This window comes from Cervus elaphus, chromosome 18 (assembly GCF_910594005.1).
Source record: "Cervus elaphus chromosome 18, mCerEla1.1, whole genome shotgun sequence".
NCBI classification, from domain to species: Eukaryota; Metazoa; Chordata; class Mammalia; order Artiodactyla; family Cervidae; genus Cervus; species Cervus elaphus.
The window spans coordinates 49,281,733-49,425,911 of NC_057832.1; the positions used below are offsets into that span (position 1 = coordinate 49,281,733).

Consider the following 144,179-nt stretch of genomic DNA (forward strand, 5'->3'; position numbering starts at 1 on the left):
GACAAACTGATTGGCTGCAGATTCCTCTTAGGAATTTCAAAAGTAATGAAGCATCTAACAGGAGGTAGTAGATGTGAATCATAATGGAGAATGTACAGATGAGGTTCACTCTTAAAGGATGAGAATATGAGGAAAAGTCAGCTATGGAAGAGCAAGCTATTTCTAGTGAGGAAAAAAAGCCTGAGTGAAAGCTAAGTTGGGATACTAGCATAAAATTTTGTGAAATTTGAACAAAATCTGTACTTTAATAATCCTGAGATACATCTGTTTTTTTAAAAACAGATTTTGGGACAGGAAGAGGCCCCTTAGGAAATAATTATCTCCTTTGTCATTTAGGCTTGTAATATCTTTGTTTCCAATAATCATCACATATAATTATATCCTAATCCATAGAAAAATAAAAGAGAGAAATTAGGAAAAATAAAGATAGAAATTAACTTCAATGAATAAAAATCCATATTCGCATTACCTCTAAAGACATAAGAGCTGCTTAATGCTGGTACTGTAAACTTCTTGCACCATCTGAATGTGCTAACTTGAAACAGCAACTTTTGCCCTACTCCCTCAAGATAGAAAGACTCTCAAGGAGTCCCCAAAGACATGAACTCTCAAAAGGCAAAACCATGCACAGGGCTCCCAGAAGTACATATTTGAGTACCATTAGTAAAAGAAGGGATAGTTTGTCTCAAATTTCATGGGAATATACAAAGATAAAGGTTATTGCTAAGGGAGCTAGGACTCAAAACACTCAGGGATCCAAAGCCTAAAGTCAACACCTCCTATAAGATATGGAAACAAAATAAAGAATAATACAGATGGCAGCCTGTTTTGACAATTTCCAGAAGGAGCTGAGCCACTGAAGCCACTATGGAAGTCAGCCATAGGTCACATGTCAGGGGATATCCAGCTTGATGATTCTATGTGTGCTGCATGCTAAGTTGCCTCAGTCGTATCCGACTCTTTATGACCCCATGAACTATAGCCCACCAGGCTCTGCTGTCCATGGGATTCTCCAGGCAAGAATACTGGAGTGGGCTGCCATTTCCCCTTCCAAGGGATTGTCCCAACCCAGGGGTTGAACACCCATCTTTTATGTCCCCTGCATTGGCAGGAAAGTTCACCTCTAGCACCACCTGTAAAGACCCAACTGTATAAGACTCAGTAATACTGGCAAAAGAGACCTCTCCAGAAATGTAGGTTGGAATCTCAATATTAAAAGCAAATGGGAAATAATCCCAGGATATCTCAAGCTAGATGTTAAAACATAAATGTAAAACAGCAATTATTCAAATGGTTTAAAGACTAATATGCCAGTCTGAAGACTCAATAGAGAACTTGACCAAAAACAACAAGAAGAAAAATCACCACATCACTCAAGCTTGTGGTCTGTCAGTGACTTTTAAAGCTGAGGACTCATTCTCTGTATTTTACCTCCTCAGTTGTCTTTATTGCACAGCCTGTTCCCACAGAAGACATTCCTGATCAGGTTGATACTGTGATTTTTTTTTTTTTTAAAGGCAACAACGTTCTTAGAAGTTATTTTGCAATGATTATTTGAAAAGACCATGATTCTCCAATACAATTCTCTTTCTTCTCTGTGTGTGTGGGTTGTGCATGCAATGTGTGTATATCTGTGTGTTTGTGTATGTATAGCAATCTACCTTTTTTAGTTGGTCACTACGTAAAACTCTAATATGATAGGATACTTTGGCCACCTGATGCGAAGAGCTGACTCATTTGAAAAGACCCTGATGCTGGCGTGCTGTGGTTCATGGGGTTACAAAGAGTCAGACACGACTGAGCAACTGAACTGAACTGAATTGGACAGCTTTATGGTTCTTAAAGAAGGAACAAAATTTATGTCCACAAAGTTCCTAAAGCAAAAACAACTAATTTAGTTATCTTTTCCTGTAGTTGTCTTTTATCAATTTTCCCTCACAACAGAGCAAGGTTTAATAATAGAAAGGGAGTATGCTGGTGTTATTTTTAAGGCTGATACAAAAAAAAAAAAAAGAAAGAAAAGATGTACTTATTGGGCTAACAGTTGTAATTATAGATATGAACATTATTTCAGAGTAAAATTGGGCTTCACAGGTGGCACTAGTGGTAAAGAACCTGCCTGCCAATGCAGGCAGACGTAAGAGACGTGGGTTCGATCCCTGGGTTGGGAAGATCCCCTGGAGGAGGGCATGGCAACCCACTCCAGTATTCTTGCCTGGAGAATCCCACGGACAGAGGAGCCTGACAGGCTGCAGTCCATAGGGTTGCACAGAGTCGGACATAGCTGACGCGACATAGTACACACACACAGACTATAATTAGCCTTTTTGTTGATTTTTTGAGTCACTTTAAAATTTCAAGGGTGTTGAGACAGACCCATCATGACACTGAACCTTGGAAATATTCAACCATGCTGTCACCTCAACAGAGCACACACAAGAAAGGTCCCAGGTCTCTATCAATGTACTAACAAAAAATAATTTTTGAATATTTCCAATAGTTAGCACTATGTCAAATATAATGGAGGATACCTAAGCTAATAAAATACTGTACTCACTCTAACAGAATTTACTATTTTATTTCCATAATTTTCTTACGTCCAGAAAAGTATAGTGAGTGATAAGTGAAGCAACATGGATTAATAGCTGTATTAACAACCACAGCTCATTAGTGAAGCTGAGTTCCAAGCACCCAAGGGAGAGGAATGAGAAGCCTTTCTCGTCTCTCTGGCTCTCCCCAGGTTCCCTCCCCTAAATATAGATACACCTTGAATTTAATGTCAAGATTATTTTAGCGACTAATGAAAAAAATCACGTTTAACAATCTCATAAAGTTGAAGATAAAACATTCTGAGTCACACAACAAAGTAGAATTTTGTAATTGTATACAGTGCAGAAAATATACAATTATACTCCTTGAAGAGTTGGTCAGTTTTCATCAGTAGCCCACTTAGAAGTCTTAGTAAATTTCATACCCTTTCAAAGCCATGGTATGTCCCCAGCAAAAAAAATAGGGAGTAAATTTACTTGAATGCAGTTACAGGAAGTACCTTATCTATTCATAATTGCTATGGAACACATAAGAGTCTTCTATATTCAGGTACTCTATATTCAATTTTGATGTAAAAACAAAAAGGAAAAGATTTTAATGTTTGTGTTCTTTTGCATTGCTGTTAGTGTGGATGGACTCGGTGTTCATGAGCAAGTATAAATAAACTAGCCGGTGCAAATCTTGTTCCTTTGGGGCAGGCCCTTTGCATTTTAAAAGCAACATCACATGCTTTGCATACCTACCTTTCCACATCTTTATACTATCATAACATGGCTTGTGCAGATGAAATCCAGAAAGTTTTGACTATGCTTATGTATTAACAGTCTAATATTTTTTGTGAAAAAGTAAACAAAGCAGGACTATGTATTGAATTTGGCAGTCTATTTCCTTGTTCTATGAATACGCAAAAATACACCTGTTCAGAGTTTGTCCACGATCCCACAAGAACAGCACTAACATGCTGATGGACTGACTGTATTCTAATATTTCCTGGTTAGGCACGTCCACAAATCCCAAAATGTGCACTGAGATTTGCCTGCTGCCACAGGCAGCCAACTCTGCTTAAAAGGAAAACATGACTATCAAAAGGAAAATTTGACCATCTAAGTGCTTTATGCTTCATATAAACAAACAAACAAAAAAATTGTATAACAGAATCTCTGTTCCCAAACTCACAGATTGTCGAGAAGGACATGACGTCTGTTGGGATAGCCCAATGGCATGGAACATATTTAGGTATATTTACCGTTCTTACCTTTCAGGAAAAACCAAATGACCTATTGTTACAAAGAATATTCCTTTCTATTCCCTCAGTACCAAATCAATAAAAGTCCTTCCAGCACAACAGCTGTTCCTTAATGATCCCAAAGAGTTAATGCACTGCCTGAATCAAACACATTTCAGTGTCTACACCAAGCAGACCCTCAATTAATGGTGATGGATTGACTTTCTCACAAGCAGTAAAAGCTCAATTTATAGAAATTGATCCTATGAGACAAAAATAAATAATTTAAGAGCACTGTGTGTTGAATTCTATGTTTGGCAACATAGCAATGTGTATAGATCTAAGAACTACGTGTATTTTTTTTTAATGAAAAGGTTTTCTAGTTAGCTGACAGATACTAAGAGTGTCTCAATCATTTTGAGTCATAATCTAAACATAGTGAAACTATAAATCTGGGTGATTCAATATAAATATTCTGATAGTGATATCATAGTGATTATGAAGAATCTGAAGACTCATATACCTAAAGATAAGACACAAGTTTGTTTGTTAGTAATTATAACTTTAAATCATGCAATAAAGATTGCCTATTAGTGATAAACACTATTTGAATTGTCCATTTCAGATCATCTTTAATGCACAGATTTTCATAACTTTCTACATTATTGTATGCTATTCTTTAAGGAAGATGAGCAGTTTGAAGGAGTGCCAGAGGTAACCACTTTGAAAGCATAATGAATTTTCTCTTTAGCTGCCACAGGACTGTGTGGTTCTACCATTTGTCAGGTGACAGCATCTCCTTAGTCAAAGCAGAGCCTTAGAAAATGAGGGAATGGGCTGTTGGGTACTTCAGCAGAGCATTACATCCTACGTCCAAACCAGAGCACCAGCTGCCCTCTACATTCCAAAAAGTTTGAGCAAATAAACTGACAAGCATCCAACACTACAAGATGGGAAGTGGAATTAGTTCAGAGAGCAAGGAGTCAGCCAAAAGATCAAAAGAATTGGAGAAAAAGCTTCAGGAAGATGCTGAGCGAGATGCAAGAACTGTAAAGTTGCTGTTATTAGGTAATATCCTTTTTTCCTTTTGCCTTTCAAACCCCGCTATTTTTTCAACTGTGATGTATTTACTTTTCTCAAACTTTAATTTCAAGGGTATTACCATATGGGAGATTTATTACGAAAATGTGTTTCGAAATTGATTTTATGTGTGCTCTGTAAATATTTACTTTTTTGCTTAGCATTTTATTGCATGTCTTTTATTAAGCAGAGAGACAAATATTTATTAGATGACTCAATTTCTCTATGTCAATAATCTTTTATTATTAAAAAACTCATGGACATTTATTATTTTATTGTACTCTAGTCATTTTTTCAATATCAACTTTTTAATATGGAAAAAATCCTTTAATTACATGTTACAAAGATTTATGTTGTTTGGAAATATTTTGTTTGGTATTAACACTAATATGTTATTTAATTACTTATACTGTTAAAACCAATTAGTCAAGTTATTTAGAGAGTAATGATAAAGTACTTCAAAATATACTAATAATATTATTCAGGCTTTTGAATACTGTCTGTATAATTGAAAAATACTCCATTTAAATCCTTAAAGGATATTTAAATATTCATTTAGGTCAGGAATTATGTCTCTTCTATTTTTTATTCCCTCAAAATTCAGCACAATATTTAACCACAACTATGAATTTAATAAATGTTCAATGAACTGAAAGAATGAATATAATTTATATATCATGCATTTTTCTAAACATGTCACAGTCCCTAGAAGATAAATACGATTTTGGAATAAAATAAAGACCTATGAAAAGAATATAAAACAAGAACTTCAATTTAATCATAGTTATATGTTCCTCCTGCTCTTCATTATACACAAAAGCACTCCATTTTATTTCAGAAATGTGACTCTTTGACACAAAAAAATATTCTCATTTGTGTCTGTGTGTTCTTTTACCATGTCTAATTTGCTCCCAGTGGCAAGAGTATCTCAGAAACCGACTATAAGTTTCCCAGCACTTGCTCTTCCAAGGAAAGGAAATGTTTTCCCTCTTTACGCCCAATTCCTGAGGCCTCACACCCACAGCACTTACAAGTAACCACCAAGAGAGGTTGGTAAGTTAGAAAGATGTAGAGGTCAGCTCTTATGAAACTACCAAATGCTACTTCCCTAATGCTCCAGAGTATTCTGAGACTTTGATCAAGAGTGTAAGTAATAAGTGGACATAGAGAAAACAAATAAAAGATGAGAGGGAACACCAAATATTCCAGCAAGTACATTCTGTGTCCCTCTTGTACTAAGAACCGTGCACAAGACTAGTAACACAATACACAGAGACTCCCTATGTTTGAATAAAATTTCAAAAGAATAGATATTTTCAATATACAAATTATTTTTAGATTAAAGTGATGGGCTACATAAAGAGGAAAGGGTAATGTTATAGAAGATATGCAAAGAATTTTAGTGGTACTATTACATCTTTTAATACTCTAAGACAATCACAATTGCATAAATTCATCTCCAGTGTTACCATACATTTGGATTCATTTGGTTCCAACAAACAATATGTCACTGGACTTCTTGGTCACATCTTATTTACACAGATGAATCAAATTCTCTGTAGCTTTCCCCATTCGGTGATATTTCAAACCCTTGACTAAGTTTTCCCTCTGGAGTCTATGAGTTTTTGTGTGGTAGTTTAGTCACTGAGTCATGTCCGACTCTTGTGACCCCATGGACTATAGTCCACTAGGCTCCTCTGTCCAAAGGATTTTCCAGGCAATGATACTGGAGTGGAATCTTGCTGAAACAGGGACTGAACCCTGATCTCCTGTGCTGCAGGCAGATTCTTTACCGACTGAGCCACCAAGAAAATCATATGAGTTCTATATCTAATGATGAAGTTGTCAAAGTTCAAAACAATAAAATCTTGTAATAACTCTGCTTTGATTCTCATGTTTTGAATTGAAAGCAAATTATCTAACCTATTATCTTTATATTCAAATTAGCCTCATTAATATATAAAGGGGCTTCCCTGGTGGCTTAGATGGTAAAGCGCCTGCCTGCAATGCGGGAGACCCGGATTCGATGCCTGGGTGGGGAAGATCCCCTGGAGAAGGAAAAGGCAACCCACTCCAGTACTCTTGCCTGGAAAATTCCATGGATGGAGGAGCCTGGTAAGCCATGGGGTCACAAAGAGTCGGACACGACTGAGCGACTTCACTAATACATAAAAGCATTCAGTAGAACCAAAGTAAACCTTCCCACCCTCAAATCCCCTCACTAATGAAATCTAATTTCTCCCATTATTGAAACAGTGATTCTCATTCACCAGTCTTGTCTGAACAACTGTTTTTAAGCAATGAGTGTATGTCCTGTGGGACCAACCAGGAGAGTCTTGGTAGAAATCAGAACTTGAGTCTAGCTCTACTTTTATGAAAACAGAAATCTTAAATTTATAGAAATCTGAAAAAAACATTTTCAACAAAATTCATTATTGATGTTGATCCTCTTGTTATCCAGTGAATTTCGAGGTGCTTAAACACAACACAACTTTCCAAGTTAACACATGCTGTGGAGTAGATGTACTATTTGGTATCACTGCACACAAGATTTCACTTAATTTGAAGAGCTATCTATATCAAAGTACACTTTACAACTAAAGGATCACCTTGAAGACAGACTCCCTTTTATTCTACCTTTCAGATATTCAGTAAAATTATGCAAGAGATGCCAAATCTGTTTCTATAGAAAAAAGTAGACTTCTAGGAAACACTGGAGATGACATACATTCCTGGCTTATTTGATAAAACTGCTATCAAGACAATAATGCCATGGAACGTTTTTTTTAATTATCCTGTAAAGGTGCCCTAGAAAGAGTGCATTTTAGTAAGAAAAAACAAATGCTAATGTATAAGCTGTTACTGTATTGTTTAACTTTAAATTTTAAAAAAATCTTAATTTACAGGTGTTTGATCACACTTCAATTCCATTCAAAAGAAATACCTGTCTTTTCATTGTGAGATCATTGTAATTCATGTTTCTGTTTTTCCTATATCTCCTTTTGTTAAATTTATTATTTCAAATTTCAGTTAAAATTTATTTATTTAACACATTACTTCTTTTTTTTTTTTAACTTTTACACGTTTTCATCACATGAGCTGGATAAATTCAGAGCTCCAAAGTATAGCGTACAAATAGCTTTGTTTTTTCATCATATCTGAAACCTTGCCTCATTCATTCTACAATTTTCAGCTATGATAGTGTAATGAGCTTTCAGCCATTGATTTCCAGCACTGCCATGGACTACTCAATACTGGTGCTGTACTCCTTTAATTCTAAAACCATTTATTCTTTATTTTTCTACGTGCTATCTTGTAAACATCACAGTATCCTTTTTAATGTATATGTGTATGTACATTAATTTTATGTAATTATCAAGTAATGCAATGTACATGTATATATGTACATCCTTTTATGTATATCAAGAGGAAAGAGGACATAAGATTCATGCTATATCAAAGTTCTTACATGTACTCTGTTTAAATAGGTCTTTTTATTTTTAAAATCATTTCTATATATGAGTGGGAAAGGATGCAGAAAATGGGAGGTGTTCCTCAGTCACTGGCTAGAGTATAAATTCATCAAGTGTAGAAGCTCTAGTTTATATTTCTATTACACCAGTAGAGTCAATGCTTGTCTGTGGATATGATCACTTACACAAGTCCCTGGAATAATTATGTTACAATTAAAACTTGCAAAGCATAATTAGAAAAAACAAAACAACTTCTTTCAGATAACCAGTGATGAGAACAACATGTAGAAGTTGTTCCAGAGTAATGTTTCCAATTTTTAAAAATTAAAATCATTCTTTTTTATATTAATACATTTTGTTTAAAAATATTTTACAATATTTTATTTTTATAAAGATATCAATCTTTTGGGTGTACAAATATTTTTACTATTTGTACAAATATTGTACAAATGTTTAAAATTGTTTTTCAGTAAAGTGGAAAGAAACAATCTACTTGGAGAGCTTCAAACTGTCTCCAAAGTAACTATTTGCACCATAGTCATCTGAAACCTTCAGAGGAAAAGTCAAATATTTACAGTTGTATTTATTAATAACTAATGGTATTTGGCAGCATCAAAGAGCTCTCTACGGTGTCCCTTTTTTCTAATGGGCAAAAAGCACTTAGACAAACATTTTGCAAATATTTGATTGTTTGTTTTAGATTAATTTATATCTAATAATCAGGACACATTAACAGACTCATAAGTCCCTCACATGAAAGCTGTAAACCATTCATTAGGGCATTCCATATTTAGCCAACTTATGGTATTTGTTAATGAGATTAAATACACTGTCTTTCTGAGAATAGCTCTCATTAACTATAATATAACAGAACATCTCATGTTATATCACAGAGCATTTTTATATTCATTTGCTACATTCAAACCTTAATTATTGATTTAAAAGCAATACTGTACTTTAAAAAATATTCAGATAAGCAACATGAGTTAACAAAATTTATTTACCCCTCCATTAATTAAAAAGGAAAGAGGGTAGTGAAACATTTGATGGTATAGTCTCCATGATAAATTTTATACAAAATATACTTCCAGTCAAGATTTAACACTCAAATTCAGAATCCATATCATTTAACTTTCCTACAAATACATCAATGTAAAATTTGCCTCTAAGGAAGTGGGATTCAAGCTGAAACTGAAGGTAAATCTCATCAAGATATAAAAATATTCATTCTCTGTATTAGACTCTGAGGCTAATAAACTAGAGTCAGTTCAGTCACTTAGTCATGTCTGACTGTTTGCGACCCCATGGACTATAGCATGCCAGCCTTCCCTGTCCATTACTGAATTGTGGCGCTCACTCAAACTCATGTCCATCGAGTCAGAGATGCCATCTAACAATCTCATCCTCTGTTGTCCCCTTCTCCTCCCAAATTCAATCTTTCCCAGCATCAGGGTCTTTTCCAATAAGTCAGTTCTTCAATTCAGGTGGCCAAATATTGGAGTTTCAGCTTCAGAATCAGTCCTTACAGTGAATATTCAGGACTGATTTCCTTTAGGATGGACTGGTTGGATCTCCTTGCAGTCCAAGGGACTCTTAATAGTCTTCTCCAACACCACAGTTCAAAAAAGCATCAATTTTTCAGCACTCAGTTTTTTTATAGTCCAGCTCTCACACCCATGCATGACTACTGGAAAAACCACAGCTTTGACTAGACAGACCTTTTTTTTGGCAAAGTAATGTTTGCAAATATTTGCAAAGTAATGTCTCTGCTTTTTAGTATGCTGTCGAGGTTGGTCATAGCTTTTCTTCCAAGGAGCAAACATCTTTTCATTTCATGGCTGCACTCACCATCTGCCGTGATTTTGGAGCTGAAGAAAAGAGTCTATCACTGTGTCCATTGTTTCCCCATCTATTTACCATGAAGTGATGGGACCAGATGCCATGATCTTAATTTTTTAAATGTTGAGTTCTAAGCCAACTTTTTCACTCTCTTCTTTCACTTTCACTAAGAGGCTCTTTAGTTCTTCTTCACTTTCTGCCATAAGGGTGGTGTCATCTGCATATCTGATATTATTGATATTTTTCCCGGAAATCTTGATTCCAGCTTGTGCTTCATCCAGCCTGGCATTCCGTATGATGTACTCTGCACATAAGTTAATTAAACAGGATGACAATATACAGCCTTGATGTACTCCTTTCCCAATTTGGACCCAGTCTGTTGTTCCATGTCCACTTCTAACTGTTGCTTCTTGTCTTGCATACAGATTTCTCAGGAGGCAGGTCAGGTGGTCTGGTATTCCTGTCTCTTTAACAATTGTTCACAGTTTGCTGTGATCCACTTAGTCAAAGGCTTTGGCATAGACAATAGAGCAGAAGTAGGTGTTTTTCTGGAACTCTCTTGCTTTTTCAATGATCCAAACGATGTTGGCAATTTAATCTCTGGTTCCTCTGCCTTTTCTACATCCAGCTTGAACATCTGGAATATTTTAGAGTTCACGTACTGTAGAGGCCTGGCATGGAGAATTTTGAGCCTAACTTTGCTATGTGTGTGAGATGCATGCAATTGTGCTGTAGTTTGAGCCTTCTTTGACATTGCCTTTCCTTGGTATTTGAATGAAAACTTACCTTTTCCAGTCTCGTGGCCACTGCTTAGTTTTCCAAATTTGCTGGCATAATGAGTGCAGCACTTTAACAGCATCATCTTTTATGATTTGAAATATCTCAACTGAAATTCCATCACCTCCACTAGCTTTCTTGGAGTGATGCTTCTTAAGGCTCACTTGATTTTACATTCCTGGATGTCAGGCTCTAGGTGAGTGATCACACAATCATGGTTATCTGGTTCATGAAGATCTTTTTTGTATAGTTCTTCTGTGTATTCTTGCCACCGCTTCTTAATATCTTCTGCTTCTGTTAAGTCCATACCATTTCTGTCCTTTATTGTGCCCATCTTTCATGAAATGTTCCCTTGGTATAGAGATTTTCTTGAGGAGATCTCTAGTCTTTCCTATTCTCTTGTTTTCCTCTATTTCTTTGCATTGATCACTGAGGAAGGCTTTCTTATCTCTCCTTGCTATTCTTTGGAACTCTGCATTAAAATTGGTATATCTTTCCTTTTCTCCTTTGCCTTTTAGCTTCACTTCTTTCCACAGCTATTTGAAAGGCCTCCTCAGACAACCATTTTGCCTTTTTGCCCGTTCCCCCCCCCCCCCCCTTGGGGATGGTCCTGATCACTGCCTCCTGTACAATGTCACAAACCTCTGTCAATAGTTCTTTATGCACTCTGCCTATCAGATCTAATGTCTTGAGTCTATTTGTCACTTCCTCAGTAAAATCATAAGGGATTTAATTTAGGTCATACCTGAATGGTATAGTGGTTTCCCCTACTTTCTTCAAGTTAAGTCTGAATTTGGCAATAAGGATTTCATGATCTGAGCCACAGTCAGCTTCTGGTCTTGTGTTTGCTGATTGTATAGAGCTTCTCCATCTTTGGCTGCAAAGAATATAATCTTTGACCCATGCTGTGTAGCACCACCCAGACGGATGGATCATGGTGGAGAGTTCTGACAAAACTTATTCCACTGAAGAAGGGAATGGCAAACCACTTCAGTATTCTTGCCTTAAAAACCCCATGAACAGTATAAAAAGGCAAAAATATATGACGCTGAAAGATAAACACCCCAGGTTGGTAGGTGTCCAATATGCTACTGGAGATCAGTGGAGAAATAACCCCAGAAAGAATGAAGAGACCGAGCCAAAGCAAAAACAACATCTAATTGTGGATGTGGCTGGTGATGGAAGCAAGGTCCGATGCTGCAAAGAGCAATATTGCATAGGAACCTGGAATGTTAGGTCCATGAATCAAGGCAAATTGGAAGTGGTCAAACAGGAGATGGCAAGATTGAACATCAACATTTTAGGAATCAGTGAACTAAAATGGACTGAAATGGATGAATTTACCTCAGATGACCATTATATCTACTACTGTGGACAAGAATCCCTTAGAAGAAATGGAGTAACTCTCATAGTCAACAAAAAGTCCAAAGTTCAGTACTTGGATTCAATCTCAAAAACAGCAGAATGATCTCTGTTCTTTTCCAAGGCGAACCATTCAACATCACAGTAATCCAAGTCTATGCCCTAACCAGTAATGCTGAAGAGGCTGAAGTTGAATGGTTTTATGAAGCCCTACAAAACTTTCTAGAACTAACACCCAAAAGAGATGTCCTTTTCATTATAGGGGACTAGAATTCAAAAGTAGGAAGTCTAGAAATACCTGGAGTTAACAGGCTTATTTGGCCTTGGAGTTCAAAATGAAGCAGGGAAAAGGCTAATAGAGTTTTGTCAAGGGAACACACTGGTCATAGTAAACACACTCTTCCAACAACACAAGAGAAGACTCTACACATGGACATCACCAGATGGTCAATAAACTAGAACTCAAAAGTTTAATTCCTGCTTCAATATTTTATATTCAAATATAATTTGCTACTTAGAAATGTTTTCCTTTTAAGATATCTACAAATTTCACTCCCTGACCAGCATATGATTCTTTACCATCTCACACTTTTTCACACTTACTGAATTCTATTTTTGATTTCACATTGTTTACCTTCAAAGTTGACCATTTTACCTGTGTCCCTCCTAAAAGTCTAAAATATTCTTTACCCTAATCCTCTATCTTAACTGACATTCACAACCTCAAACCTGGATAACTCTCAAAGTTCCTACTTATTATTGTTCTAATAACACGGTTCCAAACTGATTTCTTCCAAAGTAACATTATATAACATCTTTTCAGCCCTCACTGTTGATCCTGGTCCCATGTAAACACCTAATTTCCTTCATTCCCAGGTGCTGTAGATTAAAATGATGTATCACTATCAGTTTCCTGGTTGACGATTTCCTGTTTTTAACTTTCAGCTCAGTTCAGTCACTCAGTCATGTCTGACTCTTTGTGACCCCATGGACAGCAGCACGCAGGCATCCCTGTCCATCACCAACTCCCGGAGTTTACTCAAACTCATGTTATTGAGTCGGTGATGCTATCCAACCATCTCATCCTCTGTAGTCCCCTTTTCCTCCCAACTTCAATCTTTCCTAGCATCAGGGTCTTTTCAAATGAGCCAGTTTTCACATCAGGTGGCCTAAGTATTGGAGTTTCAGCTTCAGCATCAGTCCTTCCAATGAATATTCAGGATTGATTTCCTTTAGGATGGACTGGTTGGATTTCCTTGCAGTCTAAGGGACTCTCAAGAGTCTTCTCCAACACCACAGTTCAAAAGCATCAATTCTTCAGTGTTCAGCTGTCTTTATAGTTCAACTCTCACATCCATACATGACTACTGGACAAACCATAGCTTTGACTAGATGGGCCTTTGTTGGCAAAGCAATGTCTCTGCTTTTTAATATGCTGTCTATGTAGGTCATAACTTTTCTTCCAAGGAGCAAGCATCTTTTAATTTCATGGCTGCAGTCACCATCTGCAGTGATTTTGGAGCCCAAGAAAATCAAGTCTGTCACTGTTTGCATTGTTTCCCCAACTATTTGCCATGAAGTGATGGGACCAGATGTTGTGATCTTAGTTTTTTGAATGTTGAACTTTAAGCCAACTTTTTCACTCTCCTCTTTCACTTTCATCAAGAGGCTCTTTAGTTCTTCACTTTCTGCTGTAAGGGTATTGTCATCTGCATATCTGATGTTATTGACATTTCTTCCAGCAATCTTGACTCCAGCTTGTGCTTTATCCAGCCTGGCGTTTTGCATGATGTACTGTACATATAAGTTAAATAAGCAGGGTGACAATATACAGCCTTGACGTGCCCCTTTCCTGATTTGGAACCAGTCTGTTGTTCCATGTCCAGTTCTAACTGTTGCTTCTTGACCTTCCTACAGAGTCTCAAGAGGCAGGTGGTGCTCTTATTTCCATCTCTTGAAGTATTTTCCACAGTTGTTGTGATCCACACAGTCAAAGGCTTTGGCATCATCAATAGAGCAGAAGTAAATGATTTTCTGGAACTCTCTTGCTCTTTCGATATCCAACGGATGTTGGCAATTTGATCTCTGGTTCCTCTGCCTTTGTAAACCCAGCTTAAACATCTGGAATTTCATGGTTCATGAACTGCTGAAGCCTGGCTTGGAGAATTTTGAGCCTTACTTGCTAGCCTGTGAGATAAGTGCAAATGTGTGGTAGTTTGAGCATTCTTTGGCATTGCCTTTCTTTGGGATTGGAATAAAAACTGACCTTCTCAACTCCTGTGGCCACAGCTGAGTTTTCCAAATTAGCTTGCATATTGCATGCCGCACGGTAATAGCATCATTTTTTACAGTTTGAAAGAGCTCAACTGGAATTTCATCTCCTCCCTTAGCTTTTCTTGTAGTGATGCTCCCCCCTTTTTTTTTTTAACAGAGCATTTTATTTTATTTTTATTTAATTTTTTATTTTTTTACTTTACAATATTGTATTGGTTTTGCCATACATTGATATGAATCTGCCATGGGTGTACATGTGTTCCCCCTCCCACCTCCCTCCCCATCCCATCCCTCTGGGTCATCCCAGTGCACAAGCCTTGACAACCCTGTATCATGCATTGAACCTGGACTGGCGGTTCATTTCACATATGATATTTTACATGTTTCAATGTCATTCTCCTGTATCATCCCACCCTCACCCTCTCCCACCGAGTCCAAAAGACTGTTCAATACATGTGTGTCTCTTTTGTTGTCTCGCATATAGGGTTATTGTTACCATCTTTCTAAATTCCACATATATGCATTAGTATACTGTATTGGTGTTTTTCTTTCTGGCTTACTTCACTCTGTATAATAGGCTCCAGTTTCATCCACCTCATTAGAACTGATTCAAATGTATTCTTTTTAATGGCTAAGTAATATTCCATTGTGTATATGTACCACAGCTTTCTTATCCATTCGTCTGCTGATGGGCATCTAGGTTGCTTCCATGTCCTGGCTGTTGTAAATAGTGCTGTGATGATCATTGTGGTACAATGTCTCTTTCAATTCTGGTTTCCTCAGTGTGTATGCCCAACAGTGGGATTGCTGGGTCATATGGCAGTTCTATTTCCAGTTTTTTAAGGAATCTCCACACTGTTCTCCATAGTGGCTGCACTAGTTTGCATTCCCACCAACAGTGTAAGAGGTTTCCCTTTTCTCCACACCCTCTCCAGCATTTATTGTGGAATTTTGGATAGTAGTCATTCTGATTGGTGTGAAATGGTACCTCATTGTGGTTTTGATTTACATTTCTCTGATAATGAGTGATGTTGAGCATCTTTTCATGTGTTTGTTAGCCAGCTGTATGGCTTCTTTGGAGAAATGTCTGTTTAGTTCTTTGGCCCACTTTTTGATTGGGTCATTTATTTTTATGGAATTGAGCTGCAGGAGTTGCTTGTATATTTTTGAGATTAATTCTTTGCCTGTTGCTTCATTTGCTAATATTTTCTCCCATTCTGAAGGCTGTCTTTTCACCTTACTTATAGTTTCCTTTTTTGTGCAGAAGCTTTTAATTTTAATTAGGCCCCATTTGTTAATTTTTGCTTTTATTTCCAATATTCTGGGAGGTGGGTCATAGAGGAGCCTTCTGTGGTTTATGTCAGAGAGTGCTTTGCCTATGTTTTCCTCTAGGAGTTTTATAGTTTCTGGTCTTACATTTAGATCTTTAATCCACTTTGAGTTTATTTTTGTGTGTGGTGTTAGAAAGTGTTCTAGTTTCATTCTTTTACAAGTGGATGACCAGTTTTCCCAGCACCACTTGTTAAAGAGATTGTCTTTTCTCCACTGTATATTCTTGCCTCCTTTGTCAAAGATAAGGTGTCCATAAGTGCGTGGATTTCTCTCTGGACTTTCTATGTTGTTCCATTGATCTTTATTTCTGTCTTTGTGCCAGTACCATTCTGTCTTTGATGACTGTGGCTTTGTAGTAGAGACTGAAGTCAGGCAGGTTGATTCCTCCAGTTCCATTCTTCAAGATTGCTTTGGCTATTTGAGGTTTTCTGTATTTCCATACAAATTATGAAATTATTTGTTCTAGTTCTATGAAACATACCGTCGGTAGCTTGATAGCAATTGCATTGAATCTATAGATTGCTTTGGATAGTATACTCATTTTCACTATATTGATTCTTCTGGTCTATGAACATGGTATATTTCTCCATCTGTTTGTGTCCTCTTTGATTTCTTTCAGTAGTGTTTTATAGTTTTCTATATATAGGTCTTTGGTTTCTTTAGGTAGATATACTCCTAAGTATTTTATTCTTTTCATTGCAATGGTGAATGGAATTGTTTCCTTAATTCCTCTTTCTGTTTTCTCATTGTTAGTGTATAGGAATGCAAGGGATTTCTGTGTGTTGATTTTATATCCTGCAACTTTACTATATTCATTGATTAGCTCTAGTAATTTTCTGGTGGAGTCTTTAGGGTTTTCTATGTAGAGGATCATGTCATCTGCAAACAGTGAGAGGTTTACTTCTTCTTTTCAGTCTGTATTCCTTTTATTTCTTTTTCTTCTCTGACTGCTGTGGCCAAAACTTCCAAAACTATGTTAAATAGTAGTGGTGAGGGTGGGCACCCTTGTCTTGTTCCTGACTTTAGCAGAAATGCTTTCAATTTTTCACCATTGTGGATAATGTTTGTCGTGGGTTTGTCATATATAGCTTTTATTATGTTGAGGTATGTTCCTTCTATTCCTGCTTTCTGGAGGTTGTTTTTTTTTTTTTTTTTTTTTAATCATAAATGGATGCTGAATTTTGTCAAAGGTTTTCTCTTCATTTATTGAGATAATCATATTGTTTTTATCTTTCAATTTGTTAATGTGGTGTATTGCATTGATTGATTTGCGGATATTGAAGAATCCTTGCATCCCTGGGATAAAGCCCACTTGGTCATGATGTATGATCTTTTTAATATGTTGTTGGATTCTGTTTGCTAGAATTTTGTTAAGGATTTTTGCATCTATGTTCATCAGTGATATTGCCTGCAGTTTTCTTTATTTGTGGCATCTTTGTCAGGTTTTGGTATTAGGGTGATGGTGGCCTCATAGAATGAGTTTGGAAGTCTACCTTCCTCTGCAATTTTCTGGAAGAGTTTGAGTAGGATAGGTGTTAGCTCGTCTCTAAATTTTTGGTAGAATTCAGCTGTGAAGCCATCTGGTCCTAGGCTTTTGATTGTTGGAAGATTTCTGATTACAGTTTCAATTTCCATGCTTGTGATGGGTCTGCTAAGATTTTCTATTTCTTCCTGGTTCAGTTTTGGAAAGTTGTACTTTTCTAAGAATTTGTCCATTTCTTGCAAGTTGTCCATTTTATTGGCATATAGTTGCTGATAATAGTCTCTTATGATCCTTTGTATTTCTGTGTTGTCTGTTGTGATCTCTCCATTTTCATTTCTAATTTTGTTGATTTGATTTTTCTCCCTTTGTTTCTTGGTGAATCTGGCTAATGGTTTGTCAATTTTATTCATCTTCTCAAAGAATCAGCTTTTGGCTTTGTTGATTTTTGCTATGGTCTCTTTTGTTTCTTTTGCATTTATTTCCACCCTAATTTTTAAGATTTCTTTTCTTCTACTAACCCTGGGGTTCCTCATTTCTTCCTTTTCTAGTTGCTTTAGGTGTACAGTTTGGTTATTTATTTGACTTTTTTCTTATTTCTTGAGGTAAGCCTGTATTGCTATGAACCTTCCCTTTAGCACTGCTTTTACGGTTTCCCACAGGTTTTGTGTTGTTGTTTTTTTTCATTTTCATTCATTTTTATGTATATTTTCATTTCTTTTTAAATTTGTTCTGTGGTTTGTTGGTTATTCAGCAGTGTATTGTTCAGCCTCTATATGTTGGAATTTTTAAAAGTTTTTCTCCTATAATTGACATCTAATCTTATTGCATTGTGGTCAGAAAAGATGCTTGGAATGATTTCAATTTTTTTTGCATTTACCAACGCTAGATTTATGGCCCAGGATGTGATCTATCCTGGAGAAGGTTCTGTGTGCGATTGAGAAAAAGGTGAAATTCATTGTTTTGGGGTGAAATGTCCTATAGATATCAATTAGGTCTAACTGGTCTATTGTATCATTTAAAGTTTGTGTTTCCTTGTTAATTTTCTGTTTAGTTGATCTAGCCATAGGTGTGAGTGATGCTTCCTAAGGCCCACTTGACCTCACATTCCAGGATGCCTGGCTCTAGGTGAGTGATCAGACCACACTGTGTTCTTGCCACCTCTTCTTAATATCTTCTGCTTCTGTTTGGTCCATATCATTTCTGTCTTTTATCGTGCCCATCTTTGCACGAAATTTTCCCTTGGTGTGTCTAATTTTCTTGAAGAGATCTCTAGTGTTTCCCATCCTATTGTTTTCCTCTATTTCTTTGCATTAATCACTGAGGAAGGCTGTCTTATCTCTCCTTGCTATTCTTTGGAACTCTGCATTCAAATGGGAGTTTTTAACTTTAGCCAGGCTAATAATTATTTTACTTATTTGTAGTTTTCTACTAAAATATTCCAAAAGGCAGCTGTTTCTACATTTCCAACATCACTGTCATCTACAATCTCCTCTCCTTCCACCTCACCCTAGATGACCACTGCTCATAAGACAGTCATCAAACATCATCTCCAAACTCACCAAGCTTTCCTTCATTCTCTTCCACTTTAACTAGCTTTAAGGAATTGTGGTATTCCTTTCTCATTTAAGGCTAACTTCAGCCTTTGTGCTATAAATTGTATCCCCTTCTACATTTTAAGAATTTTGCTTTATGAATTATCCCCTTTGTCACTTTCAAACTTCTTCTCTGCTAGCTCCTTCCTCTTGGCATATAATGATATTTCTTCCTATTCACCTAGAGATTTTTCTTCGATTTCATAAAGCTCATTTGATTTCACCTTATATAGTTATCTTTTAAAATGTTTTTATACTGAAATACTTCTCAAACTAGTCTATGGTCACTGCTTTTATTGTTATGCTGTTTCCATTCTCTTCAGTTAATTGAGATCTAACTTGTATATTCATTCTCCTCTTTACCAAAAAATGATCTCTCACAGATCCCTGATAATCTGCAATTCACAAAACTGAGGTCTCAATAACTGAATCTTTCTTAACTCCTGTTACACTGCAATACTTTCTAGTTTTTTTTATATCCCTCTACTCCTCACTTCATTCAAGCTTGCTTCTTTTTTCTCCATTTATAAGTGGGTTCACTCACCAAAATTTGTCTTTGAGTCTTTGTGTTTTTCAGTCTGTACTGTATCAGGGACCTCATATCAGGATGTAGCTGTCACTTCTAGAAGAATGACTCTAACATCCTTTCTTTTGCCCAATTTCTGGATCCATATCTGTGTCAACTACAAATTAGCAGTTGCCATGATTACTTGCCATCTACCTCTGCAAGGATTAGATCATGTACTGCTATATCTGCTGATCTTCAACATCCCTTTACAGAAGTTCAGGGTAGAAAACAGAAATGAGGCACTCTGTCCTTTAGGGAAAACTGTCAAAACAGGTCTTCAGATAGATGTTTTCAGGAGCCAATTTTATAAGCTCAATTCTTGTATCTCCTTATATCTAGAAAAGCACTAAAAGCACTAACATCTACTCTTCATGACTAGGTGTAACCTTCAAGACACTAGAAGAAACTTTTTACAAAAAAAAATGTGTGCTTGATTGCATGTACTCCCCCTTCTCCAAAATTACACACATAATGACTCTCCCCCTACCTCTTTGGAGCAGTTTCTCAAAGCTATTCGAAATGTTATCTTCTGGGCTATAGGCTTCATTTTTCCCTTAAATAAAACTTAACTCAAACTCTCACATTGCACTTTTTTTTAAGTCAACAACTGTTTTTTATCAATGATCTGATTACACTTTCCGGCACCTAACAGTCATTCTCCAAGTTTATCTTGCTGTCCATTCATCTTCAAACTTCATCTTTTTAATGAGGCCCTTCGTTATATTCTTTTCCTTTATATTCACTTTAGTATTTCAATCTTCTTTAATTCCTTTCTTTGTAATCATTCTCTATTCACTGTCCAAAGGTCAATCTTTGTTACAAAGCTTAGTTTTAACCTTATCTCTGATAGAATGGGTCTCATGTTTCTCTTTTATTACACTACTTCTGTTATGATTTTCAACCTACAAGGAAATGCTATGAAATAGTATTTTCATTATATAGCGAAGAAAATGAGAATTTACTGAGGTAATTCAATTTCTAAGATCACACATTAGTTTACAGGAGAACAAAAGCTTTAATTTTTATCTCTGTCATTTTTAAATTAGTATCTGCATTCTAAGTTCTATGAAAACAGTGAATATGTCTGCTTTTGTCCTTCACTGGAATCCTAGCACAGAAAAGCATGCATGCATAATGCATGGAAGAATGACAGAGTTGGGAACCTAAAACATTTCTGCAGGTTGGTCATGGTGACTAAAGCATAGATATACATTTGGCATTTGCAAAGAACTGGAAAAAAAAAAGAAACATGTATGTCATATAATAAGATATTTGTCTTTTAAGTCAATGAAGATTTTGATAGATTTTTAGAAATGTAAATGAGAATAATAAAACTTGGATTTTTTTTTTTTTTTGTCTAAGACTATCCAAACTATGCTATAAGACAAAGTCTTTATGCAGGTGCTTGAGGTAGGTAGACCAATTAGGAAATTGTCACTACTCTGCAAACGATGAGATTGCAAATTAAGGCAGAAATTACAAGCTTGAAAGTGAGATTTGAGGGATCTTATGAGACAAAATAATAGAACTTGGTGACTTGACTACCTGTGGCTATTAGTTCAGAGGAATGATTAAGGGCAGAATAAGGAATAGTGATTATTTTATTCATCAGTATGTGAAATAAAGGACAAAGTTTAGGTTAGGGACAAAACAAAAAGAGTAGTCATTTGAGACATTCAAATTTGTGTTGTTTGGAGACCAAGTGGACATATCTATTAAACAGATGAATATATGGGTCCAGAAATCAGGAGGGGTAACTCAAGTGAGAGCTGTTAATTTGATGTATTCAATTCCTGTTCCCCTTTTCCCAGATATATAGTATACAAAGGCCAACTGTATAGTTAACCAAGGTCTTAGTTTGAAGCATTAATTCATACAAAATGTGTAACTGTTCCCCAACTAAGGAACACTTAGATAAATTCTATCAATCCATCCTTCTATCATGTACATTTCTATCTAAAGCAAGCTTGTGTGGGAAATATCACATAATTATATAGTTCATTGTTTCACACCCCGCCCCCCCCCCTGCTTTTTTTAGCCTAAGAAGTACATTAAAAAGATAAGAAAAGAAAGAAAGTGAAGTCGCTCAGTTGTGTCCAACTCTTTGCAACCCCATGGACTGTAGCCTACCAGGTTCCTCCATCCATGGGATTTTCCAGGCAAGAGTACTGGAGTGGGTTGCCATTTCCTTCTCCAGGAGATCTTCCTGACCCAGGGATTGAACCTGGGTCTGCCGCAATATAGGCAGACACTTTACCGTCTGAGCCACCAGAAGGATTTTGAAGTTAAAATACTTCAAAATCCTACAAGGCATATATATATAAATATTTTAATATGTATATATTTATATTTATATTATCTTTATAAATATTTATTTTATATAAATATTTAATATTTAAAACATATCAACTATTTTAAAACAAGTATAAAACTGGAAGTATTTAAATAAATTTTCATTAGGAAGTAAAGAGTACATAGCCACAACATTCTCACAAATGAAATATGCTTGTTTGGCTGATAACTTTTTACAGTTTCAGAATCCTCATCATTACTACGTCATAGAAATAGGTGCTTGACGTAATTGAAATATATCTGACACCATATGACTACTAATGTGATTCACTACTAAACCCCCCACAAAATTACTTATATTTATGCTAAGATATTTATACCACACTGGACCTGATCATCAGACAAATACAGAATATCAGACATAATATAATAAACTGTCCTAGACTTTAGAAAAATGCCAGTCATGAAAATGAAATAACAACAGCAGTATAACATGGGAAACATTCTAAATTAAGAGTTGAAATAGCATAATATACAAAGGAAATGTGTAAGACTTGATTGGATCCTGGATCCAAGAAATATAAAATGTCTGAAAAACATTTTGTAACAACCAAATAAATATGAATATGGAGTATATTTTATATAACATTTCGGATTTGTATAGATATTCTTAAGCATGAAAATAGTGTGATTTTCTGGGACAATGACCTATTCTTAGAATATGCATTCTGAAATATTTATGGGTGAAGTGTGTGATTGCTTTCAAGAGGTTCAGCAAAACAAAGCATAAATATAAAGACAGATATACATGTATACATGTATATATGTGTGTGTGTGAATTTATATATATGAAAAATACAAAGGACAAAGTGCTAATAATTGGTAAGGTGAAGGGAATAAAATATAGGTATCTAATGTACTATTTTCTCAAAATTCCATAGTTTATAAGATTATTAAAATTAAAAGTTTGGGGAAAATAAGTGTGCATTGGGATATTATTTTTCTGATAAAATAGGCAAATATATCTGCAAATACAACCATATTACTTTGCAAATGAATTCTTTCAAATACTTCATGAGCAGATCACTTTAAAATCATAAAAGCTTTTTAAGGAAATCCTTCTCAATAGATTACTTGATAAACTTATCAACAAAATTTGACAAAAACAGGCCAAATCCTTCATGAATGCAGATCCAAACACCAAACCAAAATATCACCAAATTGATTCCAACAATGTAAAAATGTATATTAAAAGAAAAAAGCCAGAGATAAGAGAGAACTCAAGAATGACTTGTTGAAATACTATTGGAACATTAATATTATTCACATTATCAGAGGAGAAAGAACATCATGATTATGACAGGAGATGCACACACATGTGCATGAACACACACATACACACTAAACCAACTTCTTTTATATATTCTTGATAAAACTTTTATCACACTAGAAATAGAAGGCAATTCCCTTAACAAAATAAAGAGTATGTACAAAAACCTGTAGTAATGGTCATACTTAATAGGGAGTATTTAGCATCATTAACTACAGGTAGTGAACAAAGACTTATGATGATGAATGGACTGACAGTTTCCTGTCTTTGACCTTATCCTCTTCAATGCTCTCATCAGGGATTTGGGTGAAAGTGGATAAGGCAAAATTTCCCACTAGAGTAAGATTTAGAATTTGGAAGGATAGAGTTTCAGGTAAAGTCAGTATTCCAAGTGGTCTAAACTAGCAGAAATGTTTGGCCCAAATGAACAGAATTTAGCAGATATCTTTAACTGAGGTTCAAAATCAGCTATACACATGTAGTATACCCATATAGTATGTGGGAAAATCAGTTTGCTAAGTGATGATGTAAAAAAAGTAGAAACAAATTAATTGCTAAAAGTTCAATATAGGTTAAAAACGTACAGCTACAAAAAAAAAAAAAAAAAAAGAAGAAGAAAAGAGGTAAACTAATCATAGTGTCTATTAAGAAAAGTGTTCTATTTAGAAATAAGTACTAGGATTGAGGCAGATCTATTTTGCACCCCTATCTTACTAAACAAGAATATCAGTACCCTTAATAAAATCACCTATATCTATGGCAAAATTTTAAGTCAGACAGTGTTTCAGAAGGACATTGGCTCTTGCATGGAGTGTGATTCAGAGGGTAAGGAATCTAAAAATCATGTTCCACAAGAAAGGATGAAAGGAGTCAAACATATTATAACTGAAACATCTCTTGAAAAAGAGGTGGAGAATGTTTCAAATAATAGAGAATGTTGAGAACTCATTGTAAGTTAGACTTTATACCAACTATTTCAAACTACCCAAACGCTATGAGATAGACATCAGTAAGTCAATTTTATAAAGGAGGAAACTCTCAAGAGATTAACTTCCATCAAGACAGACAGATTCAGCAATGAGTACAAATTCACATTTATTCCAAAACATGAGTTTGCTTATTACATTTCACTACCCACTATCTAGGCTATATGATGGGTTGTAACATGGAAGAGACAGAGAAGTTTGTTGTTGCTCAATGAGAAAGAGGAATAGTGAGTGAAATAGAATTGCTTCTAAACAAGAAATGAAGCTAAAAATCTTTTATGCCAATAGTCTACCAAAAGATTAAAATCATAAACTGCACACCCACATGTCTATGAGATATTGACATTACCAGTTAATAATTTAAAAGAAGGCATCATGATAAGATTAGTATTAGGCTGTATATTGTCACCCTGCTTATTTAACTTATATGCAGGGTACATCTTGTGAAATGCCAGGCTGGATGAAGCACAAGCTGGAATCAAGATTGCCAGGAGAAATATCAATAACCTCAGATATGCAGATGGCACCACCCTTATGGCAGAAAGTGAAGAACTGAAGAGCCTCTTGATGAAAGTGAATGAGGAGACTGAAAAAGCTGGCTTAAAACTCAACATTCAAAAAACTAAGATCACGGCATCTGGTCCCATCACTTCATGGCAAATAGTTGGGGAAACAATGGACACAGTGACAGACTTGATTTTCTTGGGCTCCAAAATCACTGCAGATGGTGACTGCAGCCATGAAATTAAAAGATGCTTGCTCCTTGGAAGAAAAGTTATGACCAACATAGGCAACATATTAAAAAGCAGAGACATTGCTTTGCCAACAAAGGTACATCTAGTCAAAGCTATGGTTTTTCCAGTAGTCATGTATGGATGTGAGAGTTGGACTATAAAGAAAGTTGAGTGCTGAAGAATTGATGCTTTTGAACTGTGGTGTTGGAGAAGACTCTTGAGAGTCCCTTAGACTGCAAGGAGATCCAGCCAGTCCATCCTAAAGGAGACCAGTCCTGGGTGTTGGAAGGACTGATGCTGAAGCTGAAACTCCAATACTTTGGCCACCTGATGCAAAAAACTGACTTATTGGAAAAGACCCTTATGCTGAGAAAGATTGAAGGCAGGAGGAGAAGGGGACAACAGAGGATGAGATGGTTAGATGGCATTACCAACTCAATGGACATGAGTTTGAGCAAGCTCTGGGAGTTGTTGATGGACAGGGAGGCCTGGCGTGCTGCAGTCCATGGGGTTGCAAAGAGTTAGACATGACTGAGCGACTAAACTAAACTGAACTGATAATATTGGTACGGGAGTCAGGAGCTTAATTTCTTTAAGTTAGGTCTAGGACTTTAGATGAATATCATAATTTCTACTAGATTCAGTATTCTCATGTATAGAAAGAAGATGCATGCACAGCTGGTTGGCTTCTAAGGTTTCAGTCTGCTGCACAGTTATGTGATTTTAAGAGTACCTACAAAAAAGCTTCTGCAGTATTATAAATCAGGGTTTATTTTCATTTTGCCTGTTTTAACAAGTTACGAAATGAGTGAGCAGGGTTTGATTGTGTTTAGGTGAAATTTAGTTACATGTATAGATCTATAATGGCTTCTCTGGTGGCTCAGACAGTAAAGAACTCACCTGCAAAGCAGGAGACCTGGGTTTGATCCCTGGGTGGGGAAGATACCCTGGAGAAGGAAATGTCTACCCACTCCAGTATTTTTGCCTGGAGAATTCCATGGAGAGGAGCCTGGTGAGTTACGGGGTCCTGGTGACTCATGGGGTCTCAAAGAGTAGGACACGTCTGTGTCACTAACACTTTCACTTCACACTTCATAGAAATCATGTAGCCTTAAAAATGTTTGAATATATTTGCAAATAAAAATATGGAATAAAATCTCTAATTTATACTTATTAAGAATAACATAATTTATGAGTATTAAAGTATGAATTAAGTATGAACTTAAATATTTAATTATTTGAAACATTTTCTACTTTGAAGAAATAAATAAATAGCTTGTTAAAATTCCCTCATTACACTTTGACCCAGATAATAATATTAGTTATGATCACAATTAGGAAGGAACAGATTATTTCAGGATGCCCTTGGCCTGTGTAAACATGTTATTTTGATGTCTATATTTGGCTGTGTAGCATGATCTCATCTTACAAGAATGGAATGATTATTGTGAACTAAGACCTAGTAACATTGTGAGAATGGGACTCAATAATTTATTCCTAAAAAAACCTTGCAGTGGGGCAAATAATAAATTAGATTTTGGACAGATGGGCTTTTCTTTAGGAATTTTCATCTTATTGCTATAGTTGCCTATACTGGGCCTTCATATAGAAGCCTAAAGCCACTACATAGAGCAGGAAATTATCCAGGTAACTATTTTAAAACCTTTCAAAGGAAAATACTGTTTTCATACAGAATTTCATTAAAGAGTACATGCTGTTTTTTCAAAAGTGATTATTCTTCCCATCTGACACACATCTGAATGATGAATTATCAACAATCTTTATATAACATACCCATTAGCATCAGAAATAGTTCTGGAAACTTGCCAGATCTGAATGTACTATAGTTGTGATTATTTAAAAAATCTTTATGTGTTCAACAGTGGTTCAAATGTGTATCTGTCCATGATACATATGCTGGTACAATTCTGGAAAATTCTTTACACAGATTTTTATTCTCAAGATAGATAACTGAAATTAAATGACAATTATCTAAATTATTTTCACTTTATTGTAGAAATTATAGATATTATACCATTATGTAACTGATAGTTAAAAATAAGACATTCTCAATCTCTCAGATTTTCTCGAAAGTTTTTTCATTCAGTACTTCCACTCTAGTTGAAGAAAATGCAACATTAAATATATCTGAATGGATAAGTCCTGGGGTTCCTATTGGGCCAGTTGCTTTTCCTCCCATATCCCCAGAACTGCAATTTTCAATCTAGTAAAACTGCAAACATAGAGAAGTAAGATATACTACAAATCTTTTAGTTGTATAGAATGATGCTGCAATTTCTAATGTCTACTTCTACGGTTGGAGTTTTTATCAAAAACTACCAAGAACAGTTTTATAATCTTATTGAATAATTTTTCTTTCAAAGTGATGCAGTATGGAGCAAAATAGCAAATTACATAAAGCCAGTAAACCAAGATACTGTGCAAAGCTCATTGATTTATTCTTTTTTTGCCACCCTCACAAACATAGCACTTAGCCACGGAAAATAATATAGCTAGTTGTCTTCTGTAAACAAGTGAGGTGATACTTTAATGTGATTTTCATTTTAATCTCAAATTTCTCATTCTTAGACATGGCAGCCTCTACTAAATGGTTGTGCCCCATCTGTGAGTTTTGTTTGATTAGATTTAAAGTCTATGACGAAAGATTAGCAAATTTGCTGAGGTTGATTTTGCATTTATCAACTTTGTTGTGCAATTTCACACTGAGTAGTGTGGAAGAGACTAGCATTAAAACATAAAGCAAAGTATGCTGGAGGTTTACCCAAGAGGAAGCATCTATAAATCATCACCATCAATAAAATTATTTACCATAGCTTCACTACTTTGATTCCTCAGGATCCTGTAAGGTGGGCAGTTCTTTCAGATAGCTGCAGATACATAATTTTCTTAGAAAAACAAGAAAATTTTCCTCTGAGAAAGAAAAAACAAATTTTCTGTGAAGTAGAATTAAACTGAGGTGCCAGTTGTATTTGCTCATCACTGTTTAAGAAAACATTGAGTCAGGGAGAAATCATTCAATGTGAAGAAACTGATATAAAACACAAGGACAAAATGTTACTTTTGAAGTACTGTATGACTTTGAAGAATGCATTCATTTCATTGAGATTCTAATTTTAGGCATTGTTCTACTTGCTTCCGATATATGAGTGAACAAAACAGACTAATTCCGTTGCTCTTGTGGAATTTACTTTGCGGTGCTGGAAGACAGGAACATTTAAAAACTATATGTGAATAATGTGTTACTTTGTAGAATGAGGTAAGTGCCAGGGAAAAAAGTGAGGCAAGGAAAGGATAATAGTGGGTGACAGCAGGTTTAGAAATGTAGATAGTATAGTCAAGATCCTCTGATTCAATATAGATTTTCATATAATTTGAATAAAATTCTTAGATTCAGGGTTGCCAGAAGTCATAAGACTTTTGTTCCATAAAATTATACTAGTGTTGGTAAAACAAGACAGTTGATTACCATGCTGGTAAGGGATATGTTTACATCTATTAATCAGGTTTCCTAAATTTGGGTTTTTCCTGGAAATTTAAATTGTCTTAGTAGTGCTGCTTTGAAATTTGTCCAGAGTTAACAAGCACACAGGCTTTAAAGATGTCCTATGACTCAATTTCACAATAATACATCAAAGCGTTTGCTTCTCTTAAGGATACAGATATTAGTGTAAGGTTAAATATTCATTCATTGATTTTTTTTATAGGCCCTTGGTCAATATTATATTTCAATATCACATTTTTATTGATAAATGTTAATTATAACCTGAGGAACGTTGAGTTTTCCTTAATTTATTAAAGTTTAATGATTCTATATAAAAACTTTATGAACAGATTTGTATTATTCAGGTTTTATCAACTCTTGATGACTCCCTGCTTTTCTCCCATTTATAAACCCAGAATTCCCAAATTTCAAGAAGTTGCCTGATATCACTAAAATGTCTGCAAGTTACAAATGCTGGAGAGAATGTATGGAGAAAAGGGAACCCTCCTACACTGTTGGTGGTGACATAAGTTGGTGCAAGCACTATGGAAAATAGTACCGAAGTCCCTCAGAAAGCTAAAAATAGAATTGCCATATGATCTATCAATCCCACTCCTGGGCATATATCCAGACAAAACTATAATTTGAAAAGATACATGCACCCTAATGTTCATAGCAGCACTACTCACAATAGCCAAGACATAGAAACAACCTAAGTGTCCATCAACAGATAAAAGGATAAAGATGTGGTACATATACACAGTGGAATACAACTCAGCCAGTGAAAAGAATGAAATAATGCCATTTGCAGAAAAAGAAAAGCAACTAGAGATTATCATAAATGAAGTTAGTCAGAAAGAGAAAGACAAAGATCATATGATATCACTTATATGTGGAATCCAAAACATGACACAAATGAACCTATCTATGAAATAGAAACAGACCAGGGACATAGAAAATAGATTGGTGGTTGCCAGGGTAGGGAGGGGTAGGAGAAGGGTGAATTGGGAGTTTTGGATAAGCAGATATAAACTGGTATATATAGAAGGGTAAACAACAAAGTTCTTCTGTATAGCCAGGAAATTAAATGTTTTTCATTAAAAGTTTATGTTTTAAAATTTTTTAATCATGTGAATTTTGTATCTTTCTACATGTTGCCAACAATACTAAAATACAGTTGTATATTGTATATCATCAACTAAATAGATGCCCCCAGATAAATGCAATTGGTTCTCTATGGTATTACTGCCACTCCCTTCCCCTCTCTCAGGAATGTGTAATCCATTGTGAGACATTCATTCCTTTGTTATTGTTATCCCAGAGGCCCTTTAGGTTTGCTTAGTATTATAAGCAGCTTTCTATTTTAAACTTAAAATTCCTATGTAACAAGACAAACATGATGATGAAAACAAAAAGCTCATCCTTCAATCAGAATAGGCTTTGAATAGTTCTGGAAATAAATTATTGTCTTTTTTTTTTCCTTGCTATTAAATCACATAGGATATAGGAAGACACATTCTTGTGTGACGTAGAGACTAGTAGCTCAGACAGTAAAGCATCCGCCTGCAATGCTGGAGACCCAAGTTCCATCCCTGGGTTGGGAATATCCCCTGGAGAAGGAAATGGCAACCCACTCCAGGGACTTGCCTGGAAAGTCCCATGGACAGAAGAGCCTGGCGGGCTGTACAGTCCGTGGGGTCACAGAGAGTTGGACATGATTGAGTGACTAACACACACAGAGAGACTATAAAGTTGGAACCATTTGAGGGGAGAGTTGAAAAATCAGGAGAGAAAAGCTTTTGTAAAGTTATGTTCAAATGCAATAATATATAGATATGTCATCACCGACTCAATGGACATGAGTTTGAGTAAACTCCGGGAGCTGGTGGTGGATCGGGAGGCCTGGTGTGCTGCAGTCCATGGGGTCGCAAAGAGTCAGACATGACTGAGTGACTGAACTGAACTGATGTTTTCCTGATGGTATACAATTCTTGGTTTACAAAACACATTCTACCTTGGAGCCAGAACTATATCTGTCTCTAGTATCAAAATAGAGGGGCTGCTACTATCTTAGAAAGTAGACAGCCAATAATACTTTATAAATCCTGATTGATTACTCTCCTTCTTTACATAAGAGGTGTCCTGTAAAAGATTAACCCACAAGAAAGAGAGTCACAGGTTTTAATGTCTATATGAACTCGGTGTATCAGTTGATAACACTCCCATCTTTCTATTGCAGGAGCAGGAGAATCTGGAAAAAGTACCATTGTGAAACAAATGAAGTAGGTGCCCACTATTTTAAATATTTACTGTTTGATGTCTGTCCAGGGGGGCTTCCTTTGTGGCTCAGCTGGTAAAGAATCTGCGTGCAACGCAGGAGACCATGTATTTGACTATGACTTAAATAAGTACTTTTGGAAAAACTAATTGATAGTCTCTAAACCAGTTAGTGGCAGAGCTGTCACATTTCTTGTGCAAATATTCCTCCAATCCTTTATCTGTTAGCATAACAGATGAGTAATATAATTTCCATTTTTCTTTCAAATTTTGCCTCTCAACAAGATGACTACTAAAAGCAATTATGTTTTAAATATATTAATATAGGTATGATTCAGGGTCTTACTATTGTGAGCATAAGCCATCAACATTTCAAAATATGTCAGTGATCCATTTGAATTTAGGAGGAAACAGTATTTTTAACTTAATTGGCATTTCACATGCCTGGGAATGAAATGCATATTTAAAGTTATTATCATTATGGATTTCAATTTATTTTTGTATTTTTTCTCTATTTTCTCTTTACAATAAACTAAACAGATCTGAATTCTGAATAAGGATATTATGAACACAAAAATGCTATAATTTAAGAATATAATATCTAAATGAGTAAATGAAATACTAAGGGGAGAGGAATATGTGAAATCTCATGACCATGTCACTGCTGGAGAATTTTAAAGGACCATCATTGCTATAGGAGAAGAAGATAATCATTTTTTTGAATTTATTTTTCACTATGCTTGAGGATCTTTTTCTTTGGAATGTATCCTGGTGACGGAATGATCCCAACTAATGATGAAATTGTCTATTTGTAATCTGATATTGTTTGGTCACTATATCCAACTCTACAGTCCCATCGACTGTAGCCTACTGCGCTCCTCTGTCCATGGGATTTTCCAGGCAAGAACACTGGAGTGGGTTGCCATGCCTTTCTCCAGGGGATCTTCCCAACCCAGGGATCAAACCTGGGTTTCCCGCCTTAGCAGGTAGATTCTTTACCCCTGAGCCACCAGGGAAGCCCTCACTTTGAGCATGGGACGCATATAATATCTGCCTCTATATTCTACGAATAGGTCTAAATCAGAATAAACAACATTAAACTTATATTCCCATGTGTCCTTTAGTCCCCTGCAATGAGTTATAGCAACAGCAGCCTCTACAGAAATAAATCTATGTGTAGTTACAGTGACCCCTCACTCTCTCAACCAAGTTATGCAACATCTACACAAGTCATGTTTCCAAACATGTCACTTAACCCTACTGTGACTGCCTCAGTTCAGAACCTCAGCATTGCTAACCTGGATCAGAGTGGTATCATGCTATATCGTTTCTACTTCTCCTCTTCTTTCCACTGTGTTAGCCATACTGCCATCAGCTCTCTCTGCAGAAACTATTTTATCTCCTTCATGAATTGAACTCTTCACCTATATTAACAAGATCAAACTCCTAGAACTCTTAAACACTTCAGAATCCAACTCTTGCCTATCTCCCCATCCTAATATCCCATAATCCCCTCCCCGCCTCCTTTCTGCCTCAGAAATACTGAATTTACACAGTGCTATGGACTAGCATACCATGGGTGGCAATATAGTTTACTGGCTAAGATCACAGGCTCTGAAATCAGGCTGTGTGTGTTGACCAGCTGTACCATCCATTAACGGAATAAGTCTGGGACAGTATCTTTATGTATTTATGTCTTTGTTTCTACCTTTAAATGTAGATGATAACTTATCGATACCTACTTTAAGTCAGGACTTATTACAAGAAACAAGATGACGCATAAAGTACTTAAAACAACGTTTGGCACATACTGAAAGCTTGTTCATTGTAAGCATCTATTTGGTCACACCGATCCTTCTGCTCATTTTGACTCTCTGGAAATAACCATTTGCCCCTAAAAAATTAACTGATCATCACTGCTGCCAGACAGTCTCCCTGATCCCTTACCACCACTCCCAGTTGGGTTGATCACTTTTTCTAGTTCATTCCACCTGCCAGTATTTTTGCTATACATTATCATACTGTACAGAAATAGGATTTCATGCCCTACCTTCCTGTAATCTAGTACTCTACAATAGTGCATTCTGTGATGACAGGAATATTATTACATCTGTGCTCTCCATATGTGGCTAATGTGATTGAGGAGATAAATTTCAAATTTTATTTAATTTTAACTAACATGTGGTATGACGACTGTATGGGACAATGGAGCACTGGTCTATGTTTTTAGGGCGGAAGGACTTTTACAATTCATTCATTCTCTTCAGTGTTTGAAATACATTGCCGAAAATGCCAAGTAAATGCTTATTAATTTGAGCAGATCTAGGAATGAACTTGCAGATGGAGAGTTCTATCTCACAGTAATTGCAGCCCCTAGAAAGCGGTGTTGCGTAAGTCCCACTACAGCTGGATTTTGTTAACTTTGCTGTTAATTTGCTTGGTGACAGGTATTTCTTATTCCACGAAAAAAGGACAGAGATAAGAACTTGTTCCAGGAAGAAAACCTAAATGCCCCCAGGTTTACCTATAATTGATATTTAAATTTAATAATTAAAGTAATATTCTAATTTTAATTTTTGACAGAGAACTGGGATTTCTTTAATGAAATTATTCTCAATGTATCCATAAAAACATTTTACTGTTTTTTCTCTATAGTCTTTAACTGACTGTCTTATTCACCTAAGTTAATTGTTTAATACAGTAGGACAAACATAGCCATGTTTGAAGTATTGAATAGAAATACAGCCAGTATTGGCAATCAAATATTAAAAACAATAATAATAGATATAGGTACTGCCTTTACTCTTTTCACTAAGTGTATTTTAAGGTTTTAATGTCTTTGTGTTCTTTTTACTCCCTATACTAAAACCTCTGTGTGTATGGATGCAACACAAATCCCTAGTAATCTCTCATCTAAATGATGCCTAATGAACACGCAGTTCATTTTAAAAGCAATTAAAAAAAAAAACACAGAAAACAACAAGAATATATTATGCAATAGAAATGCAATGAAGCGATTAGCATAGACAAAGACCCTTTTAATAGGTGTGTATTTCAAAACTAGTAATAAAATTGAGTTCTGATTCAATGAGTGGAAGGGAAAGAAGAGTTCAGCCAAATTAAATGTCTAGGCATTTCAACTTTGAGAACTCAGTGGCACGTACACACATGGAACAGTGACAAGGGATTTAACAGACGGTAATCACCACTATTTAAAAGGATGCCTTTGTTACTGTTATAAATAGAACGCAGGCACTATTTTCCAGTCTGTCTTAAGTGATAGGAAAAGATGTGGATGCTATAGTAAATTACTTCATTTCCTCTAGACATCATGTTATCAACACTAAAAAAAGTTTCAGAACTCTGTGTATATCTTTGTCCTGAGAATCTGGACAATCTTTCTCTCAGAAAGAAACAATCTTGCTCAGTAAAAAGCTCATGATTTACCCATTTTAAATTGTAGTTTATCTGGAGCAAATCGTTAAGTCCTCTTTGTATTTAGCTTAGGAGCTCAGAAAGAAAATACTACGTTAAATGCCAATGAAAATAAAAACTCAAAGCCATAAAATTGGTCCCATTTATCACATACATGGATAACATTCTTCTGTTTTTAACAAAAATATATACTATAATTTTACGCAAGCAAATTATTATTGATGTGTTTAATATTAGAAAAAATGAACTATTCAACTGACAAAAGCTTTTCATGTTTAAATTATAGGATCATCCATAAGAATGGTTACAGTGAGCAAGAATGCATGGAGTTCAAAGCAGTAATTTACAGTAATACATTGCAATCCATCCTAGCTATTGTGAAAGCCATGGCAACCCTGGAGATTGATTATGTAAATCCTAGAAGTGCAGTAAGTATGCAAGTAATGACAGCTGTAGTGGAGTTTGAGCCATAAAACAGTGGGACCCAATAGATCTGTAGTATTAATCTACACCAAAATTAAGAATATAAAACATGAATTTGAAAGTATTAATTCTGTTTAGTGTAAGATTTCCTATTTTCCTTTAAATGGAACTTTCCTTTTGACTGTGTGCTCTCATCTTACTCAACAATAACTGTTTTCCCAGGACTCAATCAGCCACCAGCGAAGCTCAGTATCAAATAATACACTATATCAAATATAAATACTTATATTTGCTAAATAAGAGTCTAGTCCATAAAATCAAACTGTAATATCTCTATATTAATTTTAATTATGAGCCATTTCATTGAGATTTTATTTTTAGTAACAATACTACAACTATCAATAATGTTCAATGATAATTACAAAAACTACGTGGCACAAAGAAATGATTATTTTATAAAGTAGTTTTTTTAAAAATGCAAAATTGTATGAGAAAATGTTAGCATAATAAATATACTCAAGTCATTTGTTTACAAGGTAGCAGATAGTTTCATTTGTCTTCTTTTTATATTTTATAATATATAAGGTTTTATGTTAAAATGCATAAAAATTGTACCTACTTGAAAACAATCTATGTGCCAACAGAAAACTATTTTAGTCAGCAAATGAAACCTAAGTATTATGCAAAGAACAGTAGTTAATCATATCCTGAAACAGATGTGTACAATCTATAGGAAGAACTCACCCATTTCCCTTTATTCCCTCTGGGAGCAGCTGATTGCCTCTGGATGATGTCAACTAAACTGTTCCCAGTGTAATTTTTAGGTACCTTGTTATACTAACAAGTGGCTCAGCTAGTAAAGAATCCGCCTGCAATATGGGAGACCTGGGTTCGATCCCTGGGTTGGGAAAATCGCCTGGAGAAGGTAAAGGTTACTCACCCCAGTATTCTGGCCTGGAAAATTCCGTGGACTGTATAGTCCATGGGGTTGCAAAGAGTCGGATACAACTGAACGATATTCACTTTCACTTTCTAATACTAACAATGAATATAGAGAGGAGTGACATAGTAGGTATAGAGAAGACAGTGATACTTGTGCTCGCCCCTCGACTCGAGAAGTTTAAGGTTAAATCATGTAAACTACCCTTGGCAGTCATTAGGATGAAAAGAAAAACACCTCTTTCATGTCCCTAAATCCCCTTTGGTTCTGCCACTTTCCAGCAGAGAGCACAGAAATGCTCCACATGTCCTTGGGGCAGATTGTAAAGCAGAGTCAGGAGTTCTGCTGGGTGTTCCTTCCATTTTTAGCTTCCCCACAACTTGGCTCCACTAAGTTAAAGATAGTATTTCTCTAGGTTACAGTTTCCCTCACATGTAAAGGGCGAACTTGAAGGAGCTGAATGCTAATATCATTTTGGTCTTATTCTATGATTTAGTGTTCATATATAGTTCAGTTATTGCTCAGACCCTGGCTTTTCTAAGATAGGTCCTTAAGATAGGATTTTAAACTGACCCTTAAGAGACAACTTGGAATAATCCCTTATTTACAAAAAATAATAATAAGGGCCAGAGAGGATTAGCAATTTGGCCTGCATTAAATAACTAGAGTTAAGGCAAAACTCAATTCTCCTGGTTTCTGTTATAGTGCTTTTCCCTATGCAAGGAGTTTTGTAAAAATATTGTTTAAGAATTAAGACTATTTCTTTTATTTTCTTTCTTTTAAACAATAACAGTTCTTGGAACAGGTGTTCCTTCTACATTCCTCTGAGAACGATTTAGCAAGTTTGAATTTGCATGTGTAATATTCATATATTTGTGTCACAACCTTGCCTACTGATACTTATTCAAATATAATTTTTGCTTCATGAAGCCCAATGTTTGCAAATCAGATAGCAGTCATCACTAAAGACCTGGAATGTGTTAGTTAAAACTTTTAGTGATCTGGCATGAAGGTGGAGTGAAAACAGACTCTGTACATTGCTGCCACTATGCTAACTACAAAATAAAAAGAAATGTCATTTACTCACACCCCACATTAAATGGTGTAAACAGAGTAACTTAAGCAGCACTAAACAACTGGCATAACCTCTCAGGAGTTCCTGCGTCCTCAAGTATCAAACATCACAGGGTCAGGTACTGCATAGCTCATACTTTTATTTCAATTAATGTCGATTATAGCAATTTCAATCACATTCTTCTTCAGTATTTGATGTTGAGATTAATATACTCTCTACCTGACTCAGACTGTTTGTTTGACAGATTAATTGCTAAGCACTTAAGTGTGGCTTTCACAGTTCTGGTGTCCTATGAATCTCAATTTAGCTGCCAACTTATATATACAGTGCATATACGTTTATATAACCATTTATACCTCACCACACAGATTGCCATTCAAAAAGAGAAAGATTTCTAACAGAAAATATACATGAGCTTTACTGGTCACTGGTTCTGTAAGTTTGGACAAGATACTTAAGTTTCAGGTTTTTCATCCACAAAGTGTTAGCTTTCATCATTAAATTACAATGATTATTACAGGAAGCAAGAATAATAAATCCATACAAACACTAATTATGAAAGAATATAAGCTCCCAATATTAGATATTATTACTTTCTAATAATCACAGTGAATAAAGGCTCATTAACATTTATGTATTGAAGTATACATCCAATATCATTTGAAAAGTTGTTTTTCACTAAACTATTATCTATATGGCAGACAACTAACTGGACACTAGGAATATACTGAAGAATCAGCCATAAATGAGATGGAAACAGTATTTGCCCTCCGGAGAAGAAAAAATGGTGTTGACCAAGTAGTTATATTTCAGCTATTACAAAAGCTTTTAAAGATGGTAAAGTTGAAGAAACAAAAAAGTGAAATAAAGGCATTTACTTGTTCTCTCTCAACATTACTATATTCTATTTCAGAAATCTAAAACAGTCACTAGACTGACTAAAAGAATGCTGAAAATTGCAATACACATTGTGGGTGTTGTGACCATCTTTGACAAACACGTGATGCAGTGAACCCTATAATCTGAAGTAAAGAGCACTGATTACTCAAGACGGTTTATGATAAAAGTTCTATAATCAGATAAGTTTGGGATACATATGTGCTGTAACAATTTTTAGGAAATGAACAAACAATATTTGTAAGCAAAGCTTCTGAAAATCCTGTAACTAAAACTTGGCATTTTAAACCCAACATTTCTGCAAATTGTTAGGCTATGCTATCTTTTCCTTCCTTGATGTATTTTTTCCATTATCTTTCAAAATATGATTCTAGGCTTCAGAATGAGTTATACAAGGTTCTAGGTTCATCTGAGGTTCCTAATATTGATGAAGAAAGTCTGGAAAACTTATTGAGGAAACATATTTCACTTTCTATGCAACACAGTTCTAGAGCTACCCAACGTAAAGAGAATGAGTTATTCTAAAACCACCATAATTCCCAAACTTTTCCAAATACATGATAGGGAAATAAAATTTCTTTAGGATACCACTCAAACCTGCAGTGAATTATTAATATTTGGAAAATGATTAAACATCCCTTAAATGTCTCTAGATCATGAGATATGAGCTAATTAGTATATTCATTTTATTGATTCATTCATTCAACAACATTTCAGGGTATGTACTATGTGTTAGGTTCTGTTCTTGGTTTTAAGGATGTAGACACAAACAAAAAATAAAATTTCTGCCTATATATACTTACAATCTAACATAAAATATGCAAAGAATTGTGCACTATACAGATGGTAATAAGTATACTATGAAAAAATTTCAAGACAGTTAAGGGGGAGAAAGTGTAAGAATGAAAGAAGAGATGTTAAGGAAGCCATCCTTGAGGTGGTGGTATATTCTAGGAGATCTGAATGAAGTAGGTAGTGAGTCACAGGAAAGTCATGAAGAGATCAGCCATTCTCAAAAACTTTGAAAGCTTGGTGAGTTCAAGGAATAGTAAGGGGTCCAGTGTGTCTTGAGGAAAGAAGGACAAAAGCACAGGGTTGTAGTGGGGTGAGGGGGAAAGAGGAAATAAAATTAGAAAGGAGGAGATGGCTAAAAACATAGAACCACAGTAAGGAATTCGGAATTTTGTATTGAGTTTGATGGGAAATTCTGGAGGTTTTTTTTTTTTTTTAAATTGGGATTAAGATAATCGGTAGGAGTTAAATGTTCAATCCATTTGACTCTGATATAAAGATAATTTCTCATATAGCTGTTAATTTTGGTGTGATGTAGTTCAAAAATTCAAATTTCACTGGTGGGCCCAATACCCTAAACGTGTAAATTTGGTCTCTTTAATTATCATATGTATTAAGTTGCTTCAGCCATGTCCGACTCTTTGCAACCCTGTGGACTATAGCCCCCGAGGTTCCGCTGTCCATGGGATTCTCCAGGCAAGAATACTGGAGTGGATTGCCATACCCTCCTCCAGGGGATCTTCACAACTCAGGGAATGAACCCTCATCTCTTGTGTCTGCTGCACTGGCAGGCGGGTTCTTTACCACTAGCGCCACCTAGGGATCTCCTTAATTATCGTAACTGTAGAAAAACTTTTAAGATTGAATTGCAGTATGTCTAATAAGATATTTTTTATGGCTTAAAAAAAATATATTGCAAGGAATTCTCAGCTCAGGCTGCACATTTGAATGACCTGGGAGATTTTTAAACCTACCTTTGCAGACTCTGACACCCAGAAATTGATTCATTTTATTTGAGTTGGGGTCCCAGTATCAATTTTTTTTTTTTAAGTGCCCCACATGGTAACAATGTGTAGTATTGGTTTGAAAATCACTATCATCAACTTTACCTCTGCATGCGTCTTAAGTCATGTCCAACTCTTTGCAACCCCATAGACTGTAGCCTGCCAGGCTTCTCTGTCCATGGGATTCTTCAGGAAAGAATACTGGAGTGGGTTGCCATACCCTTCTCCAGGGGATCTTCACGACTCAGGGATGGAACCCTCCTCTCTTGTTATTTAAACTCACATATTGGCAGGCAGGTTCTTTATCAGTAGCTCCACCTGGGAAGCCCCACAGTAAAATATAAAAGGTCTCCAAAGACAAAAACCAAACTGATTGGGTATTTTGCCCGTAGCTCATAGTAAATGGTGACCAAGAGGACTTTCTGATATTTAATTGTTCAAGTTGAGACTATATTCATGACACCTCTACAAATAAAGAATATTTAAATTAACAAATGGTATATATTTAAAAGAATGAAAGAAAGAGTATATAACAGCTTGGTTTGTAAAGTTTACAAGGCATGTGATTTTTTTTTCCCCCTCTAGGGACAATATTGTTTAAGTAACTATTTCATTGCATCATTTGTCCTAAATGGCACTTTAATGTGGAAGAAGGCAAATAGAATGATGCCAGCAAAAATAACTGGTCATATTTCACTAATTTGCAGTTTCCTGTCATATCCAACTAATCTGGAGGAAGGATTTTAAAGTTCATCTTGTGTTGACACAATAAAATGACAGGTCAAAGCCTTTGATTTGGGCCAGTTAAAATTTGTGGCCTAGTGGTCATCTGATCAATTTGGTTTAGTAGTAAAATTGGATTGTGAAGAAAGATAAAATGAAGTTTTTAGTTTTAGAAGAGCCTTTCTTTAACAGTGTTATAGACACCCTTCATTTTTTATACAAAGAGCAGATCTTTAGTAAAATGGTGACACAAGCCTATCATCAATTTCAAGTAATAAATTGAGTTGTATCAGAAAGGCATTGGGATCTTGTTGGACAGACTTCACTAGTAGCCACCTAATTTTGCAGAAAATATGTTTAGGCTTGACTCTTTTTCTGATACTTACATCTTTATTGATTTGGCAAATTTACCTCCAAGTTTTAGTTTCCTCATTTGTAAGAAAGAAAATATATAGTGTATGTTACTCTTGTTGTAAGGATTGTGTGAGATGTCACATGTACTAAATGTCATGTGAGTTGTTATGAAAATATGCATGAAAAAGAGCCAGCAAAAAGAATATGGGCTTTGGAATCTGACAACCAAGATATGAGCCTAGATTTCTCCATTTGCCTGGTCTAGCATCATGGCCAATAATTGAATTATTCTGAAACCTACATTCTTAACAAAATTTTTTTAGTCATAAACCAGTGTGGATCATTAGTTTAGGTAAACTGTAGACCATGTTATTTACTCAAACTTCCTTTTGATCTTGTCACCTCCAAATATCCCATCAGGAATAACACAATACTTGGTTTTCTTTTCTCCTTTTCCTCTTTTTTTCTTTACTTCCTTCCCTTCTTTTCTCTTCCTAATGAAATCTCACCTCTGCCCTATTAATTTGCCCTAAAATCATGCTCATGACAACACCCACAGTGATATTCAAAAACTTTGTCTGTATCAAAATGTTTACCATTGGTAATTTTTATGACTGCAAGTAGGTATGTGATGGTGAATAATGACAATATATTTCTAAACTATAATTTTAGAGTATTGAGTTTTAATTTCCATTTGTACTCTAATTCTTACTTGGTATTTTTCTTTCCTGAAAATATATGGCCATGATCAAAGGAATACAATGTGCTCAATTAGATTAGCTATGTTGCTCCTTGATACTAGCATTCTGGTCCTCTAGAAGCTCAGTGGACTTACACCAAAATGCTGTTATCCCCTTTTCCATCATATTTAGATATCAGTGATAAATACCAGATATCTTAATTTCTTCATGTAATATTTCACAGTTTTTGCAATGAAGGACTTTTGTGGACATAAGCCAGAAGTTTCATTATAAGATACTTGTGTTATATTAACCTAAAGATATAGTGGGCTTCCCTGTGGCTCAGCTGGTAAAGAATCTGCCTGCAATGCAAAAGACCTGGGTTTGATCCTTGGATTGGGAAGATCCCCTGGAGAAGGGAAAGGCTTTCCACTCCCGTATTCTGTCCTAGAGAATTCCATGGATTGTACTAGTCCATGGGGTCACAAAGAGTCTGACATGACTGAGCGACTTTCACTTCACTTCATAGTGAATAGATTTGCAATGAAATTGCTACTGAAGTAAAAATCATCAAATTGAAATGATCTTTTGGAAAACAAAAGAATATGTGAGTTTAAACAACAATACATTTTTATCCTTCTGACAAAAACAATGCTGCAGGAAGACCAACGACAACTTTGTGTGATGGCAAATACCCTGGAAGATGGCAGCATGACACCTGAATTGGCTGAGGTGATAAAACGACTGTGGAGAGATCCGGGGATTCAGGCCTGCTTTGAAAGGGCATCTGAATATCAGCTCAACGACTCAGCAGCATAGTAAGTAAATGCATTTTAAAAGGAACTGTAGTTGAAACATTTATGCTTAAAAATTGTAACTCTGTATACTCTGCATTTGTAATCACAAATGACAAAAGTAAATAGCTTTACATTTTTATCATACTAAAATAACAAGTAAATGAAAGGAAAGAAAAAAGAGCAAGATGATATAAATAAGATGTAAAAAACAAAGCCATGGAAGCGTTTTAAGTAACTAATTTTGAAACTATTAATATATGTCTGGAAAGATATATGTTGCAAATATTTTCTCCCAATTACAAAGATTTAATCATTATGTGGGCTTCTCAGGTTTCCTGCCAAGCAGGAAACGCGGGTTTGATATCTGGGTCAGAAATGTTCCCTGGAGAAGGAAATGGCAACCCCCTCCAGGATCCTTGCCTGGAAAATCCCATGGACAGGAGCCTGGCTAAAGTCCATGAGGTTGCAAAGGGTGAGACATGACTTAGTAACTGAGTGCACTTGTGTACCTGTGTGCGCGCACACACACACACAATCATTATGCACCAAGCTCAGTTCAGTTCAATTCAGTCCAGTCACTCAGTTGTGTCCGACTCTTTGTGACCCCATGAACAGCAGCATACCAGGCCTCCCTGTCCTTCAACAACTCCCGGAGTTTACTCAAACTCATGTCCATTGAGTCGGTGATGCCATCCAACCACCTCATCCTCTGTCGTCCCCTTCTCCTCTCACCTTCAATCTTTCCCAGCATCAGGGTTTTTGAAATGAGTCAGCTCTTCACATCAGATGGCCAAAAGAGTGGAGTTTCAGCTTCAGCATCAGTCCTTCCAATAAATATTCAGGACTGATTTCCTTTAAGATGGACTGGTTGGATCTCCTTGCAGTCCAAGGGACTCTCAAGAGTCTTCTCCAACACCACAGTTCAAAAGCATCAATTCTTTGTCACTCAGCTTTCTTTACAGTTCAACGTTCACATCCACACATCACTACTGGAAAAAAACATAGCTTTGACTAGAGGGACATTTGTTGGCAAAGTAATCTCTCCGCTTTTTAATTTGCTGTCTAGGTTGGTTATAGCTTTTCTTCCAAGGAGCAAGTCTTTTAATTTCATGGCTGCAGCCACCACCTGCAGTAATTTTGGAGCCCCCCCAAAATAAAGTCTACCACTGTCTCCGCTGTTTCCCATCTATTTGCCAAGAAGTGATGGGGCTGGATGCCATGATCTTAGTTTTTCGAATGTTGAGTTTTAAGCCAACTTTTTCACTCTCCTCTTTCATCAAGAGGCTCTTTAGTCCTTCTTCACTTCCTGCCATACGGGTGGTGTCATCTGCATATCTGAGGTTATTGATATGTCTCCCGGCAATCTTGATTCCAACTTGTGCTTCTTCCAGCCCAGCGTTTCTCATGATGTACTCTGAATATAAGTTAAATAAGCAGGGTGACAATGTACAGCCTTGATGTACTCCTTTTCCTATTTGGAACCAGTCTGTTCCATGTTCAGTTCTAACTGTTGCTTCCTGACCTGCATACAGGTTTCTCAAGAGGCAGGGCAGGTGGTCTGGTATTCCCAAAAGGCTTTGGCACAGTCAATAAAGCAGAAAGAGATGTTTTTTCTGGAACTCTCGCTTTTTTGATGGTCCAGCAGATGTTGGCAATTTGATCTCTGGTTCCTCTGCCTTTTCTAAAACCAGCTTAAATATCTGGAAGTTCACGGTTCACGTACTGTTGAAGTCTGGCTTGGAAAATTTTAAGCATTACTTTACTAGTGTGTGAGATGAGTGCAGTTGTGTGGTAGTTTGAGCATTGTTTTCATTGCCTTTCTTTGGGATTGGAATGAAAACAGCTTTTCCAGTCCTGTGGCCACTGCTGAGTTTCCAAGTTTGCTGGCATATTGAGTGCAGCACTGTAACAGCATCATCTTTTAGGATTTGAAATAGCTCAACTGGATTTCCATCACCTCTACTAGCTTTGTTCGTAGTGATGCTTCCTAAGGCCCACTTGACTTCACACTCTAGGATGTCTGGCTCTAGGTGAGTGATCACACCACTGTGATTATCTGGGTTGTGAAGATCTTTTTTGTATAGTTCTTCTGTGTATTCTTGCCACCAAGCTCAAGATGAACACAAACTGGTGACATGCATGTTGAGGTGTGGACTATTAACTTCATTTCTAACCAAGTTACCAAAATTATCTTCTAAAATAACCTTGTTAATGGCATGTGCTTTGGCTTCCTTGGTTTGATAGGCATGATATAGAATTTCAGAAGAAAGTAATGTACTGATTTGAGGAATGTTTGTATATAGTGGGATTCTTTTGGAATTGCAAGCAAGATTATCTAGTTTTCACAACAATATCAACCAGTTAGAAATTTTTAGCCATAAGCAATAGGAGGTTGTAACAGTATTTATAACTTCATTATTAAAATGATTTTAAATATCCATTTTAGTAATTGGTTCTTGACCTGTCCCACAGTTACATGCCTGTAAGCATGTGTACACATGCATATAAATACAATGTAAGTACTTATTCTATATTTCTGTCCCTGAAACTGAATGTGTGAATGGATATATATGCAGTTCTTCTGATGGACTCCCAACAGAGCATACTAGATGAACTTAAAAAATAAAACAGTAAAGTAAAAGTTAAACAAATGAGAGATTATTTGAGGACAGAATAAAAAAAAAAAAACTTGCAAGATACCTCAGATTTTAAGCATAATAAGAAGAAGGATTATGGAGAGAAAACAAACCATATAAATTCCAGGAAAACATAACAAAAACAAAAGTCTTCTGTGATTGCTCATTCATGTTCATTTAAAATTCCAAAATCCAATGGACATATTGCCCTTGGAGGAAAGTCCTGTTCTTATCTCTCTGATGACGTAGAGAATGGGTATCACCCTTTGATTATATAAACAATGGTTTAATATTACTCTGTGGTATAGAAAACATTGCTTTTGATATGAGTCGTTGAAAAAGGCAATCACAATTAATCAGAAACTGAATTGTGGAATATTCCTATAAAATATTGCTTAGCAAAGTTCTGGAGAAGGAGGAAAAGAAAAATAGATCGATACTTGTAATTTTAATATATTTCATTTTAGATACACATTATTGGCTGGACATTTTCCCTTAAATAATGTAAGAAATATGTTTGCAATTATATTACATTATGTTTACCAGATTCTTTGCTCTTTGATATCAAAAAAGTTTATGTACTGCATACCCCAAATGGGCAAATAAAATGACATTTTATTGTTTTTTTTTTTTTGCTTCCTTTAATGTTAGCTTTTTTTCTTTGTTTTGACAAAATATATTTTACAGTGAGACTATCACATTTCAGATTCATATTAAAAATATTTGTCTGTTCTTCAAGTTAAACAAGTCTATAAATCCGTTTGCACCAATTCTGTGAATGTTGCCAGTAATGCAGTGATTTTTAACTACCCAGATCAATTTGCAAAGAGCAGTAGAAAATAAAAAGAAAGTTGACATCTTCTCTCTGTGTCTAAGAAAGTTTTCTTATAACATTTTTTAAAAACAATGTAAATGTTAACTTTTTTGCCTTTATGGATTCTTAAAGTGAGAATTAAATGAAAGCTTATACTAAATTAGCTGAAACTCCATTGCTTTTTTCCAAAAATTAACAGCAGGTTTTTAAAAAATACTTAATTACGTTAACGTTTTAAACTAAAATTAATGTCAGAATGATACCACATCCAGTTTACTTCATATACATTCTGTAGTGCAGTGGTATTTCTTTTCCTTCCTCCCTCTTCCTCTTTCTTCCCCCTTTCTCTTCCTTTCCTTTCTTCATTCCATCTATCCATTCATGTACCTTCTATTAATCTCCCCATCCAGTTTTTCTGGACATGAGATATTTGATTTTCTCTCAAACCTAAAGACTCTTTAAGTTGAGGTCAATAAAGAGATGAGTCCTCACCAGGGAATGTTGGTGACATAACACCTCACCCTCCACAATCAGTACTAGCAAACAGAGAAAAGCGTCACGAGAGCAGAAAAGATTTTTATTAACACTTCACGGTTTGCTGATTGGGGCTGTCTAATGTGCAACAAACTCCACATGCTTTAAGATTCAACATGGACTTCACTGAAAAAGATACTATTTTTACATGATTAGAAAAAGAGTGATTTTTTTAAGTGATTTGAGCTACAGGTATTTCAGGCCTCTGTCTTGTTTTAAGTTTTAGACCACAGGCTTGAGCATCCAAATTCTATATTTGTTTATTAAAATGAGCATTTTAGATGCAAATTTGTCACTCTGCCAATGCTTCTGCTTTGTTTGACATCATTTATGTATGCAAATAAAGGTACATTAAAGTGTGTCTTTACCAAAGTATTCATTTACCCATAACTAAAATGGATTTAATCTATCACAGCAGGTATGTTTTGTTTGGATTGCTTTTGTTTTTGCCCCTGCATGAAGCAACTGACGAACGGTATACTATGCACATACGCAGCCTGAGTTAACAAGAAATTCACCAAAGACCTTGCTTCAGAAATAGAAAATAGATAAAACAAAATATCTTCTAACACTTTCTTCTGATGTATTTATATCTTGATTTGTGTTTTTATAATAAAATTAAACTATTAGAAAAAACATGGTGATCAATTTTCACGTCATACATATAAGTGTTTCTGAAATCTGACTGTCTATTTGTCCTTGACCAAAATCCCTTTGGGACACTTGACAATTCTTAGTTTCTTTCAGCTTAAAATCACAAATATCCTTCAAGCATAATTATCTACATTGGTACTGAATTTATTTTAAAAAACAAACAGCATTAATGTCTAAGGCATTGTGCTAGGCTTTAAGGTATAACAGCTCTTCAACTTAGTCTTTGAAAAATTGAACTGTTGAACAATAACTAATACTCAGTTATATTCTACCTCTCAAGTTCTGTCTAGATGAATGCATGTCCATTATGATCTTTTTTATTTAGGTTATAAGTATAAACTTGGTTCATTATAAAGGCCAATTTGATCATAAAAACTTTACTAGGCTATTGGTATCTCTATTAATATTTTTATAGAAATAGCCATATGGCTAAGCTCCTAAAACCTTAGTATCAAAAGTATAGAACAGGTGATTTTCAACTGCTTTTAAAGCAATAAAGCACTTTGTTTTACTCCAGCGACATGATCTGGCTTGAAGGATGAAGCTAAGAGAAGTTTATTTCCTCTAATCTAATAGACTCTTCTAGAGCACATAGCTTAATCATTCTCATTCCAGCCCCTTACCACCCCTATATCCTGTGCGCAGAAAGAGGACAGTGTTTTGGCTGATGATAGTAGGGCTTTTAAATGTGGCCTCTGGAGAAGAGCAGAGGACGCACTGAGGCACTCATGGAAGAGAAGAGGAGGTAAGGATACAGTTTATAAATTCAGCTTTCTGTCCTCAGGAGCGGGTCAGCAATGTAACAAAGTAGTTCCAGCATGAATCAGGAAGAAACTTAAAAGGTTCTTCTATTACTGACCTAACTGGATAAAATTATGGAACATAATAAAAACAGTTCCAATTCCTAAACTAGATGATCCAGGAGAAACAACACAAAACCGACAGACCACAATACTAAAACAAGTCACTCTCTTAAAATTGCAACTGCCTAAATACAAACTATAGCATTTTGAATTTAGTCTAGTGACCATCATTACAAGAAAGCATTTTTGACAGAGGGATGACCTAAGTCCTGTAAGGAGAGCTTTCCTCTCAAATGCCTATTCAGACACCAGTGAATCCATCATCTCAGCCTTGTAAAATAAAGCCAAGGCAGCATTCACGCAGCTGGTCGGCACACCCAGTGCTCTGCAACATCCCAGCCACTGAACTCTTATAATTTTGAGAAGCAGAGTTTGAAAAGCATCAGTCTGGAGTTTAATCAGTTTAATGGACTCGAAACGAAAAATTCATTTGTACTGAATCCTGGTATCTTCCAATACAAAGTTAAAACTATATATGCTATTTTTTTTATTAGCTACCTTAATGATTTGGACAGAATAGCAGCGCCTGGCTATGTCCCGAATGAACAAGATGTTCTACATTCTCGAGTGAAAACAACTGGGATCATTGAAACTCAGTTCTCCTTTAAAGACTTGCATTTCAGGTATGAGCAAATGTCTTTTTAAACTCTCAACAGAAATATGCATCAGGCACATATTCTTTATGGAGAAGAGCTCTAACCCATGATGAGTGCAGTGAGTCCCTGGGCATGTTCGTGAGGCCTCATTTACTCCAGTTCCGTGGTCTTTCACTGCCCTCCTCTAGGTCTCCATGCCAATCCTGATCCTGAGCCTCATCCTCCTCTTCAAGAAAAAAGTACCTCTTCTTGAGCAGGTGGGAGCTAGATTTCAGTTTCCTCATACTTGAAACTGATATCCTACTTTGAAAAAATTTCAAAAGGAAATACATTTATATAACATTGAAGCAACAGGTGCCAAGGACCTTATTTCTGTACCTTCCTACTCTCCCATTTGCTTGAAATGTTATTTTGTTTCCTTAATTTAAAAAATGCAAATAATTGAGAAGAGAATTATTTGAATGTGATGCTATCTACTGGAATAACAAGACCTATTTCACAAGCATAATTTGGGTATGAGTCCATTATTTTCATTGCTGTCACATTATCAAGACCCTCCTAGCAATTCTGTTGTAAGATTGCCCATTTACTATATCAAGAAATAGAAATCCATACTATAGTGTTAGAAAATGTCCCTTGACACTTAAGTACCTCTCCCTATGATTGTGGATGAGATAGAATATTAGACATTAGGACCATGTTCCAGATGTACCCTTAGTAATGAATATGTTGATAAAAACAAGTCATTCATGCATTCAATAATAGGAATATCTTTTAAAAGTAGAAAAAAATGGGAAAAGGTGACATGAATTATTTGTGTCCATTGAGGAAAGATTGTTTCAGTGGGATCAAAGTTTAATTGCTTTAAAACTATTGTAACTACTGACATATAGTATTTAATTAGAATATTAGTACACAGATGGCGAGGATACTTTCAAGTTAATATGGAAGAAAGCCCTGAAAACTACCCATTAATGTCAAGCCCACAAATAATTAATTTTCTGAAAGATGAACCAAAGAGTCAAACAGGATAAAGGAACTGCAAAGATTGGGATCGACATCTCTTGGCACACATAAGCAGTTTGTCTTCAGGCCTGTCATCACTGTGGTACAGTTCCTCCTTGGCAACTACTTTCTCCAGACTCCTGATCATTGATCCAGTTTCCAGCATTTTACTTTGAGAACCCAAATCCAATTGCTCCTCTGTTCTACCCCTCCTAAGCCTCTCAAAGCAATTTTGGCACACTCACATTTCTTTGACTCGTCCTCTTCAGATTTTCCCCTGAAACAGGCTAGAAGCTGACTGCAGGCCTTGGGGCTAATCCTACCAAGGTTCCAATCACAGAGTCTCCATTAATTAGCGGCAGCTGTTGAGGAATAAAATTATCTTTCCTTTGCTTGTCTAACATCGCTATTGTAAAAATTAATTGAAGTCCCAGCAGAGAGTTATAACTTGGTGTCATCTTATCTTATGTAAAGCTAATGGAATTTTCTGGATCCTAGATTGTCTTATTATTAAAACTGGCTGATAAGCCAGTTTTAAGAATTAATGTCACATCTTGAACATCTAGAAACTCCCAACCCTGGTCTTTCTTTACCACATATGAAACAATCTAATATCTTGTCAGGAATGCTGACTAGCATAAATTATCTTTTTTATATCTCTGTTCCTTGAATATCCTAAGTCTTAGAGTCTTTGCACTTACTGTTCTTCTTACCTAAAATGCTCTGACACTAGATCTCTGCAAGAACTGGCCCCTTCTTATTAAGTTTCCAAATCAAACACTGTCCCCTCATGGAGTCTTGACCACCTTATCTATTAACTATCCCTAAACGTCCCTGTTATAACTATACCCTGCAGAGTGTGGGTAAACATGTAACAGCAAGCCCCCAGGGGTAGAGAGAGGGCAGACTGATTTTTGGCCCTTGAGGATTTCTTGGGTGTAAACACCCTGACAATAGCCATTTTCAACTTACAAACATGATGACACTAAATATAGAGCTGGGAAGATATACAGACAGTTGTTTCCAGCCATACCGACGTGAGCCAGTATCATTGCACAGTTGATATTACACCATTTTTCTCTCTTTGAACTTACCACTATAGGAAACAGCCTTGTCTGCTCTTTTTGTTTCATGTGCTCTGAGGTCCAGAAGGCCAGGGGCCATGTTTGCTTACATCTATCTCCTGTGATTACCACAGTGACTAGCTCAGAGTAGGCACTCAGTCAGTCTTAATCCTGCCTGGAGGAATAAACGTACTGTGCCAAGCAACTATGAACACGGTCTTTACACCCTTACTGTAACATGATTAATGGGTATTGTTATCCTTACCTAAGACAGAGAGTCAAAAATGGAGGCTGAAAACAGGTAGAAGGTTTCTCCAAGATCACACACAGAAATGCTAGAAATGTGATTAGAATGGCTATCTTTCTAACTTCAAAAACCACACTTCTTACACTGCTCAACCCTGATGGGCTATAAGGTAAATTGGGCTGGAAACCACTCTTGGCCTGTAGAGTAAGTGCTTCTTCCAATGCTGTTGGTCATCCATTATTCCCTTCAGAGAGAAGAGGGAAGGGGGATAAAAAGACAGCCTATTGGGGAGATAAAGTCCTGTTGTCAGGGCTCTTTGGCATTTCACAAGTCTGTGCTCCTAAAAGGAGGGTATGTGTGAAACTGCCAACGAACACACAAAAACTCAGGAAATCATGATCATTTCCTGAAACATCAAGTTCACTCAGTACCAAGTAATATCATTATCCATACATTGTAAAAAACCAAGTAGAATACAGCATTTGCATTAGGACACTAGACTTTCATTGATGTATCGTCATTTTCCTTTCCTTTCCAGTTCTGTGGTTAATTCTGTAAAGCACTTTAAGTTGTATAAGTAATCTTTCATATGTATATATATGAAAATATACTTTCTTATATTGTTGGCCCATATGAAGGGATGAGAAAGGTCTTGCTAATTCTTTATGCAGTAGCAATGCTAAAATATAAGATATTTGTGAATTGGACTGAAGCTCAGTTAAGACTCATTTTGACATAACATTTTCTATAGTATGCAACCACTAACTCTGTCCCACCCACTAAAACAGGTTTTGAGCTCTTTTGTTTTCTGACTAGCTTTTGCTTTCTCTCTGGCTCAAGAGGGTGTGTAATTAAGGACGTCATTTATGAGGAAGAGAATGCAGGGAATTTCTCTAGAAACAATATTTAAACAATGAAATTTTGAAAATACTCAAATTTTACTATAAAGCATAAAAAACGCAGCTATACATACTTTTAAGGAACTATTTTAAATCATTTAAAAAATTTCAAATCATTTAAATAGTCACAGCAATTGAGATAACTAATACCTTAATAAATTCTCACAGCTAAATCAGTTTTTTTTTTGAAGTACTAAATAGGATTATCCAAAAGTACACAGACATTCGTAGTGTAAAATTTCATAGTATTTTAAAATAGGGAGTATAAAAATAAGGTACCTTCCAACTTCATTTCAGTAAGTGCTTAGGTACTTACATTAGCACTGATTTGTAAGCATAAATCATCCTAAAACTTTTAAAGCTAAAGTTAATTTACATATTAAATTCAAGACTATAGAATTTTAAACAGGAACATCAAAATGAGAAAATTCTCTCTATCAATGCACTGTATCATCTTCATGTATCACCTAATTTAATGCAAATTACCTTGGAGTTTTTTTACCAAACCAGAACCTTCAACTGTCAAACTGGTAAAATTAATTCTCTTTACAGAAGTTACTATGTAAATAGAAAATGCAATGCAAATGTGAACCCTTTTATTATTATAAAATAATTCCTCAGGGCAAAGAACTTACAGATCATGAGTTATCAGTTATAGAGAAGTCCTTTCTTCCTGTTACTCTATGATTAAAATAATTGAAAGGAGATAAAACTATATGGAAGCTAGGGAAAAGAGGTCAACAACTATTACAATGTAGAGCTTTAGATTTTGTAATTGTAATGTAACTATTTTCAACGTTTACCCAATCTATGATACAAAACAAATTATAATTGTTTTGAATTTGAAGTTAAATCATGCCCACTGTGTTCATTTCTGTGGGAACATGAGACATCTTAGCTTAGGAGTGAGTCTGGTTGTCTACCAAGCAATTGTAGACCAACTTAGGTTTGTTATTCTCCATTAGATCTCACAGAGCAATAAATCATGTATAACTATACCTTTGTTACAGGTATGTTCATGGTTAATGTTATCAAAATTATAAGTTATAAAACATGATGTCGAACTTATTCTCATGATAGAATTTACTTTTATGACTTTAAGCGTTATATTATTCAATAATCAGAGAGCTCTTCTGTAGGCATTTTAAGTTACACCCAAATTTAGTAGAAAATATATAATGATATTAACAATTAAAGGAGTTTAGAGACCCCAGGCTACCTTATGGTGGTTAATCCTTTTGATTCTGTTTCTTAATAACAAGCAGTTAAGAGATTTAGAATGACCGTGGTGCATATTCTTTCTACCTGCAAGCATCTGCCCTAATTTATTTTCAGAACTGGACACCAGGGAGAGACTCAGTGAAGCTCTTTTGCTCAGACTGTGCAGTGGTGACACAAACACACCTGTCGGCCCTGACACAGGCAGCCGCCCTAGGACCTTACACCTGGATTTCTTGTGGGGATCAATTTATACCGTATATGAATGTCAAATCACTAGGTTGTAACATGAAATAATATAATTTTGTATGTCAACTATACTTCAATAAAAAGATAAAATTTTAAAAGTTATACCAATTCTGATATAGTCAAATATGTTGAATACATCCCATTTGACACAAGAGCTTAAAATAAATTTCTACTCATATTAGATCTTATTTTTCTGTGGTCAAATACATAAAGGATGTCAGAAATTGTTATTTTTCCAAGAGAGTCACATGCTTATAGGACGAGCAAAGACATCTTACAAAAAATTAGCTGCAATAGCATTATTTTTAGCTGTCCTAGACTATGCAATGACTTTGACAGTAAACAAAGGGTCTGTTATTTCATAATAACCTATTCTAACATGAAGTATGAATAACCTTATGTGGTTAAATATTTGTGTGTTCAAGTCCCTTCAGTCATGTCCAACTCTTTGCAATCCTATGAATTGTAGCCCACCTCTATCCATGGGATTCTCCATGCAAGAATACTGGAGTGGGTTGCCATGCCCTCTTCCATATTTAGCCAATTGTTTAACATAAATTAGTAAAATTCAGAAGCTTTTCCAACTGTTTAAAATGGGCTATAAAACTCAACTGTTTAGTCAACTGTTTAATATAAAGCCATAAAACTGTGATGGCTTGCCCTATATTAATACCATGGGCAGTTTAACAAATAATTGATGCTCAATTTTTGCTTAAAAGCCTGACCTGTGAATTTTTAGTTACATCATACATGTCAGGCACATTTTAATTAAACACATTAAACACATTTAAGTTAGACACATTTTAATATTTAAGAATCCTTACTTAAATATCAGACTTAAGGATACATGTATTAAGTCAATCAAGCAATCAAAAAAAAAGAAAAAAGAACTTTTCAAAATGAAAACTGAAAGTTCCATTTAAAGTCATTAAAGCTCTAGTTATCAACTATTCAGGCAATTAAGGATATTCAAGCCACATCACATATCCATTCACCTCATTTATTGTCCCAGTATATTTAACCAATCCAGATATTCAGTTAGCAAATATACAGGTTGTCCTCTGATTTCTATTATTGTTTTTCTCAGAATAGTGATGACGAAGTGTGTATTTATATTTCTTACATGCTCCACTTTGGGAATCTCCACATTTTTTTCAATGATTATAATGCTTTAGTGTTATCTGCTCAGTCATGTCTGACTCTTTGCAACCCCATGTAGTATAGCCCACCAGGCTCCTCTGTCCATGAAATTCTCCAGGCAAGAACACTGGAATGGGTAGCCATTCCCTTCTCTAAAGTAAGCCCCAATTAAAATTTAGAGGAGGAGATAAACATAAAAAGACATGTAAAAAATAAATTACTTGCCTGGAAAATTCCATGGACAGAGGAGTCTGGTGGACTACAGTCCACCCGGGGTTGCAAAGAGTTGGACATGACTGAGTGCACATGCACACTCAATAATATGGTAGTGGGTGTCTGAATAAACGTAAAAATCATTGTCAACAGATATAATCAAGCAAGTGCAGATTAATGGCTTAAACTGCTTCATAGTTTACCTGATACCAAATTAAAAGTACAATTGATGGAAAAAAAAATAAATAAATTACTACAACAGCAGCAAAGTAAAATGTAATATTCAAGAGAATGAATATAAAAGCAAAACTCCAGCCACTGATCTGCTTTGCCAATGAGTATTTCAGTTCAGTAATAGCAGATGGCATTAGAGAAAAGGTCAGTGCTCCCTGGACCTGTGTCTCTACCATCACTCTGCATAGGGGAAAAAAACACTTTATCAAGTGAGTCATAAAATGAGAGGATTATTAGCATGCAATCTAAGATTTTTCAGAAGCCATTTTATCAACATGAATAAAACCTTAAGACTGAGTAATCTTTGTCCTCCCTTCCTTGGGAGGCTGTAAGATATACTGAGAGAACAGTGGGCTAAGGATTATTTACATAACTTATACCTCTTATCAACTAAATATTTGACTGAAAAGGAGAATAGCTACTTTTCACACATAAGTGTTAATATCAATAGCAGAGTTCAGAGAAGATAAATGATCCAAGTCAGGGGATAACCAGATGGTCCATTAAAAGAATGCAACACAACCCTTGGGAAGGGGAAAGTTTTAAAGTTTTGCACAGTTATCTGTTTGACAACACAAAAAGCTATTTTCTGACCTGGGGAAAGAAGGCTCCACAACAAATATGCTTCTACTCTACTTGGTGAGGATTTGACAGCTAACAGTAGATAGATGTACTTGTTACAACCTGTAGTCTAAGGAAGTAGACCTAATGAACTTCAGAACAAAGCTTAACATTCACAGCATAACTGTCATACACAGGAGAACCTAACATGGCACCTGCTACACAGCAGCCTCTAATATCAACTGGATTCATGAGCCTTGGGCAAGTTGCTTAGAGAGATAATTGTATCTATCTTATAACTTTATGGTGAAGTTTAAATAATTGTTGACTAAAAGGTTAAAAGTCTGAATGCATATTTATCATCCTTGCTTCTATAAGAATGCTTACCAAGTTTTAAAAGTTAAATTTGTTGGCTAATTTTTACATATAAAGTCAAAACAAAACCTTTAAGTCAAAACTGTCCTCTTCCTCCATTTATATTGCAAGTCTGAAACTGTAGAGGGTTTGATAATTAGCAGCACTTACAATAGTCTTTGAAAGTGAAACTGAAAGCCCCTCAGTCGTGTCCAACTCTTTGTGATCCCGTGGACTATACAGTCCATGTATAATTCCAGTCTGGCCTGGAATTCTCCGGGCCAGAATACTAGAGTGGGTAGCCGTTTCCTTCTCCAGGGGAGAAGGGAGATTGAACCAGGTCTCCCACATTGCAGGTGGATTCTTTATCAGCTGAGTCACAAGGGAAGCCCAAGGATACAGGATCAAATTGTATCTCCAGGGGAGAAGGGAGACCAAACCAGGTCTCCTGCATTGCAGGTGGATTCTTTACCAGCTGAGCTACCAGGGAACCCCATAACAATCTTATTGACACCGAATTTAAATTTCTAAACCACACAACTATCGAACTCCTAAACATCGTATTCAATAATATGAGCAACTTCTCTTTCAATATACTATTAAATGGAGTGATTTTGCATTTGTTCACACATATTTGAGGAATTTTAGTTCTATATGTCTATTCTTTACTGGTTTAATATGTTGAAATATTAAGCACTAGAGAAATACAATGTGTGGTACTTCTGATTATCTTCAATAAGTCAGCTGACTGATGTTTAATACTCCATTATAGTTATTACCTTTGAAATATCTGTACAGGTTGGGTGTTCCCTGGTATTGAATATTTAATATCTTGGGATCAAGCTATTATGAAAGCCCTGTAATTTTTCCTTTGCCTCGAGTCTCTTCCTCATCAAATCTGTCTTCAGATTTGAACTCAGATCAAAGTGACCTACCAATAAGCACACAAGCAAATGTTAATTCCCTAGTTCAAAATCACCTATGGATTACCATTGACCACAATATAAAAACTGATCTCATGTAATAGAAAAGACAGAAAATCTATTTCTGGTCTAACACCTCAGGCTTACTCCTGCGTGCTCAAATCCCTTGCTCTTGTTTTTGCTCTTATTGCCTCTATCTGGAACATTCTTTTTACACACTATCATCTCTGCAATTTCTGATCACTCCATTTCACACACATACATACACACACAACTACCACCACCACAACCAGATCAGAAGATTCTCAAGACTGAAACTCTGACACTTAGAATGTAATAAATGCTCAATAAATATTTGCTGACTCAGGCCATAAATTTCAATATTTTACCCTAATCTTCACATTCTCCAAAATATAATTATTTGCCCCAAGCATGCCATGTTCTCTCATGCCTTGATGACTTCGACATGCACTTTGGGTAAAAATCCTCCCTCCATTTCGTTAATATGGAAACTATTCATTTATTTGAAAATATTTATTGCATGTTTATTACGTTACAGGCACAATGCCTGGAACGGGGAATGTAACCATCTTCAATGTAGATAAGGTCCCTGCCCTCATGAGACCACTATTCTATTAGGGAGATAATAACTACTAAACATATGAAAAAATAAATCACAGCTATTGATTGTGACAATTACTATAAAAGAAATGGAGTGATACAACAGAAAGTAAATGGGCAACGGAAAGATTTACCAATTTACAAAGGATGCTGTAGGTAGCTCTCTGCAAAGTCTCTATATTGATATTAAGACCCGAATATTGAGGGGAAAAAAAAAGTCTTATGGAAGGAAGAACTGAACCATGTTGCCTGGAAGGGAGATGGACTATGCAAAAGTCCTAAGATAGCAAAAAGTTAGATTTATATTAAAGGAACTGAATGATAGCATTGTGATTGGATTGCATTGAAAAGAAGAATGGTAGGAACTAAGCTTGCAAAAGTAGGAATAAACAAAAACAGCTAGAACCTGAGAGGTCGTCAGAAAAAGTTTGTGTTTGATGCTAAGGGCTTCCCTGGTGGCTCAGGAGTAAAGAATTCGCCCGCAATGCAGGAAATCCAGGAGATGTGGATTCAATCCCTGGGTCAGAAGATTCCATGGAGGAGGGCATGGCAACCCAGTTTAGTATTCTTGTCAGGAAAGTCCTATAGGCAAAAGAGTCTGGTGGGTTACTGTCCACAGGGTCACAGAGTCAGACACGACTGGAGTGACTGAGCATACACTAAGGGGCAAAGAAGCCTTTGAAAAATTGTAAGCAGGAAAGTGATATAATAAGATTTACAGTAGGAGAAAATTCTGAGTGCTGTGAGAATTTGTTTTTAGAGCTTTTAGAAACAGGGAGACCAATTAGAGCATTTCTATAGTGTCCCTGGTGAGAAACTGGTGGCTTGTACAAGAGAGGAGTTTCAAAGGAGTTGATGAATTAGAAACTGCATTTCACATGTGCACTATATGGAGGATAAGGGAAAGAGGCGGGTTACAAAGGATTCCTAGCTTCTTCATTGAGTTTCTCTGTCCACACGGGTGCTTTTTACCAAAATACAAAACCAGAGGGAGGGCCAAATTTTCAAATATCTCCTTTAAGTTTCATGATCACTCAGGGTGACTTAAATCTTCCTCTGGGCTCATATTTTACTTTCTATGTTAGAATTTACCATCTATGTTACATTCTATGGACATGAATCTGAGCAAACTCTGAGAGACAGTGAAGGACAGGGGAGCCTGGCATGCTGCAGTCTATGGAGTCACAAAGAGTCAGACATGACTTAGTGACTGAACAACAACAACAAATTAGAATATTTATTACAAAATATTATAATTTATTTTTCTCTTTACAAGACAGCAAGCCCATTGAAGACAGTGACTGTATCTTTTTATCTTTGTGTCAGTAGGCTTAGCACAGTGTCAAGTACATAGTAGGCATATGATAATTGTTCAAATGAATGAATGAATGAATGTAGGAGGAGCTCAGTGAACAAACAAGACTTGTAGCATCAGAACCATGACAACTTTCAATCTTCTCTGGGCTCTAGTAATTTAAGAATACAGATAGTCTTTGATCAAAATCTCTAAGGCCAACACGTATCTTACTAAAACTTCAAACTGCTGTAAATTTCCCAGTTGCTCAAAGTCAGTATATGAATTATTTTACTCTACCCTGTGTAAATACATGCTAAGTCACCTCAGTCTGACTCTCTGCAACCCTATGGACTGTAGTCTTTCAGGCTCCTCTGTCCAAGGGGATTCTCCAGGCAAGAATGCTGGAATGGGTTGTCATTCCCTCCTCCAGGGGATCTTTCCAACCCAGGGGTCAAACCCACGCCTCTTACATCTCCAGCATTGTCAGGCAGGTTCTTTACCACTAGCGCCACCTGGAATACCGGCATGAAAACCAAAAAATAAATAAAAGTTCTCCTCTTCTGTAGTCCTCGAGCTGCAAGTTGCCCAAATAAGTCTTACTTCATAATCAATAAAAATTAAAAGACTACCTTTAAGCATATGAGAGCATTCATTTATAATGCCAAACGTTCATCTTAATGTAAATTTTGGAGGACATTTGTAAGATTCATTTTTCTGTTATCCTTACTTTTTTAAAGAATGTTTGATGTAGGTGGACAGAGATCTGAAAGAAAGAAATGGATTCACTGCTTTGAAGGAGTTACGTGCATTATATTTTGTGCTGCACTCAGTGCCTATGACATGGTTCTGGTGGAAGATGAAGAAGTGGTAAGTCTAAAAGGAAGACAAGAGCGAGGTAAAAAATAAGCATTTGTGATTTCCAATATGACTGCTGCATTTCCCAACTCAATTAAGAACTTCCAAAGACAGATGTTATTTCTAGATCCTTGTTCGTAATTCCCACCATTAATATCTTGCAAACAACAATCGTACACATTTTCATCTTTTATATCTAACAGAACAGAATGCATGAAAGCCTTCACCTGTTCAACAGTATCTGTAATCACAAATATTTTGCCACCACCTCCATTGTCCTGTTTCTCAATAAAAAAGATCTCTTTCAAGAAAAAGTTACCAAAGTGCATCTTAGTATCTGCTTTCCAGAGTATACTGGTAAGATTCTTTTCCTTTAATTCCAAAGTAGTAAATTCTTGTATAGAGATACACTTTTCTATCTGAACCTTGATGTATAATATTTAGAAGGTTTGAGGCTTATGATACTTTTTGAGTCATGTGTATGATCCACATTGGAAAGAATTTTACAAATAAAAGAGGAAACCCTTTCTACACTGCCTGCATTAAAGCAAAGCTCTAATGAGTAAAGGGGAGTTGGTTAGACCAAACAGGGCTGAGACTCCATATAATGTATCAAATGACATTGCAAACTATATTATCTTAAACATTATCATAAGAGTATAAATTTTACTTCGAATTGGCATTTTTTAGATATTTCCCAATGAAACCTTGTAATGCTGTAGTAGATCTCAGTGACTCTTCAAAGTCAGAATTAAGTTTCCAGAGGAAGATCTTGAATCAATTTGAGAATAGTGATAGCTTTTTTTCATTTTCCTACCTCCAAGAGTTTTAGTATTGACCCTGTTTGCCATTAACTATAAATGTGAGGTTCTCTAGAAGGGTTGTATTTCTTTTGGAGACTATTTTTGGTAAATAGTTATATCCTCTGTTGTTAATGAAACTGTGTTAGATGGAGATATGTATGGTTTAAACATAAACATGGACTTCCCTTGTGGCTTAGTTGGTGAAGAATCTGCCTGCAATGCAAGAGACCTCGGTTTGATCTCTGGGTTGGGAAGACCCCATGGAGGAGGACATGGAAACCCAATCCAGTATTCTTGCCTGGAGAATCCCCAAGGACAGAGGAACCTGATGGGTTACAGTCCATGGGGTCGCAAAGAATTGGACCCAACTGAGCGACTTAGCTCAAGCATAAATATAAACCTAGTTTACCACCTAGATATGTGGGTAGCCCAGATATGCTAGGGTTGTGGCACTCTGTCAAAATAGCTACTTAGGCTAATCTATAATGACTGCTTATACCTTTTTTCTTATTTATAAATATTAATTATATGCTTATACATTTGTCATGTAATTAAGTATAATTACATGAATGTTGTATTGAATGTGACAAAGTAAATATAGAATCATAATTAAGCACTTTATGTGTTCCAATAAGTTATAATCTTTATTTCTTAGAGCAATTTTTAGTTGATAGAAAAAGTGATCAGAAAATAGAGAGTTTTCATATATTTCCTCTCTGGTCAGCGCCCATCCTTTGCTCTGTTATTAACACCTTGACTTGGTGTCATACATTCGTTTTGTTACAACTGGTGCACAGATATTGATACATTATTAACCAAAGTCCATGATGATATTTTACATCAGAGTAAGCTCTGTGTTACACAGTCTGATGGGTAATATCAAACGCATGTCAGGTACCCAGCATCCTAGTGTTACACAGAATAGTGTCAGTACTCTGAAACTCCCCGTGATCTACCTATTCAGGTACTTTTCCTCACCTCCAACCCTGACAACCACTGTTTTTGCTATTACTATACTTTTGCCCCCCCGAGAATGTCATATAGCTGGAATCTTACAGTACATGCCTATCACTTTTTCGCTCTCATTCACACAATTTTTTTTCTCTCTCCTACCTGCCCTCAAAGTCCAGCTCAAATACTACCTCATTATGTATTCCATTCATCTTCAATTTCCATTCTTTCCTTTAGTTCATATTAACACACATGCACACAGCATAGTCTTTGACATACATCTAGGCTTGCTCACTCACTTTGTTATACAAATACGTTAGTTGTTGCTGTTGTTTAGTCACTCTGTTATGTCTGACACTTTTGCGACCGCATGAACTGTAGCCTGCCGATCTCCTCTGTCCTTGGGAATTCCCAGGCAAGAATTCTGGAGTGGGTTGCCATTTTCTTCTCTAGGGGATCTTGTCGACTCAGGGATAGAACCCGTGTCTTCTGTATTGGTGGGTGGGTTCTTTCTCACTGAGCCACCAGGGAAGCCCCAAATATGTTAGTAGTTCTACTATATTTTGATGTTTTCATGCAGAGGTTACATTTTAACCACTTGAAATCCCCAGTGGGGTAAGCATAATTTCCAGCACAAAGTAGATGTTATATAAATCCCTGATAATTAACCATTGCCATTTTGATTTTTCAATCCTGAGCACATCAAACAGCACGCAAAGTAAAATTCTAAAAGATTATCTATACTTGTATGCTTTTCAAATGCAATTATGGTTTACTTCTTCAACTTTTCTTTTTAACAAGGTCCAAATACATTTGAAGATGCAGGGAATTACATCAAGAACCAGTTTCTAGACCTGAATTTAAAAAAAGAAGATAAGGAAATTTATTCCCACATGACCTGTGCCACAGATACTCAAAATGTCAAGTTTGTGTTTGATGCAGTTACAGATATAATAATCAAAGAGAATCTGAAAGACTGTGGGCTTTTCTAATTAATGCTTTTTCTCTTCCACTCTTGCTTATGTACACTTTTCAAGATATAAAAGGTGCTGTGTGATGCATTTAGTTTTGATAGATACTAACTTGTCTAACTAGTGTTGTAAGGCAGAATTTCTCACACAAACATTTTAATGTGTTGTCACCTTTCTTTGCTAAGTTTTGATTTATTTGAGGTAGCAAGGATTTGGGGTGTCTGATGCCTTCAGTTCTGAAAACTGATACATTTTGGTAGCACTCTTACTGTACATATCAGTGACACTGAATTTTCTTGGAAGTAAATTCTGCATTGTGGCCTATTTTAAAATCATAGAACAATGGGGGTAAAAACAATGCATTCTATATCATTTCCATTGGCCAGAATTTGAGAGGCATTCATTTTTGCTGATAATATATCTGTGCCTATACCATAGAAACATTCAGAGATAATACATGTGGCGTTTTATTGGTCAATTACTCCTTTTCAACCAGTGCAAATGAAATGTTCACTATACACATACCTGTTGATGGAAATTAAAATGCATACAATTTTATCTGCTATGTTTCCATAGGAAGAAAAAGTATTAATGGTGAATTTACCTTTATAATTGAGGACTTCAATTACGTATTTTTGTACCAACCCAACTGAAAACTGGGGACCATGTCTGATCAAGACAGTGTAAAACTGCTCAGGCTGAAAAGTCACCCTCATGGAGTACGCCTTTCCCCCATTTTATTTCAGAGCAGCGTGGAACATTATTACAATGAATGGTTTGAGGACAATACATCGTGATCGAAAGAGAAAAAAAAATAATTCAATATCTTAGCACTAGTGTGTTTTAGCTTTGTGAATAAGAAGTAGGAAGTAAGAGTAAATAATTAGGAGATTTTTTAGAAGAGAAACATTGAGCTTCTTGCTTGTGGCATATGCTCCTTTCTAATGTTATATGGTATGCTAGTGGTCAAAGCCTACTCTTTAAAAGATTATTTGGTGCATTACCAACAAAATCATTGTTTATGAACAGAAAAGATGACTTTTCTTTTTCTTTTTTAAAGTGTGCATCACTTACAACATATATTTTTAAAACATGTCTGATATCATTTAACTTATCCACTAGTAGAAGGTGATATATAGGTCGAATAAGAGATCAGTGCATAAGATCTATAACTACTCTGAAAAGAGAGCTAATTAGATAATTAGATGAGATGAAAGGAATATAAATTAAGCAATTGCCAATAGGTAGTTCTGGTGGATTTAGGTAGCCCTGTCTCAGTGTCACCGCCTCACTGTTCCATAACACGTTTCCAACCTAAGCACGTAAGAATGACCCCCATTCAGTGAGTAACCTTGACAAGAACATTCCTGGCTTTATTTTCAAAAACACAAGGAGTTATCAATAAATACGATCGAATAAAAATGTTATATTAAGAACAATTAATTTGAAATTTCTTTGCAAAATACAAGTTATTAAGGAGCCTCAGATAACAAGGACAAACAATGCACAAGAAGTCATTTAGTTCAGGCACTCAATAAATTTTTCTGGCTGAAAACCATTATCTATTAAACAAGTCCACATTTTACTAGGAGCTATACAATGCTTTGAGATTTTAAATTAAGATTACAAATACTATCATTTTATCCACTACTTTGTCTTTTTGTTCTCCTGTTCTACTTTAATCTGTTTATCAGTGTGAAGAGACTGTTTCAGAAAGTAATTTTTTGCAATAGTATTACTATTATAATTTAGATTTTGACTTTGACTTATGCTTAGAGTTCCTATTTTAGATAACATAGGTAGAAAGGGTAAGGTCAGAAATGGTCTTTTAAAAATATATAACTCATTTTGATCTTAGCAAAAAATTAATAGACATCATTTATTTATGAAATCTTGTTCTGAGAACTTTAAAAATATATGTTAAACTTACCAAACTAAAATTAGAGGTCAGTTGTGATTATCTTTTTAAAAACTGTTTGATTCCTTCTAATTCTATAATTAAATTAAAAAAAACTTTTCTTCACAATCAAATACAATTACTATGCTAAATCATTTTAATTAAGAGAAATTTTTAGTAGGGGAATATAAATGTCTATTATTTCTTCAATGATTGTACACCTTAAAACTGAGTCTATTTATGATTTTACTTTTTAAATTTTTCAATAAAAAAAAAGGTCAGAGTGGATAAAAAGACTTTGAGGTTAAACAAAGTAACAGGATGGGAAACATGGGAAGTTATACTTCAGCTAGAAGAAACTCACCTTGAGACTAGAAATGTTTAATTGATTAGACTCAAAACTTCTATTTCAACTGAAAATTCAATCTTTTAACTGTATAGTTAGTGTTTTTGCTTTCATAACATCTCAAGGAAGTAGTATTTGTCACTCAAAAATTCAAATGTGATTATAATGATATTTTCCTTTTCTGTTATTTGAGACTTTTCTTCCTGGCTCAGAATGTTTTATAATCCTGCTTGTCTTAGACTTTTAATACCCCCAACTCATAATTGTCTAACATATGTCCCATTGTAGACACACTGCGCGGCCTCAGAAATCTAGGTGTGGGCTTACATCTAATAGGGTCACTAATAACTAATTCTTGCAGAGTTCTTCCAAATCATGAACTGATCAACAAATAAGTTTTTGCATCTTGGAACTAGTGACTGGAGAATTAAATGAAGAAGAGTATTAATTGGGTAATATCTTTGTGTCAAAATACAAGAGTTGGCAAGTCTATGAAGAAGGTCTATGGAAAGGGGGTTTCAAATTCTGTGGAATCTACAACATACCTTATAGATATCCAATATCCTGCTGATTAACAACATTTATAAACAATTAACAGTTTTCATGTATATCACAAAAATAGGCTCACTACTTTTATAGGCCATGAGCCTGTCCTAATACACATTTTCTTACTTAATCCAATCTCCTATTTTTAAACACAAAAGGTATTTTAAAATACTTGACAGAGAATTACTCAGGCTTAACATAATCAAACACTATGTATATGAGGGAAAAAAATAATCTTTTCTGTTGACTTAATGTGTTTTCACAGTGCCACACCACATGTAGAAGGGTTGATTAATGTGTATCTACTAAAAACAAAATATTTGTAAAATCTATAGGAGATTTACTGGAGAATATAACCAGCTAAAGTCCTCATTCAAAACATTTAGGTATTTTTCTACATTTTTACAAACTGGCCTATAGCCACTTGGGGGCACACTTATATCATGTGTTTTTCTACCCAAATGTTGCAAACATAATGAATTTGGATTATTGGTAACGTTAATGACACAGATAATAAAATCCTATTAGGAATCACGGTTCATTTTGTGTTTCCAGCTCAGTAGTACATGATAATTTTCTGATAATCATAATATGCATGATCTTAATCAATTTTTTGAGTAATGGCTATTGAAACAGCTTGAAACTTGTTTGATATTATACAGATATTTAGTTTCTTTGCATGCTTTTATTTTCTGCCATTTTCAAACTATTATTAAATCTAAGTAACCATTAATTTTGCAAAGTGTATTTTTCCATTAATTTGAATTGTTTCTAAAATCTTGATTAGCTTATAGTGAAAGAATAATTTGAAGCCTAACAATTATGTTTTGTGAACAGTTATTAATTAGATGCTTATTAGTGTGTTATCTTTTCAATAAATCAAAGCAAAATCCCACTCTGCTATAATATTAGCAATTCCATTATTCCTTTTATTACAACTTTTTCTGTAGCCACCACTGCACTAAATCAAGAGGAAAATGAGTGCTCTGTGACATTTTTCTATTACCAGCGCTGCCACCACCAGCACATTTTCCACCAGTAATAGTACAATTGTTATTTTAAGCCACATTTGTCACACTAGTTAAGAAATAAATAGAGTCACAAGAAAGAAAAAAGAAATTAAAAGACCCTAATTCACTTCACAAGGACAGTAATAATCCTCTAATTATTATACCTTTCAGATAAAGAATAATATATGTGACACACAAATATAGTGACTGCTTGAAAGATATTCACGTTTTCTAAATTGGTCAGATTAAAACAAACAGCACACATATGGAACGGAAAATCTTTTTTTCAATATATATTGTTGTGAGTTTTCTGAAAAACAAAAGTGGTCAAATATGAAATGCCAGTGTAATATCAAAACCAATGAAAACTGTCTTTTAACATATTAAAAGTCTTACACTGGAGAAAATACTAGATAACTGTACATATAGTTAGCATATGAAAGTTCAACACAAAAAGCACCCCATGCAAAACACCGAAGAAAAAGATGATCTACGCTGTGATGATCTTACTCAGGTAAAATCTGAATATTTAATGACATTTTTGAAGTACATTTGGGGCTTCCCTGGTAGCTCAGCTGGTAAAGAATCTGCCTGCAATGTGGGAGACCCAGTTCGATCTCTGGGTTGGGAACATTCCCCTGGAGAAGGGAAAGGTACCCACTCCAGTATCCTGGCCTGGAGAATTCCATAAACCATATAGTCCATGAGGTCACAAAGAGCCTAATACAACTGAGTGACTTTCACTTTCTTTCAAGTGTGCATTTATATATAGCTCAAATTAGGAAAGACAATTCATGAGCAAATGAAGTGATTTTATTTCCCTTGGTGTTAAAGCCAAGTTATTCATCACAGTGAGTCCACTAGTGTTTATTTTCTAGCATATCTGAGAAAGAACTTCACATTGTTACTCACACATATGATGTGCTCCCCAATAACACCTTCATAATCATCTGTACCTTTTGAACCAAAAGGTAGAAAATTTTATAAAAAACATACAAACCACATGGATTACATCTAAAACAGGAAAAAGCGCATATTCATTTTGATCATTGTTTTTCGGTAAATATATAAAGAAGCATTGCTTCATAATCTAAAGCAGCAGCCACACTGTTTTGCTCTAAAGCAGGAGAGGAAGTATCTGGGCAGTGGTATTCTAGACCACCACACATGAAGGCTTCATCAAACTCAGATTTCAAGAGCAAATTACTCATCAGGCATTTTATCCTGAATCTGAGGCAAAAAGTCCTCTTGAACTACATTTTTCCCTCAAGGACAGATGATATGGTCACTGTAGGACACCCTTGGCTGTGCTTGAGAATTGGCATTTAAATCTCAGTGTTGTCACCAATCATGCCCCTGTGAGACACTGAACACAATTTTTTTCCACGTGGCTGCTTTTCTTATCTACAGATGAACAGAGTACATTAAACAGTTACCACAAACCAATACACCCTGAGCTTCTGAATCAGCACATCGAACACTGGTACCAGAGTAAGATTGTCTTAATTGCATATTCAAAGAAAACAACAACAGGAAGAGGAATGATACCTGAAGAGTCTTTAATTAGCACTTAAAATGTGACTTAAAATATGTGGCTTTCTTCTCTTTTCACTGCTCAATTGAGCACTAGACGTGTAATTTCTTCCTGGAAAGAATAGTCTAGCACCTGGCATTGCCTCTGGTTAAGACTTCACCAGGAGGACAACTCATAGTTCAGCCAGGTATAATAGAGCATCCATTACCATCCAAAGAAGTAAAACTGCATTGATCCATGTTTTAAAAAAATGTTAAAGACCAATGTAACAACTTATAAAGTTACCAAACACTCAATTACATGCTTAAAATGAATAAACATATAGACGATCCCTCAAAACAATAATAATGATAACTTCTATAAAGAATAATATGGCACCCATTCTCCCCCATAGTATCTCACATACGTAATGGCATTAATAAGTTTTTAACAAATTAATAAGCAATAAGGTCATATCCTCCATAATGACCTCTCTGACTGAAACAGATGAGTGCTAAGCTCCAATATCTCTGTCGACCCTAGGATATAGGTCTGCCCTCCCTACATGGTGGGTTGCCCAAGAGTAATAAGTCATTTCTACTTTATTAAAATTCCTGAAAGCTTAGATCACTCTCATGCCAAAATATAGTTTCAGGTTAAACCTAGGAGTCAGGGCACAGGCCCTGGTCCTTCACACAGTAAGTTCTTAGCTCTTGCTGTTTTATTATCAGGACTGCCTGCTCCCACCCCAGGCCTTATGGGCTCTTGCTTATTCTTCATATTTTAAATCAGTGTTGACATCTTGAGACAGGGGTTCCCAGGCCTCACAGATACAAGTTCACCTGCTTCATACTTTTGTAGCTTTTTATAATAAATTTACTCTTTATACTTTGCTGACATTTACAATGAAATATTTATGTGTAGGCTTGATATTTGTACACAAGTTTGTACACAAATATTGATGTGTATTTGTTTCTCCACTTCACTGTTAATTTCCTGAGGGTGGAGCCAATAGGTGGGTTTTACATAGTTATCTTTGATGCAAGTAGTAGTTGTTCAGTCGTGTCCAATTCTGTGTGACCCCGTGGATTGTAACCTTCCAGTCTCCTCTGTCCATGAAATTTTCCAGGCATGAATGCTGGAGTGGGTTGCCATTTCCTCCTCCAGATAGTCTTCCCGACCTAGAGATCAAACCTGGGTATCCTGCATTGCAGGCAGATTCTTTACCATCTGAGCCACTATCTTAAAGAGTATCTGTGAATTACTCAACCGAAGACCAATGATTGTTCACCAGTTCTCCTTGAAAGCTGCTTTTCACTTAGCTTCCAGAATGCCACACTTTCCTGAATTTTCTCCTGTCTCTCTGCTTCTTTCTCAAACTCCTGCCTATCCTGTAAATGTTACTATTACTGAAAATACTCATCTAGACTGGGTTTTCCACAGTTGTGTTTGAGGCAAGTAGTAGTTGTTCAGTCGTGACCAATTCACCGCGACCCCGTGGATTGTAGCCTGCCAGTCTCCACTGTCCATGAAATTCTTATCTAGAAATTAGAAGTACTTTTACACCTTTATTTTTCTTTAACCAAGATCAGTTTCCTGATCCCTGGATGTATATTTTAACTGCCTTTGGGAACATGATCAGACAAGTAAAACTCAACATTTAAAAAATTAAACTCAGGATTTAGTAAGTTTAATTAATCTCAAAAATCTATCCCTCCTCCTGTGACCTCTCAGTTGTTTATTCCAGACCTCAGGTTCTACCCTACTTTCTCTCATCTGTTACCCATCTTAAATTATTCAACAAGTTCTATTATTGCTCTACACCTTAAATATTTCTATATTTGCTTTTTTTCTATCATCACCACCCCTGTCTAGTTCAAGTCTCTCTCTTGCAGAGATTCCTGGCATAGCTCCTTAAACTCTCTGCCCAACATCTATTCTTGCCACTCCCTGTCTATTCTCCACCCAACTGACAGGATGGACTTTCTGAAATGTGGAAAAATTACATTATATGGCTTCAAATGCTTCCATGGCTCTCCAGTGTCATAAAGTCTAACTGCCATAACATCTACATGGGCTCCCTGATCTGGTCCCTTTCTTCCTCTCTAGCCCATCTTTTGCCATTCTTCACTCTTAATCCACTTGCAAATGGATTCCCTCCTAAAACACCGTCCTTCTCATCCATTGATTAATTAACTCAACCTTTATGTTTTGACTTTTTTCAGTTCTCTCCTCACCTGTCAGGTCTTGGCTACCTACTGCTTTATGTGCTTGTTGACTGCCCTATATCTCCTTTTCTGTAAGCCTTATCGTGATAAGAAAGTCAAGTAAATTCACGCTCTATTACTCTGTGCTGTATTTTACCGTGTCTAACTCTATCTTAATGTTCCTGGTGGGACAGGAAGAAATAAAAATGTCTAAAGAAAATGATGTGTCATAGTGAAAGGACATCATTTATTTCTCCTCAATTCAGACTTGCAAAAAGTCTTGAATGCATTTGGCAAGATTTCCAATTGGTAAATCAATATACCAATTTAATATTCTAAACAAGTCTACATAAATATGTCAGCAATCTGTTTCCCAAAGCCATTTACCACATCCTATTGGTACCAGTAGGAATAGACAAGTTTCTAGAGAAGTCAAACACATTACTACTGAGAGAACTTATAGCTAATCCTATCCTAAAGACATCTGAAAGAAACCACCACCAGTCTGGCGTTTCCTGCCAGCCTGACACCTCTACAAACAGAGACACATCTAAATGTCCCAGAGATTTGAAATGAGATTTTTGATCCAGAGAAGCCATATAAGACACATAGTTTTTTTTTTTTTTTTGAAATTTTGGATAATGAATAACTGAACATTACAAAATCCTATAATAATTAGTCCATTTGTATAAAAAAAATAAGTTTAAAGTGTGAACATTGCCTTAATTGTTCACAAAGGGAGAATTACATCACACAAAGCACTATCTTAGAATAGCAAAGTTTGTTAGTTGTTCAGTCATGTCCGACTCTTTGCGACCCCTTGGACTGTAGTCCACCAGGTTTCTCTGTCCGTGGAATTCTCCAGGCAAGAATACTGGAGTGGGTTGCCATTCCCTTCTCCAGGGGATCTTCCTGACCTGGTCTTGAACCTGGGTCTCCTGCATTGCAGGCAGATTCTTTACCGACTGAGTCACTAGGGAAGTCCATAAGAACAGCAAAACCCAACAATTAAAGAATTAATGTTCAGAATCTTTAAACATTTGTTTCATAACTTTTTATGATATTTTTAAAAATAATTAGAAGATTTAAATTTACTGCTAATATTTTTCTATTCTTTTTGTTGTTGTTGTTGTTAAGTCTCTTCAAGTCTTTCAAAAACAACTTTTATCTCCTTAGCAGGACAGACTCTGAACTTGCTCTGTACACAACCACCTCACAAACAAATCATATTTTCATCAAAGTATCAGTCCCTTTTAAAGTTAGTTCTCTCTCTACTATAAATAACCCTTATCTGGAACATTCCGGAAGATTACCAAACATACTTGATCAAAGTTCTATTACAGCCTTTCGGAAAATGCTTACACTTCAAAACTTGCAATGTAACTTGGAGAATTTATAAACAGATCAATGACCCTTTAATATCTATAAATATAAGTAGATAATCTGGTGTTAGTTATTCAGTTGTGTCCAACTCTTTACGACACCTTGGACTGTAGCCAACCAGGCTCCTCTGTCCACAGAATTCTCCAGGCAAGAATACTGGAGTGGATTGTCATTCCCTTCTTCAGGGAATCTTCCTGACCCAGGGATTGAACCCGGGTCTCCTGCTTTGATTCTTTACCAACTGAGCCACCAGGGAAACCCATAAATAGATAATAGGGGAACTCTTATCAGTATGTTTTCCATAACTTGAATCTATTATTTTCCTTAAAATTTCTCACATTTAAAAATATTACATAAAAGATACTTCCTTCATTGAGATGCATAAGAATATCGGTGATAGATTTCAGGCAGAAGTCAATAAAGACTTAATCTTGATGAGGTTGGTAACTGTGATCTTTGATACAGATTTAGGTGTTTGCTGGGCTTCCCTGGTGGTTCAGATGGTAAAGTGTCTGTCTGCAATGCAGGAGACCCGGGTTCAATCCCTGGGTTGGGAAGATCCCCTGGAGAAGGAAATGGCAACCCACTCCAGTATTCTTGCCAGAAAATCCCATGGACAGAGGAGCCTGGTAGGCTACAGTTCATGGGGTCGCAAAGAGTCGGACACAACTGAGCAACCTTACTTTACTAAGGTGTTTGGCAATTCCCATTAATCATATGAGTGTGTATGTGTGTATGTTTTTGATCATAACATTTTTAGATTTCTTCTAATGTCCTTTCTTAAATTGTTAAATCTATCAAATCCAGTAAATCTCAATTTTTTTTTCTGTAAATTAATACAGCCAAGTTGCTAAATACAATTGCCTTCATCACCTCATGCTTCATGAAGATCTAACATACCTTTGCTAAACTTTGTTTTTAAAATGTTTTTTAAACTATTGAAACCTACCCTTCCTTCTTGAACTCACAAATTTAAGCCAACCAGTTGGGGATTTTAAATTTTTTCGATATAATTCATGAGACTTTTTAAATGATTACGTAGAAAAAAGCTTAAAGATTCGATAAATTTCTACTGTCTATGGACTGTCTGTGCTATCTCTCAATCATATTTCAATTCTAAAAATGTAAGCTTTGAACTTTAAAGAGATTTGAAAAAGCAAATTCTCCTTCATGCATGATCAGACAAATGACCAACAGCTTGCCATCTATTAAGCTCACACAGTGTGGATGGTGAGTGCAGACAATTTGACTTTCTGATGATCAGGTAACTGTAAAAAAAAATGTTGTGATATTTACCTTCTGAAAGTAATATTTTCACTTTGAAAGTCTTTCCCCCCCACTAAGTTAAATCAAATATTACTCCATGAGAGGTCTATCTTCAAACCCCATCTCAGCAGAGGCCCATCAGATTATTTATATTACATTTGTGAGCTCTGGCCACAAAAAGCCCAGCTGAGCCCACAGCATTTTACAAGTGTTCTAAACCCAGGAGGCAGGCATATCAAACATCCACATACTAATTGTGACATTAATCTCTAGCCTTCAGCTGACTAAGGATATTAGAGCTGTAATAAAAACATGCTGCAGTTTTAAATCACTTCACCGAGTAACCCATGTGGTGCCATATCTTATTTCCATACCAACAAGGAATGGCAAGCAGCAGAAATAGTATAGCTGAGCACAAATTTTGAAAGAGAATCTTATGTTTAGATGTGTAAGCTGTGTAAGCAGGGTATGAAAAGCTGCCAATGTAGAGCTCAAACAGCATTTATTTTTGATCACCTGTCTGTACAGGAGACTTCTTACTAAACATTATATTTTCAGACCAGTAGAGGATTTTCTCCTTTCAAATTCTGGTATCTTAAACCATAACGAATAATTCAACTATATTATAAATTATTCTGTCTTCTGAGATTGAATATGTTCAACATATTTTACCCTTTCCTTAAAGTCCCATAATTAATATGATACATAATTACTATATTGTACTGCAATAATACTCAGAGTTACAATTTTGGCATGTGGGTCTCTTTTTATTCATTGTCACAGGGACTCATATGTGTGAGAAGATGCTATGAGTCACCAAGAGAAAAGGTGCTTGCTTTTAAAGGCAAACACTCAAGTGAAACCTGCTCTCTCGTGTGGACAGAATATAAATAGAGAACAATGATGCCTGAAGGTTCTTTGTCATCTGGGCTGATAACTTAGTTCTGTCCCTGACGAGTTGCACAGTCTGGAATAAGATTCTTAACTACTCACTATCCACATTCACACAATGAGGGAAATAATAACAGCTATAGGTCAGAGCCCAGGAATAAATGAGATAATACATGTGAAGTGCTTAGAAGAGATGATTGTTTATTAGTAGAGCGGGTAGAAACCTTAACATGGAGTTGTGAAGTTGCATAGAGATGTATAAAGAAGGTTCATGGTATAACAGAGCCCTTGGCTGGGAGGGAGGAAGGGATTTGAGGGAGGTGGAAGTTTAGAAAATATTTAGAAGTATATCCTGTGAAATGAAAATATCTCCTGCCATATCGATAAGCAAGAAATGTCATAGTCATCAGCAGTTTCTGCCCGCCAAATGTGAACAAGGGCTCCCCAAACTGTAGTACAGCACCCCTACAAGGTGATGCTGAAGAGATGGGAATGCAAGAAGCAACCATCTGCCACTCCTTAAGGTCAACAAGGAAACAGGATTTGGCCCCAGATAGCTGAGTGAAGGGAAAGTCACTTAATCATGTCTGACTCTTTGCAACCCCATGGACTATACAGTCCGTGGAATTCTCCAGGCCAGAATACTGGAATGGGTAACCTTTCCCTTCTCCCAGGGATCTGCCTAACCCAGGAATTGAACTCAAGTCTCCGACACTGCAGGCTGATTCTTTACCAGCTGAGCCACACGGGAAGCCTAAGAATAATGGAGTGGGTAGCCTATTCCTTCTCCAGGGGATCTTCCTGACCCAGGAATCACACCAGGGCCTCCTGCATTGCAGGTGCATTCTTTACCAACTGAGCTATGAGGGAGATAGCTCAGATAGCTGAGATGCATATGAAAGGAATGAATTCAGTGAGGTTTGCATCTTCCTACATATACAATGCTAAATTCCTTAATTTGATACCTTATCTTTGATGTTCAGACTTCCTGCTGGCTTTGCTGCAAACTTGTATATAGCCTGACTACCCCTCCTGCTTCTGTGGAGCACTTTTCTCAGAGCTACAGAGATGCTGTCCCCTGGGCTCTGAGTCCTAAATATTCTCACTGTCAACTACAAACTGGCACTTGCCAAGAGCACTGCCAAAGACTGAACTAAAAGGACATTTGCCATCTGCCTCCGAGGAGATTGAACCCTGTTCTGTTGCAGCTGCTGACATTCAGCACCCCTTGAGGGAGTTCAGTGTGGAGTAAGGCACTCTGCGCTCCAGGCAATCTGGTGAGACAGCTCTTTAGATGGTTAGATGTTTTTAGGAACTGTTTTTATGATCTCAACCCCCTGTATCTCCTCATATCTAGAAAAGCACTAAATCCCTTCATGGTGACATCAGATCCTCAGGCCTAGCAGAAAACCTTTTGTAAAATGAGTGCTTAATGGTATTGAACTTCCTCCTTTCACCAAAATCTTAGATATTGACCTTCCCCTACTTCCTCTCCGGAGCAGTCTCTCAGAGCTACCTGGGGTGCTGCCTACTGGGCTGCAGTCCTCATTTTGCCCCAAATAAAACTTAACTCACAATTGTCAAGTTGTATATCTTTTTAGCTGACACCACCAAACAAAATAACTCTCTATTTTCAGGTTGTGACTCTATTTTTTAGTTGATAGAATTAAAAGGATGATGTTAAAGGATTTTTCTTTCTCTTTTGCAAATATTTTCTTTCTCTTTTGCAAATATAGTAACTTTCCTGGTGGCTCAGAGGTAAAGCATCTGCCTGCAATGCGGGAGATCCGGGTTTGAATGCAGGGTCGGGAAGATCCCCTGGAGAAGGAAATGGCAACCCACTCCAGTACTCTTGCTTGGAAAATTCCATGGATGGAGGAGCCTGGTAGCCTATAGTCCATGGGGTCACAAAGGGTTGGACACGACTGAGTGACTTCACTCTCACTCTCTCTTTGAAAATATTGGTTCATCTGACTGGTATCACCTGACATGTCATCTTAAATTTAACTATTTATAATAACTATATCCTAAATTGTATCCTGTGTTAGACCTAAGAATTATTGTTACTTCTTTGCTTGTTCATTCTTCCATCTATACATCCATCCCTACACTAAACTATGCATTCAGTTTTTCAACAAGGAAAGGTACTTTCATCATGAAAAGGTACTTTGAAAGTTACTGTGAAATCCTTAAAGTTCAATTTTAGGTCTCTGTCATCAAGATACTTTCAAATTAATAGAACAGAATTTCCTACATTATACAACTTCAAAAATAAGTGTTGAGGGATTAGCTTTGTCAAACACACTTTTGTCTGAACAAAAAGAACAGAGGGTCACTCACCATCAACAGAGGGTCACTTAACACAAGGGTTAAGTTGCAACCACTGCAGCTGCCCACCCTGAGAAGAACTAAGGATGAAGAAAACTGAGATCCTCCAGTTATCTTTTTTATGTATAGTAGTGTATATATGTTAATCCCAGTCTCCCAGTTCACAACCTACTGTTTAGCACAGGAAACTCTACTCAATGGTCTGTGGTAAAAATGAGGGGTTTTGTATATATGTATAACTGATTCACTTTGTTGTATAGCAGAAACTAGCTCAGCTGGTAAAGAATCCACCTGCAATGCAGGAGACCCCAGTTTGATTCCTGGGTTGGCAAGTTCCCCTGGAGAAGAGATAGGCTACCCACTCCATTCTTGGGCTTCCCCAATGGCTCAGATGATAAAGAATCCACCTGCAATGTGGGAGACCTGGGCTCGATCCCTGGGTTGGGAAGATCCCCTGGAAGAGGGTATCACAACCCACTCTAGTATTCTTGGCTGGAGAATCCCCTTGGACAGAGGAGCCTGCTAGGCTACAGTCCGTGTGGTCGCAAAGTGTCCAGTACAACTGAGTGACTAAGCACAGCCTAAATTAACAACATTGTAAAGCAACTAAACTCCAATTTTAAAAAAGAAAACCAGGATAAAAGGGCCCTCTAGATAGCTAAGATGCATGTCTCCAGAACTGTTTCAATGAACCCAGATTCGTGCATCTTCCCATACATCACAGAAAAACACTAAAATCATTAAGTTGATATCTCTGGTCTTTGTGCTTGGCAGTAATATATTTAACCAAGATGTATGCTTGACTACATGTATTTCCTAGCCAAAAATTTAACTAGGTATTGGTTCCTCTCTTATCTCTTCAGAGCAGTTCCTCAGAGCTGTCTGAGAGGCTGTTTCCCCAGCTATGGTCCTTAGTAAGATCCCTGATAAAACTGAAACTCAAAACACAGCTCTGACATTGTGTGTTTTCCTTTCAGTTGACAAGTTAAATAAAGATAAAAGTTTCTTTAACACTGTGTATCTCTGAGAAGGAGACACAGTGTAAGAACTCTTTTTTGGAACCATTATTTTTGCAGCTAATGTTTTGGGAAATACTGTGTGTGTGTGTTAATCACTCGGTTGTGTCCAACTCTTTGCAACCCCATGGATTACAGTTCACTAGGCTCCTCTGTTCATGGAATTCTCCAGACAAGAATACTAGAGTGGGTTGCCATCTCCTTCTCCAGGGAACCTTCCGGACCCAGGGATCAAACCTGGGCCTCCTGCATTGCAGGTGGATGATTTACCGTCTGAGCTACTAGAGAAGCCCCTTGGGAAATATTAGGTAATAAATATAGCAATAGTATTATTGCAAAGACTTTGTGATAGATCCTTGGGACAAAAGTCTTTTCTACTTACTTTCTGGTTTTCAATTCTGTTCAGCATATCATGTGTTCACACATGAAATAAAGGTGCTGTTTTTATTCCTTTAGATCATGGACACAGGGAACAGACTCCAGCACCATAAAGGGCAGTTTTAATAACTGACGGTGTGAAGGTTTGCAGGAGAGAGAGCAATGAACCGAGCCTGGTGAGGCCATATTGTGGATGATGGTTTTATGCCAGGAGCCAGCGCTGCTGCTTTTTTTCTGAATGATACTATTTGGTACAGCAGTTTTCTTTTTTTTAAAAAAAAAGGGGGGCACCTGAATAAAGAGAAGGGGAGTTCTCCAGATATTTGGCTTTCATCTTGAGTATCTGAAGTGAATTGAACACCATTTTTAAGTTATGAAATTGTAATGCTGAAACACAAATTCTACCCTGACAGAAATCTTAATTGTTCCAAAACCGGAACCATCAGAATGTCATTTATCTGATTTATCGTCATTGTAAAATGCTGAACCTAAGACCAGATTCCCTGTTTCTCTAGGAAATCATTTGTTCCTTTATATAAAATCAATATGAGGTCACTCATCTGCATACAAGTCTTCCTTGACACTAATTTTTCATGAAAACACTGTTGAAATAATCTCAGTGTGGCTTTCTCAGCCTAGCTATTTTCCAGATGATTTAACCTACAGAGTTGAACTTAGAAAAATGTTATTGCTTAGGTTGAGACTTCCCAAAAAATAGGCAATAAAATGTATGAGACATTGTTAGGATATAGTACACATCATTAGGTACAAACACATATTCAGCATCTAATTTTAACTAGTGAATCACTGACTTCAAGTCACAAGTAACAATTTCTTTATCACACAGGACAAAGGTGTTTCTGCTCTTAGCAAAAATTGGTCAGATGAAACCCAAAGTGTACTTATGAATCAGGGGACGAGAAAGGCAAGATTTGTAAGTCTATTGTAAATAAACTTGACTCTGATTTTGGGCTGTATCAATATTAACATATGGATGAAGAAAGAAGGAAAGTAGGAAGACTGTAAGAAAGGTATATTTTTTCCCTAGACATGTGGGCATGATGTCATTGGTTTTTCCTTATCACTATGTCTATTGTAAATATAGACATAGTAACTGCATTAAATTGATGTTTCATAAATTTTTCTTGCTAACACTAATGGCAATTGTTTAAAAATATAGATTAAAGGATTCCTATTCCAATTCTGTTGGTTTGAAGAACACCTAAGAATTTCTGATACCTATGAGTAGGCAGAAGGAGAAACATGGTTTAAAACACCAAAAATAAAACACTGATTTGAATTAAGTTTTATTTTTACTTGTATTTTTTTCAGTTTCAATGTTAATGAAGCTTACTTATTATACATTAGTTATTATATTCCAACTTAGACTGTTGAGGGAATTGTGAGTGGGTGCTGTGAAAGTGCTGCACTCAATATGCCAGGAAAATTTGGAAAACTCAGCAGTCGCCACAGGACTGGAAAAGGTCAGTTTTCATTACAATCCCTAAGAAAGGTAATCCCAAAGAATGCTCAAACTGCCGCACAATTGTACTCATCTCACACGCTAGTAAATTAATGCTCAAAATTCTCCAAGCCAGGCTTCAGCAATACGTGAACTGAGAAATTCCAGATGTTCGAGCTGGTTTTAGAAAAGGCAGAGGAGCCAGAGATCAAATTACCAACATCCACTGGATCATCAAAAAAGCAAGAGGGTTCCAGAAAAACATCTATTTCTGCTTTATTGACTACACCAAAGCCTTCGACTGCGTGGATCACAATAAACTGTGGAAAATTTTCAGAGATGGGCATACCAGACCACCTGACCTGCCTCTTGAGAAACCTGTATGCAGGTCAGGAAGCAACAGTTAGAACTGGACATGGAACAACAGACTGGTTCCAAATAGGAAAAGGAGTACGTCAAGGCTGTATATTGTCACCCTGCTTATTTAACTTATATGCAGAGTACATCACGAGAAACGCTGGGCTGGAAGCAGCACAAGCTGGAATCAAGATTGCCGGGAGAAATATCAATAACCTCAGATATGGAGATGACACCACCCTTATGGCAGAGAGTGAAGAGGAACTAAAAAGCCTCTTGATGAAAGTGAAAGAGGAGAGTGAAAAAGTTGGCTTAAAACTCAACATTCAGAACACTAAGACCATGGCACCTGGTCCCATCCCTTCATGGAAAATAGATGGGGAGACAGTGGAACCAGTGTCAGACTTTATTTTTTGGGGCTCCAAAATCACTGCAGATAGTGACTGCAGCCATGAAATTAAATGACGCCTACTCCTTGGAATGAAAGTTAAGGCCAACCTAGGTAGCATACTAAAAAGCAGAGACATTACTGTGCCAACAAAGGTCCGTCTGGTCAAGGCTATGGTTTTTACAGTGGTCATGTATGGATGTGAGAGTTGGACTGTGAAGAAAGCTGAGCGCCAAAAAATCGATGCTTTTAAACTATGGTGTTGGAGAAGACTCTTGAGAGTCCCTTGGACTGAAAGGAGATCCAACCAGTCCGTCCTAAAAGAGATCAGTCCTGGGTGTTCATTGGATGGACTGATGCTGAAGCTGAAACTCCAATACTTTTGCCACCTCATGTGAAGAGTTGACTCATTGGAAAAGACCCTGATGCTGGGAGGGATTGGGGGCAGGAGGAGAAGGGGACGACAGAGGATGAGATGGCTGGATGGCATCACCAACTCGATGGACATGGGTTTGGATAAACTCCGGGAGTTGGTGATGGACAGGGAGGCCTGGCGTGCTGCGATTCATGGGGTCGCAAAGAGTCGGACACGACTGAGCGCCTGAACTGAACCGAAGATTAGTGTCCACTTTCAAAACAGACTATTCTAGTAAGGTAGATACGCTATGTATATCCAGAAGAATTATATAACATAGGTAGGATTGCCAATCTTGATTAAACAATTCACTTATTAATTTACGTAGTAAATGTATGTATATTATCCACCTATTAAAGAATGGTTTTCTATCAAATTAGAGAGCTCCGATGATGAGCAAAAACAAGCACAAGTCCTGCCTTCCTGGAACTTCTAGTTTAGGAGGGAGAAATTCGCTACACAAATTAATAACATTGTAAGTATAAAGTGCAGCGTATGTTATGAAAACAGTGAATAAGACACAATTAGCCAATAGCATGCAAATAGTGATCTAGTCACTAGTCATTCCAGAGGGGCTAAGAAGTTTTTTCTTAGTAAATAAACTTGAACTGAGGGTGAGGAAGCCGTAACAAGATGAAGGGAAGAAAGGAATGCTTCCAGGCCACAGTAAGTGCAGGAACAAAGGCCCTGAAAAGAAATTCTGTGTATGTAAAACGCTCTGCTGGCTAGAGCTCTAAGAGGAAGAGGGGGAAAGGCTAAAAAAGATCAGATTGAATAGGGTCTTTTAAGATGCATCAATGATTTCTGTCTATATTTTAAAAACAAGTGTTCAAAAATAGAATGGTATGATAAGATTTTCAATTTGAAAAGATCACCTTGGGTGTGGTATGGAAAAATGACTAGAGGAAGGAAGGCTAGATTAGTACAATAGGTGGGCAGCTACTCAAAATGTTCCAAAAGGAGATAACAAGAACCTAAACTAGGACACCAGAGATGGAGAATAAAAGGGCAGGCAGACTTATAATGTATTCTGGAGGCCAAACCAAAGAACTTGGTGATTAATTCACTGCTGTCAGATACGGTAGGGCCTAGTGGGCAGCAGGGGGAGGAAATTTCAGGGGTGGTGGTGACATACTGAAGTAGGAGGTGGTAGAAGAAGAGATCTGAGGAAGGAAGAGGGAATAGATGGAAATGATTTTAAAACAAAACGAATTTGAGATGTTTTGGATATATCCCCTTAGAACTGAGTAGGTAATTAGAAATTCTTACCCAGAGATTAGAGAAGTATCAACTGGAGACAGACATTTGTGAAGCATCAGGAAAAATAGAAAATGTGGGTTCAAGCAAGATTAAGGACATACAGTAGAAAGAAAAAAGAGCTTGGGATACAGCCTATAAGAACTGCAGAAGTGTTTTGTTTTTTTTTTGACCAAGAAGAGAAGATTGCAAAATACACTGAAAAGGAAAGGAAAGTAAAAGACGTAGGATTCAGACCAGGGAGTGTGCAAGAACAAGGCAACACGGGAGAAGTTTTCAAAAATGGAAAAAAAGTATCAATAATTTTACATATTGTTGTTTAGTCACTAGGTCACATCCAACTCTTCTGTGACCTCATGGAGGAGCCTAGGCACCTGTGTCCATGGGATTTTCCAGGCAAGAATACTGGACCAGGTTGCCATGCCCTCCTCTGGGGGATCTTCCCAACCCAGGGATCAAACCTGTATTTCCTTCATTGGCTGGTGGGTTCTTTACCACTGAGTCACTAGGGAAGTCTCAGTTTTACGTATACAAAAAAAAAGTAATCTGGGAAGAAATGTCTGAAACATGAAAAGAAGAATAATTAAATAAATGGTAAACATGGGTAAATCTAAATGATTTTTAAAATTAGTTTTATGTATATACCCATTGGGTTTAGGGACACTGGCGTCACTAACATTTTGACAAAGTGACATTTGACAAAGTCAGATAGTCATGACTCAAGGAATGAAAGGATAATGGTGACAGTAAGGAATGAATTGGTTTTTTTTTTTTTTTAGAAGTCTGACCATAAAGAGGACAGGTAAGGTAGCACTGATTTCAGTTTTTCCTAATAAAAACATCATCTTTACTTTATTGCTCACCCTTTTCATATCCTTCCACACTTCTATGAAATATGCCATGTGCCTCTCAATCACTGAAGCTTGTGAGTCAGTCCTAACACACACCATCTAACAAGCCTTCAGTGGTCCTGTCTCATTCTTCTGTAAGTTTAAATGATCTCTAGTACCCTAAACTCTTTCCCCTCTACTCGAATGAACAAGTGGCTTTATTTCATGAGCAGATCCACCCTCGTTCTATTATTTAGCTAACCTAAGCTTCAGTAAATGACATAACATTTTTAGAACTTAGTTTGCTTGACTAAAAGGGAAGAATCATCTGTATGTCATGGTGTCCATGAAAGCAGAGTGAGATAGTGAGTCCAAATTGCTTATTACATTTTCTGGTCCCTGTAGATCTCAGTGATTACCAGTTGAATTTGAATTTGATTCATCTGAGCATAATGTCTTTAATTCAGTATTAAAAAGAAGAGAACAGACTCAAAATGGAGTCACTAATGTTAAAGTCCCATTTCACCAAACTGAGACTTAATTTAATTACAGTTTTGGCTTTCTCAGAAATGGAAACTGAAACCAGTCAAACAGTAATCACCTGGTAAGCACTAGTGAGGTCATTTACCTGACAGACCCTCAGCATCCTCTAAAGGAAAGAAACCATGCTATAGGCAACCTGCTTTTTGGCCTAGTATAACTTACTTATTCCTGCTTCTTTCTTCCTGTAAAGGTCCTTCATTTTGCAAAGCTCCTCAGAGTCCCTTTCTCTCTGCTAGAATGAATACTGCCTGATTAATGAATCATTGAATAAAGCCAATAAGGTCTTTAAAATTTACTCAGTTGAATTTTGTTTGTAACACAATTTTCACTTGTGTTTCACATGAGTTTTCACACAAGTTTCCAGTAACTACATGTAAAAATGAACAAGAATCATGTAAAATGTTGAGAAAATTAACATTTAAATAGCAATTCAGATTAGATTGAATCATGAAGACACATTCCTCTAAACTTTACAATTATTATTATCATATTACTTTAAAATAGTTACTTAATGTGCTATGCTACTTGGATCCAAGTATTTAAAAAAACTACAGAGTGACGGTAGGTTAGTTCAAGTCATGAGCAACAACGTTCATATCGTCCCTCCTCACTCTCTCAGGCTGCAGCCTTTCAAAGGAATGATGCCATGTGACTGTAGTCTAATGCTTAGGAGTGTAATAGCCCAAGTTCAAACGTACGATTCAGACTCTGAGTTCAAACCCCAGCTTTGCTATGTGACTTCAACTATAAGCTTCAGACCACAACAAAATACCATCGACTAGGTGGCTTAAACAATAGAAATTTATTTCTCACATGTTTGGTGGATGGAGAGTCTAAGATTAAGATGCCTGCAAGTCAGGTTTGTTCTGAGGTCTCCTGTCTTGATTTATAGGCAGCCACCATCTCCCTATGAGCTCCTCATGACCTCTTCTTCCAACACCCATAGCGGGAGAGAGCAAGCTCTCTCATGTCTCCTCTTATCAGGGCACTAATTCCACCATAAGGACCCACCTTCATAAACTTCTCTAACCCTGATTACCTCCCAAAGGCCCCATCTTCAAGTACTACCACATTGGGGGTTAGGTCTTCAACATATGAATTTTGGGGAGACACAAACATTCAGTCCATAACAACAACATATACTTTTATGCAAACTATTTTCACAAACTATATTTGTAAAATTCTCCTTGTTAATACAAACACACTATTACATTAACAGAATAGCTCTATATTAATCTATGAAACAGATTCAGTAAGTCATTGAGTCAATGACTTATTGAATTATTACTAAATTTATTACTAAAATGAATATTCTTATATGTATCATTTGTGCTTGAGTTGGCAGTTGCTATTGCTATAGAAAACCATATTGTCAAGTATGAACATTTATCAATTTAAGTACTATTGCTATTAATATTTGTCTCATGAAAGAAATTCTATTAAGAAATTACAACATTGGCCTTAAAAAAAGTTAATAGCATAAAGAAACTTTATATCTAGTGTGCTACTTGATTTTTTCAAAGACCATGTAAAATCAACAGAGTAGACATATTTAATTCTATTTTTATACACTTGGAAATCAAGGCACAGAGAGTTAGAAATTACTCATCCAAATTCACATTTGACTAAAGACCAGAATTAGAATCCAGGCCCAGGTCTGTAGGAGTCAGTGGTTAATCTTCAGTAATTTCTTGGATGCATTCACAAAAACAAGAAGGGACCATGTGGGAAATGTGTACTATTTACCTTGGGCCTAGAGCTCTCTGCTGCTGGGATTCTCCTCAGACTACTTCCATCATCTTTGCCCAGTCTTCACACTTTTCCTGTACAGGATTCTTTTTCCTAGATGCATTTCAAACTCAGAAAATTGCAACTTTCCAATTTTTTGTGCCTTTTCTTGCACTTGTTCCTCTAGATTGTGCCTTTAGAGACACAAGAGAAACTTGGAGAACAAGAAATATCAATGAAAAATTTACAAAGCTCCATATCACAATTCTGCTACCTACACACAGTTTATTCATAACTTAATGGGAGATGTTCAAGTTTACAGAAAAGTCTATGGATAAATACATATATTAGATACCTGTACGTCATAACCTTTAGTTTAGGAAAGATACATAAGCAAACCTCTTTCTGACTATGCTGACAGTTCTGTTGATTTTTTGTCATTGCTTTATCTACAGAGGTCACTTTGCCTCTGTTTATAGCTATCTTTTCAACAAAACAGAACATGTTCTACCAAAAATAAAAATTCACTATTCTAATGAACAGAAATTCAATTATCATGGCCTAGAAAGAAACTGGAGCATGACAAGGATTATGCTTATAAATGGGTGCTGCCAACAAACACCAAAAATTTCATTAAGAGAATAGCCAAGACAAATCTTGTGCCTAAAACACTATATGAATTAATATATGCAGAAGTGAAAACAATCACAGAAAACGTGATCAGGCACTAATTAGCAAATACCACTGTTTCAGAATGGGTCATGCACTTTATGCCCAAATTCCAAATTATATCATGAGGCTTATAGAAGTCATTAAATATGCTCCTCCTGCCCCAAAGTTTCTCACAGTTCCATTTCCTTCCTTTTTCACTTTCTCATAGTGACTGAATTATCATCAACTGAATATTTATTAAGGTTAAAGTGTCTTATTTTAAAACATAAATTCTTCTCAAAGGATTTAGAAGTGGGTGTGGGGTTATCAGCTATTCATACTTTGGGTAACAATTAGTATAATCTAATTGCTTTCTTTTCAGATTCAGCTGCCATCAGATTCAATATAGGATTGCCAATCTGAATGGAGCTAAGAGGTTTAGTACAGAGTGCTTCAAAGGGAGCTGAGAAGTTGGTTATGCATGGGTTCCTGTTGCATCAGGAGATGTTGGATAGTACAAGGATGCTGAGCCAAGAGCAGGGAGAGAGTATGCCCCCAGCTACCCTGAGACAAGGTAGAACAGACAGGGAGGACCCCAAAGCCAAACTCTATCCTCGTGGATGTCTCTCTAAGGGGCTTGTCTTTGAGGGGACACATAAGGTGTAAAATACGTATCTTAATCTACAACCTTTTTACTTCTATAAGACAATATTAAAGTCTCCCAATGACAGTACCCAGACCTATGTATCTCATCTTTCAGGCATCTTCTCATCCATTGCCCTTCAGAAGAGCCCAGAGCTGCTTCCCATGTGCCTCAACCTTCCTGTCTCTCCTCTGTTTCAACTCTATTTTGCATGGACAATCTCATGTAGGCATTACTAGGACTCACAGCCTCATTATACGACCGCCTCAGGGCGGTTTGCCACATCATCCTTCACTGGTGAACTACAAACAAAAGAAAGGCTAAATACGGGATTCAAAAATTACCAAGCAAGTCTATTTATCCTTCATGCAGAAGAGTATCACATCAGTACCAACACCAAACAGACTTTAAAAGGCCATCTCTTAAAATTACTCATCTGTCTGACTCAGAGTGCATTATTTTGTTTCTTAAATATTACCCTTGGATTCCAAAGCAGATTCATACAGAAACATGCCCAACCCAACAGCCTATCTTTACATGAATAATCATACATATGTACTTCAGTTTATAATAAAATGGAAATGTTTTCCTTCCACCTAGCAGGAAAGTTCATAAGGTGTCTTCTGCGTAGTCCAAAATGCTAATCTCTAAAATATAGACTTGTAAGTGCATTGTGATAGGTGTAGGCTAGTTTCTTTTAACATAGGCTTATTAATTTCTGCTATGAATAACTTTTTGATGCCATATTAAACTCATGCCATTGTGTTTGTTGATCCATATCTGAACATTGGCAAAGCTTCATGCTTTGCTGGAATTTAGGTTAATATCTTGATATCCTTTTAGTCATTGTCTTGATTTATGATGTTTTTGTACAACTTTAAAATTTTATTATCTCATTGTCTAATCATCGTTAGGGCTTCCCTCATAGCTCAGTTAATAAAGAATCCGCCTGCAATTCAGGAGACCCGGGTTTGATTCCTGGGTCGGGAAAATCCCCTTGAGAAGGGTTAGGCTACCTACTCTAGTATTCTTGGGCTTCCCTTGTGGCTCAGCTGGTGAAGAATCTGCCTGCAATACAGGAGACCTGGATTCAATCCCTGGGTTGGGAAGATCCCCTGGAGAAAGGAAAGGCTACCCACTCCAGTATTCTGGCCTGGAGAATTCCATGGACTGTATAGTCCATGTTTTTCTTGACTGTGCTCATTGTCCTAATTTCTGTACTGTAAACTACACTCAATATTTTTAGGTCTTTTTACTCTCATTCTACAATTCAAACTATTTGTATTTTTATAACATTTTATGAGATGTTTCATGTATGTTTTTATACATGATAAATGTTTATCTTCCAACACTATTTATACTGCATTAATATATCTCTATCTTTACAAATTAATTTTTCTGATTTCATTTCTTTTATTTTCAAAGCACATATTACTTCTTTGTGTGTTAGTTGCTCAGTCATGTCTGACTCTTTTCAACCCTGTGGACTGTAGCCCGTCCATGGACTGTATTCCATGAACTCCTCTGTCCATGGAATTCTCCAGACAAGAATACTGGAGTGGATTGCTATTCCCTTCTTCAGGAGATCTTTCCAACCCAGGGATCAAACCCAGATCTCCCACACTGCAGGCAGATTCTTTTCTATCTCAACCATCAGGGAAGCACTATTGCTTCTTTAAGTACTTTTATTATTTATACATGTTTCTGTTTTAGTCACTTTGTGCTATCTGCTTTCCATTTGTTAATTTAGTTTGATTTTCCATATTTATTTTTTCTTCAGGTTTTTTTAATAAATTGTTTTATGATAGTGACAATGATTATGGCCACGGGTTAGGTATATGGATAAAGTACACATTGCAAGTAAGGAAATTGGGAGCCTCCTCTGACTCAGCTGTCCACACAGCGACTGCACTAAATCTCTAAATGGATTTCCTATCCTCTCAAGGAATGCTTTCCACAAGCCCTTATAATAACCATCCCTTATGAATCACAGGTTATTTCTCACAGGAAAAATCATTCCCTAGGTGTGGGTGTTTTATTATCAGACGTCATACATCTATTTTGTTGCATGACAAGCTTTTATTTGTTTAATGCCTGTTTTGTGACATGCATAAATATTAGACTTTGAGAAATGTGGTAACAGCCTGTTTTGCTGAAGAAAATGACACCTGGCTACAAAAGGACTAGGTGGTACTGGTGCTCCCAGTAGACATCCGGCATTTATGGCAAGAAGCTCAGGAAAGTGCTGCCATTGCAACCTTTGCTTCTTGCTAATATATTATTAACAAGTTGACCCTCCTTCCTTTCTCTCAGGTCCATGGGGAATTTTCTAAGCACATGAGTCATTTCCATCCCTTCATTTTGATGGTCTAGGGAAAGCTGGATAGATAGGAAGTTATCTCAATAAACATTTGTATACATCATTGGTGTACCTTTTGGTGGCTTCTATCTGTTTTCAGAAACTTTCTTTGGGCCTGGATTAATGTAGAAAGATAGAAGCTAAGGTTAAAAAATATTTGATTCATTCTGTATATTTCTTGAAGTAGGAAGAGGCAGATGGCTCTCTCCCTGTTTTTTGTTGTTTTTGCAATGGGGGGGGGGTGCTGCTGTAGTTTTTTTTTTTTTTCCCTTTATATGCAGGGATAAGAATAAGGTACTTTCAAAACTGAAATTATGGTTACTCTCAGGAATACATTAGATGGATTCAACATGTAAAAAATGTTTAGCCTTTTCCAAGAGATGACATAAGAGCTCAATCAAACTAATTCTAAGTAAACTCAAGGATACAAGACTGAAAAGTGATAATAAATGGAAAAGCTCTTATCTTGGTAAACTCTTTTTTCTCTGAAGAAGTATGTTGATGAAATAAAAGTCTTCTAAAAAACATCTACAAAAAGAGAAATAAAAGTGGCATGACAGCCAGCATTTTTCAGGGATGCCTTGTCCCATAGACACATATTCTATATGGCAAGTGTGTGTGTGCGCGTGTGTGTGTGATGAAAGTGTAGCGTTGAGTACCATGGTTTCATGAAGCATTAACACCATCCAATGAAACCCCTGTGTTCTCATTATTTACATGCCTGTGGTCAATTTCATCATCTGTGAAATGGGAAAATTAACAGTATCTACCCTATACTGTGAAGTTTAAATGATGCAATATAACTACATCTAACATAATAAATGCTCAATAAATAGAAGATCTTCTTTAGTATTATTATATATAGTCAAACTTAAGGATTTGTAACCACTGTTACAAGTACTACAAGATTCCTATAGACAAACATATAGTAAGTGTAGTATTTTACAGCCTTTATTAAATATAACCATGGCATTATAGAAGATTTCTTGGTTCTATAATTCCAAGAAAAAGTTTTGATTTTTGTCGGAGACTATTGTCCAATTAAGTATAATCCATAAGTAATCAGTTTCTTTTAAAATGTGTGGTGCAGTTTGTTCAACGTGCCAGCAGACCTCCTATCAGTACATTAATTATAAACTATTGTATTAGTCACCCTAGGCTACCTAAACAAAATACAGACTGTGTAGCTAAAATAGACACTTATTTTCTCACAGAGAGGCTGGAAAGCCCAAGGTCAAGGTGTTCAGCTTCTGATGAGAGAGGTCTTTCTGGTTTGCAGGGAGCCACCTTCGAAGGCCACAGTCCCATTGGATAAGGGCCCCACTCTCACGACCTCAGGAGGGTGCTCAGTTGCTTCAGCCATGTCTGACTCTTTGCAACCTTACGGACTGTAGCCTGCCAGGCTCCTCTGTCAGTGGGATTATCCAGGCAAGAATACTGGAGTGGGTTACCATGCCCTCCTCCAGGGGGTCTTCCCCACCCAGGGATCAAACCTCAGTCCCCAGCACTGCAGGTGGATCCTCTACTGCTGAGTCACTGGGGAAGTTCCTCTTATGAGATTATTTAACCTTAATTATGTCCTAAAGACCAAGTCTTTAATACAGTCATATTCAGTGTTAGGGCTTTAACATAAGAATTTTTCAGGGACAGTTCATAGCAACCGTCCAGTCCAATTAAAGAGATTTATCATCATATTTTGAAGAATATACATCACACTTTCAGAGTGCTCAAGTGAGCAGAAGTCTAGGAATAACACATATGGAAACTTGTTTTATTTATGAAAACAGTTATATCCTTAAATTAACATGAGAAAACATCCAATTTCATAGACCAAGATCCTTGTTTTCAAACTATGAAAGGAACAGATTGGAGGAGGAGGGCTATCTGTTATGTTGGGATGTTTACTATTAGGGATCTACTTAAAAGATTTATAAGGAAAGTTTCTTCATTTTTTTTTTTTAATAATTGTAGTAAGTCCAATCTGCTTACAAATAGTGGGTTGGCCAAAACATTCATTCAGGTTTTTCCATAAGATGTCACAGAAAAACCTGAATGAACTGTTTGGCAAACCCAACACTATCCCCAAGGACATGAAACCAGAAAGGTGAATTAAATATATTTCATCATAGAAGGATGATGCTAATTCTTTTATAAAGTAAACTTATCTCCATTTTACCTGGGGCCTTTATGTCTAAGATGAGATATGTTAATTGAAGTTAAGTTCTCATTTGGTCACTGAATATGTGAAAACCCATGTTAAATTCCTTATTCCTTTGCTGATCAATGTTGATCACCACAGGTAATTACTTATACAGTATTCCTCACCTATCAACACAGAAGCCAATATAAACAGTTGCTTCACTTATAATGTAGTCATTTCACATTCATGGAGTAATCTATCCAGTCATAAAATCTAACACATAGTCAATATGAGATACTATATTGTATAGATAACATATATAAAACATGTATGAACTCTATGGACAAAAAGCAAGCAGAAATCCTTATAGGAAATCCAGGCCTTTCTAGTAGTATTGTCTGTGTAAGAAAAGATTTTGTATTAATACACATTAGGAAGGATTTAATAATAATACAAAATTTAGATAGAATTAGCGAGCTATCCTGATCACATTACCTGTAAAGTCTGTTTCTAAGAAAAAGGTTAATGTTCCAAATAGTGAGGATCAGTATTTTACTGGATGAGAGATGTGCTGTTACTGCAAGTAAGGAATGACATTCCAGATCAGTGTAATGTATTATCGAAACGAAGCACTAATCACATCGCAAATACCTTTTCCTTCAGGTCTGAGAAACATTGCTGGGTTTTGACCTTTTATCTGAGTGTCTCTAGGGTGTTAATCAACATTAACTTAAAGGCCAATTGATTTTATTAGTGTCACATATAACAGACATTTAAAAATAAAGCTTATAAAACAACAATCATTTTTTTTCTGGGACTGTTGCTCATTGTTATGTTGCATGACATGTTTTTCCGTTACCTATTCTTAATTCAATCATATTGTATAAAACTTTGCCCTTATTTTTTTAAGCATTTGGAAAATAGTTCATAAAAGAATTGCTCTTAAACAACTTATTTAAATAATGACCAACGTTATAATCATTTGTGGAATCTTATAGATTGGTCTGCATCGTATCTCCATTCTATGTAAAGGATGACTGACCATGAAGGTAAAATAGTAACTTTGCACTGGGTGTTATTTTTGTTTACAATGAAACAGTCATTTAAAACACCTAAACAGCTCAACTCTTTCAGAACACAATGCTAAACATTTTTTATAAGTGAAGAATAAGCAAAACTGACACCAAAACTTGGATCTCTTGATTTAGAAGCAATTTTAGTGACTTGAAAAATAATTTGCCTAGTTACAGATGTCTAGCACAATTGAATCTTTATATATTAAAAAGTGAATAAAGCTATACACCCCACAAGTTTTTCTGGAAGTGAGTAGAACATCCCAGAATCAGTCATCAGGCACAGTCTGTACTAATAATGGACATTTAGGATTATCTGACTAAGCAGCTCATTTGGGACTAAGACAAGCAGTTCCTATTTCTATTCTCCTGGGCCGTCATTCAAATACATTATTATTCAAATAGCTAATGAGACAGGAAGAGCTGGAACCATAATTGACTTGCATCCTCTTGGGAAGTCAGCTCTGAGAGTAGATTTAAATAAACTCCCCAAGTGTGTTATAGACAGAAAATATTGTAATTAATTTACTAGTCAGGCCCAAAGCATTGTGACTGAAAGGATTAACCAGTTCTTCCTTTACCATCGCCTAGATTCCAACCTCTCTAAAAAATAAAAAATAAAAAAATAAAACTTACTTCCACATATTCTGAAATACAACGTGATTTGAAACATGAAATGTGATATATAATGTACATATGTCTCTACTTTTCCAAAGAATATGGTGCAAAGAAAAGTAAAAGCACTCATATATAGTACAGGACACTTCTGGATGTCACAGAAGTTCCATTATATCAAGTATAGCATACTTATATTACTATAAACAATCATTATTACTGTTACATAATATGTGCCCTGTGTTCTAAAAATAATTTATTTTTTTAAATTTTATACTTTTAAACATAACCCCTTTATGGGTCACAGCCTTGTCATGGCAAAGGGACTTGTGTAACTCAATGAAGCTATGAGCCATGCTGTGGAGGGCCGCCCCAGATGGATGGGTCACAGTGAAGAGTTCTGGCAAAACGTGGTCCACTGGAGCAGGGAATGGAGAATCACTTCAGTACTCTTGCTGCAAGAACCCCATGAACAGTATAAAAAGGCACAAAGATATAACACCGGAAGATGAGCCCTCAGGTCTGAAAGTGTCCGAAAGAGAGGAGGGCAATTACTAATAGCTCCAGAAAGAATGAAGCACCGGGACCAAAGCAGAAAAGACACTTAGTTGTGGATGTGTCTGGTTGTTAAAATCCAATGCTGTGAAGGACGATATTGCATAGAAACCTGGAATGTTAGGTCCATAAATTAAGGTAAATTGGACGTGGTCAAGCAGGAGATGACAGGAGGGAACATTGACATCTTAGGAATCAGTGAATGAAAATGGATGGGAATGAATAAGTTGTTTTCACTTCAGTCCCAAAGAAGGGAATGCCAAAGAATGTACAAACTACTGTACATTCTGCTCATTTTGCATGCTAATAAGGTTATGCTCAAAATCTTTCAAGCTAGGATTCAACAGTATGTGAACTGAGAACTTCCAGATGTACAAGCTGGGTTTAGAAAAGGCAGAGATCAAGTTGCCAACATCCATTGGATCATAGAGAAAGCCAGGGAATTCCAGAAAAACATCTGCTTCATTGACTACACTAAAGCCTTTGACTGTCTGGATCACAACAAACTGTGGAAAAATTTTCAAGAGATGGGAATACCAGACCACCTTGCCTGTCTCCTGAGAAATCTGTATGCGAGTCAAGAAGCAACAGTTAGGACATTACATGGAACAACTGACTGGTTCAAAATTGGGAAAGCAGTAAGACAAGACTGTATACTGTCATCCGGTTGATTTAATTTATATGCAGAGAACATCATGCGAAATGCTGGGCTGGATGAAACACAGTCTGGAATCAAGATTGCCAGAAGAAATATCCATAACCTCAGATATGCAGGTGACACCACCCTAATGGCAGAAAGCAAAAAGAAACTAAAGAACCTCTTGATGAGGGTAAAAGAGGAGAGTGAAAAAGCTGGCTTAAAATCAACATTCAAAAAACTAAGATCATAGCATCTGGTCTCATTTTGCCACTTAATGGCAAATATGAGGGGGAAAATGGGAGCAGTGACATATTTTATTTTCTTGGGCTCCAAAATCACTGCTGATGGTGACTGCAGCCATGAAATTAAAGACTCTTGCTCCTTGGAAGGAAAGCTATGATAAACCTACACAGTATATTATAAAAGCAGAGACATCACTTTGTCGACAAAGGTCCATCTAGTCAAAGCTATGTTTTTTCCAGTAGTCATGTATGGATGTGAGAGTTGTGTGTATGTGTGTGTGTGTGTTTATATATAAACACAGCAATCACAAAAAGAAAGGCTGAGTGCAAAAGAACTTATGCTTTTGAATTGTGGTGCTCGAGAAGACTCTTGAGAGTCCCTTGGACTGCAAGGAGATCAGACCAGTCAATCCTAAAGGAAATCAACCTTGAATGTTCATTGGAAGGACTGATGCTAAAGCTCCAATACCTTGGCCACCTGATGCAAAGAGCTGACTCATTAGAAAAGATCCTGATACTGGGAAAGATTGAAGTCAAGAGAAGAAGAGGACGAGATGGTTAGATTGCATCACTGACTCAATGGACCCAAGTTTAAGCAAACTCAGGGAGATAGTGAAGCACATTGAAGGACAGGGAAGCCTAGCATGCTGCAGTCTATGTGGTCACAAAGAGTTGGACATAATTTAGTGACTGAACAACAGCAACAAAACATGGCTAAAACAATTTCTTCCCAAGCTCTAATAAAATAAGTGTAAAAATATAAAATATATATGTATGTATATTATCTGGGTCATGAAGATATTTTTGTACAGTTCTTCTGTGTATTTTTGCCACCTCTTCTTAATATCTTCTGCTTCTGTTAGGTCCATACCATTTCTGTCCTTTATCAAACCCATCTTTGCATGAAATGTTCCCTTGGTATCTCTAATTTTCTTGAAGAGATCTCTAGTCTTGTGTGTGTGTGTGTGTATAAACACAGCAATCACAAAGAGGAAAGAAAAGGAAGCAGAGATGAGAAATTTCAACCCATTTTGGAAGACTGAAAGCATGCACTCAAGTCAGAAACTGACATTTTAGAGTAGAGAAAGATAAAACCAGGCACTTTTAGAGAAATGTCCTGGTAAAAAGTATAATTTTTTCACAGAGCTTAGGAGTGCAAAATATTGAAAAATGGTAATGTGAGATATGGAGTAGATACAAAGGGATTCATTGAAAGTTCATATTAATGTACTTAGTCTCCAGATCTGGTCCTCAAATGACTACCTGCCTTCAAGGACCCTAAAAGAGCCTAAAGTTTCATTGTTCAGAGAAAGTGAATCAGACATTTTCTATACTAATGTAGGAGAAATAGGAGAGTAGCAAGAAATAAGAGCTTAAAATTAGGAGAACTAATTGAATGGTGAAACTCTTAGGGCTCCAGCAAAGTAGATACTTCCTGAACCTCTTTTACAGGCAGGTGATCATAGCCTCTTCTCTAGGAAAATGAGATGGCCCCAGAAAACATAATATACTAGGATTAGATAGTACCTGAATAGCAACATTATCTAATAAGTCCAGAAGTCTGCAAACATTAATAACGCAAACATAGCTTCAGATTTGCTAAATATAAACAGATGGCTAAGGATCACCAGGAATTTGAAGACTACTTTCAACACGCACAGGGGCTTCCCTGGTGGTTCAGAGGGTAAAGCATCTGCCTGCAATGCAGGAGACCTGGGTTTGATCCCTGGGTCAGGAAGATCCCCTGGAGAAGGAAATGGCAACCCACTCCAGTACTCTTGCCTGGAAAATCCCATGGACTGAGAAGCCTGGTAGGCTACAGTCCACGGGGTTTCAAAGAATCGGACACGACTTCAACACACACACACAAAAGGATCAAACTAAACAAGTGAAGAAAAGGAGCTGAAGAACCCAGGAAGAATTTTAAAGCTCCATAATTAGTATTCTCAGAGTAGGAATGTAAAATAGTATATGAATGCAAAAAAAAGAAAATCACAGGATATAGTAAATAGGCAGCAGAGAACAGGAATAAAAGGTTTTTGCAAATTAATGACAGAATAGCAGATACTTTTAAAATTCAACAAAAGTTTGCAAAGTGTGAGGAAAATATTCCCCCTACACACACACACACACACACACACACACACACACACACACACACACACACACACACAGAGGAAAGAACAGCCACCACCAAAAAGAAAAGACAAAGCAATGTATCACGGAAAAAAAAAATGGTAAGAAAATTACAGAGCATCATTTTAGGTGGGACAATATCCAAACAAAATTAGTTTCAGAAAGAGAAGAAAGGCAAGAAACTTTTATTCTTCAGAAGTGAAAGCCTTGTGTTTTGGTTACTATTGCCAACAAAATATCCTAGAATTTAGCTACTTTAAATGATCATTTAATCATGTTTATGACTTTAAGGATTACAAATCTGGACAGAAAACTGTGAGAATGTCTTATCTCTGTTCCACAGTTTCTAGACCCTCACCTGGGGAACACTTGACAGCTTAGGATGATTGGATGATGGAGTCCTGGAATCATTTGGAGCCATTTTCATGGATATATCAGGTGACTGGTGTGGCTTACAGCTGAGACCTCACCTGAGTCCATATGAACTACGTCTGGCCTCTCCATGTGGTCTGGCCTCCCACACAGAGCAGAAGTTACATGGTACTGGGATTTCCTATGGAGTGGCTCAAGCCAACCAGTCTGAGTGCTTCAGCATGCAGTACAGAAGATGCATCACCTTTTATAACACAGCCTTGGAAGGTCACACGGCATCATTTCCAATCCATCCATTGGTTATAAACAAGTGACTAAATCTAGTCCAGATTCAACTAGAGGAGACACAGACCCCACCCCTCTCTTGGATGAGTGTCAAAGATTTGCAGATAAAACTACCACATGCTTGAATGTTAGAATAAAGGCCTACCGTAAGGAGTATAAAATTTCTTGCACCAAAGCATTGATAGTAAAATTTCAAAACATTTAATGTTAATATAGATTTTAGAAGTTTCTGGAAGGCAAAAGATAACTAAATATTAAAGAATATAAAAGTGGTGTGGGATATCTGAAGCTTTACACTAGAATCTAGAGTCTTTTATCAATGCCTCCAAAATTACTGGAGACTGAATTTCAGACAAAGAGGACAAAAAAAATTGAATGAGAAAAAATAATCTTTTTAACAAATGGTGTGGGGACAATGATATAGCCAAAAGAATAAAGTGGTATACCTCTGACACATCACATGTAAAAAATTAACTCAAAAAGGATCGACAATCTAAATACAAGAACACTTCTTACATATTCTAAACTCTTAGAAGAAAGCATAGATATGAAATCTTTGTGAATTTAGCTTAGGCAATAGTTTCTTAAAATGACACCTACAGCATAAACAACCAAAAATTAAAATAAAATCAATTTCAAAACTTCTGTGAATCAAAAGAAATTATCAAGTAAAACCAAAAGCCACAAAATGAAAGAAAATGCCTATATATCATATATACAACATGGGCCTAGTATCTAGTATACATAAATTTCTTATAACCCAACAATAGGACAAATAATTTTTTAAATAAGCAAATTAACTGAATAACTATTGCTTTAAAGAAGATCTAGAAATAGCCAATAAGCATGCACACACACACAAAAAATGTTCATTGTCATTATAGATATACAAATCAAAATTATAAGATTCCACTTTAAATCCACCAATATGACTAAAATCAAAACAGAACATGCCATGCATTAGCAATGATGTGGAGAAATAATGGCTCATGTACACTGCTGACAGGAAAGCAATATGGTACAGTCATTGTGAAAAGCAGTTTGGTGATTCTTTAAAAAGTTAAACATGGACTTTCCTATGACCCAGTTATGCCATTCCCGAGAGAACTGAAAATATTTTCCCACACAGAAACTTGAACCTAACTATTCATAGCAGCATTATTCATAATAGCCAAAAAGTAGAAACAACAAAAATTCCATCAACTGTTAAACAAGTAAATTCCATCAACTGTTGAACAAGTAAACAAAGTATGGTATATTCATACTGTGGAATGTTACATAGCTCTAAAAAAGAATGAAGTATTGATACAGGTTACAACATGGATGAACCTTGAAAACATTCTAAGCTAAAGAAGCCAGACACAAAACGTTACATATTGCATGCTTCCATGTATATGAAAGGTCTAGAATAGGTAAATTGAAAGCATATTAGCAGCTGCCAGGGGCTGGTGGGAGAGGGAGGTAACTGCTTAATGGGTTTGGGTTTGGCGGGGTGGGTGATGAAAATGTCCTGGAATTAGATAATTGTAATGGTTTCATTTTGTGACAGACTTCAGAATAAACTAAAACTCCTAAATTATACAGTTTAAATTGGTGAATTCTGTGGTATGTGAATTATATCTTAAGAATATGTTTATGTGTTTTAAGATTAAACTTTTTATTTTAGCTTCGCCTGTATCATCTCATTACTTGCCCCAGGAAAATGATACTGAACGGTGGGGCCCATGGCAAGGCTATTATTCATGATAAGTTTTTGAGTATTATGAATTTTAAAATTACATGAATACTTGTTATTTTAACATTCAGTGAACTTTTTCATAACTATTTTTCATAATAATTATGATTTTAAAAATATATGATTTTTTATATATAAACCTTTTATATAGAGTCCAAATATTACTTAGTTTGCAAAGTACATCATTTTATTTAATAAGAGCAATTAGATAATTATTTCTACTCTGTATTAGTTATATCATTTCAATGAGTTTGAAATATAGTTATGAAGTACTTTCTGCTTCAAGTTTTGTTATTTTGTAATTCCAATCATAAATTCAAGTACATACTCATTTCAGTCAGTCAGTCCAGTCGCTCAGTCATGTCTGACTCTTTGCAACCCCATGATTCGCAGCACGCCAGGCCTCCCTGTCCATCACCAACTCCCGGAGTTTACTCAAACTCATGTCCATCGAGTCGGTGATGCCATCCAACCATCTCATCCTCTGTCGCCCCCTTCTCCTCCTGCCCCCAACCCCTCCCAGCATCAGGGTCTTTTCCAATGAGTCAACTCTTTCCATGAGGTGGCCAAAGTATTGGAGTTTCAGCTTCAGCATCAGTCCTTCCAATGAACACCCAGGACTGATCTCCTTTAGGATGGACTGGTTGGTTCTCCTTGCAGTCCAAAGGACTCTCAAGGGTCTTCTCCAACACCACAGTTCAAAAGCATCAATTCTTCGGTGCTCAGCTTTCTTCACAGTCCAACTCTCACATCCATACATGACCACTGGAAAAACCATAGCCTTGACCAGACGGACCTTTGTTGGCAAAGTAATGTCTCTGCTTTTTAATATGCTATCTAGGTTGGTCATAACTTTCCTTCCAAGGAGTAAGCGTCTTTACCATGGATCAAATCATTCGCTGTTGGCACTCAGAATGCCTCAATGTACCATCTACTGGGCCTTTAAACCAGTAATGATCAGATTTTTTTCCTGAGGCCATATATGAACACCACCCTAATCCAATAATTTCTTATAGGCACTTAAAAGTAAGTCCTTTAAAATGTTGAATAAACCTAGTTCTGCTTACTGTGCTTCATTCCTCCTGATCTATAAAATTATTAAGAAAAACATTTGTGGCTTATGTACCTAAAGAATTGTTGGTAAACCAAAGAAGCAAGTAAACCAGCTAATCACAGAAACCCAACTGTGAAACCCAAAGAAACTGCTTTCCAAGGGACAGACATGATCCGTAAGATTGCACTGTTAACTAAAATCAGTAATTTTATATTTGGTTTCATCCCATTCAATACTGCTTGTTTCGTTTTGCCATTGTTATCGCTGTTTGTTTCTTCAGAACAGACAAAATTTGATTTCAGGCTAAGATGACATGTATTTTCCCTTTTTCTTATTTCTGCTCCCTCCTTACTGAACTCTATCACAAAGAACCTCATAGAATCTATCTGTTTAGCTACAGAGGCTAGACATTGACTCTAGTACCTAATGTGAGACCAAGTGCCTATATTTACATCCAGAACTTTTAAACAATATACGGTACAATAGAAAAGGAATAAAAATGGTATACAAACATAGCAAAATGAATGATAAGAAAGGTGGATTCAGCAGATGAGTTTAGGAACAAAGATAGAGAGGATAGAAAACGAAGGAAAAGGTGTTAGCTGATGGAGCAGAGGCAGAAACCTCCACCTAAAACAATTTAAATGGGAGCTGCAATTGGAGAGTGAAACTTGGAACCAAAAGAGCAGAAAATGAAAACAAAACAAAACAAAACAAAACAAAACAGTGAGGGCTAGAGTATCACAATTTTAACTAACTGGAGTCTGTGAGGAAGCCCCTTTCCTCCAGTAATGGGGTTTCTGTAGTGGCTCAGACAGTAAAAAAATCTGCCTGCAATGCAGGAGACCTGAGTTCAATCCTTGGGTCGGGAAGATCCCCTGGAGAAGAGAATGGCTACCCCTTCAGTATTCTTGCCTGGAAAATTCCATGGACAGAGGAGCCTGGTGGGCTACAGTCCACAGGGTCACAGACAGTTGGACACAACTAAGTGTGACTAACACTTTCATTTTTCCTCCAATAATGTGATGCACTACCTAACGTGTTCAAATCACCAGGAATCTCTCTTTAAAATAAGAAGTGTCTGCGTAGAATGAAGGAAACTTACATAGAGGTTAGCACTACAGGGTTGAAACTCCCTCCTTTTGGCATTTAGTGATACACCATCAGAACTCCTGGCTCTGTACCATTCACTCCAAACTGAAGTTGTTAGTAATCCTCAACTACTTTCCAGAGCTCCCAATCACATTTCTCATTGTCAAATACGGCAAATGACCAAGGGTCATTTGCATTTTAAAAAAATATGCTTTGTTATCAAAGAAAAGTCAAAGAGGAAAAAGAAAAATATTTATTTTGGAGGAAACATAAACATTATTTAAAAATACTAGGAAGTTTAAATATTACATAATATCCTCATATATGTGTGGCTACATTATATTCATAAAATGCAAATAAAAATCTATGACAAATAGAATAATAGTGAGGTTTTGTTCCTTAAATATATATTTGTAAACTTTTCTTAAAGACAGGAGAAATAGTAAAGAAAATCTTTCATCACATAGAATAAGAAAGCAAAAAGAATAGATGAAATACAAGAAGCAGCAAAAGACAAATGCAACAAGACTAGTAACAGATTACTGAAAATTCAAAAAAGTGGGAATGGCAAATATGGAAGGAAAGAAATTGCCAAAGAAATAATTCAAGAAAAATTTCTATTATAGTACTGAAGAGAGTCGTGGGTCTTCAATATGAAAAGGTCCACAAGTGCTGAGTGACTAAATAATGACTTAAGTTAGAAATTTTGTTACTGAAGGAACCATCTCCTTATACCATGTCTCTTCTTTGTTTTTTGGTAATATTTCAACTTTGTACATTTTCTTAAAAACTGCTTCTGTACTATGAATCAGTTTATGGGATTATGACAGATTCTGACCCTTTCACCCTGGGACTTTGGCCTGTGGTCTATCCCCAAATCTGCTGAGGTGAGAATCCAAGCATATCACACATCAGGTAGTTATGTGGCCCTCCATCCCACCTAACTGAATACTGACATTTGTATTCAGTCCGTACACTGCCCATTAATGAATTTCCCCCCTTGCTCCATTGATGATTTCCAGTATCTTTTTGTGACTTTTTCCAAGAAACACTTAGTTTACCTACTGTGTGGAAAGAGAAAATATTTTTGAGTTTCTAAAGAGCTGAGGCCTTTTGAGTGAATTTTTCTAAAACTTGGGATAGCCAGCTAAAAGTGAGACTTGGGAAGTTGGTTGACAACTATTCAGAAACTGAGAGAACTTCAGGGATATTGATCTAACTCTCGGGGTACACATTTACATGTCAAGGGAAAATGAGTCCTAGAATCTTGGAGACTTCTTTAGTCATAAAATCCAGGGACACTGGATCTTATCTGGCCTTTGGAGAGGTGTATTTACATTCCAAAATACTACAGTGAGAATACAGAATCCTTTTCATCCATCTCCAAGAAGCAAAAAAAATTTTTTCTCCTTTTGGGAGGGTAGGAGGAGGCAGTTGCCCCTTTCTCCTGTATATAAACAGAGAAAATACATTTTTCTCTGTTTCTCTCCTATGATACAAATTTTATCATCTGCATTTATAAGCAGAGAAGGCAATGGCACCCCACTCCAGTACTCTTGCCTGGAAAATCCCACGGACGGAGGAACCTGGTAGGCTACAGTCCATGGGGTTGCTACGAGTCGGACACGACTGAGCGACTTCACTTCCACTTTTCACTTTCATGCATTGGAGAAGGAAATGGCAACCCACTCCAGTGTTCTTGCCTGGAGAATCCCAGGGATGGGGGAGCCTGGTGAGCTGCCTTCTATGAGGTCGCACAGAGTCGGACACGACTGAAGCGACTTAGCAGCAGCAGCAGCATTTATAAGACGTTATAGCTAACTTTTCTCTCATTGTCCATGAATAAAAATTAGAGTGTGGAGGATCACACAATCGTTATGTTTCCATCCTTGTAGTAAACAGGCCCAACCCAGCTTAGCTTCAGAAATCAGATGAGATCAGGCACGTTCAGGGTGGTATGGCCGTAGACATCATTATTTTTATGTGAATAATGATAACCTATCTTTCATCCAGAAGACTTCATGTGCATATTGAGGATTGAATTAATACAGATTAATATTTTAAAACCTCATATTTATTCTGCCTGTACTCAAGAGTGAACATTAGTCCTCCCAACAGTAGCAGAGGTCATAAATCAAAACCCTCAAATATTAGTTTTTGAAGGAGAAAAAAGAAAAATGGATACTATTTTTCTATTTGTAATTTATGATGATGGCATAAGACATTCCATAATAATGTGAAATAATTAAGAAGTAAAGTAAGGGACTTTTTCCTGACTCAACAAAAGATAGGTAATAAGGAACCTACTTGGTGTAATTAATTTATAAATAGCATTGAACTGTGAGCATAAAGGAATAGCTGCAGCTAGAAAATAATATTTCCAGCTGGATTTTGGCTACATTCAAGACTGAAAAAGTTGAATATTTTAAAGGTAATCTTTTCTTACATTTCTCTCCCTCTCTAAAAGAATTATCTAGTATGGAAAAATAAAATTCAAGTACCATTTTGTATTTTGAACCAAGACTACTTTAGCTTTTTTGTTTGGGGTAGGGGGAAGTAGGATTTAGACTCTGTGCTTTTTAATAAAGTTTCATTTTTATTTCATTAAACTTTGTATCTCTGTTGTGAATATGTGTGTAATGGAATTCCTTTGGAATCGTTACTCTACATCAATCATTTATTTAGAATAGCAAAAGTTTTGAACTATTGATGTCATTTTGAGCTTGGTATTTTTCCATTATCTTTGGTCTATGATTACAGAAAACAAATATTTAGAGTTGAAGTCTTTGAGATCAAATCATTTGACTAAGAACTGATGTAAATTTTGACAGAGGTAAACCTATAGCAGAAAACATCCTGACTTAATCTTTACTTTGAGATCCCAGTACTTGCAGTTTCACTCAAATTGTCCCAAAGACTTCTTTCTCCAGTTTAATAATAATTCCTCAGTCTCCTTGTCTTTTCACCACAACTATCCTGATTATCCCATCTCTGGAGAAATCTAACCATCTCTTTTCTCCAGTCCAAATCTTAGGCTGCCTAGGGAGAATCAGATGCAGCTAGGCATTATTAAAAACAAATACTTTTCTTTTGAATGAACCCATGATCTGTTCAGAATTCTATTTTTTAACTCGAACTTACCCCAAATCCTCCCCCCACCTTTTTTTTTCTGAAAGCAGTTATTCACCATTTTGAGTACTATCTGCAAATCTTTAATCCTTACTCCAAATACCTTCATCTAATAGTTAATTTGACAAAATAATCCTTCAAAAAAACCTTTCCCTCTGCTCTCATACTTTTTATATCTAGCCATCCCTTTCCCTCCGCCTTTCAAATTTTAACAGGAGAGGTGCCTTCCATCTTCCAAGGTTAGCTCTTTCATTTGCGATCTTGATTAATCCTATTCCAACTCCCCAGGGCTTGTTCTAAGTATCATCTCTGCCTTTTGGAGAAGATACCTGAATACACCTCACTTTTTAAGACAAAAAGTATTTTCTGCTCTTAGGTCCTAAGTCTCCATCAAACAATCTTCTATCTTTCTCTTGAACTTCTTTGAAGACTAGGAAATTTCCCATGTAGTATTAAATTCATGGCAATCTGTCTTTGTTTGCCAAAGACAAGGTCAATAACAGCATCCCAATTGCCTAAATAATAGCTAACCTTCTGTTTAATCCTCTGATTTTTTTTTTTTTTAGGCCAATCCATCCATTGTGAAATACTTTTCACTCATGACTACCAAGGAATGATTTCCTTCTGGTATGCATGTTGCCAAATGACTTCTGGCTTCTTCTAAGTACCCTTCACCTGTTACATTTTGGGTCCATTTCATGTTTTCTTTGAATAATTGCATCAAACTCAGCTCTAATAGTACCTGTGAATCAACAGCCATCAGTTCCTTATCTCCACCTCTCTTCTATATTTGGCTCACATTTTAGTAGAGATGGAGTTACTTTTGTGTAGAAACTCACCCTTGTTAGAGATTTAATTTCCCTAAGAAGTCAATTCTTCAAAATTGTTTGCAGCAACCTATGACTGCTCTTACCTGGCAACTAGAGAAGCAGCTGCACCCTAAGTACTTGCCAAGGAGAGAAAAAATAAAATATACCACTATTTAATACATTTTCAATATTAAATATTTGCTCAGTTGAGCAAAACAGTATTTAAAGAGTATCCCCAAGGGATATGTGGTATTCCTATAGATGCTCAAAAATGTATCCTTGGATTTGTCAGACCATTAAGGATTCTGACAGATTCCTGAATTGCTTTATTGACCCTCTTTCCAAAGTTACTTTTAGGGAACTGTCTTTGACATAATTAGTTCATTTATATTGAGAGAGTGTGTAAGAAATGGCTCCAAGATTCTTATCACTGTGTCTACTTAAAACAATATTGAGGATGAGAAGTAAATAGTTTTCAGTATTGGGACAGAGCAATGTCAGCATCGTGGTGGTGTGAGTTCTTTTTTTCTCACTCCTTTGATTTACAGTAACTGGTTATCCATAAGGGGCGTGGAGGGGCAGGGGAGCAACTGAGCAATACATCCATGTGCATTGGAAGTGGGTGACTCGGACCTCAGGGGTCACTGAATGCGGGGAGTCATGGCGGGTCCAGCGGGGAGCCTGCACAACACTTCCCGGACGAGTGAAGGAGGTGAGTGGGTGCTGACCGGCTCCTAGCGCTACCGCTGGAGAGGCTTCGTGTGTGTGGAGAGAAGGGCAGTGACGACTGCAGCCAAAGATCTAAGGAAGGCATTTCCTGCTGTCTGTCCCAGGATTCTGTTAAAAGAAGCACCCACAAACCTCTGTTGCCCCCCCAGTTCAAGGATCCTACTACCAGGCCATGGCACACCCAAAGCCTGCAGTGCTAAGCCCACATCTGCTTCAGCACTCTATTGCCAGCCTTTTCTTTTTCCCCCCTCTGTCAAGTTTTTGTTTGTTTGTTTAAATGCACAAACTCCCCAGCTTAGCAGCCTGTCGGTGCTAAGAGAAACGAAAATCTTGTGCTATGGTGCCACCTTCTGGGACAAAAAAGGCAGGCTCCTAATTACTAATCTGTTGGATCATTGGAGTCAAAGCCTTACCTAAATATGATGGTCACTACTTCAAACGTGGCAACACAACTTTGCATCAAACACTATGAAAAATCACTATAATACAGTATCACAAAAAGGAAACGACAGTTTTTCAGCAGCAGAACCCAAAGACATGGAATAGCACAATCTACCTGATAAAGAATTCAAAATAACTGTTATGAAGAAATTTAATGTGTTACAAGAAAACCCAGAAAGACAGGATGATAATTTCAGGAATAAAATTAACAAGCAGAAGGAGTGCTCCACCTCAGGGGTTGAAATTTTAAAACAGAACCAGGTAAATTCTGGAGCTGAAGAGCTCAATAAATGAGATGAAGAATGCTTTCAAAAACATGCAGAGCAAGCAGATCAGATGGAAGTGAGAATAAGTGAGCTCAAGGATAGGAATATAGAGATGACTCAAGTGGAGAGAGATGACTCAAGAGTAGAGAGAACTAAGATATTTTAAAAGTGAAGAAACCCTACAAGCACCATCAGGCCCCATTAGGAAAGGCAAGATTAATCAGTGTAACCGAAGGGGAAGAGAGGAGAAAGTGTATTTAAAGAAATATAGCTGAGAACTTTCCAAACCTGGTTAAGAACTAGATACACAAGTCTATGAAGATAATAGAGCACCTTCTTATCTGAACAGAAAAAGAACTTCTCCAAGACACATTTTATTAAATGTGTCAAAAGTCAAAGATAAAAAAAATATAAAGGCAACCAGAGAAAAAAAGACAATATCCTACAAAGAAACCCCCATCAGGTAAGAGATTTTTCAGCAGAAACTTTATAGGTCAAGAGAGTAGAATGACATTCAAAATATTGAAAGCCAAGAAGACTCTACTCATCAAAGTTATCCTTCTGATATAAAGAAGAAATAAAGGCTTTTCTAGAGAAACAAAAGCTGAGAGAGTTCACCACCTCACAAGAAATATTGAAAGGAGCTCTTCAGGCTGAAATGAAATGACAAAAGTACACAAAATTTTAAGGTGATAAATAGAAAACTGACTCTTTTTACAATATTATATTAGACAATTATAGCATAAAGATTAAAGGAAAAGAGCACTAAAATTAACCATAGTTATTCCTGGTGGCTCAAATGGTAAAAAAAAATCTGCCTGCAATATAGGAGACCTGAGTTCAATCCCTGGGTTGGGAAGATCCTCTGGAGAAGGAATTGGCAACCCACTTCAATACTCTTGCCTGGACAATTCCATGGACAGAGAAGCCTGGCAGGCTCCAGTTCATGGGATCATAAAGAGTCAGACTTGACTGAGCAACTAACTTTCACTTTTCACTATAACTTAGTAATGAAATCACAGCATAGAAAGATAATTGATGACCTTAATACAAAAAGAGAAGAGCAAAAGAATAATACTTTTGCTTTTTATAGTTGAGTGAAGACGAATTGTTATCAGCACAAAAAGGACTGCTTTACCTATGAAATGTTCTATATAAAACTCATGGTAACCACAAAGCAAAAAAAAAAAATCTAGAATAGAGACAACAAACATAAAGAAAGGGAAGCTGAGCAAATCACCATGGAAAACCACCAACGTACAAAGGTAGACAGAAAGAGAAGGAAAAAAAACAATGGGGAGAAAACAATAACCAGAAGGCAGAAGATAAAATAGCGGTAGTAAATCCCTACCTATCAATAATCACCCTAAGTGAAAATGGATTGAACTCATTAATCAAAAGTTACAGAGTGGCTGAATGAATAAAAAATAGATTAAACCATTTGCTACCTACCAGAGACTCATCTCGTCTCTAAAGAAACATACAGGCTCATGTAAAAGGATGGAAGACAATATTCCAAGCAAATAGAAACCAAAAGAAAGCAGGTACAGCCACCCTTAGATCAGACAAAACATATTTCAAGTCAAAAAAGGTGACAGGGTATACATCATACACTTTAAATTTGTACATTATATACCAAATGTATTCAATAAAAGGAAAGAAGTATAAATGCCTCAATAATTTAATATTGATTACATGTTGATTTTTGATTGAATATAATTTAAAAATTGGCAAACAGATTGGGACAAATTATAAAATCATCATAGATTACTCAAATTACCAAGAAATATATGATTTTTAAAAAAATACAAATGTCTAGTCCATATTTTTTAATTTAAAATTCCCATTAAACATATCTCCATTCAATTTCTCTAGTTAATATACATAAATTAATGTCTAAAGAACCATGAATATAGTTTTAAATATTCTATCATCTGAGCTTGTTAAATCACATATGTTTATACCAGAGGAAATTTGTAATTCACTTGGCATATCAGTTTACAGTAGAGATGGTTAAAACATTACACTCCATCAAAGTGATCCAAAGTAGAACAGGTTTCATTAGGACTCATTTTTAATTCAATGAGTGCATTTGCATTTATGTTTGTAATATCTTCATTAGAAGACTTAAAATAAATTATTAATAAAATATTTTCAAGCAAATATGAAAAATGCAGAATGATTGGAAGCAATGTTAGAGAGTATAAAGAATATTGACATGGAAGTTATTAAACATGAATGGAATCTAGTCTTAATTTTGCTACTGATCAGCTGGAAAAGTTGTTTCATATAAGCCTTAGAGTTTTCATTTACTTATCTGCAAAGAAGACTTTTGAAGGTAATTTATGTCCTAGTCTTACCATTCTCAATCATTGCTTGATTATACTTCATTTAACTTTGCAGCCAAATCCAAATTTGATTGCTTTTGTTACTAAACCCTCTTTATTAGAAAATGATGCCACTCTTGACAGTGCTACCAAGAGCAATGGGCATGTCTTATGGAGAAAATGTATACTGAAGGAACAAACTATGTGATTCACTAGGGAACTAAGGGAAATAAAATGGTTACATTTTTGAGCCATCAGAATGAATGTCTTTTTTCTTCCTTTCTCTATTACTTGACTAGTAGTTATCAATGCTCATGCTTATTCCAAGAATAACTGATATAAGATAGAAAATTTCATCTTATTCCATTTGATAAATTCAGTACCAACTTGCCATATTTTTAATAAAAAATTATATTATGATAGTACACATTAATTGTAAAAAATTTTCAGCCAATATATGAAGCAGGAAGAAAAGCTAAGATCTTAACTGCATATCAAGAGATTGGTGGTGGTTTAATCACTCAGTTGTGTCTGATTCTTGTAATACCATGGCCTGTTGCCCGCTGGCTCTCTGTCCATGGGATTTTCCAGGCAAGGATACTGGAGTGGTTTATCATTTCCTTCTCCAGGGGATCTTCCTGACCCAGGGATTGAACCTGGGTCTCCTGCACTGCAGGCAGATTCTTTACCAACTGAGCTTGACTTGCCAGGAAGGTAGTGTTAGTGTGTGTGTGCTGAGTCACTTCAGTCACATCCAGCTCTTTATGGACTATGGACTGTAGGCCTCCAGGCTCCTCTGCCCATGGGATCCTCCAGGCAAGATTACTGGCGTGGGTTGCCATGCCCTCCTCCAGGGGATCTTCTCCACCCAGGACTCAAACCCACATCCTCTTACACCACCTGCACTGGTAGGTGGGTTCTTCACCATAACAGTACCTGGGAAGCCTGGCTAGTAGCTAAGAGTATCCCTGAAGCCAAGTTGTCTGCTAAATCCCAGCTTTAAAAAAATGCTATTTCAGGCTCTTTCTTTTGTGATGTAGTATCTGTAATAGACATTATTTATATATTTATACATATATTTTACAAGTTTCAGAATGATATCACTATTACACTTCATGTTTAATGCTGAGAATTTCCCCCCAAACTGTTAAAGTCAGTCACTTAATAATATTTTAAAACTAGGACAGATTATAAAGGTATTACGGAATCTTTAAGAAAAATGTCTTTTTTCAAAAACCATAAATGACTTTCTATATAATAATAATAAATTTGTTTTTTTTTACTTTGATATATTATGAAACATATTCTCAGTAATGTCTCAATTGAAAGGTTTAAATATTAATATACTGCAACTAATGAATGTACCTTAACTGATTTAGAAATTCCACTATTGACTATTTATCTTGGCTTTAGTACTTAGAGCTTCCTAGGTGCCTCAGTGGTAAAGGATCCAACTGCCAATGCAGGAAGCACAAGAGACAGGTTTGATCCCTGGGTCAGGAAGATCCCCGAAGGAGGAAATGGCAACACACTCCAGTGTTGTTGCCTAGAAAATTCCATGGACAAAGGAGCCTGGCAGGCTACCTTCCATGCAGTTGCAAAGAGTTGGACATGATTGAGCAAATGAGCACTGCACTTAGTATTTTAGTATGATAACTAATTCTTTTATTAATAAAATGGACTGACTTCAGTCCAAGTACACACATTCTTCATTGTTCTTTATGAAATAAGATGTATAACTATTTGCTACTCAGTACAACTTGGAAAATCTTTATTGATCATATTCTCCATATTCACCTAAATAAAATTCTAAAAAAAAAAACCTCCTAAAAATTTTGAAACACTAAAGCATTCACATGTTCTCATACAAGAAAAATCAAATTTTATAGTGATATAGCTTGATGAGAGAAGATTCAGTTTCCCATGTTTCCTTGGCATTCAATCACATTCTCGTATATACATGTCCCATTTATAATTTACTGATGTTTTAAAATACTGGATTCCAACTACACAGTCAAAATGTTTGATGACTCCTTTTCTTAGCGATTATTCCAGTGAGGGAAGAAAGAAATCTAAGCAGGTCATTAGACATACCATGTCATCTTAGTCAATTTTTATTCTTTTGTAATCTGTCATTTAAATGTTAGTTTATGTCATATATCAACCCCTTATGTCTATCAACCCCTTTATCCAGAATGCTATTTCTTATTCACATCTCATCATATTGTTTAGTAAAAGGTCTACTGTCATCATTGAAGATTCAGCTCCTTTTTTTGGTCCTATTCTGTACAGCATTTCTTCATTCTTATTGTCAAGAAGAGCTTGTCGTTCTCTCTGATTGCACCTTGCATTTCAAATATCTGTCATATTGTTCTTTTCATGCTACATAAACTCTCTTCTTTCATACTCCTCTGTAATATTTGAGGTCCTTAAAGGCAGGATTCATTTTGAATAATCACCTGAATCATGCAAGGACTTAGCACTTTTTATCAACTTTGTATACTTAGCATTAAGCCAGTGCTTGCGCTGGGTGTTAACAATGAATGAACAAAAGAATAGATATTCTGTAGGCATTTAATTAAGGAGCATTATAAAATGTCTTGTACCGTTTTAATTTCAAGTTCTAAAGGAAGATGTTACTACAGAGAATATTAAGAAGTAATTGTTTTATTCTTCTCTATTTTACAGACATAGTTCTCAGAAATATGTTGAGAAAGGAATATAAAATGATGATTGGTAATCTTGCAAGAATGGAATTTTTATAAATTTATCCCTGGCAGAGAGAAAATTGTGATCACAACCTGTCACCATTCTAAACATCATTTTTGTGGTTTTGAAGAAAATATATCTGGTGGGGATTAATTTTAGAAAGAACAAAACCACCCTGATTTCTTAAATGGGAATGGAAAATTCTCTGTGCTATCACCACCACATCAAGGCTAGCCACAGAAATGTTCTTAAATGTGTTGTATGTGTTAGAGATATTTGTATTATAAAGTTACCACAGTAATAACTACACACAGTACAAATTCAAGAAGATGTTTCAAAATCAAATGCAAACATAGAGGAAATCTAAAAAACACTGAAGGAAAACAAACATGAATATTTATATCCTTGGTGAATATTTCTTTTAATTATGCTTTAGTGAAGCCACTTTTTTTTTTAAATCACACAAAAGTTCATAGGAAGCTAAAGGCGAATGTGGAGGAGGGGGTGTCCCTTCTCATTCTCCCCACACACATGCCTTGGCCTCTTGCCAGTGAACTTCTCTTCTGTTTCAGGCAAGATTCGTCTGATGACTAATAATGCTGGACCCCTGTTACGTGTTTTCTCTTTAGTAGGGACTTGTGGAAGAGGTGTCATCAAGATCTAAAAGAAATGCATCTTTAACTGAAAATTTTCAACTTGATTCTGGCAGTAGTAGATGGTGATAGCTTTTTAGGAAGGCCTCATTCTTAATTGAAATCACATTCTGTGGCTCCTAATACTTTTATACTACACCATAAACTGACTCTCTGTAAACAAAACAAAGCAAACCTGCTCTCTCTCAAGTAATATTTCCTTTCTGTTAGATATTATTACCCCCCCCCCTTTTTTTTTTTTGAGCTGGCTAGAACCAGGGATAGAAGGAAGCAAATCGAATGGGAGAAATGTAACATAATAATGCTACAGTTTTATAGTGGTATATTTCTATGAATTCTTTCATGGACAGCATATGTATTGACCACCAAAAAAAGTTTGGTATAAGTAAGGTATATGTTGTCATCATCCTAATTTTCAGGTGAATCTAATGAATCACTAAAATCTTTCAGTGAAATCAATTAACGGAACTAGACATGGAATCAAATAGTTTGTAATTCTACGTCCATCCAAAAAAAAAAAAAAAAAAAAAAACCACTCAGACTTCAAAAAAGGACAGCAAATAAAATCAGTTAGTACTGAAACATTCTTAACTACACTGAACCAGTCCTCTTAACCACACAGCTGTAAAGACTTAAACAGAGAAGCCACACAGGATGAACTCCATTCTAAGAGGATGAGCTTCCACAGTGTTGAAGGTCCTCTTTCACAGGCACAGGACAGTAATGGTAAGATAATTAGTCATGTTTTAAGAAGAGTCCTGAACCCAGAGTCAAGGTCTTAAAGGATGGAAATAACTAAGTTTAACCCTGAGCCTAGGGAGAAGGGACTTTTTGTTTAACTACATAGCCTGGGATATCTCATATTCATTTCCTCTGTAATGACATCAATGTCACATCTTTCCTACCCCCACTTCTCAGCTACACTCAATTCCTGCTACATTACTTTCTTTGCATGATTAGGTGTGCTAAGTCTCTTCTCTACCACTAGCTCCATCTGGGAAGCCCCATGATCAGGAAGGCATACAATAAACCAGACTTTCATTTTTGAGCATCTGTTCCTTCATTTCTGCAATCTAATGGCTATTTGTCCTCAACTCCACTGATAACTACACTTTGCTTTTACAATTTGCATTCAGTTTTACTTGCCCATTCTTGCAGACATTTTTCAAATTAATAATATATTCTATAGCCACCAAAAATCCCTGGACATTCTAAAAGTGTACTGAGTTGAACAAAGGTGAAAAACAATGTAGAGCATGCTGAAAGAATGCTCTTCATCCCAAAACAATACCATTTATAGGATTCAACAGAATGAGACATTTGTGTGTAAATAATTTTATAAGTATGTCATAAATTTTGAAGAATTCAGAAAAGGAAAATATATTCCATTCTTTCCATGTTCAATACACTGAAATGTATGCCAGTTTCAGTTATGGCACGTTACTCTGTGGGAGGCAATGTATATTCATATATATGTACAAAGAATTAATAGCAGCTTCATAGACTGTAAGAATGTCAACACTTTCAACCACCAGATGGCAGAAATAAAGCTACAGAACTTTAGAATCTGAAGATTCAGAAAAACATAACAGCAGTATCCATCTTGATTTTTTCAGTTGAAGAGACATAAGATACTTTGGTGCAAAAATTCTGTTTGTGAAGCAGGAAAAAATTTTGATTAACAACTTTCCATTTGAATGGGTTGCCAACTCATTAGATTTTTTTCATTTAGATTGTGGAGGCTTTTAAAAGAACCATTTTAAAAGACAAACTACAATCAAACCTAGACTATAAAAGAGTTACCCATTCCGTCAGCGGAGAAGGCAATGGCACCCCACTCCAGTACTCTTGCCTGGAAAATCCCATAGGCTGCAGTCCATGGGGTCGCGAAGAGTCAGACATGATTGAGCGACTTCACTTTCACTTTTCACTTTCATGCACTGGAGAAGGAAATGGCAACCCACTCCAGTGTTCTTGCCTGGAGAATCCCAGGATGGGGGAGTCTGGTGGGCTGCCATCTCTGGGGTCGCACAGAGTCGGACACGACCGAAGAGACTTAGCAGCCGCAGCAGCACTCCATCAGCATCCCCTTTTGGAAGTCTTTCTAAATCAGTCCTACCTGTTTTGAACCATGGACTCTCCTTGTCTCACTCTTTCAATCACCTAGCCTTCTCATTTTTCCAAAACTGATCAGTTGTCTATGTATCTGCAATGCTCTAGATGGCTGGATTTGCTTAATCATTCTACCACACATGATAACATGTTTTCTTGTGATTTCCAGTACTGACAGTACAGGTTTTTTGATTTGTTGTACTAATTTTTATGTATTAGGTAGTTGTGATAACCATAAATGGAGAAGGAAATGGCAACCCACTCCAGTATTCTTGCCTGGGAAATCCCGTGGACAGAGGAGCCTAGCAGGATACAGTCCACAGGGCCACAGAAAGTCAGACAAGACTTAGCAACTAAACAACAACAAAAAACCATTAAAAACAATAATAAAGAGGAAATGTTGCTATACCATATATAAACTTTGATTCTAAGAGTCCAGAGTTCTCATTCCAGTGGTATAAGTTTTAATATTTCAATATTTCTATTACCTTCTATAAGAGATACAATGAAAGAGATACTGAGCTGATCAAATTAAATGGCTGCTATGAGCTCTGATAACTTGACTTCCTTAGATTAGCTAGAATTTTAAATATCTTCAGTGTAACATTATATTAACATAAATTAACAGTAGCAATGATATGAAGTGTTGACTGGGTGCTAGAAAGTTTTTCAAGCATTTTAAAAGGATTCAAAATTTAAACTTTATAAAAACCCATGAAATAAACACAATGAAATGACCCTATTTTCTATTTTAAGATGATGAGTCATATTTAAAATACATTATTTGCAATTTTTATTCAGTCACTAAGTTGTGTGCAACTCTTTGTGACCCTGTGGACTGTAGCCCACCAGGTTCCTCTGTCCTCAGGATTCTTCAGGCAAGAATACTGGAGGGGGTTGACATTTCCTTCTCTAGGGAATCTTCCTGGACCAGGAATAGAGCTCGTATCTCCTGCATTGTCAAGCAGATTCTTTACCACTGAGCAACCAGGGAAGCCCCAAATCCCAAAAGTAATATGTAGTCTAGTCTCTATTTATACCTAGAGTCATTTATTCTCCACTTTCTGCCCTTAACCATGGCTCCCTTCACCTGAACTACACTATTAAAAATCAGGTGTTTATCTGAAACATTATTCAAATATTTATTAAATGCCTTTTTGGTACCAAGGGTTGAATATCCATAGAAAAGACTTAAAATGGACTCCATCTTGTAAGGCATACAGTCTGGTAGAGAACTGAGACATGTGATTACGAAGGACAATAAGGTTTTGTGTGTGTCATGACAGTTGTGTATAAGAACAACAACAAAAAAGACTAGATACATTTCCCATAAGGTACTTTGTCCAAGTGTCTTCTGACAGGTGACAAGAGAACTGTTTTTACAAAGGAGAGAAAGCATATACATGTGCAGAAGTACTGAAGAGTTGCACATATAAGCAGTTCATTATTTTAGGAGTGTAAGTTTAAAAACTGTATACCATGGGCATACATATTTAATCAAGACAGACTGAATGGTACTTAATGACTGTGCATTTCACTATATATAAATATTTCAAGTTTTAAAAATTGGTTGCTAATTTTAAAAAGATGAGTTTGGAGGGTCAGGAAGAGGCCTTAGCATAGTTGGTCCTGCAGAACATCCCAAAGGGAGTGCACTGGAGTGTATGCACATTGGGGAACTTCCGAAGGATTTTAAATAAGGAAATCACATGACCAAAAATGTTCTAGGAAATCATCGTGGTGGCAGAGTGACGATAGACTGGAGCGACATAAGGCCAGAGATAAACGGACCACATAGGAGACTACTGTAATAGTGAAGCACAGATGATGAAGACAGCTACAAATGAAATAAAGAGTTAAAAATGAGCATGATGCTATTTAGATATGCAGTTTACTAATGTGCTGAAGAACACAATCTGCTGCACATGAGGTAAAATTATAATGAACCAGATGTGAACAAGCTTGCCTATTTGGACTAGAGAGAATGTGGTGAGGGTGATAACAGGTTATATTAGTTTCTTAGCTGATCACCTTGATTTTCTGTATACGGTAATGTGGGAAGTCACAAGTCATCTCTAGAGAGAGAAGGTTATAACCATCAGTACTGTGTGTCCACGTTCAGTCGTGCCAACTCTTTGCAACACCCCCATGGACAGTAGCCCAGGGCTCTTATGTCAGTGGAATTTCCCAGGCAAGAACACTGGAGTGGGCTGCCATTTCCTATTCCAGGATAACTTCCTGATGCAGGGATCAAACTGGCACCTCTTAAGTCTTAAGAACTAAAATGGACTGGAATGGGTAAATTTAACTCAGATGACCATTATATCTATGACTGTGGGCAGGAATCCCTTAGAAGAAATGGAGTAGCCATCATGGTCAACAAAAGAGTCAGAAATGCAGTACTTGGATGCAATCTCAAAAACGACAGAATGATCTCTGTTCGTTTCCAAGGCAAGCCATTCAATATCACAGTAATCCAAACCTATGCCCCAACCAGTAATGCTGAACGCTGAAGTTGAATGGTTCTATGAAGACCTACAAGACCTTTTAGAACTAACACCCAAAAAAGATGTTCTTTTCAATATAGGGGACTGGAATGCAAAAGTAGGAAGTCAAGAAACACCTGGAGTAACAGGCAAATTTGGCCTTGGAGTAGGGAATGAAGCAGGGCAATGGCTAATAGAGCTTTGCCAAGAGAACGCACTGGTCATAGCAAACACCCTCTTCCAGCAACACAAGAGATGACTCTACACATGGACATCACCAGATGGTCAACACCAAAATCAGATTGACTATATTCTTTGCAGTCAAAGATGGAGAAGCTCTACTGAGTCAGCAAAAACAAGACCAGGAGCTGACTGTGGCTCAGATCATGAACACCTTATTGCCAAATTCAGACTTAAACTGAAGAAAGTAGGAAAAACCACTAGATCATTCAGGTATGACCTAAATCAAATCCCTTATGACTATACAGTGGAAGTGAGAAATAGATTTAAGGGACTAGATCTGATAGACAGAGAGCCTAATGAACTATGGATGGAGGTTCATGACATTGTACAGGAGACAGGGATCAAGGCCATCCCCATGGAAAAAGAAATGCAAAAAGGCAAATGGTTGTCTGAGGAGGCCTTACAAATAGCTGTGAAAAGAAGAGAAGCAAAAAGCAAAGGAGAAAAGGAAAGATATTCCCAATTAAATTCAGAGTTCCAAAGAACAGCAAGGAGAGATAAGAAAGCCTTCCTCAGTGATCAATGCAAAGAAATAGAGGAAAACAACAGAATGAAAAAGACTAGAGATCTCTTCAAGAAAATTAGAGATACCAAGGGAACATTTCAGGCAAAGATGGGTTTGATAAAGGACAGAAATGGTATGGACCTAACAGAAGCAGAAGATATTTAGAAGAGGTGGCAAGAATACACAGAAGAACAGTACAAAAAAGATCTTCACAACCCAGATAATCACAATGATGTGATCACTCACCTAGAGCCAGACAGCCTGGAATGTAAAGTCAAGTGGGCCTTAGGAAGTATCACTACAAACAAAGCTAGTGGATGTGATGGAATTCCAGTTGAGCTTTTTCAAATCCTGAAAGATGATGCTGTGAAAGTGCTGTACTCAATATGCCAGCAAATTTGGAAAACTCAGCAGTGGCCCCAGGACTGGAAAAGGTCAGTTTTCATTCCAATCCCTAAGAAAGGCAATGCCAAAGAATGCTCAAACTACCGCACAATTGCACTCATCTCACACGCTAGTAAAGTAATGCTCAAAATTCTCCAAGCCAGGCTTCAGCAGTATGTGAACCGTGAACTTCCAGATGTTCAAGATGCATTTAGAAAAGGCAGAGGAACCAGAGATCAAATTGCCAATATCCACTGGATCATCAAAAAACCAAGAGTTCCAGAAAAACATCTATTTCTGCTTTATTGACTACGCCAAAGCCTTCAACTGCGTGGATCACAATAAAATGTGGAAAATTCTGAAAGAGATGGGAATACCAGACCACCTGACCTGCCTCTTAAGAAACCTGTATGCAAGTCAGGAAGCAACAGTTAGAACTGGACAAGGAACAACAGACTGGTTCTAAATAGGAAAAGGAGTACGTCAAGGCTGTATATTGTCACCCTGCTTATTTAACTTATATGCAGAGTACATCACGAGAAACACTGGGCTGGAGGAAGCACAAGCTGGAATCAAGATTGCCGGGAGAAATATCAATAACCTCAGATAGGCAGATGACACCACCCTTATAGCAGAAAGTGAAGAGGAACTAAAAAGCCTCTTGATGAAAGTGAAAGAGCAGAGTGAAAAAGTCGGCTTAAAGCTCAATATTCAGAAAACTAAGATCATGGCATCTGGCCCCATCACCTCATGGGAAATAGATGGGGAGACAGTGGAAACAGTGTCAGACTTTATTTTTGGGGGGCTCCAAAATCATTGCAGATGGTGACTGCAGCCATGAAATTAAAAGACGCTTACTCCTTGGAAAGAAAGTTATGACTAACCTAGACAGCGTATTGAAAAGAAGAGACATTACTTTGCCAACAAAGGTCCATCTGGTCAAGGCTATGGTTTTTCCAGTGGTCATGTATGGATGTGAGAGTTGGACTGTGAAGAAAGCTGAGCACCGATAAATTGATACTTTTGAACTGCAGTGTTGGAGAAGACTCTTGAGAGCCCCTTGGACTTCAAGGAGATCCAACCAGTCCATCCTAAAGGAGATCAGTCCTGGGTGTTCATTGGAAGGACTGATGCTGAAGCTGAAACTTCAGTACTTTGGCCACCTGATGTGAAGAGCTAACTCATTTGGAAAGACCCTGATGCTGTGAGGGATTGGGGGCAGGAAGAGAAGGGGACAACAGAGGATGAGATGGCTGGATGATATCACCGACTCGATGGGCATAAGTTTGAGTAAACTTCGGTAGTTGGTGATGGACAGGGAGGCCTGGCATGCTGCGATTCATGGGGTTGCAAAGAGCCAGACATGACTGAGCAACTGAACTGAACAGAAATCTCCAGAATTGGCAAGCCGATTCTTTACCTGGGAAGCTTCTATAAACATGCAGGGAGACAATTTTAGACAACAGTGAGACTTTTTAACAACAGCTATAGAGAATAAAAAAAGTGAATTGACCAGAAACAAGTAAATAATATCCATTTCTGACAGGGAGTTTAGGGATTAAGTAGTGATAGGTACAAAGAAAACTAAGGGGGTGAGGGGGAGAGAGAGAAAATGAATCATTAACTAGTCATTAATTTTCCAGTGAAGCGATATCATAAAATAACACACAAGTGTAGTATATCACTCAGCTATGACTAATAATCAGTAATATAAATACTAAATCGTGAAGGGAGACAGTATGAGTAGGGAGATGGGCATATGTGAGTAATAAAGATTCTTCCCCTGTAAGAAGTTAATAGCAAGTACTTCAGTTCAGTCCAGTCACTCAGTCGTGTCTGACTCTTTGCGACCCCAAGGACTGCAGCATGCCAGGCCTCCCTGTCCATCAACATTCCCAGAGTGTACTGAAATTCATGTCCATTAAGTTGGTGATGCCATCCAACCATCTTATCCGCTGTTGTTCCTTCTCCTCCCACCTTCAAACTTTCCCAGCATCAGGGTCTTTCCAAATGAGTCAGCTCTTCACATCAGGTGGCCAAAGTACTGAAGTTTCAGCTTCAACCTCAGTCCTTCCAATGAACACCCAGAACTGATCTCCTTTAGGATGGACTGGTTGGATCTCCTTGCAGTCCAAGGAACATTCGAAAGTCTTCTCCAACACCACAATTCAAAAGCATCAATTCTTTGGCATTAGCTTTCTTTATAGTCCAACTCTCACATCCATATATGACTACTTGAAAAACCATAGCCTTAACAAACACATGAAAAGATGCTCAACATCACTCATTATCAGAGAAATGCAAATCAAAACCTCAATGAGGTACTGTTACACACCAGTCAGGATGGCTGCTATCCAAAAGTCTACAAGCAATAAATGCTGGAGAGGGTGTGGAGAAAAGGGAACCCTCTTACACTGTTGGTGGGAATGCAAACTAGTACAGCCACTATGGAGAACGGTGTGGAGATTCCCTAAAAAACTGGAAATAGAACTGCCATATGACCCAGCAATCCCACTCCTGGGCATACACACCGAGGAAACCAGATCTGAAAGGGACACGCGTACCCCAGTGTTCATCGCAGCACTGTTTATAATAGTCAGGACATGGAAGCAACCTAGATGCCCATCAGCAGACGAATGGATAAGGAAGCTGTGGTACATATACACCATGGAATATTACTCAGCCATTAAAAAGAATTCATTTGAATCAGTTCTAATGAGATGGATGAAACTAGAGCCCATTATAGAGAGTGAAGTAAGCCAGAAAGATAAAGACCAATACGGTATACTAACGCATATATATGGAATTTAGAAAGATGGTAATGATAACCCTATATGCAAAACAGAAAAAGAGACACAGATGTACAGAACAGACTTTGGGATTCTGTGGGAGAAGGCGAGGGTGGGATGTTCAGAGAGAACAGCACTGAAACAAGTATACTATCAAGGGTGAAACAGATCACCAGCCCAGGTTGGATGCATGAGACAAGTGCTCGGGGCTGGTGCACTGGGAAGACCCAGAAGGATGGGATAAGGATGGGGAACACATGTAAATCCATGGCTGATTCATGTCAATGTATGGCAAAAACCACTACAATATTGTAAAGTAATTAGCCTCCAACTAATAAAAATAAATGGAAAACAGCAACAACAACAAAAAAAAAACATAGCCTTAACTAGACGGACCTTTGTTGGCAAAGTAATGTCCCTGCTTTTTAATATGCTGTCTAGGTTGGTCATAATTTTTCTTCCAAAGAAGAAGTGTCTTTTAATTTCATGATTGCATTCACCATCTGCAGTGATTTTGGAGCCCCCCAAAATAAAGTCTGTCACTGTTTCCCCATCTATTTGGGCTTCTCTGGTGGCTCAGAAGGTAAAGTGTCTACTTGCAATGCAGGAGACCCGGGTTGGATCCTTGAGTGGGGAAGATACCCTGGAGAAGAAGGTGGCAACCCACTCCAGTATTCTTGCCTGGAGAATCCCATGGACAGAGGAGCCTGGTAGGCTACAGTCCGTGGGATCACAATGGGTCAGACACGACTGAGCGACTTCACTTTGTCAGGAAGTGATGGTACCAGATGCCATGATCTTAGTTTTCTTAATGTTGAGCTTTAAGCCAACTTTTTCAGTCTCCTCTTTCACTTTTATCAAGAGACTCTTCAGTTATTCTTCGTTTTCAGCCATAAGGTTAGTGTTTTCTTTATATCTGAGGTTATTGATATTTCTCCTGGCAATCTTGATTCCAGTGTGTGCTTCATCCAGCCCAGCATTTCTCATGATGTACTCTGCATATAAGTTAAATGAGCAGGGTTACAATATACAGCCTTGACGTACTCCTTTTCCTATTTGAAACCAGTCTGTTGTTCCATGTCCAATTCTAACTTGCTTCCTGACCTGAATACAGATTTCTTAAGAGGCAGGAAAGGTGGTCTGGTATTCCCATCTCTTTCAGAATTTTCCACAGTTTATTGTGATCACACAAAGGCTTTGGCATAGTCAATAAACCAGAAATAGATGATTTTCTGGAACTCTCTTGCTTTTTTGATGATCCAGTGGATGTTGGCATTTTGATCTCTGGTTCCTCTGCCTTTTTAAAATCCAGTTTGGACACCTGAAATTTCATGGTTCAAGTACTGTTGAAGCCTGGCTTGGAGAATTTTGAGCTTTACTTAGATAGCATGTGAGATGAGAGCAATTGTGCAGTAGTTTGAACATTCTTTGGCATTGCCTTTCTTTGGGGTTGGAATGAGAACAGGCCCTTTCCAGTCCTATGGCCACTACTGAGTTTTCCAGATTTGCTGGCATATTGAGTACAGCACTTTCACAGCATCATCTTATATGACTTGAAATAGTTCAACTGAAATTCTATCACCTCCACTAGCTTTGCTCATAGTGATGCTTCCCAAGGCCCACTTGACTTTACATTCCAGGATGTCTGGCTCTAGGTGAGTGAATACACCATCATGATTATCTGGGTCGTGAAGATCTTTTTTGTATAGTTCTTCTGTGTATTCTTGCCACCTCTTCTAAATATCTTCTGCTTCTGTTAGGTCAATAACATTTCTGTCCTTTATTGAGCCCATCTTTGCATGAAATTGTTCCTTGGTATCTCTAATTTTTTTGAAGAGATCTCTAGTCTTTTCCATTCTATTGTTTTCCTCTATTTCTTTGCACTGATCACTGAGGAAGGCTTTCTTATCTCTCCTTGCTGTTCTTTGGAACTCTGCATTCAAATGGTTATATCTTTCCTTTATTCCTTTGCCTTTTTTTTTTTTCTCCTTTTCTTCTTTTCACTTCTTTTCTTTTCACAGCTATTTGTATAGTCCTCCTCAGACAGCCATTTTTCTTTTTTGCATTTCTCTTTCTTGGGGATGGTCTTGATTCCTGTCTCCTGTACAATGTCATGAACCTCCATTCATAGTTGTTCAGGCACTCTATCAGATCTAATCCCTTGAATCTATTTCTCACTTCCACTATATAATTGTAAGGGATTCGATTTAGGTCATATCTGAATGGTCTAGTGGTTTTCCCTACTTTCTTCAACTTAAGTCTGTATTTGGCAATAAGCAGTTCATGATCTGAACCACAGTCAGCTCTGGTCTTGTTTTTGCTGACTGTATAGAGCTTCTCTATCTTTGGCTGCAAAGAATATAATCAGTCTGATTTCGATGTTGACCATCTGGTGATGTCCGTGTCTAGAGTCTTCTCTTGTGTTGTTGGAAGAGGGTGTTTGCTATGACCAGTGTGTTCTCTTAGCAAAACTCTACTAGCCTTTGCCCTGCTTCATTCTGTACTCCAAGGTCAAGTTTGCCTGTCACTCCGGCTTTTTCTTGACTTTCTACTTTTGCATTCCAGTCCCCTATAATGAAAAGGACATCTTTTTTGTGGCTTAGTTCTAGAAGGTCTTGTAGGTCTTCATAGAACCATTCAACTTCAGCTTCTTCAGCATTACTGGTCAGGGCATAGACTTGGATTACCATGATACTGAGTGGTTTGCCTTGGAAAGGAATAGAGATCATTCTCTTATTTTTGAGATTGCATCCAAGTACTGCATTTTGTACTCTTTTGTTGACTATGGTGGTTACTCCATTTCTTCTAAGGGATTCTTGCCCACAGTAGTAGATATAATGGTCATCTGAGGTAAATTCACCCATTCTAGTCCTTTTTAGTTTGCTGATTCCTAAAATGTTGACGTTCACCCTTGCCATCTCCTATTTGACCACTTCCAATTTGCCTTGATTCATGGACCTAACATTCCAGGTTCCTATGCAGTATTGCTCTTTACAGCATCGAAATTTGCATCTATCACCAGTCACATGTACAACTGGGTGGTGTTTTTGCTTTGGCTCTGTCTCTTCATTCTTTCTGGAGTTGTTTCTTTACTGATCTCCAGTAGGATATTGGGCACCTACCAACCGGGGGAGTTCATCTTTCAGTATCCTATCATTTTGCCTTTTCCTACTGTTCATGAAGTTCTCGAGGCAAGAATACTGAAGTGGTTTGCCATTCCCTTCTCCTGTGGACCACAGTTTGTCAGAACTCTCCCCCATGACCTGTCCGTCTTGGTGGCCCTATATAGCATGGCTCATAGTTTCATTGAGTTAGACAAGGCTGTGGTCCATGCGACCAGATTGGTTAGTTTTCTATGATTGTGGTTTTCAGTCAGTCTGCCCTTTGAAGGAGAAGGATAAGAGGCTTATGGAAGCTTCCTGATGGGAGAGACTGACTGAGGGGGAAACTGGGTCTTGTTCTGATGGGCGGGGCCATGCTCAGTAAATCTTTAATACAATTTTCTGTTTATGGGTGGAGCTGTGTTCCCTCCCTGCTATTTACCTGGGGCCAAGCTATGGTGGAGGTAATATATATACATATATATATGTATATATATGTATGTATATATACACACAAGTTATTTAAAAATCTGGAGGCAAATTTGAAAAGAAATAGCTAAGAATTGAAAGTGTTGCTTCTAGGGCAGGAGATGGGAGACTAGATTTCTCTAGTAAGCTATGCAGAAATGTTTACACTTTTAATATATATCCATGTATCACTTCAATAAAGATATGATTTAAATGTAAAAAAAATTTTTTTTACAGAAATCAAGTAGTGGATTGGAAATCATCTTAGGGATTTAGGAGATGCCACATTTGCTTTGAAACTCTGTGGCACATAGAATGCGGGCAGATTGTTCTCCACAAGCTGTGAGCCTGAGAAGCTGGTGTGATCAAGAGGAAGAGGAGCTGTGCTTAACGTGTGGAGCTGTAAAGTACCTGAGGATGTAGGGAAGTTTGCTTAAAAAGAAATCAAGAAAGAAAACAAAAACAGGTTTCTGGAGTGTAAAGTGAGGAAAATCTGGAAGACTCACACAATATAATATAAAATACATGTAATATAGTCCTCTTAACTAGGATTAAGAACAGTTATAATAATAGAGCAATAAAAATTAACAGATAAATGGAATTTTTTGGCAAATGAATGATGTTGGGGGGGGGGAATCAATTCCTTGGTACAGTTTAAGAACTGTATTTTGATGTTGACCTTTGAGACATTAAGTCCAAAGCCTAGTGACTCCCCTACCCATGATGTTAAACTTAGTAATAGATACTTACTAAAGACAAAAGGAAGAAAAGAAAATATTAAACACATACACATGAACTGGATTTCTTACCTTAGACAGTGATGTTGTTAACATAACAGCTCAGAAGGCTTCTGAACAATTTAGAGCCCTTCTGGAACCATTCTGTCCTAACATGCCATACAAGTTGACAATTTAACTAACAAAATTCACGCCTCAAAGTCAGAATAAAACATGCAAACGTTAACAGGATCTCAGTTTCCTAGCCAAGGATGGGGGAAACAGCAAGGCAGAACACAGAGCTAAGGGTCAGGAGTGAAGAGGCGTTTCTTTGCCTCGAGGCACTCATGAATGTGCTGGGTGAAGTCAAGCGGAGCACTCCACTGAAAAACATTCTTTCATTTGCCACTAGTGCTTGTTTGTGGTTTCTTTTTTCTTCTTCTAATCTTCCAATAATTCATTCAAGAAAGGCATACCTCAAAAGTAGGTCAGCTCCAATCCACAGAGTTTGGAACACATAAATATTTAACATTTACAAATGTTTAAGTGACTAAGAGAACTAAATGACATTTTAAAGAATTTACACCTGTTGTAAGTGATGGACTTTCAACTTCATCTTTTCCTTGATCTCACTTTGTTTAGGGATTTAAGAATCCCCAAACCTTGAGAACAGAGATTCCCTCACCTCACCCCAAGGTTTCTATGATTCTATTAGGTAGGAAGTTAGGCATGAGCAAGGAGGGGTGGCCTTGCTGAAAAGGATACAAGTTGATCTCAAAATCTCACCCCAGAGACACCCAAGAAAGCCCACAGATATGCTACAATAATAACCACAGAGACTTTTCCAACTCCTGCACATGCACCCTTGATGCACAGCTGTGTCCTCAAGTAACCTTAGGCAGCCAGGAGCCTGTTAAGGGTTCATAAATATTCTATACATACACAATCTTGTTATAGCAGACTGAATTATGGAAAAGACATGTGCAACAGAGTCTGTTATATAATTTGCAGCCATCAATCAAAACTCAGTCCATGCCTGCCTAAATGAATATGTAACAACCCTATTTTGTATGTGCCCAGACACGCCCCCTTCCCTAATTGCATTCCATTTCCTGATTGGTGGTACAAGCCCTATTTTGCATAGAGCAGAACCAAGAGGAGGAAATGGGAAGTATAAAAAGAGAATCCAAGAGGAATAATGGCCCTTTCTTTGGGGTTGGTCTGCTCCCATGTCTCCAAAGTGTACTATCTGCAGTCTGTTTAATGAAAGATCTGTCTGCTCAAACTGTAACTGATCTGTAATCAGTCTGTTGTTTCAAATCCTTGCTACCTCAAGAGGAGAGCCAAGAAATCCTACCTGAGTTATAATTAGTCTGTCATTCCAAATCTTTCTTACAATGAAACAAGAACTGGGGGAGAGAAATAAACCAATCTGACAATTCTCTCAATGATGTGGTTCCAGCACTAAGCCACAGCTGCTGGAAATTTTATGGTGAAACAAAAATCTGACTTGATATTTTAAAAAGTTTTATGTTGCAGTTTGGAAACATACAGAAATTTTTTCAACTGAATAAATTCCCTGTCTCTCCTGTCCTAACGAACTTCTAGTTCCCTAAGTGTGACATGGTGACATAAGTTCCATCCTCAACTTGTTCTCCAGGGCAAAATCTCCTAATTTTTCCAAACTAAGCTTACCTATCTATTTTGAATTGCCTCTCATATTCATGATAAATTAGCAGCTCAAAAGTACTGGTTATCTCAAATTTTCCTCAACCATAGAAGATATAATCATTCTCTGCTGCTTCCCATAATTGTAGCCTAAGGGTTTTCATTGATTCATACTTTGACTAAACTGGTTCTCTGAAAGCAGCAGGCTTAAGGATTACCTGAAGGTCTAGTTAACACACACAGATATCTGAGCCCCATCCACAGGGTTCACAATTGAGTACAAGTGGAGTGGGACCCAAGATTTGACATTTCTAACATGCTACAGTTAGGGACTGATTTATACTGCTAGTGTTTTGCCTCTCTTTATATTACAAGTCTTTATCCACATGTTTGATGCATGTTCTAAGAGCAATCATATTTAATGCCCATTTTACACTTGACAGAGGCTAAGAGAAAATAAGTAATATACCCAAAGGTCACAGATACATAGAGGCATAGTGCCAATTCAAGCTAAATTCAGAACTTATCTTAGTTAAATACCTGCTATTTGACAGTCACATCAATAAATAGCAAGACATTTCTATTTTTTTTTAAAGATCGACACAGAAGATGAGAAAACATCAAAATTTCCTTCTCTATTCCTGTCATTTTTGCTCCTCACTCCAAGCTACAGACAACTAGCATTAGCTTCTCAGATTAATAAAATTTTATCAGCTCAGAAGTAGCTAAGAAATAACTGTCCAGAAGTTTCCAAGAAAGTGAAATTATTATTATTTTTTTTATCTAAAAGTGTTCTTGCAGGGCAGCAAATTGCTTGGAGAAAGAGTGAAAGCAGAGAGGAGTCAGTATTTACTTCCAGCTAATGACAGCTTCTACTACACTGTGTGATTAAGTCACTTTTAAGTACTTGAAGTCAGGTTATCTACAATGAATATAATTCATCTGTTGATATTCAGGAATTAAACATTTTGATTACTATTTTATAGGCAATTACAATTCTATTAAGTATTGTCCTCAGACATCTAGCCAACACAGGAAGGTAAGTAAAAGTAATAAATATCAGAATGTATGAACCAAAACTGATATTATTTATGGATGATGCTATTGCTTATATTTTTAAAAAAGAGCTAAAATTAGACAAATATTAGTAATGAAACAGCTCAGCAATATGATTATAAAGAAAAAATAGTACAAATTTCTAGTCACTATAACAAAAAGCTTACCTCCCCAGTCCTGAACTATGGGTTGTACATAGTGATTTACCTCCAAAAGCACAGAATGGGAATGGAACAAACTAAATAGAATAACTTACAATGGTGGAGTATCTGAGTAACTACTACTTCAGCCAAGTTATCAAGATGAAAATCAACAGTCTTAAATCACATAGCTAGTAAGTGTCCTTTATAAAACTGCTGTTTACCTCTGTGGTCTTTCTCCCTAAAATTCATAACCTCAGTCTAATCATGAGAAAAAAAAGCAGACTGTTCTACAAAATACCTGAACAGTAAGTAACTGTCACAATGGTCAACATTATCAAAATAAGTCTGGAAGATATACAGGTGGCCAAAAAGCACATGAAAAGATGCTTAACGCCACTAATTACTAGAGAAATGCAAATCAAAACTACAATGAGGTATCACTTCAAATCAGTCAGAATGGCCATCATCAAAACATCTACAAAAAATAAATGCTGAAGAGAATGTGGAGAAAAGGGAATCCTCCTGAACTATTGGTGGCAATGTAAATGGTCACAGCCATTATGGAGAACAATAGGGAGTTTCCTTTTAAAAAAAAACTAAAAATACAACTACCGTATGACCCAGCAATCCCAGTCCTGGGCATATACCCAGAGAAAACCATAATTCAAAAGAGACATATGCACCCCAATGTTCATTGCATCACTATTTACAATAGCCAGTACGTGGAAGCAAACTAAATGTCCATCAACAAAGGAACGAATAAAGAAGATGCGATACATATATACAATGGACTTTTAGTTAGGCATTAAAAAGAACAAAAATAATGCCATTTGTAGCAACATGGATGACCCTAGAGATTGCCATGGGGAGTGAAGTACAATAAGCCAGACACAGGAAGACAAATGCCATATGATATCACTGACATGTGGAATCTAAAAAATGAGTACAAATGAACTGATTTGCAAAACAGAAGCAGAGCCATGAATGTAGAAAATAAACTTATGGTTACCAGGGGAGAAGTTGAGAGATTGGGATTAATATATACAAACTACTAGTTGTAAACAGATAACTAATACAAACCTACCATATAAAACAGGCAACTCTACTCAATACTCTGTAATGACAATTTTTGTTCTAGTTTTAGAATTTCAGAACAAAATCTATTAATTTAAAAATGTAATTTTTCAAAGATTTTACTTATCATTGAAAATAGAAAGTTCACAATAAAAACTTAACAAAAAATGAGATCTTTATAGACATATATTCTACTGGCAGACCTAAATATAGAACATATACCATGAACAGTGAATCAAGAGTCTCAATATTATATGGATATCAATTCTTCCCAGATTGATCAGCAGTTTGATCAATATCAGTTAACATTTCAAACTCTCATTTTTTTGGAATTTAAAAAGCTAAATGAAAAATGTAAATAAAAGTACAAAGATCCGAGAATAGGTAAGACACTCTTGAGAAAGACAAAAATGTGGGAAGAATTACCTTACCAAATGGCAAGAAGTATTAGAAAGTTATAGTAATTAAAATAATCCGGTATTGTTTAAAGAATAAACCAACTGAACAGCACTCTCCTCCCCCTTGCCTGCCCCCAACAAAAGCCCACACATAATAGGGAATTTGATTTATATAGAATTATATTTGAGTGATATAGAATTATACTGAATATAGAATTAGATTTATAACCGGTCAATGGAGAAAAGATAGAGTTTAATAAATGTTACTGAGACTACTGTTTAATGTTAGGAAATTATGGCACTGAGCTCCTCCCTCACATCCTATACAAATAAACTAGTTGGTTAAAATATAAAGATCAAATATAACCTATACAACTTTTAACAGAAAATATAGAAGGTTATCATTATGTTGTCAGTTAGGAAAGTGTATCTTAAGAAAAAGTTACATATGCAAAACAAAATGATTAATAAAGTCTTATGATATCAAAGAAAAAACCCAGAAACTGGGAAAAGATGGGTTAGTACACAAAATATACAAAGAGATCCTGTAGGTCTATTAAAAACACACACAACTCAATAGAAAAAGTGGTTTTAAATATCCATATAAAAGCATGTCCTAGAAGATTCATCATAAGCAGCAAGTAAACAAAATTATGTTCAACCTCAAAATTAATCAGGAAAATAAAATCAAAATCATGAAACAAATTTTTTGTATCTACAGAAATAGACAAATGAAACATTTATAAAATGATGTCATGAGTGCCAAGGGCTTCAATCATTTTGGAAAACAAAGTGATATTCTCTCACAAAGCTAAACCCGCAACCCAATAATTCAACATGTGAATATTTAAAGAACTCTAACACAGGCATACTTAGACAAAAGTACTCATAATAAGACTGAATATTTATGGGGACAACCTAAATGTATATCAGCCAAGGAATCAATCAATAAACTGTGACATTATACTGTATTGAGACAACAGTAAGCGTGAATGTATTGCATCCTTAAACAACAGTAAGAATGAATTTCTGAACATAATGTCCAATTTAAAGACAAATTATAAAGACAGTTCTGTACCATATAATTCCTATTTAGAACCATAAAAACATTAAACATTACATTGTTTTGGCATATAAAGATAAATGCAGCAAAAGTCAAAAAGCAATGCAAAAGTTAAGTACAAAGTGTATTATTTAATTTCACCTGAGCAGAGAGAAAAGGGAATGACATTCAGGAGGACAACAAGGCAGATTCCAAAGGGAATGATTACCATTTTCTTAGACCAAGAGTCAGTGGGATGTGTATTTGAATCATCGTTCCTTATATCTTACACATATTTTATATTTTTAGTTTAATCAATATTTAAGAACATTAAAGCATAAAGCAATAATAGCATGTCACAACCCCCAAACAGTTGAAACAAAGTCATTTCTCCATAATAACTATAAAACATCCCAGTTGTTGTTGTGTTCAGTGGCTAAGTCATGTCTGACTCTTTGCCACTCCATGGAATACAGCATGCCAGGCTTCCCTGTCCTTCACTATCTCCCAGAGTTTGCCCAAACTCATGTCCATTGAGTTGATGATGCCATCCAACCATCTCATCCTCTGTTGTCCCCCTCTCCTTATGCCCTCAATCTTTTCCAGCATCAGGGTCTTTTTCAGTAAGTCAGCTCTTTGCATCAGGTGGCCAAAGTATTGGAGATTCAGTTTCAGCATCAGTCCTTCTAATGAATATTCAGGGTTGATTTCCTGTAGGATTGACTGGTTGGATCTCCTTGCCATCCAAGGGACTCTTAAGAGTTTTCTCCAGCACCAGAGTTCGAAGGTATAAATTCTTCAGTGCTCAGCCTTCGTTATGGTCCAACTCTCACATCCATATATGACTACTGGAAAAACCATAGCTTTGACTACATGGACCTTTGTTGGCAAAGTGATGTCTCTGCTTTTTAATGCACTATCTATGTTTGTTATAGCTTTTCCTCTAAGGAGTAAGCGTCTTTCAATTTCATGGCTGCAATCTCCATGTACAGTGATTTTGGAGCCCAAGAAAATCAAGTCTGTCACTGTTTGCATTTTGTTTCCCCATCTATTTGCCATGAAGTGATGGACTCGATGCCATGATCTTAGTTTCTGGAATGTTGAGTTTTAAGCCAGCTTTTTCACTCTCCTCTTTCACCTTCATCAAGTGGTTCTTTAGTTCCTCTTCACTTTCTGCCACTGGAGTGGTGTCATCTGCATATCTGAGGTTATTGATATTTCTCCTGGAAATCTTGATTCCGGCTTGTGATCTCAGGGTAAATTTAAACAGACTGGATTATCTGTATACATTTGCCCATTTTTCTGACAGCATGATAGGAACACAAGAATAAAAATACTAAATCCCAACTGTTGAAAATCTGAATTGTACCTATATTTCTGAAACTTGGGATGGCAGACAAGACCAGAAAACTCCAGTGGATATAAGAGGGAATGTAAAATAAAGAAGCATTTTAGCAGACATTGCTGACAAGGTTTGTTGTCAGATAGTACTCATTGACATCACTTGATCAACTGTAGTGCTCACCAAATTGCAGTTCTGACTATTTTTCCTACTAGCAAATTAAGATTAAACCTCCATTAATAAGCAAGTCCTCTTTGCCTTTAAAAGAAGTCTAAAGATAGCAGAAGTGGTTTGACACTAGAAATTTAAGATGATAAACAGGGACCAGTACAGATGTGGCCCAACCTCTCATGCAGAAACTAATACAGATCTTCAGAGCTCAAAAGTTCCTTAGAGATGTTCTGTTTCTCTCTCTCATTTTGCAGTGGTCACACTGAATCTGAATATGTTCTTTAGGAACAGAGATGGTACTGTCAAAGACTGCTAGTCACTTGATATGTAAGACCATAAGTGGACCTTATGGTAAAGTTTCAAAGCACAGGAAAGTACACTGACTGATATATTTTAAAAGATATTTTAACAATGGCGAAAACAAAAGGATTGTCTGCTGTCTAAAAGCTAAATGGTTTTTGCTAGGACCAGTAAATAACGGTAGAGTCATGGTTTTCCAAAGAGAGCATTACCATTTCAATTCGGCATTAGAGTAAATAATTACTATTGTAAACACATCATTCTTTACAGACCTATAGTGCTGTTCTACCAAGAGCGCAGAGAGCTGCATTCTGAACCATGTAAATGTTATTTATTTATTTATAACACCTCACTTATTATCATCAGTGAGGTGTTGGCTAAAAAGCGAGGGACATCAACAAGCAGAAATTGGTAATGATCATTATAAACTTTAGCTTTAGTTTTTATTTTAATGTGTGGTTCTTTGGATTTCAAAATAAATGTAAGGTATTATATGGGTCCTCTGTCATGATTTATGATTCATGTAATCGTTTCTCTAGTTGAATCTATTGACTTGGCAAGAATTTAGCATCATTATGAGTTTGCAGCAGCCTAAGAACTGATAGCTCATGTTTTAGGAGTGTTGCATTATGGAACAAGTGAGTATATTTTTCAAACAAAATGCTGCATTACAAAGTCATTTGAAAATCCAACTTATAAAACCACAAAGATGTACATTGAAGGAAAATATCATGTTGAGTTTATCAGAGGAATATGGAAAGTAAACTATAAAATGCCTATTATTATTGACAATAATATGTCTTGCTCTTGTCACACATATACATTTATTAGCATCACCTCAATTTATGACAGCAATCTCAAGCAAACATAATTTACTCAGAATCTGGTCTAACAACATCTAAGAAGCAGAAAAGTTTATTCCTAGTCAATACCCATTATACTGAAATCACAGAAACACATACAGTTTCCATTCTTTTAAATAATCCCTGGAGTTCTTTATATAACACTATTTGGGGAAGTCACTTTGCCTCCCATGGTCTACTTCAGTTTTCTATAAACTGGAAGGAATGTATTTATTCTTCCCAAACTGGCTCCCATCAGCACCAGCAACAACTAAAAACTTTTCTAAAAACCCTGATCCTCAGGTTTATATCAGTTTCTTCTTAATTATTCCCCCAAGTGAGATAAGCAAACTTATAAATTAATAAGCTACATGATTTCAAAGATTCTTTTTGACTGTGATCAAAAGACATAGACTTGTTGGTAGAAATTTAAATTCAGAGTTCACTGGTGTTAGATTAGTAAAATATTTTGATTGCAATTAAATTTAACTTTGAAGATACGCTGAAAAGAATACTTTGAAAATCTGGGAATATCCAGTTCTATTAGATGACTCCAGGTTATTAGAATTATGTAGTGTAGGTACTCACATAGGGCCAATTAATAGAGTGGCTTTAAAAAGACAATCCACTTAGGAACTAAAGGAAGAAACCCATATTTTATATAATTCTTATAGAATCAGTCTCATTTTGTAAAGACAAAATTTAGAGATATGCATTTCTACAACATTTTCTAAAATGTAAGATTCTCAACGACTATCTAGTTTGTAATCAAAAAGCGGCTTTCCCGTGCCCCAGCCCACCCCAACTCCTACAAATTTGCTATAAAACTTATCTTCAAATTTTTTAACTAATTTTCTGTATAGCATTATTTGGCATAAATAAACTGATAGAATATTGGAAACTGTCTAGGAAAGTAATTTGAGAATAACTAATAAGCCTTTCTTAATGATGAAATTGATGATAATTAGGCCACTGAGCCAACTGTCCGTTGAGATGGGTCCTAGTTACATTATGAAGAGCAAGTTTCCTATTCACAATGGCCAGGGCATAGTCATTGAGTTCTTCTAAATGTAGTGTCATGTTATTCCCATATAGGCATACCTTGGAGATATTTCAGGTTCTGTTCTAGACCACTGCAATAAAGTGAATATTGCAATAACACAAATACTGCAATAAAGTGAGTCAGATGAACATTTTGGTTTCCTAGTGCATATAAAAATTCTATTTATGCTATACTGTAGTCTATTAAATGTACAATAGCATTATGTCTTAGAAAACAACAAACATACCTTCCAATACTTCATTGCTAAACAATGCTAATTATCATCTGAGCCTTCAGTGAATTGTAGTAGTAATAAAGATCGCTGATATCACAGATCATTAACAAATATAATGAAAAATTTTGAAAGACTGTAAGAGTTACCAAACGTGACAGAGACACTAAATGAGCAATGCTGTTGGGAAGATGACATCAACAGACTTGCTCGACGTGGGTTTGCTAGAAATCTTCACTTTGTTTAAAAAACAAAACAGTATCTTCAAAGTGCAATAAAGTAAGACAATAAAATGAGGTATGCCTGTATTGTACTTTATAGGAAAGTTTCAACATAACTTGCACATTATCAAGATTATTCTGCCAGGATAGTGCCAGCCAACCCTGGTTCTTACTGGATTTTTAGCTGTGGATCACACCCCCATAATGATGGAGTCCACATTCAAGTCCGCCAGACGCTGGCATCAGCACCTGCACAGACCGAGGGCGATGGAAAGAGCAGAGCTGCATCGCTCCTGACTTGTTTATTCACAGGGCAGCAGAGCAGGGCTAATGCTTCATGAGAAGCCTACTTTTCTTTCACATAAAATGCTGGCCTAAAAGGTCCAGATTTAAAGCTTGTTTAAAAGCAAAGAAGGCAGCAAGATTTGAAATAACAAAACAGTAAATCTTTACCTTTGTTATTTTCCTTGCTGACTTTTTGTTCTCCATAAAGCTTTAATAAATATACTTGATAACATTTAGCTATAATTTTATTTAGACTCTTTGAATACTGTATAGAAGAGAATGGATCTTATCTGGGACCACGATTTAACTGAGAAGTGGTACGTCCAGGACCTAACACTTTGGTAGCAGTAGTGACTCTGAGACACCCTGCAGCAAAGGTCAAACTGCAGAAGTGTCAGACCTGGGTGCTTTTCTGGAGATCCTCGGTACCTTACAAAGACCTTGGAGATTCTGTGTGTTGCTTGAACAAGAAACATAATTATTTAAGCAATGGTTACTTTTAAGAAGTGAGAGGAACTACCAGAGAGCTTGAGCAGAAAAGTTAAAAATAAAGGAAATACAAAAGGAAACAGAATGATATAGCTGATCTGAATTTCAGAAAGATTACCCTGGAGGCAGCGCAAAGGATGAGTTGAAAACGGTGAAAATTAAAAGGTTAGAGACTGTGATAAAGTTTACTCTTTCACTAAACCAATGATGGTGGAGGTAGAAACATGGCTTGGAGGAATTCTAAGGATCTAAGAGTTATTGCTAAAACCAAACATATTTGGAGAGCTTTCTAAGCTTCTCATTTGGGGAAATGAATACACGGTGGTGCAACTGACCAGAAAAAAAATACTGAAGGAGCAGAAGGAAGGGGTTTTGGTGAGATGATCAGTTTGTATTAAAGCTAAGTTTGAGATGCCTGTAGCACATCCTGATGGAAACATTTAATAATCAATTACATATGCGGTCAGTTGTGTATGTGGTATCTATCAGAGAGACCTGGGGTGGAAACAGATTTGGGAGTGATCAGCATATGTTGTCCACTAGATTTACCTGTTTAACCAAGAAAAAGATAGACTGTGAAGAGTCTGCTAGAATTGACAATGGTAATCACTGACAATAGTAATTGGAGATCTTGGTAAAAGATATTCCCAGTTAATAGTGAGGGGAAATACTGAATTTCAGAGTTGAAGATTAAATTATAAGTGAGGAATTATAGAGAACAAATGGAGGGAATTCTTTTAGAAAATTTGGAAAAGTGACAGAAAGATAGAATCAAACTAGAGGTTGAACTAACCCTTACATATATTAACGAAAATAATAGAGAAGGCATGTTTTAAGACTGGAAAAGAGCAAATATGAAGCAATGTCTAAGATGAGATAGGAATGAAGAACATTCAAACTCTAAAGAATGTATTACCCTTGGGTGAGAGAAGAGATCTTTTTCAGTGAAAAGATGAGAATAGAAACAGATGAAAACAAATTCATTTGAAGATGAGAGGAACAAAAGGTTTCAAATATTACAAAGATACCAAGATTCTTTTAGAATAAAAATATAATTTGGATTATTAAAGTAACATATATTCATCGTAAGATACTAGACATTTTAAAATATTAAGAGTTCTTGTACACATAAATTCACCCATTTCCCATTTCTTCTCCACCATATAGGTACATGCTGCTACATTCTATCATGCTTCATACACTAAGATCACAAATATTAATTATGCTTTATGTCTCAGCTCAATCCTTCCTTCATTTAAGTCCTGAACTGTTTAAGTTTCTAGTGTTATTCAGATTACTCATCATCTGCATTACTGATTTTTTTTCCTACATTCTTCCAAACACTTCCCCAAATATCTATTTTTTCACTACACTTAAGTTACAAGAAGCAAGAGCCACATTCCACTCATCTTCAAAATTCCACAACACAAATAAAGCTTTAAACGTTGTAAATCAGCACAGCCCAACAGAACATTCTGTGATGATAGAAGTATTTGTTCTCTGCCCCAATATAGTTAGCCACTTGCTACTGTGGCTATTAAGCACTTGAAATGTGAAACTAAAGAACTGAATTCTTAATTTTAAATAAAATTAAATATGGATAGTGACAACTTATTGAACAACACATTGCAGGCTATTAGTATAGTGATTAAACTATTTTAAGCTTTTTGTGTGTTTGGTTTTTAATTCTTTTTCCTTCTTAGGGTAAAAAAAAAAAAAAAAAGATTCCCCAAGGCTCACAAAAGATTAAAGGGAACAAATTGGAGGAGAGATGACTAGGAATGAGAAATAATCTTAATCTCTCAACTGATGTTTGCTATAATGATCCTGAACCATCCAAGGAAGGGATGAGTGCTAGGATCCTTGTATAAGCTCAAACTAAATTTTTAGGATAATTTCAGGAGATATATAACATTACCTTTATATCTCAATTTTAAAAGTTTCCAGAATTTAAGCAACTTCCAAAAACAAAAGAAAGAAGAGATGTTAGGTGATAGAACTAAAATTCTATCCACAGTCAAGGACAAAGTCCATGAGTTTTAATATGATGCCTAATGCCCAAATTGTCTTCAGCATACTCTTTACTCTTACACACATGCACACACAAAATATTTTGGAAAAAGATTTCACTAAAGATAGTTAAAACCTGAAGCAAATAATTGTAGCACATAAAGGGATAAACCTTCACCTAATTAAAAAGAGCTATTTGTTTTCCAAATGACTCATAGTCTAGTGAATCTGGATAGATGATACCATATTCATTTTAGTAAGTCGGTGCAGATGTAATAAAATATGCAAACCCTAAAAATGTTTACATGACATATTCTTTTGAATCTATCTTTTCTCAGATAAACTTGCTACATTCAAGTTGTAAGAAAAAAAGTCAATGCATTACAGAGATAAATTCTTTTCATTACTTTCAAACAATAAAGTTATGAAACTTACCCTTACCTTGTTGGCTGTAAATGTGTGGTATATTCCTACTGTCCCTCACACTTCTCCACAATTCCTTCAGTTGTTTAGGTCCCAAATGATACTATACATATTTTATAAGTATATTTTCAAAGCATTCTTTAGTCTTTAAAGAAATATATTGAAACTATCTTCAATGTCTCTTAAAACTCAAACATGACTTTTAAAGACGTGGTGCCTATGGTCAAAATGATACACTTACTGCCTCTCATTGTCTATAAATAAGCTATGGTTTCTTAAAAAGGCCCATAAAATAAAAGTCTGTTTGTTATTAGTTATCTTATTTCCTAATTAAAGATTATGCTTGTTAGGAATGGAACCTAACTATTTACTGATTTAAGTAATTTTCAAATAGTATCTTATGATAACATATTTTTATACTAGAATTTTTAGTTGCCTTATTCTTTTTAGTTTTATTCCATATTTCCCTGCTGAATTATAATCGTGTGTTCTATTCTGGATGAAATACTCTCATTTTCCTCTAAAATTCAGCTGGTAAACAAAAGCATGTAAGACTATACATAAGAGGGAAGCATCATCTCTTTCATCTGTGACTTTTCTTTTAAAGTTATCCTTGGCTTTAGTAAACTGTGGGTTGTTGTGGCTGTTATTGTCTCACTAAACATAGACCCTAATTTAGATAATCATAGGATAAAACAAACCCAAACTGACGTACGGTTTCAAATAAAATACTGATACCCCTTCATATAGACTAGGATGGCAGAGACACACTGCATTTAACATTCAACCAGGCATCTCAGTGCTGGACTCTGTTATTTCAGATGTCAGTGTAAACATAGCCAGAGAGAAGCAAATCAGGAGGAGAAAAACAAAAACTTCTGCTTTTCTATTCCCTTTAACGAAAATGCCTTGGCAGGTGGTGTGTGTGTGGGGAGGGGGGGTGGTGGTGAGGGGGTGGATCCTTTATTAAATGCATCAATGTAATCAAGAATGTGTGACATGTATTTCATCTAAGAGAATCAGGCTGTAAAATTTAGCATTCTTTATTCCAACCCATCAGGTTTAATTCAATTCACAGTTATTGAATGTTTTCTTCAGATAAAAGGTTTGTGTAAATGATTATAATAAAGTGTGCTGTATACGAGGCCTCATTTTTGCTTCAGTGACAGAGAACAAAAGAAAATGGCAAAAGAATCTAACATACCATGAGCTCGAAGCAACGCTTTTCAGATGGAAAAATACCTAGATGATTGCCCACATTTCCTGATAATGCCATGATGCCAAACCACATAATAATTAGGGGTAAACAGTCATAAAAAATAGTTTATATAGGCTTCATTGTTGCTATTATATAAGCAGCATTTTCATAGTAAGTTTACACTGAAGGACTGAACATGACGGTACTGGCTGTAATTCCAAACAAGCCACTGACCAATCAGTCAAAAACGAACATTTATCTTTCTACAAAATAGGCTTTTCTGGCTCACTAGTTATTGAGCCTCTAGGTAATTTGATATTGAGTCATTAGCAATCACTACATGCTCACAATGGCCTTGGGAGATACACGAATGTGAATTCAAAGAAATTCAGCACAGCATTATGAACTGTAGGTGCTCTAAAATACAAATGCACAGTGGATGGTGGAGAGGCCCCGTACAGAACCTGTTTGCCTGCTGGAGCACCATCTCAGCTGCTCTGAGAACTGGCTGCTAGTGCCTCACAGCTGCCACTTCCTTGGAAAACTGCCCTTCACCAAAGATGGACTGGAATGGGGGACAAAAGCCTGCCCCCTGGCTTCAAGGATGGACCAACTATGCTGCCATTTCTACTCCTGAGAGTCTCCCTGCAATCACAGTGCGGTAAGACTCCAGAAGAGATGCCATCCTTGCTCAGCCTTTTTCTTTAGCTCTTTCTTGCTTTTCTCACTCCTGTGAACCTGAGGTTACTTTCCAAATGAATCACATTCACTAGTTCATGTCCTGCTTTCAAGAAATACTCACTTAGGATATACAGGTATCATTAAAACTATAGCCCTGTTTAAAGAAGAAAAAAAGGCAAATTGAAGAGATGGTATAAAGGAAGAATGGAATGAGATTTCTATTATCAAGATTTTATTGGATGAAATGGTTACATTGAGCATAATCCGCAATTTCGACTAACTACTTATTTTCTATGGGTTTGAGAATCCATTTCTTTATCTTTAAAATGGATATTATCTCTCACAATCCAGTTTATAGCTGCAGTGTTGTATTTACAAGTGGAAGAGTTGGAAAAAAGTGTTATTTTCCCTGTCCTCTATAAGTTAACTTTCTAACAGAAAAAAAAAGCATAAAAACAAAAATAACTTTATGATAAGCAGATCTGCCAGTTTGAGATTTTTTTGCTTTTCTTTTTCCTTCTTCCCAGCATAGAAATACAGAAAAAAAATCATTTTTGAAAATATAAATGAATCTCAAAAATATAGTAGCTAGTGTTTTAAACCAATATCTTACTCAAAACATTTTCATTGGGCATTCCATGATTGTTCAAATCAAACATTTCAAAGTCCAGTACCTTTGTTTCCTACTGTACTTCTCAAAGACTGGCACATAATTTAGTGCAAATAATTCAGTTCAGTCGGTGAGTCATGTCCAAGTCAGTCCATGTGACCCCATGGACTACAGCATGCCAGGCTTCCCTGTCCATCACCAACTCCCAGAGCCTACTCAAACTGATGTACATTGCATCGGTGATGCCATCCAAAGATCTCATCCTCTGTTGTCCCCTTCTCCTCCCACCTTCAATCTTTCCCAGCATCAGAGTCTCTTCCAATGAGTCTGTTCTTCACATCAGCTGCCAAAGGACTGTAGTTTCAGCTTCAAAATCAGTCCTTCCAATTAATACTCAGGACTGATTTCCTTTAGGATTGACTGGCTGAAACATCTTGCAGTCCAAGGGACTCTCAAGAGTCTTCTCCAACACCACAGTTCAAAAGCATCAATTCTTCAGTGCTCAGCTTTCTTTATAGTCCAACTCTCACATCCATACATGACTACTGGAAAAACCATACCTCTGACCAGACAGAACTTTGTCAGCAAAGTAATGTCTTTGTTTTTTAATATGCTGCCTAGGTTGGTCACAACCTTTCTTCTAAGGAGTAAGTGTCTTTTAATTTCATGGCTTCAGTTACCATCTGCAGTGATTTTGGAGCCCCCAAAAATGGCCTCTCACTGTTTCCTTGTTTCCCCATCTATTTGCATGAAATGATGGGACTGGATGCCATGATCTTAGTTTTCTGAATGTTGAGCTTTAAGCCAACTTTTTTACTCTCCTCTTTCACTTTCATCAAGAGGCTCTTTAGTTCTATTTCACTTTCTGCCATAAGGGTGGTATCATCTACATATCTGAGGTTGTTGATATTTCTCCCAGAAATCTTGATTCCAGATTGTGCTTCATCCAGCCTGGCATTTCCCATGATGTACTCTTCATATAAGTTAAATAAGCAGGGTGACAATATACGGCCTTGATGTACTCCTTTCCTGATTTGGAACCAGTCTATTGTTCCATGTCCAATTCTAACTGTTGCTTCTTGACCTGCATACAGATTTCTCAGGAGGCAGGTAAGGTGGTCCTGTACTTCCATCTCTAAGAATTTTCCACATTTTGTTGTGATCCACACAGTCAAAGGCTTGGCATAGTCAATTAGGCAAAAGTAGATGTTTTTTCTGGAACTCTGGCTTTTTTGATGATCCAGAGGATATTGGCAATTGGATCTCTGGGTCCTCTGCCTTTTCTAAATCCAGCTTGAAATCTGGAAGTTCATGGTTCACGTATTGTTGAAGCCTGGCTTGGAGAATTCTGAGCATTACTTTGCTAGCATGTGAGATGAGTGCAATCGTGGGGTAGTTTGGATATTCTTTGGCATTGCCTTTCTTTGGGATTGGAATGAAAACTGACCTTTTCAAGTCCTGTGGCCACTGCTGAGTTTTCCAGATTTGCTGGCATATTGAGTGCAGCACTTTCACAGCATCATCTCTTAGGATTTGAAATAGGTCAACTGGAATTCCATCTCCTCCACTAGCTTTGCTCTCACTGATGCTTCCTAAGGCCCACGTGACTTCACATTCCAGGATGTCTGTCTCTAGTGTGTGATCACACCATAGTGGTTATCTGGGTCATGAAGATCTATTTTGTATAGTTCTTCTGTGTATTCTTGCCACCTCTTCTTAATATCTCTCCTTCTGTTAGATCCATACCATTTCTGTCCTTTACTGCGCCCATCTTTGCATGAAATGTTCCCTTGGTATCTCTAATTTTCTTGAAGAGATCTCTAGTCTTTCCCATTCTGTTGTTTTCCTCTATTTCTTTGCATTGATCATTGAGAAAGGCTTTCTTATCTCTCCTTGCTATTCTTTGGAACTCTGCATTCAAATGTGTCTATCTTTTCTTTTCTCCTTTAGCTTCTCTTCTTTTCTCAGCTATTTATAAGGCCTCCCCAGACAACCATTTTGCCTTTTTGCATTTCTCGTTCTTGGGGATGGTCTTGATCACTGCCTCCTATACAATGTCATAAATCTCTCCATAGTTCTTCAGGTACTCTGTCTATCAGATCTAATCCCTTGAATCTATTTGTCATGTCCACTGTATAATGGTAAGGGATTTGATTTAGGTCATACCTGAATGGTCTAGTGGTTTTCCCCACTTTCTTCAATTTAAGTCTGAATTTGGCAATAAGGTGTTCATGATCTGAGTCACAATTAGCTCCCGGTCTTATTTTTGCTAACTATATAGAGTTTCTCCATCTTTGGCTGCAAATAATATAATCAATCTGATTTCAGTATTGACCATCTGGTGATGTCCATATGTAGAGTCCAGCAGAGCTTATGAGATGAATAATATTACATTGCGTTTTAAAGATTCGGAAAATGAGATTTCAAAAAATTAGGCAACATAATTACATCTCTACTAAGAGATGGACAAACAGACTCTCTGTTGACCCAACAGATATTTATTTATTTTTTTTTAGGCACAGAATTAGCATAAAATAAATACCTGTTATTTCAACGGAGAGTCTATTCCCCCATCTCTTAGTAGAGATTAAATTTGTTACCCAATTATTTGAAACCTCATTTTCCTAATCTTTAAAAATCAACGTAATATTATTCATCTCATAAGCTCGACAATAATCTAACAGCTAGTTACTTGAAATAGTGGCATTATGTACAATTTAGATTCCATATATAAACCTATGGACAAGTTGTTGCTAATAATGAAATCATGGTCAGTTAAAAGCACATTTTAAATAGCATATGTATTACTGCTATTGTTGCTATTATAATAATCATGAGCTGATCATCAGTAGACAGTTTTTAGCATCATAAAGACAAAAAAATTTCTCTAAGAATTCCTGAAGAACATCTATGGTAAATTGATGGCTATAAAAGGACAGTCAAGAGCCAGCATTAATGCCATCTCATCTGACTATCTAAGAAACTGAAGGTTCAACAATAATAACTGGTTCCCAAGTAGAGAATTTAATCAAGGAGAGATCATAAATTTGACCAATATAGAAATAAATATCTGCCATTTTAGACATTGTTCTATGTACAGCTATTTAACCATACTAACATCATGTTCTTTTCAATGGAAATTTTACGTCATGTCTTTCATTCAAATAAAAAATTGTAATTATTACAAAGCAATCTTTGTAAAAATGACAACATCTTAAATATCTCTAAAGAGAACTGACATGAGAGAGACAAGTTTAACACTTGAATATAAAAAACTGATCATTCATTTTTAAAGTATAAGGTGAATGTGTCATATATTCAGTTGTATCTGACTGTTTGCAACCCCATGAATTATAGCCTACTAGACTCCTCTGTCCATGGCATTTTCCAGGCAAGAATACTGGAGTGGGTTGCCATTTTTCCATCCAGGATAAGGTGTAAGTTGAAGTTAAAATATAGCACTGGCAAATAATAATAAAAACTGTAGTGAATGAATGAAATAAAGCATGAAAAATTTTTTAAAGCCCTCAAACTACCGCCCCACCTCAATACAAACACAAAACATCAGTACCTGAAGAGCTACACCAGACCACTGAAAATAGAAGCTGTTATTACTGTTTCCATTGCAAGATAATCAGGTTTAATTTTAGATATCCTTCATAAAGTTTCTTGGTCATTTTAAATTGGACATTACACATCTACCGCTTTAGATTTCATATTTCTATCTTGTACTGACTTATCTTCTCTTGTGTTGTTGGAAGAGGGTGTTTGCTATGATCAGTGCCTTCTCTTGGCAAAACTATGAGCCTTTGCCCTGCTTCATTCTGTATTCCAAGGCCAAATTTGCCTGTTACTCCAGTTATCTCTTGACTTCCTACTTTTGCATTCCAATCCCCTATAATGAAAAGGCATCTTTTTGGGGTGTTAGTTCTAGAAGATTTTGTATGTCTTCACAGAACTGCGCAACTTCAGCTTCTTCAGCATTACTGGTCAGGGCACAGACTTGGATTATGATATTGAATGGTTTACCTTGGAAACGAACAGAGATCATTCTCTCGTTTTTGAAATTGCATGCAAGTACTGCATTTTGGAATCTTTTGTTGACTATGACTGTTACTCCATTTCTTCTAAGGGATTCTTGCCCATAGTAGTGATATAATGGTCATCTGAGGTAAGTTCACCCATTCTAGTCCATTTTAGTTCGCTGATTCCTAAAATGTCAATGTTCACTCTTGCCATCTCCTGTTTGGCCTCTTCCAATTTGCCTTCATTCACGGACCTAACATTCCAGGTTCCTATGCAATATTGCTCTTTATAGCATCGAAATTTTCATCTATCACCAGTCACATCCACAACAGGCTGGTGTTTTTGCTTTGGCTCCGTCACTTCATTCTTTCTGGAGTTGTTTCTTTACTGATCTCCAGTAGGATATTGGGCACCTACCGACCTGGGGAGTTCATCTTTCAGTGTCCTATGTTTTTGCCTTTTCATACTGTTCATGGGGTTCTCAAGGCAAGACACTTAAGTGGCTTGCCATCCCCTGCTCCAGTGGACCACATTCTGTCAGAACTCTCCACTATGACCCGTCTGTCTTGGGTGACCCTACACAGCATGGCTCATACACATGGACATCACCAGATGGTCAACACCAAAATCAGACTGATTATATTTTTGCAGCCAAAGATGAAGAAGCTGTATAAAGTCAACAAAAACAAGACCAGGAGCTGACTGTGGCTCAGATCATGAACTCCTTATTGCCAAATTCAGACATAAATTGAAGAAAGGAGGGAAAACCACTAGAACTTTTAGGTATGATCTAAATCAAATCCTTTATGATTATGCAATGGAAGTGGGAAATAGATTTAAGGGACTAGATCTGATAGAGTGCCTGGACGGAGGTTCGTGACATTGTACAGGAGACACGGGGCAAGACCATCCCCACGAAAAAGAAGTGCAAAAAAACAAAATGGCTGTTTGAGGAGGCTTTATGAATAGCTGTGAAAAGAAAAGAAGCCAAAAGCAAAGGAGAAAAGGAAAGATATACCCATTTGAATGCAGAGTTCCAAAGAATAGCAAGGAGAGATAAGAAAGCCTTCCTTAATGATCAGTGCAAAGAAATAGAGGAAAACAATAGAATGGGAAAGACTAGAGATCTCTTCAAAAAATTTAGAGATACCAAGGGAACATTTCATGCAAAGATGGGTACAATAAATGGCAGAAATTGTATGGACTTAATAGAAGCAGAAGATATTAAGAAGAGGTAGCAAGGATACACAGAACTATACAAAAAAGATCTTCATGACCCAGATGATCACGATGGTGTGATCACTCACCTAGAGCCAGACATCCTGGAATGTGAAGTCACGTGAGCCTTAGGACGCATCAGTAAGAACAATGCCAGTGGAGGTGATGGAATTCCAGTTGAGCTATTTCAAATCCTAAGAGATGATGCTGTGAAAGTGCTGCACTCAATATGCCAGCAAATCTGGAAAACTCAGCAGTGGCCACAGGACTTGAAAAGGTCAGTTTTCATTCCAATCCCAAGGAAAGGCATTGCCAGAGAATGTTCAAGCTACCGCACAATCACACTCATCTTACATGCTAGTAAAGTAATGCTCAAAATTCTCCAAGACACGCTTCAACAATATGGGAACCATGAACTTCCAGATTTCAAGCAGGATTTAAAAAAGTCAGAGGAACCAGAGCTCCAATTGCCAACATCCTCTGAATCATTGAAAAAGCAAGAGAGTTCCAGAAAAACATCTATTTCTGCTTTATTGACTATGCCAAAGCCTTTGACTGTATGGATCACAATAAACTGTGGAAAATTCTGAAAGAGATGGGAATACTAGACTACCTGACCTGCCTCTTGAGAAATCTGTCTGCAGGTCAGAAAGCAACAGTTAGAACTGGACATAGAACAACATACTGGTTCCAAATAGGAAAAGGAGTATGTCAAGGCTGTATATTGCCACCCTGCTTATTTAACTTATAATGCAGAGCACATAATGAGAAATGCTGGGCTGGATGAAGCACAAGCTGGAATCAAGATTTCTGGGAGAAATATCAATAACATCAGATATACAGATGACAGCATCCTTATGGCAGAAAGTGAAGAAGAACTAAATTGCCTCTTAATGAAAGTGAAAGAGGAGAGTGCAAAAGTTGGCTTAAAGCTCAACATTCAGAAAACTAAGATCATGGCATCCAGTCCCATCATTTCATGCAAATAGA

The 144,179-nt window shown here is 36.5% G+C and overlaps 1 protein-coding gene across 1 annotated transcript; it reads left to right on the plus strand.

Moving 5' to 3' along the window:
- Positions 1 to 4,586: 4,586 nt before the first annotated feature.
- On the plus strand, positions 4,587 to 61,553 carry GNAT3 (G protein subunit alpha transducin 3). Its single transcript, XM_043872007.1, has 8 exons — positions 4,587 to 4,843; positions 30,639 to 30,681; positions 34,398 to 34,539; positions 41,660 to 41,817; positions 47,792 to 47,920; positions 58,656 to 58,785; positions 58,977 to 59,130; positions 61,329 to 61,553. The coding sequence occupies exons 1-8, from the start codon at positions 4,726 to 4,728 to the stop codon at positions 61,517 to 61,519; spliced, it is 1,065 nt and encodes a 354-aa protein (XP_043727942.1). The 5' UTR covers positions 4,587 to 4,725; the 3' UTR covers positions 61,520 to 61,553.
- The last annotated feature ends 82,626 nt before the right edge of the window (positions 61,554 to 144,179 follow it).

What these genes read in the sequence shown, in the direction of transcription:
- GNAT3 (XM_043872007.1), top strand. Translation starts at nt 4,726, where the DNA reads ATGGGAAGTGGAATTAGTTCAGAGAGCAAGGAGTCAGCCAAAAGATCA. An exon ending in CTCAACGACTCAGCAGCATA is followed by an intron (nt 41,818 to 47,791) that starts GTAAGTAAATGC and finishes TTTTTTTATTAG; the next exon opens with CTACCTTAATGATTTGGACA. An exon ending in CTGCTTTCCAGAGTATACTG is followed by an intron (nt 59,131 to 61,328) that starts GTAAGATTCTTT and finishes CTTTTTAACAAG; the next exon opens with GTCCAAATACATTTGAAGAT.